This window comes from Protopterus annectens, chromosome 9.part0, assembly GCF_019279795.1.
Source record: "Protopterus annectens isolate FY-2018-M chromosome 9.part0, PAN1.0, whole genome shotgun sequence".
Taxonomy (NCBI): domain Eukaryota; kingdom Metazoa; phylum Chordata; order Ceratodontiformes; family Protopteridae; genus Protopterus; species Protopterus annectens.
Window position 1 is genome coordinate 950,394,448 of NC_056743.1, and position 144,179 is coordinate 950,538,626.

Consider the following 144,179-nt stretch of genomic DNA (forward strand, 5'->3'; position numbering starts at 1 on the left):
AGTATCCCCCTCTCCTGCCCACAATCCATGTTGTAATGTTGATGCCATTACAGCACTTTAAAATGTATTCCCTGGTGTCTAGTGCATACAAAATGAGGATCAGGTGTGGGTGCATCAATGCCGTTATGGCACTTTTAAAGTAAGCATTGGTGTCTAGAAGTTGCCACCTCCGGTGACTGAATATGTCTGTTTGGCCATGCTTGCTACTGAACATGGTAGGAATGTCCATGCTGATCTGCACAGATGAGTGCTTTCTTGAATTACTCAGCTGTGCAGATACCTTCCTGGAGGTGGTACTAGGAAGACAGCACATGGTTAATTAGCATATGCCTCTCTCCCAGAATGCCTCACTAGCATTCAGCATGGCAGCGGGGGGAGATGTGGAGGGGGGCAATCCTTCACGGTGCTGCATGTCTATGTGTTGGAAAACTATGCAGCACCCAATAAGACCACTTGTTAAATAGTAAAAAGGTACTGTGATGTGTATGGCTCTGTGTACACATCTCAGTAACTTAATGAATACAGTTCTTCCAAATGAATTCAATTCTTTTCCTGAGAAATATTGCACCTCTGCTTACATTTCTGTTTTGAAATGTACAGTGAAGCCCATTAAAGGAACATTTTTAATTCTGCAGAACAATGTAAACCTATGTGCATATAGGTGTTTCATCAGATTTAGCAGAATTTCTTAACCCCCCCCCCCCCAGATTCATACTACACACACCTACACACAGGCACAAAAAAATGCATACGTATGCCTTGTGCAGACATATAGACACAGGCAATAAGAATACAAGTGAAAATAGGTGGCACATGGCATTTATTTCCAATATTAGATCTTACATGATGTAATGCACACATTAGTAGCTGAAAACCTTTAAATGTTTCTATCACCAAAGAAACAAATACATCCTATATTCTGTAAAAATAAATAGCTGGTAAATTGTTAGGGAATGTTTCATATAAATAATTAACTCAGATGAAGCAAGTTTGTAGTAAATAGGGTTAGAAAAGGGTCAGGCTCCACAGAGGAGTGTATCATTAAGTTTTGTCTTGAAGAATGGCAGTAAAGGGTACCTGCGCATTTTAAGCAGTTCAGCACAATGGTTTGAATAATGATGCTAGGTTACATCATTATCATGATGAAGTTGTGATATATTTAATTAAAGTCTCTCTTTTTATAGCTATTTAAATGTTAGTCATATGGTATACTTTAAAAAGAACAGCACGAACATAGCAAGACCACTGTTTTATTTTTGTTTTTTTAATTAAGGAATCTTGCACTTATTAGAATTCTGACTAATGAACTGGTGCACTAAGTAATTAATTGTGCGTAACAAGGGCATGTTGGCAGATATTTATAATGATGGATGTGCTCAGTGAATGCAAGTCCTGTGACACTCCATTCATGGAGGTTTGTTACCTTCATAATGGTTTCAAAGGAGAAGGACTGTACATCAAAAATTCAGTCACATTGATAAAATTAATACCCTGGGGAAAATGAGATATTAAATCAGAGAAGCATAAAAAGATGTGTGAAATTGCACAGGAAAGATAACAATCTTTATTTTCACCTTTGTTATTTTATATACTTCACTGATCTATTTTTCTTACCCCTTCACCCAGACTATTGGATTTTCATCCGTGATCTTCATTGCCTGCAACATTTTTAGTTGCCTGGTACAAACCATATTGCAGAAAATTTCTGGTTATATGTCCAGACCCATGTGATATAGATTCTCTTCAATTACCTCCAGAAATATATCAGTGTGTCCTCTGTAACACTTCTGTTTCTGTGTTCTCATTTTATCTAATTTGGTAATACATTCTGCTGTAGTCACCGTTGAATAAGGGCTGCAAGCAATATACTCCATGCCTAATAATAATTTTTTTTTCAAAGTTTTAACTGATATAGTTCAGGAAAAGATATGATGACAGTATTGCATGTCCTGCCAAAATATCAGTGTTGTACCATGTGTGTACATAAAGAGGGTCATATGAGTTTTAGATGTTTTGATTTTCGATCTTATGGTCTCACTGTTTTGAAATTAGGTGTTATAAGTTTTTGACGTTTTGAAGTAAAAATACATATATATATATATATATATATATATATATATATATATATATATATATATATATATACACACACACACACACACATATATATATATATATATATATATATATATATATATATATATATATATATATATATATATATATATATATATATATATATATATATATATACCTGCTGTACCTATATTGCTACTGTTTCATGTATATTTTTGCCTGTTTTGGAGCTTTTCTCCCCAGGACTCCATTGAAAACGGGTTCTTTATGGCCCAATGGACTATCCTGGTAAACCAACTGCAATAAATAAATAAATAAACAATAAATAAATATATATATATATATATATATATATATATATATATATATATATATATATATATATATATATACACACACACACACATATATATATATATATATATATATATATATATATATATATATATATATGTATTTGTGAGTGTGTATGTATATATGTCTATATGGATCAAGACTATATAATCGAGTTTCTGAAAACTCAAAATTTAAAAGAAAATTTAAAATCAATTAAAAAAAACAAATGTACATTAGCCTTAATTAGGGAATAAAAAAGGGCATAAAAGAAAAAAAACTATGCCAAACCTTTCATGGGGATGGATTGGATTGCTATGTTTATGCATTCTATAGTACCTAGTCCTATAGAAAACTTGCCACCCTAAGGAATTATTCCATTTAAGGGTCAACTGGTGATCAGTCTCAAATGGCATCGCATGCATGTGAGGAATGTGTCCAGTAAAGCTGATGCAAATAACTAAAATATATGCAAAATATTACCAGAGATTGCAGGAAGGGAATCATAGGTTCATAGGTAGGTACTAGGCTATCAGCCCAAGGGCCTACATAAGCCTAGCCAACAAGGTTCCCTGGCCTACGCCACCCAAGAAAGTTATTTTCCTGTGCCACCGTCGAGCAGAGACACAGAAGTGATCCCGGGGTGTATTTCCTATTTCCCATCCACTCATCAAGATTTTTCTTGAAGAGTTCTAATGAAGAACTTTGCTTGACATAGATGGGTAGCCTGTTCCAGAGTATGGGAAGTCTCTGGGATAGGAATCTATCCCTCCAGCATGTCCTGTTCATTGTGGTGACAAGATTTAGGTCCCTAGAGCGTGTAGCTCAGAGAGATTGGGATTTCTTTAGGTGTAGCATGTCCAGCAGCTCTGGGTTTGACACAGCTTTATATGTTAGGCAGAGATCACCTCGGAGTAGGCGATATGTTACAGAGTAAAGCTGGAGTTTTCTGAGGCGGTCAGTGTAGGGCATTTGTTTGAGTCCAGTAATCCTCTTTGTGAGGTACTTCTGTGGCCTTTCCAGCTGCTGCAGATGTCTTTTGAGGTACATTCCAAAAGGGGCGTTGTACTCTATAATGGGTCTAATGAGTGTCGAGTAGAGGGGAATAATGACCTCTTTTTTCCTGGATGAGAACCATTTTATGATGAGGTGTGCCACGTAGAAGGACTTCCTGACTACTGTGGCGATGTGACTATCAAAGGAGAGACTACTGTCCACCTGGGTCCCAAGGTCTCTTATCACGCATTCGGTGTTAAGTAGATTGCTGCCTATGTGGCAGTTCATGGGTACAGAGTTTTTACCAAAGGGGATGACACTGCACTTTTTGGCATTGAGCTTGAGGCCATGGCTCTGACACCAGGCATCTGTCTCAGAGAGGCCCTTCTGTAGGATGTTCACATCATTTGGGGACTTGACTATGGCTCCTAGCTTGCAGTCATCTGCGAACTTCATTAGCCAGAGGCCTTCTGTGTTAGCCTGTACTTCAGAAAAGTAGATACCAAACAGGAGCAGTCCCAGGACGGAACCCTGTGGTACTCCACTTGTCACTGGTTTGAGGTCAGATTTGGAGTCTGCAACTTTTACAGTGTGGGTACTGTCAGTGAGCCAGTTGGCAACCCATCTTGTGATGTAGGGATTTATGCCTAGTTTATTGAATTTAACTATAATTCCAGAATGGGGGATGTTGTTGAAAGCCTTGGCAAGGTCAAGATAGGCTGTGTGAACCACCTTACCCTCATCTACGGCTTTGGTGACTGCCTCAAAGAAGTTGATGAGGTTCAGGAGGCATAATCTGCCTTTCACAAATCCGAACTGGGTGGGATCCAGAGTTTGGAGGTTACCAATGTCTTTGTTTATGAGTTCCATGATGATACGTTCCATGGCCTTGCAGACCAGGCTCATCAGGCTAATAGGTCTATAGTTCCCGGTATCAGTGGTGGCTCCCCCTTTGTGGAGTGGGATAACTGTTGCTGTGCGCCATTCAGTGGGCACAAAGCCTGATGCGAGGCTATTATTGAACATGGTGCTTAAGTGGGGAGCCAGTTCATTCTGAAGTTCATGTAAAATGCAGCCTGGGATGTTGGCCGATCCCATGGATGCTGTGTTTTTGGCTTTAGAGAGTGCAGCTTTCACCTGCGTAGTTGTGATTACAGGGACTTTGCATTCTTCCTGTATAGATATGGGCCCTTTAGGGGGTGAGGGGGGGGGGGGTAAATTTAGCACTGAGCCTATCTGCCAGGATGTTGGCAATATCAGTTGGTTCTGTAATTTTCATGCCTTTGTGCTTGTGCGGTGAACTGCCAAAGGAAATTTCAGCAAATGCTGAAGATATGAATATAACTCACTGAAACCTACCAAGAGGAACCTCCAATTATTTACTCAATGGAATTTTTATTTATTTATTTCCAGTAGCAAACTCCACACCTCTATTTGAAGACACCTCCACATTCTCCATATTTAGCCTCACCTACCCAAATTTTTACATATCAGTCGATAAATGACACATTATATTAGAACTGAAAACTATTTTCAGTATATTTGCTTTGTGGGACTGGCATTTGCTAAAAGAGTGCTCATACCACTGACATCTTCCACTGGGGAGGTACCTCTGGCTAGGATGTGAAGAGCTTCTACTGTTTTATTCTCTGCCAGCATGGAAAGCCAAATTGTTAGACTGGCATCAAGTCTAGATAGCACATCACATATGGGGTCCATGATAACCCTGTCAAATCCATGCCATTCTGTTAAGGTGGCAGGGTTTCTTGCAGTATAGTAGTAATTGTAAAGACTGAAAAGCTGTGTATTGTCAACATGCTTTATGTGGATAATACCTTTTTTTTAATTGTAATATTCTTTTTTTATCCTTGTTGCATTTCTGCATCTTTAACATACCTTTGTACCTCCCTACATTTTTACATTTCTGCATTTCAGGAATCGCAAGTTTTCATTTTTTTTTTGCTGCAGTTGTACCATACTATGCTTTTCTAGTGTTTATATTATATAGCCAAAAACTTAAAATCTTCAGCGCTCACATGAGTGGATATGCAGATACTCGAAATTGCGCAGCCCCCACCCCCGCTAAATATATATTCCAACTCTGAGATCGCACTACAGTGAGGAAAGGGCAAATATCCCAATCTCCACTGTACTGTGATCTGAATAAATGAATATCGAATATCTGCATTTTCGCTCATGTGAGCACTCAAGATTTTAAGTTTTCAGAGATCTAAACTAGACCCGTTTTCTATACTGTGTTTTGATAATGAACAGGTGTGTCTCTAAGTTGCAGATAATTGTGCATGCAGTCTGTGAATAAGTATGAGCATGCTCACACAAGATTGTGTGTGTGTGTGTGTGTGTGAGTGTGTGTGTGTGTGTGTGTGTGTGTGTGTGTGTGTGTGTGTGTGTGTGTGTGTGTGTGTGTGTGTGTGTGTGTATGTGTGTGTGTGTGTTTGTGTGTGTGTATCTGTCGATCTGGACATGTGTGTTTGTGTTCGTCTGTCCATCTGTGTCTGTTTGTATACATCCATATTTCTGGCAATTGACTGATATGCCTAATGTCTCATGAATGATGAAGTGGGCTCTGCCTCACCTTTAACATTTAAAATAATAGAGACGTTTGACAAATTAATGAAAGAACAAATTAATTAATAAATGTGTAAATGGACAAACAGATTGTTCAGTACACAACTTATGAATTCAAGTATTTTGGTAACCTCAATTTCTTTGTACTTTATTTCTCCCCAGAATTCTATGTAGTGTTTTATATTAATTACATAGTTTTAGGGCACTTGGTATGTGTACACAAGCTCCATTTTTACTTTAGCAGTTGCTGCTGCTTGCTTTCCAGACACGTGTACTCTTTTCTGACTTGATGTACTGCATATGTGCTATTTTTTTCACTTGGTATAAAAAGTCTTGAGCTTGTCCATTACTTTCATTTTATTAATTTATAATTTGTTGACTAAATGAACAAACTGGTCCAAAGACCCTTTTCAGTTACATCGCAAGCCATAAGGTAAAGGCAAGAACATTCATATGTGTATAGTTTTAAACAAAGAGTTTACAATAAAACATACTGTAAAAGCAAAATTACAGATTCAAGAAAAATACTGAAATAACACAGGGTCTTCTGTAATGACAGGTATTTCACAGATTAGGAGGATGTTGAATAATATCATATCCATGTTCAGCACTTCTTAAGTTGCATATTACTGTGTCCTCAGATAACCTGTACTTTTTCTACAAGAAATGCCATAAAGTCAGTTAGATGAGAAGTGAAAATTGGGAGATGCCTTACTAGCCAGTGTTGTATCCCAGAAGGAATAATCTTTTAAATGGGTGAGCTTCATTTACTTAGATACTATTTTACATGCAATTATTTAATTGAACTTTCAGTTAAGCACACAATTCCAAGTTTGTATGAATTATTTATTGACTATTTTGTGTGCTTCTAAACCGTCTTGATACAGTGCAATAAAGATACACCCCATATGATGGCTTCACTCAAATTCCCTGCCTACAAATATTAATACATCTGAGATCACTGTACCAATAGGTATCTATTGGGGGCTTTTACCTTGGGGCAGAGGGAAAAAGAAATGATGGAGTTATGATGGAAAAGAGAAAGGCGTACACCTCTCAACTGCCCAGATTTCCACAGAATGTCAAGATATTTACCTCAAAATTTCTGGCAAATCAGTGGGATGATCTGAATAAGGAAATTGCTAAATAATGTCATACATTTAAGTTTCTAACTTAATATCTTTAGAAAATGCATTTTAATACATAGCCTGTTATTCTAACAACTTTCTATGATTATAAGAGCAATATTTAAAATCTGTCTCATTTTTCTGACTTTGTACCCATATTATGGCATGCTTTGTCCAGATTTTTTGGGCTAAGAGTTTGAGAGGTATGGAGAAAGGTAACTGGGAACATGTTTTTGGGAAGGTAATGGGTTGGAAAATTTAAAAAATTCTCTTCATAGGACTCTTTCAGAAATGTCGGAGAGGTTGGCTAATATTAGGGACATTATTCTTTTGGGCTGTGACATAGCATCTTAATTGTCAATACATAGTAAGGCCTTACTAAGTATAATGCTATTGGCTGCCAAAAAAGCAATTACTAGAAAACAGAAATCAATCTAAACTGACTGTAATTGAATTACTAAGTACTGTAGAGGATATGAAAGAACTAGAGGTGGGATCTTTACAAACAGGAAGGAGAAAACTGCATAGAAATAAATGGAATGTTAAGGAACAATACATAGAAAACAGAAATCAATCTAAACTGACTGTAATTGAATTACTAAGTACCGTAGAGGATATAAAAGAACTAGAGGTGGGATCTTTACAAACAGGGAGGAGAAAAAAGCATAGAAATAAATGGAATGTTGAGGAACAATACATACAGAATAGTGTTTAGGAAGAGGAGTGAGGTTTAAGGGACTGCAGGAACTGAGCAATTTGTGTACTGTTGGATTGAACACTTGTTGAAAAAAAAAAGAAAACAAGTATGTAATGTATAATGCATGACTATAACAGATGTTAATATGGTCTTTTCTTTTCTTTTAATATATATGTGCAAATATCTTAAGGGATTATTTTAATAAAGGTGTTAAAAAACTACAATCGGAAACCATATTTATGAAACCCCTAGCTTCTATCTCCTGAGAATTTCAGCCTTCCTAAATATGGATACATTGAAAAATGTGTTCCAAAATACAAGCAGATATTGAAAAGTCTTCCCTTATTAGGCTGGAGAATGTTTCATCCAGCACAATTAATGGGATAAGTGACTTCAAAGTACCTCTTTAACAATTTTTACTAATAACTTGCTGTTTTAACCTTTGTTTTAATATATGTGTTGTGAAATCTGTTTTATTCCTTGTACATATATGATCCTTCTGGAATCTGATTGGTTGGCTGATTTCTGGGTAACGTGCAATTCCCCTTTTTGAAGTGAGTACTCTATAAAGAAATGTATTCAGTAAAAGTGAAAGATTGTAGCACAATTTTAAATGTATATACTTTCATTATTGACTGGCTGTGTTAGGCTTTATTTTAAAACATGCTCTGAAATGTTTTTTTTTTTTCTTTCTTTTTTTAATTGAAAAATTACCTTTCCTGGAGCTAAATAGAGTGAGAGAGCAAATTCATCTAGGAGTTGGAAAACACCAATGCTACAGAATTTAATTCACTTTTTAAACTGCTTTCATCAATGACCTTTGCCTTTAGTCTCCATGTTTAAAATATAGGTCCGGATTCCATAAAGTTTGTGGAAGTTATTTGCGGAAAGAGCAACATGACAAAGGAAAACTTCAGCTCACGTGCTGTAGATGTGATTTCAGAAGACATGCTGAAGGTAGTTTGAGTACTTAACTATTTAGTGTATGATAATTATGGCTTCCATGAATGCCCATCTGATTCCAAAACACATTGTATGCACACAAGACAACTTAAAGCAACAAACTGCCATGCTGACTATATTTCTGAAATACTCAGCGTATGCTTTACAGACCCTAAGGAATTAAAGCTAATAATATGGATTTCATCACATTCCAGAGCAAAAGAGCAAAAAAAAAAAAAAACAGAAAAATACAACCTGCTATTAATATACTGCAAGAGGCTGCAGTGATACAAGCCATAAATGAGGCTGTGGCTGTGCCTCTAGAATGCAGCCAGGTACAGTCAGAGCAAGGCTGCAACTAAACCAGTTATCAGACCAGCACATAACTGACAGATACCACCTAGACTGACAATTTCTGCAGGCTGTCTGCAACATGTGTGCCTTACAAATGTCTGTGCAGACCCTGTGAGGAAGCTCCGTCCTCCTTGAAACTGAAGTGTGTCTTAGCCTGGGTGTACTTGCATCTGGGACATTCCAGAGATACATGGGGATGCTGTGGATGTGTCACAGACAGCTGCCAGCCATCTGCTGGCTAAAGTCCTGGAAGGAATGTGCAGCATGGTGGATGATGGGGCAGAAAACTGTAATGTACCAGTTCTATAACATTCCAAACTTTCCACAGGTACTCCATGCAGTAGATTGTACACACCTACCCTTCAAGATACTAATAAATCCTGAAGCAGACTGATATATAAACATAAAGGTCTGGCCATCCATTAGCTGTCAGACTGCATACATGGCAGATGGCAGCATAACAGACATTATGGCAACACAACCTGGAAGTGTCCATGATGCCACCATATGGAGGGAAAGTGGACTGAGAGCCACATTCCACCAAAGTGAAATGCATGAGGAACTACTACTGGGTAGGTACAGCAGCACAGCTAGGATACTCCTCACAACAATATCCATTTTGAGAAAAAGTGTTTTCATTACCCACAACAGTTGACTGTGGTTATCCATTTGAGATATTTGAGCCATGGCTAATGACCCCATACAGAGAACCATCCAACCCTGTACAGGAGGCCTAAAATAGCACACATGTAGGATGTCTGGACACATCCGAGGGTTCACTGTAATACACACCTGAGAAGGCAGCACAAATGATAGCAGTGTGGACCATGCTGCAGTGCATGCTAACTAGAGCATATAGCAGTCTTTCAGCTGCAGATGTGGGTGAACTACATCAAGAACCTCATATGTCTGAACAGGACATGCCACAGGTATCATAGGAGGAGCAGGAGGAAATACGGGAGAGAAGATAAATGAATAGGCAATGTAGGATGTGACCACAAGTGCAGGCCCAGCCAACACAGCAGCATAAGCCCTTCAACTTTGAGTCATGACAAGCCACACATACATGCACAGATAGAGTAAACATTAATGTTCCGTTATTGCATGACCAGAGCAGACTGGATTGTATCTAATGGCAAGTACCCACTAGCAGCATCACTGTCAGCATCTTGGGTGGACTCTCCAAACATGTCAAGGTCCTCTTAGCAAGGGGCCATGAAACCATGCTGACGCACATCTGAAACCACATCATGATCGCTGAATGGACTGATGGATGATGCACATGACTTGATGTGCTACAAGATACAAAGACACAGATCAGGATAATGTGCTAACATCACATAAAAGATAGCATGAAAGACATATGATATACAAATCGCACTGTAGTGTTACAAATAATAAGGACTTTACATGAGATCTACTCACACAGGAGTCCCACAAAGATTCATCTTTGGCCTTCTGCTATTCAACATTTTTATTAATCAGCTACACTCATCTTCTTATGAAGACACCTTGTTTCAATATGCAGATGACTCTACCATCATCTGCTGCTCAAACACCTTAACTATCCTCCAAGAAATCACTCAACAAGCTGTCATCTCCATTGAAACCTGGCTTACAAGAGCACAACTCCTAGTCAACCCCAAAAAACAAACCCATCATCTTTACCCCCAAAACTCACACCCCTACCAAAGCATCATAAGAAATATTGTTGGGAAATGCACAGAAATTTAATTAGTCCACCTACCAAGCTATTAGGAGTCATAACAGATGATAATCTTAAAATTGACCACCACATTCAAACAACATCAAGGAAATCCATCAAAAACTAAGCATGCTATACAGAAATAAACATTTCTGAGCACATCCACAAAATTTACTCTAGTCAAAACTTACTTTCTGCCATCCCTACTCTATGGAACACCAATTCTAACCAATTTACAGTCCTCCATAAATATAAAAAACAAAACAAAACAAACAAACAAACAAAAAAACTTGAAAGCTGCTACAACAAAATTGCCAAGTTTGCTACTAATTCATCCTCCTTTATTTATCAGTGCAAAGGTCTGGATACACTTAGCTGGTTGGAGCTCCACTCCACCCCTCCTACATGTAACTTATAACAATGCTTAAAATCATACACAAACCATTAGCCTGCACAGCAACTACCCCTTTAATCAACATAAATATTCCAAAAACAACTCTTAGATAAGAAGACAAACAACTTATCACCATAAATAAACTGAATAAATTCTCTGGACACAGCCTATGCTCATACTCAGTGGGAAAAAAAGTGGAACTCTTTACCTCTAACCAGCAGAACTATTTCTAACCTACCCACCTTTAAATGCTCCCTAAAAGAATAGTTAAACAAAAATCTTGGACCAGATCCTGTACCAATTCTGGCAGAGCTTACTCAGTATACCCCACTTAGTCCCTTCAACCTAAATCACACTTCACAACCATCTCCAACCTCCCTAAAGATCACAGTTTGAGTAAAATGAATTTAAACAGATACCTTTGGAAGTAACCAACTTGAATAGATGTAATAATTACCAATACAGAAATGCTACCAATTGCCAATGTACCTCTCACTCAGAATCACAGAATCAAAGTGCATCTAATGTCCACCCACCTTTAAGTACCATTTTGCCATACCTAATTAATGAGTTTAATTAAAATTCAACGTTTCAGAATCCCATTTGTGCACCTCCATGTAAACTGGCTTCATACACTGTAACACCCAGGTGAACTGCGTAAACAGAGAATAGGTATCGATAAATTGTACCATGTGTGGAACTTTCCTGTTATCTGCCAATATCTGACAACATAACATCACTGCCACTTTCAGATATTGATTTTGAAACATTTAAAGATCACACCATTGCTAACTGTCATACCTCAGTGAGCATTTCTCTGGGTTTGCTTCAAGTTGTGGATCATGATGGCTGCTTTAAGCAGGCTGAACCGTTTCTGTGTGCCTAACTGGACCAATGAGGAGACAACCCAGATGTTGACTGCATACCCTGGATTGTAGCAGCAAATGAGAGCCAGAACCAGGAACTTCACCATGACAGAAGTATGAAACTGGATAGTGAGGGAGCACCAAAGCAGGACAGGAATCTACCACACTGCCGTGCAAGTTCACCTCCAGTATGACAACCTGCACTGGAATGATGCAGAGGAGTTTCAAAGGAGGGTGGCTGAGGTGTGCAGGCAGTCTAGCTCTCTACAGTAAGTGTCAATATTAGATGAATACCTGAGCATTCCTGTGATGTTACAGATATATCTCTGTTCCATATATAACAGATAGATAATTTTTATAACCATTTCGTAGCTGCTGTGGTAATCAGCTTTAGAGGATAATTTTATGGACATGGTAACTGCATTCCTTATAACTTTGTGTTCAATTTCCATGCTGTTAATTTATTTAATAATGTTTCTAATATTAATAATTATGGACTTTGTGCATGTACATAAGTTTTACACAATCTAACGACATTATTTCACATAGCCACGGTCCTTGTGCATCACTGATGCCTATAGCACCTAGGCTGTGGAGAACTGCACACTTTGTAGTTTTCCATTATAGAAGCATAGTATTGTATACTGCATTGTTATACATTAGAATAAAAACTTATACATAAATTCTTTAATTCATTCCTCCTATTAAAGTAAATAGACACATTTATTTAAGCCAAAAAGGAATGCCTGTCCAATTGCTTACACATATGTTTCCCATTATGTGTTGATATCTGTTATTTCTTTACAATAAAATATCAATTATGTGTTTTCAGTTTCTGTATTCATCCATTCTCCACAGGAATTCTAATAAACACTTGCAGTACCTGTTTGCTAAAATGAGCCCCCTTTAATGGGCCAGCTGTCTAAATGTTGATGTGCTATGGATTCCAGTCCACACAGAGGGAAAAGTATCTGTAATTGTTATCTTGATTTACTTTACCCATAGCGTATTCCAATAATTGATATTAATGTTTATGTTGCACATGGTTACACATAAATGAGTTAGTTGTCAAATTCCAAAAAAATAGGCCCATAATCCATAACACTCTGTTAAAATCAGGTTTCTAACAACATGATTTGTAAGAAGAACAAGTGCTGGTTGTTAGCTTGGCTTGTAAGGAAACAGGCTGGCATGCCTACAATTTGGCATGCTGTGGGTTCCAATCCATATGAGAGACTCATATCTGAAATTGTTACATTGATTTAATTCACCCATAGCATTTCTTCAGTGAAGCACTTGCACTTATTGCTATTATGGTATATTTTGAGCATGGTTGTGAATAAGTCATTCATTTACTGAATTCCTACAAGCATATGTATAATCCTTAATGGTCCGTTACTATCAGCTTTTAAACAGCAGGGTCAGTATAGCCTGCTGCATACTGTCATATGCCTGACCAATCCTTTTGTTAATATTGTTTACTTTGTAAAAAGTGCTATCAAGTTCTGTTTTTTCATTAAATAAAAAATGAACATGCACAGGAATCTGTCTAGTTCCAACTTATATAGAAAACCAACAAGAGTGAACTACTTAACTTCATAGAGACAGTATGCATCCAGTAGAAACTAAACACAATGTAATAACATCACAAGGCTACAGAGTAACATGCATTACCACAGATTTGGCCCCTTTTCTCAATAATATGAGTGGTCTTGAAATGATTTCTTAACCAGATATGAATCAAACATGTTACATATGATCCAGGATCCCATTAGAGATTCTAAAATTAACAATGACCCTAAGTGGAATAGGTCTTTCGTAGAATTATGCAACAAGGCCACCCTAATGCAGAAGAAGAGAAAAGTAAGGACAGTTGCAGTCTAACTTGTGGTTTCAATACAGTTAAAGCCATTATTAAGGAGCACTGGGCCATCCTCACTGACAATCAGCAGCTTGTAAGGGTTTTAGGAGATCGCCATACTTTTGTAAGGGTTTTAGGAGATCGCCCTACTTTTGTAAGGGTTTTAGGAGATCGCCCTACTTTTGTAAGGGCTTTAGGAGATCGCCCTACTTTTGTAAGGGTTTTAGGAGATCGCCCTACTTTTGTATATAAAAAGCAGAAGCAGATGTAACTCTGTGGGAAAAAAAATAAGGAACATCAAGATGACATGATCACTAAAATCTGTGGGTCACCTAACTGCACTTTCTGTGAATACTTGATGGAGTGAGACTCATTTGAGTGCCCTCATCTTAAAAAGACGGTGAAATCGTCAGCAGGTGGTAACTATAATACTGAAAAAGTTGTATATAGGACCATGTGTAATGACTGTCCTGCATTTTATGTGGGTAAGACTACAAATAAACTGAAAAGAAGGATGTCAGGTCATCTTTCTGACATCAGACATAAACGCTAGAGGAACACCTTATCCAAACACACTTATTAGAACACCCCAGACATTCTGGTTTTAAATGTAGCATTCTGGACTGTGTGGATATGGATGAGCTTGAAGGGGGCATCAATGATGTTTTGGAGAAAAAAGAATTATGCCGGCAGTTGAAATTAAATGCATTCAGGAAAAAAAGGACTTTACTATTGCTTTATTAAGAGTGTATTGCATTTATGTAAGCTGCCACACAATCTGTAAAGTTTTTTTAGGGAATTTTTTGAGGAAATATTTTTAGTACTAAAAATATACTAAATAATAATAAAATTATGTGTATAATGTGTATAAATGTATATATGTTTAGTTACTTTGATGTCAATTCTGCTTTGATTAGATTTATTGCATCACACCAAAGATTTAAATGATATATTCAAAACACACATTTTTTCATGCCGCTAAATTTCCCCATTTATCATACTGGTGGACATTCATGAACACTCATGCACACATCTGCACACTTTTAGACATTATTAGTTTACTTCATCGACTGTTTTTTGTGTCATTGTATAAACATGTTTTGAGGCTGTAAACATGAAAATTGTCATGACAATTTTTTTTTTGCAAAGCACAAACATTTTCTCTGAGCTGTTACCTAGTTTTTTATGCACACTAATGCACATGGATAGATATTTGCTAGATTATATTATTAGGCAGATGTATTTTTATATTTATAGTGTCCTACTTAGATTATGTTTATGGTTAGATAGCTTTGTTTTTTTCTTGATTTTAGTCCTTGTCACAGACCTGATGAAGGCTTTATTGCATTAGGCAGCAAAAGTGATTTTACTTAAAAGTCTTTTTATGTGTAGTTTATGCTTTTCTTAAGACCTGATTTTGAAACATGGGTTGCAAATAGGTAGTGGGCCGGATTCATGAAGGCTTGCACGGAGTCTAAGAGTAGAGTAAGACTCCATGCAGCCAACATGTCCACCGAGCCATCCAGGAACAGCTGGTAGGGGCGTGCAACAAAGCTCCTAAAATGACTCTTACACGGACAGGGCTAGGATATGCAATTTACATCAATTGCAGGTGAAAGCTATGCAAATTAGGTAAATTTGAGATCCAGTAAACCTGAACCTGTCCGAGTAATAGTAGTGATATTTGCAGAAATGTACTCCGTTGACAACTGAGTACGGTTTTGCAAATAGCAAAACGGAGCTGTGACAGCTCCAGAAAAAGGATGCATCCAGTTGAGAAAGCATGCCAATGGCCAAAAATACAGCCATTGGCAATGTTCACTGATGCAAAATAAAAATAAAATAATTTTTTATCCCGATCTGCGATGTTTAAGCATAGCGCAGTGCCGCGCAAATGCGCTGTGCTCTAAAAAACAAAAAAACAATAATTAAAACCCACGAATGTGGATTTTATTGTAATTTTTAATTTACAATGCAAGGGAATGGCAGGCTGAAGACAACACAGCTACCAAGTAGAGGTTGCTAAGGGGGGAAGCTCAGTCTAAGAGATGTAACCAAGCATTAGTAGGCAATCCTATGCAAATGAGGGTAAGTATGGTGAATCCCAAGTTTACATAGGAAATGAGCACAGACAGTGGAGTGTAGGAGTACGATAAGGGGAGTAACAGAGTAGAGGATAGGTGACATCACAAGGGGGGTATGTATGAAAGAAGTGAAGCTCATTGGAGCAGAGTGGCATGTGTTTGCTGTCAGTTACTCATCACTGGAAGAGGTGTGTCAACAGGTACCCTAGCTAAAGGCAAGAAATTGAAGGTGTATGCCATGGATAACACTAAAGTTTCTTCTAGAAGTGATTGCAACATGTTTGCACATGTGTGCGTGCCTGTACATCCGAGTAAGACTGTGTGCATGTGTATGCGACTGTGTGCGCGTGTTTAAGCCGGAGTAAGCACGTCTAAGGTTGTTTAAAGTTTTGCAAGCGCGTTTGCACCAGTGTGCACGCATTTTAGCAAGAATAAGCAAGTCTAGTCTGTGTAAGCATGTGTGCACGCATGCGAGCGTGTTTGCACTTGTGTGCATGGCGCTGCCCCCCTGAGGAAACAGAAAGGGAAAAGGAAGCACAACAAATAGTAGGAAGTTAACCAGGGAGTACTAGCAGAGCTAGCAGGTGAAAACAATCAGGATCAGGCAATTACACAGGCAGTACACTAGCCCAGCCCAGCCCAGCACTTAAAACTTTGCAAACAACATTCCACTATGTTTCTCTCAGAGACACTGCAACACTGCAGTAAGCTAACAGAAGTGAAAACTGAAAAAGCTTTACTGAGAGAAAGAAATGTTAGGGGCTGCCATTGCTGTTATAAGACGACATATGCAACATGCTGAGGGTGGTGACAATGTGAATGCTGCTGGACAACCCACAGTGAGGAGACGGAGAAGAGTGTACAGACCCAGGGTAACCTATCAGGGGCTACATGAGCTGGAGATAATGGAGCACTATAGAGTGGACAGAGACCTCCTGCAGCAAATTGTTGAGCTGTGCAGGCCATGCCTCACACACAGAACCAACACAGGGGAACCTATCCCAGTGGAAACCAAGGTATGTGTTGGCCTAAGAATATTAGCAACAGGTACCTTCCAGAGACCAACTGGTGATATGATGGGGATATCACAGGCATCAGCATCCGGGGTACTGCACCAGTTCCTGGATGCCATGTCAGCACATGTTGGTAATAATGTATATTTCCCCAATTCCCGTGAGGTATTGGCCAGCAATATGTGTCTCCTCCAGCAAATAGCAGAATACCATGAGGCAGTGGGTGCAATAGACTGCATGCACATATGCTTCAAAGCACCAGCCGATGAGCGGGGTAGGGTCTACTTTAACCGCAAGGGCTTCCCCTCCATCAACTGCCAGGTTGTGTGTGATGCCCAGGGCATAATACTGAATGTGTGTGCTGGCGGCCCTGGAAGCTACCATGATTCCCATATCTGGCATATGACACAGCTGTACCAGACATTTTCCAGTGGAGACATACCTCATGGTCACCTAGTGGGGGATGCTGGCTATGCACTGGAGCCGTGGCTGATGACACCCATCAGAAATGCACACACACCTGAACAGGAACGCCATAATGAGGCACACGCACAAACACAAAATGTAATCACGCATGTTTCGGGCTGCTCAAGTCACGGTTCCAGTGCCTGGACACATCTGATGGAGTCTTGCAGTACTCACCAACTATATGTACCCAAATTTTCATGGTATGTGCTATGCTACATAATATGATCCTGTGAAAACAGCTGCAGCAGGACCAGCATAGGCCCGGGCCAAACAGCCCCCCCACCATTGTCAAGGACATCACAGGCAGAGCGTGACTCAGAGGAGGAGCGACCTGAGCCTGCCCCAGTAGGCAGAAGGAGGCATGCCCAGTATGCTTTGGCCTTGGCAAAGAGGCAACGCATAGCACATACACAGGCTCAGTAGGAACCCTGGAAATGATACCTCTCTCTGACATGCACATATAGTTAAAGGGATGCCTAACTTGACACTACCTGTTTTCAAACATGTATAGGGAGTGTAGGATGTGCATCCGACATAGGCAGCCCTGCAGCACCACCTGAGGCATGATTGCCATGTGTTAAGCAATATAAAGCAGTGCTAAACAGCTCTTACCACCATTCAGTATATGTAAACAAAATTGCACACACTAGCACAACTGTGGTCAATGTTGAGCAATATTGGGCAATGTTCAGCAATGTTGGTTAACGATGAGCAATGTTGGACAAGCTTGGTCTAAGTAGGGCATAGCTGAACCAAAGCCAACATGCTCATATTTGCTCTACTGGCCCTTAAGCAGTCTGATCTGCTCAGTATGAAAATATAAAGCTGTGACAGGCCTCGAACCCAGGATACTGTGCACTATAGTCATAGTACTGAATTACTAAACCATGACAGTATTTCAGTGGTCAGCTTGTATGAAGAAATGTTGATACGTCAATGCAAAGTATCTCATGGAAACCCTGCAGGCACAGCATAATCCCTGTCGAGTTATGACACAAAGGTGAACCCTGTAGTAAGAATAGAACCTGATTTTCAACACACATATAGTATAAATGTTAATATTGGTCATGTTTACACACATCAACAAATGTAGTGGACCTCAGACAGCAACATACTGAAAGGTCACGCTGGGCATGCTCACACACTTGAATAAATGATACAAATGTCAGGTAACAAAACACTGAAAGGTCAAACTGGGCATGCTCACACACTTAAGCCATGTCTGAGTACAGCAGTGGGCCACACATATCCGGCAGTTGCATGTGTTAACCCAGGAACCTCTCACTATTCACCAATCCACCTTGTGCACACAGTTATATGACAACAGACACATATATAATATAGTGGAACCCTGTCATAATCAAGTATGTTCTGCAGATACTTAGGTTGTTCATAGAAAGTGGGAAAGCAAAGAAGATAAAAAACCTGCAATCAGTATCATCAATAAACAATGTGCATCCCGAACATTATCATAGGTTCATAGGTTGATACTAGGCTATCTGCCCTAGAGCATGTATAAGCCTAGCCAGAGTGTGTTTGGCTTTCGCAACCCTGTTAGATTAGTAGACTGTGCCTGTGAATAGTAGGTCACACAAGATAGCCCATTTACATTAAGTTTATTGTGCCTCTGTCTAGCAGGGACCCAGGAGATATCCCAGGGGTAAACATACGATCATCTATCCACTTGTCAAGATGTCTCCTGTAGGTGGTCAGTAGGGGGCTCTGCCTATGCGGGACTGTGATCTCATTCCAGAGTGAGTGGAGGCTCTGGGATAAGAATCTGTCCCTCCAGCATGTCCTATTAACATCTGTGCTGAGGTTTACATCCCTGGAGCGTGTAGCTCTAAGGGATTCGGATATCCTGAGGTGGAGCATGTCCATTAATTCTGGGTTGGACATGGCTTTAAACAACAGGCACAGATCACATCAGAGTAGGCGGTAAGTGACTGAGTCGAGCTGTAGTTACTTTAGCTGAACTGCACAGGGCATATGTGTGAGTCCCTAGACCTAGTTTGTGAGGTACTTTCGTGGCCATTACAGTTGCTGCAGGTGTCGAGTAAGGTACATCCCAAATGGGGCATTGTATCCATGCATGGGCCTGATGAGTATAAGGGCACAATTACCTCACTTGATCTAGATGTGAAACCTTATGGGATAAGGTGGGCTATATAGAAGGTCTGTCTAACCACTTTGACAATGTGATTGTCAATGGCGAGAGTACTAACTACTTGTGTCCCCAAATCCCTAATAACTCCTACCATACTTAATGGATTACCACCTATGTGGTAATGTGTGGGCACGTTGTTATTCCCAAAGGGGATGACTATGCATCTAATGGCATTTAGCTGTAGGCCATGGCTCTGGCACCAGTTATCCATCTCTGTGAGACCCTTTTTGAGGATGCTTGTGCCAGCTGGAGAGTTGGTTATGGCACCCAGTTTGCAGTCATCTGCGAACATGGTCAGCCATATTTCTCCTGTGTTAGCCTGTACGTCAGAGAAATATATACTGAACAAGAGAGGTCCCAGGACTGAGCCTTGTGGGATGCCACATGTAACTGGTGTATAGTCAGACATGGCACCTGCAATACTGACCATGTGGGTAATATCCCTGATCCAGTTAGCTATCCATCTTGTGACATATGTGTCCATGTCGAAGCTGGTGAGCTTATGTATAATACCTGAGTGGGGTATTGTGTTGAAGGGTTTTGCGAGGTCCAGGTAGGCTGTGTGGACAACCTTCCCTACGTCTATGGACCTGGTAACTGTTTAAAGAAGTTGACCAGGTTCAAGAAGCAAGATTTGCCCACAAAAAAGGTTGAATTGGGTAGGATCCAGTGTCTGTAGGTTCCCGATGTCTATGTGTATGAGTTCCATGATGATACGCTCCATAGCTTTGCAGACCAGGCTAGTTAGGCTTATAGGGCGATAGTGTCTGGGGTCCATTGTGGCACCACCTCTGTGGAGCAGGACCACTGTTGCTGTATGCCATTCCTTGGTTACATATCCTATAGTAACTCTGATATTGAACAGTAACTTAATGTGAGGGTTATGTTCGTCATGAAGCTCGTGTAAGACACAGGCCGGGACACCGCCTAGTCCCATTGATGCTGTGTTGTCTGCTTTGGAGAGGGCACCACTCACCTGTTCATCTGTGATGTCAGGGAGGCTACACTCTGTTGGGATGGACATTTGCTCTTTAGGGGGGATGGGGGGCATTTGCACTGAACCTGTTTGCCAGGATGTTGGCAATGTCTGTGGGTTCAGTGTATGTTTTGTCATTATGCAGTAACTCACAGCATATCTGGGAGTTTCCACCCAGGTTCCTGACGTAACTAAAGAAGGCCTTGTGATTGTCCTTAGTGTCTGGTGCAATTTTCCGTTAGAGGTGAGCCTTACATGAATTCATGACTGATCGTAGCTTTTTGCTAGTACTGATCAGAGATGCCTTCCCTTTTTGGGATTGTGCTCTATCATGTAATAGCCTCCTCCTTTCATTGTATAGCTTATTAATGGCCAGGGTCTACCAGACAGGTCCCCTGCCTTTGGAGGAGTGAGTCTTGTTGTCATTTGGGATAGCACAATCCATGCATTCCACTAGGTGTCCATAGAAAGCGTTTGTGAAGGATTCAGCGGTCTGAGCCGTATTTACCACTGTCCTGGGGTCTTTGAAGGATACCACCTTGGTTTGGAGAAGTGTGACATTTGCTTTTTAGAAGTTCTTCACCAAGATTACCTAGGATGTGGGTGGGGACGGGATATGGATGTCCAGTGAGATAAATGTATGGTCTGACCTTACCAATGAGGGGTATACCTCTGGTGTGGAACATAGAGTCCCCATGTTGGTGATGATCAGGTCCAATATGTTTTCCCCTCTTGTGGGTGTGGTGACCAGTTGTACCATAGCATTTGAGTTTATAAATTCTAGCAACTGTTGGGCGAGGGGGTTGGGGCTTGAGTAGTATTCCCAGTCAGTGTTTGGGTAGTTGAAGTCACCCAATATAATGGTGTTTGGAGAGACCTTCATATTCTCCAGTGTTCCCAGGAAAGCTGAGTAGGGCTCCTGAGTTTGGGAGGGTGGTCTGTAGCAGGCTACAAACTGAAAAGCAGTTTTTCCCACTGTTAGTTGTGCATGTATGGTCTCTGATGCTTTGTGCAGTGCTACTAACCTGGAGGTATGTGTATCTGTGATGTATATGGATACTCCCCCTATTTTTGTTGGCCGGTCCGAGTCTTGTGGCCAAAAAGCAAGGTATGAAGTATAACCTGGTAGTGCTGGTGTGCTTTTGGGAGCCTGAACCAGGTGTCTGTTACTGCACAGATATCGACATTCTCCATACTGAGGAGTGTCCTGAGTGCATGCATGTTGAGGGTTAGAAATCTGGTGTTGAGCAGCATTACTCTTAGTTTCTTTTACCTTGTAACATCTATGGAGGTGAGTTTGTCTTTTGAGCCTCACTTGAAAAAGGCACTATGGGGGTGGCAAGAGCCTTAGCCAGTATTCGAAAGTCTAGGGGTGACAGGTGCAAGCCGTCCATAGCAAAGCTACGTGGCATGTCGAGCATGTCATCCCAGGCTGACAGACACTGGATCCCCTTTGAATGACACCAATATGTTAGCCAACTGTTAAAATTGATCAGTTTGTCTGTATACTGTGACATCATTCTTGGTGAGGCTAAGATGCTACACAAGGTCAGGGTTATACTGGCCTGGGCTACATGATCAGAGAGCTCCTCTATGTCTCTTGTTATGTAGTCCAGGGAGGAACGTCTGAGGTTATTCACACCAGCATGGACAATGATGAGCCATATTTGTACTTGCTTTGGTGTGACCTGAGTGCATGTGTTATGTGGCGGATCCTGGCCTCGACAGACAGCTCAAAGTGACCTTCTCCTTGTTCAGCCTGGTGAGTGGGATGTCAGTGTGTCTGACAATAAGAGTCACCTATTACAAGTGTATTAGGTGTGTTGTTTAGCCCTAAGGGCAGTGACTGTGTGGCACACTGACTTTGTGAACTATGTGATATGTAGGTATTGTTGTGGGGTAGCAGTTGTTTGGGTGTCTGCTTTGGAGGTCTCTGCTGCTTAGGCAGGGTTTATTTAGAGCCTCTGAGTATGTTGTTGTGTGGTAATGTATTTTGTTTGCTGTCGCTATAGGTTTATGTGAGACTGGATTTGTGGTGTGTGTGGTTACCTTCATCACCTGATAGACTGTGCCAGTCATGGGTCGAGAGAGCTCAGCCTCCTGTTTGTCTATATAGTTGCATCTCTCACGTATATCTGAGTTTGTTGGGAGGAAGAGAGGGTTGTCTGTGTACATAAGGCAGTTGTAACATTGCGTCAAAATTCCAATATTCACCAGCTGGACTGGAGAGTACACACGAAACTGACCTATGGACATGCCAGGATATTATGATGACATACTCTGTTGACTGATCACAAAGGATCAGTAGGGTGTTAAGTGTGTAAAAGAGTATAACAAGGGTTTAGTGCTCAGGTTTGTTGGTGTTTTGGAAAGATTATCTGTGAAGGAGTCCAGACAGAACCATGACACCTCATTCAGCTATGTCATAAATAGCAATGTACACTCATATATACCCTGAGTCAGGGCCAACTGTACCAGACTGAAAATGCCGACATCCTGTCAGACAGGCCCATACATACATACCCACCTCCCACTGACAAAAGGTCCCATCATCATACCAGGAGATATCACATGTAGAATGGGTAAACAGCTCCTTCCAAAGCAGAAAACATGGCATCAATTGGATTACATTGTCTCCCTATATGTGTCATAAGTGAACTGCAGAACAAACAGACCCTGCACCTGAACAGTCTGTTGAGCCTCATTCTCTCTACAGGATCTGAAACTGTTGAATGGGTTACAGCAACATATGGCACACCCCACAAGTGTTGGTGCATAACAGACCATTGGAACTATAGTCCTATAAGCCTATGAAGTCTGATCTGCAAGGCCATGGAGTCCATCATGATTGAAGTCATAAAAAGAGCTATTGGAAGCTGACAAACACACAACCCTGCCAACTGTGGTATGTTCATGGGCAGATCATGGTTCCCAAACCTGCTAGACTGTTTGCAAGGCAGCCACCCAGGACATACGTCACTGAAAGGAGCTACACACGTCCCACATAGACTTTGAATAGCCCTTTATCAACATCCCAGACACATGTCATATCCACAAAATCAACAATCTGTGCATAAATATGTATTGCCATATGAAGGAATGGCAATTTGTCCACAGATAGATCACACAAGCTAAGAATTGTGGAGTTATGTTCAAGCTGTTAACACCTGCTGACCCACATGGTTCATTCCTGGGATTGCATAAAACAAAGTGCACACACATTACCATGTCCAGTCTGATGATGTCAGTATCCTATAAATATAGCAGGAGAAAAGTAACCACCCAGTAAAGCATATAGCATGTCGTGTAAATGCATATCTCTTTAGTATCATTACTTAGTTAGGGGGTTGAATCTAGCAATTGCTGTGTGTGTGTGTGTGTGTGTGTGTGTGTGTGTGAGATTTCTTTTGAGAGGAGTGGCCTTTTTGGAGACTGGGAAAACACATTAAAAGAGGTAAATTCCTCTTTGGCAAGTCTGATGATGTCAGTATCCCACAAATACAGCAGTGGAAATGAAAACTCCCAGTAAGGCATATAGCACTTTGTCTTAATGCGTATCTCTCTAGTATCATAACATATTTAGGTAGGGGTTTGAATCCTGCAAGTGCTGAGTGTGTGACACTGTTGATCAATGTGTTGTGGGTTTTGCTTTTACTACTGTATAACATGTCAATAAAACAACAGTATGTGCATTGCATACTTCAGGTATCTGTGTGGCAAAGACATATATGTACATGTGACCTCAACTACTTCATAGGTGCGAAGCCTGCTTTCTACACAAATACATCTGGTACCATTGACAGTTTGTGCTGCTGCTTCTCAGACTGTAGGGCACATATGTATGTATGTGACAAGGCCAGCCATTGTAGTGATCTGTGCCCTAGGTTATCTGTGTCACACACACACATGACAGTTTCTATAGAATAGTGTGAGTGAGGGTTCATGGCTACGGCATATTTCAGACATGCTCAAACACAACACAGTCTGTCAATAATGGGCATTCATTATAGGTGTACAACAACTCCGTGAATATGCATACAGACCCCTTATTGCTTATGTGATACACTGTGGGACATCAGCATACCTTTGGAAATGTGAATACCAAAGGACAGATGACATCACATGTGGCTGTATGTACACATCGGTACCCCTGCTACATGTTGTGGGCTACTACCAATGTGGTACTGTCAGGATACTATGTATAGTAAATGTGGATGACTATGCTATAGTTGGCTTATAGCTTCACAGAATGGGTTGGTCAACAGGTATCTGTCTGTATGATACCCTTGTGGAGGATAAGTGTCTAATCCAGAGAATCCATTGTAGGCCACTGTATGCATTACCAGATGTGGACAGACATATCCCTAGTGTATTGGTTTGTACCTAGGATGGCCACATGCCAAACAGGAGTGGTCACGGGAATGTGTGGCGGTCAATACCACTGGTTACTGGTATAGTATAGTACCGAAAGGATTCAGATACTACTGTGTATCCTACAGCTGTGTGTCAATTGTCAAGACATCATCTAATGATTGGTTAAAATCAGGCTGTTGAGGTTATGTACACTACCAGAATGCAAACCAATGACCGATATTTACAGTATCACCCACAGCATAGTGTCAAACCATGTCATACACACATGTGTACCCATGTTGTAACATATGTGTAGTAAAATGCATACTGGCCACCAATAGGAAATATGAAGTGTTAACACTGTGTAATACAGGACATGTCACCCTTCCCATGTATCCACCATGCACGTACATGCAGACAGTGCACCTCCACCATGTTCACAAATGTACACCTGCAAATCTGTACTGCACACATCACACACATACCGTCCACTCACCAACACATGCTGCCAGTGCCACACACATCAGCCAAGTGGCACATGGGCGGACAATCCATTTTTGGAATTAACACTAGTGTAAACAATACTACATTGATAATCATAGCTTTAATGCATCATGCCTGCTCAGATATACCTACAAGGATATCATTACACTTTACTGTTGACAACATACTAACATTGCTACACTACTATTAGGTCACCCTGTGCATCAGCACCATGTTAGTCTGTTCCTGCATCAATGTCACAGATGACAGAAGGTGGCACAGTTTCATCATATGCACAGGGTGTGTTATTGGTTTGCCTGAGCCCGACAATGACCCATCCAATCGACGTGTGTGTGTGTGTGTGTGTGTGTGTGTGTGTGTGTGTGTGTGTGTGTGTGTGTGTGTGTGTGTGTTTGTGAGGGACAACAGTATAGTATGGGTCAGTGTTGATGTAATGTGTGTATGTATGTGTTAGCCGTAGGTATTTGGTTTATGTGTGTGTGTCTGGATGCACACAGTTGCCCCTTGTGGCTGCCAAATACGGGAAGTTGTGGGACAACCACAGACTGTACCTGCCAGGCTGTACAGATCACTGTCTCCAGCCACGGATACAGTACCTGTGTCTGGCAGGGGTGACATGGACAGTATCGGATACTAAGCCAGACTGGGTACTATCGTCAGAGGCAGAGGGATGTCAACTGGACCCATGTCCCTGCTGGGACTGGCCAAAGCCATGTGCACGTGGTCGTCTAGGATGGTCTATCGACAGCCAAGCCCCAACATTTCTGGGGCTGGTACTGCCACTATGGGAGTGGCTGGGACTTGTGTGTCATCCGTGATGACTGCCAGCTGATGATGTTGCTGGCATACATCCATGTTGATGTCTCAGCTGTCCTGCACTGTCCTGGTGCATGGACATTACATTGTGGAGGACATCTAGTGTCTCCCCCCAATGTCTATCAATGACCTCGGTGTAATTACGGATGGCACCGGCAAGGTCACGGATACTGTCATTGATAGTGGTGTTATGAGCCCTCTGCACCCTTAGTCCCTGCCTGGTGTACCGTTCCATACATGCCTGTGCCTTCATTTCAGCCCGGAACATACCTGAGGTTGTGAGACCTGTGGGGGCACGTCTGCCAGGGGCATTATGATCAGCAGTGCTCCCACAAGAACCCTTGGTCATATGCCTATGTGGTACCATTCCAGGTATCTGGGTATGGCTGCTGTGTGGGGTTGCATGTGCCATAGATACCACACTATCCTGGTCAATGCCTACTGTATGCTGTTCCTCAGCTAAGGCCATTGGTGTTGAGGGATGTATTGGCAGTATGTATGTGTGCATAGATGGGGTGGAAAGCTGTGTACTGTCGATTGGCAGACCAACGACAGACCCTGTCAAACCTGCCTGTGCCACAACACATGTATCATCATGTCCACTATTTGTGGCAGGGACTTAGGTTCCCCTGCTGCACTCATCCAACAATACCTCATCACCTGTGAGAGGGAGACAGGAAACACACTTTACTGTCTGTACATGATGTCAGCACACATGCACACATGAAAAGATGCACACATGAACACATGCACACATGCACCCATGAACACATGCACACATGCACACATGAACACATGAACACATGCACACATGCACACATGCACACATGAACACATGCACACATACACACATGAACACATGCAAACATGCACACATGCACACATAGACACATGCACACATGCACACAAATACACTACTCAGTCAAGTTGACACACACACACACACACACACACACACACACACACACACACACACACACACACACACCAACAGCAATACGAAACATATTCATTAGTGGTTGATGGTGGAGTACAGTATCACAAGCCAAAGAGTCCTATCACACGTGTCAGCATGCAGGATGTGTGTTGCTCAACAGCATGCAGTGTGAGTGTAGAGAGTCCTTGTTGATAACAGTATACATTTTGTTGATGCATGTGTGTTGTTCAATGATTGGCCTCTCCCTGGAACATAATGTGTACATGGACGCAACATTGCTGTGCAAGTCTGAAATGCTTTCCATTGTCCTGTGCACCATCACTCATAGGTATACATACCATGGCCAGATGCACACAATTGTCAGGTGTATAGCAACAAATGCTATGTGTAGTACTGTAGTTACTGTAACTGGATGTAGTGTAGTACCATGAGCCATCATCAGGCAACATCATGTGGTCACTCAAGGCCACTAATGTATGTCACACTGGCAACTATCTTGCTGTACCTGACCTGCACCACTTTGGCTACATTAACTATTTCACAGCCAGTTGTTACATGGGTATGTAAGGTGTTCAATAGGGAGCATTGCCTAGCAGGAATGTGTTGTGTGTTGAAGCATGTCAAACTGCCCCATGATAGGCCTCTACCCCTCAGGTATAGTATGTGTGCTGTGTTGATGATATTTGGAATACAGGAGTATGACCTTACAGCTGGTGTCTACATACACCATGTGTATCATATTAACACATACTGCATATGACAAAGTGGTGTATGTTGTGTGCATGTGTATTGACTCTGCCTAAACAATGTCCACTACAGTGTGCCACAATTGATTGGGATGCTTTGTGTATTGCATGTGTTTGAGGCAGCTACTCATGTTACTGGGATGTGCATAGTCTCAAAGAGAACATGCAGAGCATGCATTATGTGTAGGTGCTTTACATGTGTATATGGCCTACAACTCTCCTATGTCATGCACATGTTATATGCTATATTAAATGTAGAACACTCACCAGCATGGGTCTGCTGTCTTGCTATCACACCAGAGGGACCTACAAGGATATGATACAGTTTGTCAGTGTCAACAACTATGGCATTGCTGCTGTGTATTTGCAATTTTACAGTAGTACAAAAAGTGACAGTCACAGGCATACAGATTATGTTCCAAATCATCAGTATTGCATGACACCAGGCTCCACAGCTTCTGAATACACAGTACACATCTGATAAATGCATTTTCTAACAATTGAGCTAACAGTAGTCTACAGATATGCCATGTTACCTGCAAGCTCTGAATCGACATGCTGGGTGACTCTGACCTCCATGATGACGCATGTCTGTTGTACTGGTTGGCCAGGAGCCACCATGCTGAGGAGTAGCTCTTCCATTCTGGTGAGGGGGGATGTGTTGCTGCACCACCACCTGTGGCAAGCTGTTGTCTGTTGACATCGGAGGCATGCTGCCGGATATGCCTGATTAAATCACTGCAGTGATGGCGTACCTGCTCATAAGTCTAGTTATGCATGCCTATATCATTCACCCGATGGACAACATCCTGCCACAGTGCAGTGCGCCCATGCTGGTCCTGGCTGGTTCTGGAGAACAGCAGGTTGTGATGATGTGTTAGGGCATCTAGGATGACATCCTCCTCCTCAGGGGAATATGCAGGTTTCCTGTTGAAAGACATGTCCCTGGAAACATTAAAACAGTAATTGTGAGCAAGTCATGTGGCACACTTAACATTCTAAAGTACAGACATCAATGAAATGTCACATATAGCAACCTATTGGCTGTCAGTAGATACACACTTTTAATACCACATATGACTGCTCAGCCCACAACTGCCTGACAGTGCCTGGCACATACTATATACCAAACCATGTTCTGCACAGCAACAAAGTGAAACCAGTATGTAAGACTATACAACAGTACATGGCACACCGTATGTGACACAATGCACCACCTAGCCACAGGAGGTGTATATGAAGCTAATGCATACAGACATTTGTCATCCATTGAAATGAATGTAAAGTACAGTTACAGTACTACCAGTACACCACACTACTTGTTGATAGCAAACCCCTCAGTAACATATGTGCACATTCAGCACTATAGTTGGCATACTGCTGTACTACACTATACATGTTGCTAGATATGCACTTATATCCTGTGACACACATATCATCGAGGCCATGTTAGAGGCAAACCCACACACACATCAGACATACCTACAAGACACAAAGGTATGGCAACCCAGATTGGTTTTACCTGTGTACCATACAGTACTGTGTGTCAGCACCTACAAATCCTCATGCCTGAGGTATGTAATGTGTGAGGACTACAGGTAACAAACAAAACAGTGTTTCCAAGCAATGTGGATATACACTTCACTGTGCTGTTTAGGCCTACAACTTCAGGTAGTACTACAGTTCATACAGAATTTGTATCCACTAGTGTTAACAATCAATAAGCATACATGTACTGCTTTAGCCTACAATGGCACACTCCAGTCAACAACATGGTACTATGTCACACCATATGCCATACTGCTTTTCCTGCCTAGCAATAGCATACGTATCTTTTACTGGGATTAGAGCTACAACACTACATACCATGATATACACAGTTTCCCACTAGGCTATCACACATATACACAACTTTGACACATTCGCCTACACATTCACCATCACACCCAGTCAACCTCACATAGCAAGTAATGCAACAAGTACATGCGTGTGCGTATCGGGTCCTAGGTAGCTAATAGGCTATTATCCATAGGGCCTATGGAAGCCTAGCCATATGGTACCCTGCCCTTCAACACCCATGTAATGTAGGCTCATGTGCCCCTGTCATGCAGAGCCACAGAGGTGATTCCCAGGTTGTGTTTCCTATCTCACATCCAATCATCATGATTATTCATGACAACTGCTAATGAGGACTTTCATTTGCTATTGATAGGTAGTTAGTTCCAGAGTATGGTATGTGTCTGAGATGAAAATGTGCCACTCCAGCATTTCTGCTTTTTGATGTTACAAGGTTTAGATCAGTACAGTGTGTAGCTTGTATGGAGTTTAATCTATTTATATGGAGCATGTCAAACACCTGTGGGTTTGGCATAGCTTTGTATGTTAGGCAGAGGTTGTCTCTGGGTAGACGGTATGCGACACAGTGTAGCTGTGGTTTTGTAAGACAGTCTGCATAGGGCATCTCTTTGAGTCTGGTAATACTCTTTGTGAGGTATGTGTCTGGCATCTACAGTTGCTGTGGATGTCTTCTGAGGTGCATACTAACAGGGCTTTTGTACTCTATGATGGGTGTTATGACTGATGAGTAGAGTGGAACACTGACCTCTTTTTCCATAGATGACACACCTCTTCTGATGACATGTGGACCGTACTCAGTGCACATGACTAGTGTGGCACTGTGATTATCAAAAGGGACACTACTGTCCACCTGTGACCCGTAGTCTCTTATCACACTTTTGGTGTTGAGTAGACTACCACCTATGTGGTAGTTCATGGGTACAGGGTTTTTAACAAAAGGGATGGCAATACGTTTACAACATTGAGCTTGAGCATACATATGAACATCCATTGGTGTACATATAGATATACATATAGGCACATATACAGTCCACCTTTCATGGTGGGAATATCAATTATGCAAAGGTTGAGAGGGATAGAGTTATGTAATGATATTGCACAGTCTTGTGCAGAATGCATGGAAGGTATTCTCAGCCCATGTATCTTTAGCAGGACCCCCTATCTGGCAGACTAAAAACCTAACAAATCATACCAACGGAGTTTAAACACCACATGTCATATGCCAGCACTGTATGCTGTCTTGTTTGCCATACACTACAACCTACATATAAATATGCACATAACAACCTGCACCAGCATATAATTGTCCACCCTTCACAAACAGTCGCAGTATGTCCCCTGCTCTATGCACATGTTCAGATGCTAATATATTAGACACATAAATATCTCTCCATATGTGTGTGCCATACACACACAGAGTCCACACTGTTGTAAGTCCGTACACCTCAATGATGACCTGGTGGGCATTGCTACAACATGGACAGTTGTCACATGTGTGCATACAGTAATAGTACAGGGAGTATATATAGCTGCAAACACTACATTACTATACTAGCCTGGTACAGCAGTTGCCAATGCTAAGGTACACATTATGTGATATCATGCATGTCTTACTCTGTCACATCCAAGTTTATATAGGTGTTTGCACTACTCGCTCAAACTGCCATTATACGCAGTACCGTACAGAACATAGATAACATGTTCAGATGTTTGACATATAATGCTGAGCTACATATGTCACAGTTATGTCCCACTGCACACAGCTACACACTAATTTGTCCATGGCAGTAGTTATGCATGGCATCAGTGCATACATACCTACTACTGCCACATATGCATGTTTCAGAGTATGTACAGTACTATTCATACACATCTACTACTTGCCGGTAACTACAAATCTGTTACATACCTGTTTGTCACTTTCAGGTCCATCTGTGTATGCTTTGACAATTTATTTATTTATTAAGTAAAGTTTTTTACTTAAGTTTTATTTTTGGTTATTAATTAAGTTTTTTTTTTCTTAATTAACATATTTAGGTTATAATTAAGTATATATATTTTTTACTTAATTAAATATTTCTTTATTAAGTACTAAATTTTGTCACTACTCTCCAGGAGTTCTAGAGTTGCTGACACATGCAATGCATTGATTGCATGTGGGGATAGCAAGTACAGTCTGCTTTTATAGGTATTTGCGCATTTGCATGTGATGCCCTCTGCACCAATTGGTGCCCAGCATTTGGTAAATGCATATAGCCTGCTGTGTGGTAATTGCAGTACTCACTGTCATAGTAACCCAATGCTATAAATTGCTAAGGTATGTAGGCATAGCCCTTTCAGATTTCCAGAGTGGGGCCCATGCTTATTTGCTGTGGACACTGTTGTGTAAGTCGGAAGGTTGGTATACTTCTTATATATGAAGCTAGAGGTGTAGACAGTGATGTATATGTTGTACTCAGACCTGACTGTTGTTTAACTCACCCCTATAAATGGTTACACAACATTTATGTGACTATGTAGTTTCTTTTCTACTCATATAATTAACTGCCATACAAATGTAGTTATTGCGAAGTATTATTTTGGCACATGAACTGTTTGTGAACTATTATACTGTGAATATTAATGTACTCACTTCTGCAGGGTTTGTGTTTTTTATTGTTGACATTAGCACAGGGTTCTCAGGGCAACTGGACAATTCCAGTACTGTGTATGCCTACCTACACCTTTGGTAGACCCTAAACACTCAAGTATATTTTAATTGTGGGGGGGAATGCTTACATACAGAGAGCATTATGTATTATTGTGTGAATATTATCTTACTGGACTTAAAGCATTGGTGTGTACCTATTAGTTTATCAAGGCAGGTGGTCTGTCTGCATAGTTCCCAACTGTGAACCTATCCAGATGGTAGCCAGAAGTTACACTGTTATTCTTTGTCTGTGCAACTCACAGGTGTTTTCAGGACTGGTACAATGGCATTGTTACAGTCAGTTGCTACCAGTACATGGCTACATCCTTTGGTATTTCTGTTTTGTACTCCTACATAAGGGTATGCTTGTGGAGGTCCTACCAAAGCTATTTGCAGAGTGTGTAACAGCAGAATAGCTGATACTCCTGTGTGTTTGTGCCTCTGCCAGGCCTATGAAACACTCAGATACATCTTTGCATGGAGTCAGGGATAGGCAGTTAAAAGTGAGGTACCTTACACATAATAGAGACAGTATGTGTAGACTTGAGTGAAGCAGTGCATATGGATTAGTACTCCTTTTATGAAGTACAAGCGGTGTTTACTGTTATTGTTGTCTGTATTCATTGTGTAATACTCCACCTTTTTGACTGACGTCAGTACTTTTCAGAGGGAGACAGCTAAAATATGTTTCACAATCAGGAACATCCCTGAAAAGTAGTCACAGTTAGAAGTATGGCCTCTGCCCTAATCAGATATGCCACTGTTTGTCCTGCTATGATACTGTGTGGGGGTTGTAAAGTGCCTCTGTAACATTATTTGCTGCTTGAATGGCTGCTTCTCATATCACACTCATGTAACACAATTCCACAATTGCTGGTAAAGATCCACAGAACAAGCTTTGTGTTATGGCGTTCCTATTTTTCCTTTACATTCACTCATTGTAATGCATGATATATTTATTTCAGCAGCAAGTTATTGTATATCTGCTGTGGCTTAGTGGTACTTCATGCAGTCTAGTGTGTACAAGGTCTGGAGTTCGAGACTGACAGAGGTGTTTTATTTTGCTGATGAGCAGAACAAGGGCCCTGACATAGTGACTAAGGCACTTTTAAGCAGTTGTAAGCAGGTTTGAGTGGGTTTGCATGATGCTTAGCGATGCTTAGCTAAGTGCACACATGCGCACACTCGCTTAAACCTGCTTACTACTGTTTAAAAGTGCTTACTCCTGCTAACCCCGTGCTAATTTCTTTGAAAGAAAAGAAAATGGGGAGATAAGAAAATGGTGAAAAAGGGGGCACAAAGAGGGAAAGACAGTAGGAAAACAAGCTCGGGATGTGCAGGATTGGTGTAGGGAAGGTCCATAGCTGGCCATTTCTTTACCAGCAACAGCTGTGCATATGCAATAAATTTGGAGTGAAATTTGAAACCTTCCACCCCTGGGAGAGGGGTGAGGACAACAAAGTATGTTGTACTGCCAGTTATAATTATCAGTTTACATGTCCAGCAGACATGTGTTGAAATGGGCAGCTATGTATGGGGCGTAATTTTATTGTGGGTACAGATTCCCCTTTTTTTTTTTTTAGGTGAGAGTGGAAAGTGAGGTAGAGGAAGTAGGTATATTTGGGGAGGTAGGTTGGGGAGGTAAACAGACAAGACAAACAAGATGCATACAGGGGCGGTGTATGACATATAGGGTGGGTGAACACAATTGACGGGGATGGATGTTTGGAAATCACAAGCCCATGAGCCCACAGATTGTAACAGTGGAACTGAGATCCCCACCCATGGGCAATCACCACTGCACCTTCACATCCCCGAGGGTGGCTGTGCTGGGGGCTGTGTAGGATGGGCAGGATCACCCGTGAGACAAGCCACTCTCACCTCGAGCTGGCATATGGGATCAGTGACTGAACGCTTGATCTCCCTACGCACCACAGCCTGACCCTTTGAAGTGTGACAGGTGGCCCTTCTCCACCCACGCTTTCATGGGGGAGATGAGCCCCATCCCCTACAGTGCTTCTACTTGAAGGTGGCACAGGACCAATGGAGGAGGGGAGCCCGGGCTGGGCACTGGAACTGCTGGTGCCAGGTGCACTCGCCAGCTGAGGAGGGACAGGTGGGTCCGCTGGGACCGGCCTTCCCATACGTTCTGTGATTAGGTGTGTTAATTACAACATAAACAACAGCATTCCAAGTTAGTTGTAACAGCATGCAGTAATATTCCCATTAACCCAACACACCAAGGTTCCAACAGTTGAACGGCAAGCATAACACATGCATATATTGAATGACAGTGGACATTCCAACAGCATGAAGGGATGATTGGTGGCAACAGACCACCATGATTGTGGTATTTGAACAGGGCACATGGATCAAAGTGAATGCAGATATTTATAGAACAATAGGACATATGTCCCAACAAATGTTTTGAGATTACACATACCCATTAAGGTGTGGAATTGCATTGTTTATGCACATACGGTAGGGTGTAGAAAGAAACCTCAATTAACATCTTATAAGTACTTTTAGTCTACACTACATTCCTATTGACTGCAGGTGTATATCCCCTACATGTATTATTACACTTGCCAACATACCTTAGGTTGTGTAATGGGTTTGGCTAGTTCATAATATACCTGGCCTATATCTAACATACTAACTGTCCAAGATGCAGATGTTACTGCTACATATTTATTGATTTTATTTATATTTCTTTATCTACATATCTGGATGTGTTGACATGACATTTTCAGTTAAATTTGTTCAGAACCCTACATTTTGTGTAGCACACTCACATTTCTGGGGAACAAATTAACAAGCTACTCATGTGCCAGATTTACTTATGCATGCCAGCCAGTGACTGACTGTTGAGGACTGTATATATGTTTCACAGCTACTGGCACTTCCATCAACCACTTTAGATGGGACTGCCCAACTGTGAGTTGCCAGCACTTATCAGAACAGTACTATTTGTATAATGCAAGGGTACAACAACATTTCAAAGTAAGTGACACAGACACACTCCAGGTTTTATACCTTTATTAATTACATTACACACTTTTCCGCAGGCTCTCTCCTGTATTTGATATTACAGTGCATATGGAAGACATATTCAAGACATATTATACCTTTATTAATGGGTTAGAACACTCTTTTTCAGGCTCGCTCACTTATTTTATATGACAGTACATGCAGAGATATTATTCCAGACATATTTTACCTTTCTTAATGGGTTACTACATTCTTTTTCTGGCTCTCTGACTTATTTTATATAACAGTACATGCAGAGGAATTATTCAGGGCATTTTATGTCTGTGTTATTGGGCTACAACACTTTCTTTCAGGCTCTCTCACCTATTTTATATAACAATACATGCAGAATAATTACTAACCTGCCTGGTGGTGCAGCCTTAGCAGCCTATCTGCATAGGCTTGCTGATTCGCAACATGGACACCTGCAGCTGTGAAGTAAATGAAGGGATATTGAGACATACCTATCCATTATATAAAATAAATTAGCATGTCTTACATACTGCATTCCATGGCTACCTACTCAGTAATGGGGCATCTTGCATCACACGGGCCTCCTGTATCCACTGGTTTAGTAGGTCCTGCTTCCATCTCTTCAGGTCTGCATGGTGGTGACGGACCTACTCACCAGTCCGAGGAATGCCTGTGACACTGGTGAGGTCATGAGCTAACCGGTTCCAAGCTTCTGCTTTGTACTCTGTCCCTTGGAACTGGCCACGCAGGAGTCTTGACTCATGACAGTGGACAAGGAGCCAAACCATGTATTTTGACTCCTCAATGCCCCAGCATTGTGCTCTAAAGCATGTTCCCTCTCCAGCACCAGCCATTCTAACTGCAGATGGGAGCTACAATCAGTTATGGCAAGTATTCCCGCCTATGGGGCTTAAATATGCCGCATTTCCCACACTTTTTTGTGGTTGGCCGTTTATGAAAATTCTCGGCTGACTGCAGAACTGCTTAGCGATGGTTAATCTACCATTTATAAGTATATGTATGTTAACAGTGGCTGTTTATCCTAAGCTCTTGTGGCTTCGTGGTTCAGTACTTTGATTATGGCGCACGGTGTCCTGGGTTCGAACCTTGTCATTTTATTTTACTACTGCCCAGACAGGCTAGGGGGTGTGGCTGTGTTTAGACAACTTTGCTCTACGTTGCTCCACATTGCCCAACGGTGTGCTGGTTGGCACGGTCCATGTTAGACTTGGTGTAGTTTCAGCATGCCCTCATGAATATTCATGGTATGCTGACGTCATACCGTTCAACTGCAGCCTCTGAGTAAGACTTATTTAGTCTTACACAGAGAATTTGTGAATCCAGGTGAGTGTTTTCCTTAACTAGGATTTAGTTTGATCTAATCAGTAGTAGCGTGTGGGGGTGGTACTTGTTCTAAAATGCACTTTTACAGCCCTGTTTATACTGTTTGTCTTGAATAGACTGGTTTAAAATTAAACAATACATACATTTTCCACACCTACTTTTGAGTATATAAAAGCTGATATGTTTAATATTGTTAAAATATTTCTGATTTTTTAGTTACTGAGGATCACTTGTCTGTGATGAATAAAGGCTTGTTGCTTTGGAACACTAGCTGGGTTTCTTGGAAATTTTGTGACTGAGCTCACCAACAACGTTTTAAAACCTCTAGTTTCTATTTTTTTATGTTTTTTCATTAAATATTACATTCAGTTCAAAAACAACATCATCCTCATATTTTCAGGGAATGGGATGGGCAGACTAATAGCTGAAATGCAGACCAGGTAAGATGTATGTATTTGTTTAGTGACAGATACTTTGCCAAGAAATATCATGGTCATAACACATACCTTACTTTGTCCCTTATGCACAGCAACTTGTATGGTTCTGTTCACAGAAGCTCTATGATACATAACACTGTCCCACTGTCTGAGTAATGAATGTTTCCATTACTGTTAATGTTTCTAAACACAGCACTGACATGAATGATGTTTTTTCAAGCTCTTTGCCTACCTGACCAGCAAATGTTCATACTTTGAAATCCTAAGCCAGGATCCATATTTGTAGGTCATTCTCTATCCAATGATGCCAAATAAATAAGTCTTTTCATTGCATTCAAAACATGCATTTTAATTCAAGATGGCTTGGATAAGCAGGATAGAGTTTGGATGCACATTGCAGTTGTAGGTTTGAATCTCATGTTCTCCAATATGTGTTCAAAGATATTAAAACCTGAATGTAACACTGAAAAATGTATATGTGATTAGCTAATGTTCTTGAGGAATACATTGTCTGGAAACCGTTTTAAGCAATATATATCACTGTTATTGGAAGAAAACATCATTTCTACTTTCTTGCTTCTGTTTTCAAGCAAGGAGGGTCAGATTACGAACTGAGCTAATATACATGCTTAAAGAGCAGTGGAGGAAGAGATATATGTTGATTACTTTTTCTGTTTTATAAAATGAAATGCATCTGCTCCTGTCTGCAGGCCTGCATTTTTCACAATATCATTTATATTGATTAGAATGCAGGAATACCCATCATGTGTCACTAAGGTAAGTGAAATTATTAAACTATAGTATGCTTACAACTGTGATTGAAACTAAAAATGATGAAGCATTATGTAGCATTGAAACATTGTTTCAGCATACACTATTTGAACTGTACTCCTCAACATAAATAACAGTTGGGTTGGTGTATCTGTCACTCATATTTTGAGGTGGATATTTTGCATGCAAGTCTTAGTGTCTTAATTGCTACTTATAATGCATGGGTTGGCATCTTTTGTATGTGTGATTGAGTTTTCCAGTAACTGATTTGTTGTACATAGCCTGCCTGTTCACAGAGTGAATAGATTTCTATTGTGTCAATGTTTGCCCTATTGTTTGCAGAGAGAGAGAGTGTGTGTGTGTGTGTGTGTGTGTGTGTGTGTGTGTGTGTGTGTGTGTGTGTGTGTGTGTGTGTGTGTTTGTGTGTGTAACATGCCCTTCAGTTTGACACTGATATAGCATCTGCTTACAATACTTTGGATGTTTTGTTAAAATTCAGATAGATATTTGTTTGCAGCAGTTAATAATCAGCACATCCTGCAGATCAACAATAGTACTGCATCTGCCTACAGCACCTTGGGCATATTTGTTAAAACACAGTTATGGTCTAGTGTACTGACACATTTGCAGATAGACATTTGTTTGCAGTAGCTCACAATCAGCACACCCAACAGTTTAATACCTTGGGTGTTTTTGTCAAAGCATATTTATAACCTAGGTTTACTGACACTTGTGCAGATACACATTTTTTTGCATCAGTTCATAGTCATCACCACCTACAGTCTAACATTGGTATTGCATCTCCCTGGAACACCTTGGGTTTTTGTTAAAACACAATTTAGGTTTACTGACACTTGTGCAGATAGACGTGTTTGCAGCAATTCACAATCATCAAGCATCATCACAATGTTTGGATTTTGGAAGCTACTGACTGGTAATAATTTTCAGTAAATAATGCACAGAGTTGTACACATACAATACTGTTAGTACCACATATATTAGATTTTCATGTGTCACAAACTGTGGTGATTGAACATATAAAATATTTGTTGCTGTTGTATTCATTATATTGATGTGTGTTCAGCTGATTCTCATGCTGGCTGTCTCAGATGTTTGCTATATGACTTGCCTATTATTCACAATATTGTCATATCACTTTCTCCTTATTTGAACAATGATGGCTATTCATATAAATCATAACATGCAGACAATACAATCTCTCGATTTGAATATTTGTATATTCTTACAATACTAATGACCTGAGTGGGTGCCTCTAAGCCTATACAATTGTTCACAAAAAAACACTGATGTTCTGTTTGCAAACAAGTAATTGAGGGCTAGACATTTATGAGGTAAGTCTGTCCATAACGGACATATGTCAGTCCCTGTATAAACTGTCATCATTTTCATGTTAGGTTCTGCTATGACATTCATGTGTTGTGTGCGATAGACATTCGCTTTTCTTTTCTGTTGTGTTTTGCAATTAATCCTGACAGATCATGAAACTCATGGATGATCTCCTATCAGATGACAATGACTAGAACATGCCAAGCCACTGACAGAGTCATCCAAGGATGATGGTGATGTTGACAATGATGATGAGGAAGGTGGACCCGCCCCTGCCAAAGCCATCATGCCTGCACCCTGGTGGAGATAGCTCCATGATTGGAATTGAGACTATTACTGGGAAGAGATCCAGGAGGTCATGACAAACGTGTTCTGAACACACATGAGGGACATGATAGAGTCCTTCTTTCAGGATATGGCATGGGCTATGTGAGATTCTTTCACTGATATAGCTCATCAGTTTATTCGGGAGTCTCCTGTCCATCAGCCTGGTCCCTCTTATCTGTAGATTTTGTCTGTGTCCTCAACTTTTATTATGTTGCCAACTTGCTGATTCCCATTTAATTGATCGGACTCTATATGCACTCTTGTGCATGCATACAGTGTAACTGTCATGCTTATCTGTTATCATCATGTGGCATTTTATTCTGTTTCAACATTTGCATGACATACATTAACACATTACACTTTCCTCCCACATTCAACTATTCATGCATTGTGGCAGTTAAACTGCAGCTAGTGCTGTAAGAGATAGCCTGTAAACATGTGTGTTACTGGGATAAATAACAGACAACATATGTTGTTCATACTCCATCACTAACCGTGTGATATTCCTTGGAACTATGTATTGCCATATCAGATATGTGCAACAGAAGGACATGCTATTTTCCATGTGTTTTGGATGACAGCTGTCATGATGTTCCACCAGCATGATGTGATGTTGTCTGCCACAGACTGGCAATACTAATGCTATATGGGATCATCAGCAGATATATTTTGTCCATGTTTAGTGCTCCTTTTCTAACTGCATCAAACAGCAATGTAGCATTAATCTATACACAGTGTTACAGATAATACATTCTTTATCAGTAGATTATGCTGTGTTTGGTGTATGTAAAATTTCCACACCCATTACTTATTCCCATAAGTTACATCTTCTGCAAATAGTTGTAGACATTAACTGAATGTGCATGTGTGTGCACATAGTAAGATACATACTGACACACAATAGTACTTTTGGCATGTGAGCATTCACTGACTTACCGCTGGTGTGGTGTAATGATGTTCACAAGAGGGTCCTTTGCTCAGTAATGAGCAGGGTGGGTGACATACACCTGTATTTCTTTATTCAACATTTGCATTAAAGTATATGTGCATGTGCTTGAAATTCTTAGCTTGCTTACCTATGCAGGTTGATGTTACATGATTGCACATTACTGTGCATGTGTGTTTTTTACATGGCCAATTCTGTGGACATCATCAATCAGTCTGCCTATTTGACATATAGTTTCCATTTGGTTAGACATATTTCTGTCTGACTTCTACAGCACCCCGTGTGCTATCCCATGCATTTGCAGTGTGTCAGCTTACCTTGTCTTGCTTTACCCTGTTGTGAGCCTATATTGTACACTTCTCTTCCACCTCCATACTTCCCTATCATATTTTGCAGATATGTTTCCCTTTCCCCAAGAAGAGCTAAACCCAAACATAAAACTACTGTTTAATCTCAGCCTTACTACAGGATATGTGCCCAAAGAGTGGCGTACAGCAACAGTGGTCCCTTTTCATAAAGGTGGTGCCTCAACGGATCCTGGAAACTATCGCCCCATAAGCCTGACTAGCTTGGTCTGCAAAGCTATAGAAAGGATCATCATGGACCTCATAAATAAAGATATTGGGGACCTACAGACACTGGATACTACCCAGTTCGGCTTTGTTAAGGGCAGATCCTGCCTCTTAAACCTGGTTGATTTCTTTGAAACAGTCACCAAGGCGATTGACGAGGGGAAGGTTGTCCACACAGCCTACCTGGACCTAGCAAAAGCCTTTGATACAATACCCCACTCGGGCATTATAGATAAGCTCACCAGCTTAAATATAAACCCCTATGTCACTAGATGGATTGCAAACTGGCTCAAGGACAGAACCCACATGGTTAGAATTGCTGGAGCCATGTCAGACTCCAAACCAGTTACAAGTGGTGCCCCACAAGGCTCAGTCCTGTTACCTCTCTTGTTCGGTATATATTTCTCAGAGGTACAGGCCAACACGGAAGGACTGTGGCTGACCAAGTTCACAGATTACTGCAAACTGGGCACCATAATCAACTCTCCAGCCGACACAAGCATCCTCCAAAAGGGCCTCATAGAAACAGACAACTGGTGCCAGAGCCATGGCCTCAAGCTAAATGCCAAAAAGTGTATAGTCATCCCCTTTGGCAAAAACAAAGTGCCCACAAATTACCACATAGGTGGTAATCCATTAAGTACAGAAGAAGTAATTAGGGACTTGGGGACCCAAGTTGATAGCAATCTCTCATTTGACAACCACGTGGCCAAAGTGGTTAGAAAAACATTTTATATAGCCCACCTAATCATGAAGGGATTCACATCTAGATCAGGGGAGGTCATCGTTCCTCTTTACTCATCCCTAATCGGGCCCATAATTGAGTACAATGCCCCTTTTGGGATGTACCTTACCAGACACCTGCAGCAACTGGAAAGACCCCAAAAGTACCTCACTAAGAGGATCAAATGGCTCAAACAGATGCCATATGCTGCCCGGTTAAAGAAACTCCAGCTCTACTCAGTGGCATACCGCCTGTTCAGAGGCAATCTGTGCCTGACGTATAAAGCCATGTCCAACCCGGAATTAATGGACATGCTGCACCTCAGAAAATCCAAATCCCATCGAGCTACGCGCTCGAGAGACTTGAACCTCAGCACTGAAATAAATAGGACATGCTGGAGGGACAGATTCATAACCCAGAGGCTCCCTTCACTCTGGATTAAAATCCCAGTCCAGGTTAGGCAGAGTCCCTCATTGACTCTCTTCAAGAGGAATCTTGATGAGTGGATGGGAGATCGCAGGTTTACCCCGGGTATCATTTCTGTGTCACTGTTAGACAGAGGCACAGTATACTAACCTCGAAAAAGGGCATAGCAAAATAAATTTAAAATGGGTGGCGAAAGCCAAACACATTCTGGCTGGGCTTATAAATGCCCTAGGGCAGATAGCCTAGTATGAACCTATGAACCTATGAACCTATGATGAGTTATTGCCCATTGCCATGTATTAGTTTGACACAGTGAGCATGTGCCAAATGTATGGCGATTTTACAATGCATGATATCAGTACACAAGTTGCTGTCTTACTGCTTGCAATACATCCTTGTTCTCTTCACACTTGTGTATTAACCAGCATACATTTTTCACATTCATGTGCATAACCTGTTATATGTATTACACTGTAGCGTTATATTTTTTAAAATATTATTATATGGCATTGGTGTGTGTATGTGTGTTGGCCTTACTTTCATGTACACTCCATTTCAGCTGCTGGCAGTCATGCATACACATCTATACCTATGTGTTGCCTTTGACATGGTGTACGTGTGTATGTGTGTAACATATACATTTGTTTGGGTTGTGTACTACCACTTGTATATGTAGCAGCCCTTTTTTGCTTTTTTTTGCAGTACTTTTGGTTGGTTTTCAGCATTTGTGGAGTATGGCATCTGGCACTGAGGTGGGCAGCTCACAAGAATTATTTTCCCAAGATTTAGGGAAATCTATTAGTGACTTGACTTTACTCATGCAAGATTTGTCTCAGTGTTTAGAACACATTGAGAGACAGTACAAGCCCATGCATCAACAGGAAGTGATAACAGTGAACAGGGAAGTGGTTCAGATGTCTGGTTCTAACAGTGCAGCAAACCAAAACAACGAAGTGAAAGGCATTGGTGGTTTGCTTTGAGGAAATGCTAATCAACATGAAAACAACTTAAGAGAGTGTTTTAACCAGGGAGCAACTTTAAACAATATTCTTAATTATCCAGAAAATCTAGAAGCATCAGGAAATTAACGGATGGTGCACTCTGGGCATACTTCGGAAGCTCATCAGCTTAATGTATGGCTAACTTCAAACTTATGTTTCTCAGCAGAGAGGAGAGTAAGTGAAACTACTTACAATGATAATTTAGAAAAAAATGATTGTTTAATTCTTAAAATAAAAAACGTGCAACTTGATAATCTTTATTTTAAAGAATGTTAAAAGTTAAAAATAGTACCAAAAGGACTCCACCTCTGGCGTTTTCCTACATGCCTGGTTAGTAACTCTTGTCTACATGTTTGATCATGTTTGATTGGCATGGCTTTGAGCATATGAACTTGTAATAAAGCATAATGATAAAATTATTCAAAGTCTTAGCCAGGAAGCCACAGAACTTGATCTATTGTTGACTATATCCCCTTGCATTCCGCCAACAGATTTGAATACGTTCGTGTGTTTAAGAGTGTTGAACAACAGGTGAATAATATTAAAAACAGAAAATTAAAGACTACTGAAAGAGACAGGATAGAATATGGATGGAATATTACCCACTCTGAACCACCTAGGTCTCAAGGTTAGAGAGACCAACAACAGCAAGGGGATGAGATGGGTCCAGCTGAATATTTTTTAGTAGTAGAGGAATTTCCACCACTGAGACAGTTTGAGCACCTGAGGGACTGCAACTCAAGAGAGAAAAATTCCTATGCCCCCCAGTACCCAAGCAGGGGCTGAGCAGGCATGTGAACAATCAGAGGGGCAGCAGGAGAGGTGCCTACAGGGGGCACAATTGATGGATATGCCCCCACACTCTGGGGTTTGTGATTTAATGGTTTCACCTGCTGTAACTGTTTCTTTGAACACAGAAGGGGACATTAAAGTTTTCATTTATTCAAATGTGTCAATTAATATACATGACAGTGATTTGATTACTTGAAGTTTCACGTTTGTTCCAGAAAAGTGTATGAATTGGGGGGGGGGGGTTGTTAGATCTGAAACTGTTTGTGAGGAAACTCAATTTTAACTATTTATTTGAAGATTTAGAGTCAACTATTGATCCTTTAACAGTTTCTAGTACTTTTTATCCCTCATCCACCATTCTTTACAACTTTTTGAGAGAGCCTGTAATTTGGACATTTGTAGTGAAAACTTAACAGGGAAATTAATAATTTCAAAGACAAATTTGAATAATGAAACTAGACAAAGAAGGTGGTATTGTCATAATGAATGTGGCTGATTACAATAAGAGTATGAAAAAACTCCTTGCTGGTAGAGCTTATGTAAAAACCTCCCTGAATCAGTTAAATAAGGTGCATAGAAATGTTAGAGGGGTTTTACAAGACCTATTTATTGATGGAAGTATTTCCATTTATGAATATAATTTCTTGAATTCAGCACATCCTAGGACCCCTGTTATATTTGAGTTGACAAAAATTCATAAAGATCTCATGCAACCCTCTATGTGTCCCATTGCGGATGCAAAGGGTTCTATTACACACCCCCTGGAGAAATATCTTGACATAAAACTTAAAAATTTTGTGCAACATGAACAACTTCTGTGTAAGGATTTGTGGGATTTTTTGAAAATATTGAATGCTTTAGAATATGATGAGGAAGGTTTTTTCATTACAATAGATGTAAAGGACTTATACACCGTCATACCATATGTAGCGGGTATGGAGTGGTTCTGTGAATTTCTGGTGGAGAAGGGGCTCCCTCAGAACCAGGCTAACACATGTGAGATATTGTTGGAAATGGTTCTTAATAATAATTTTATTTTGTTTGAAAAATAATTGTTCCTACTGGTAGAAGTTGTTGCCATGGGGGACTTTATGCCAATATTGTAATATTGCAGTGGGAGAAGAAAGTTTTACAATGTTACCCATTCTTTAAATATTGCAAGCTATATACCCATTTTCTGTATGACATTTTTATTTTTTGGAATGGCCCAAGGAGTGAGATTGATGTTTTTCTGGAATATATTAACCAGACAACCACTTTTCTCAATTTTACCTATAACATTAACATTAAGGAAATAGTATGTTTGGATGTATGTCTCACAAATGTTGTGGTTAACAAAGTCTTTTTGGTACAGATTTATAGAAAGGAAACCTATTCCAATAGATTCTTACACTATGAAAGTGCACACCCCTTCAAGCAGAAAAAAGCAGTAGTAAAGGGACAGTTTGTAAGGGCTGCTCGTATGGTGAGCCTGTTTGACAGCTTCTTGGATGAATGCGATTGCTTGAAGGGTATGTTTCTTAAAAGGGACTACCCTCTGAGTTTGATCAATGAGGTAATGATTGAAGTGGTAAATAAAAGTGAGAAAGTTTTTTTACCCCTCTGCTTAGTATTCAACAGGTTTGTCACGAACAAGTAATACAGACACCTGGTGAGTACATTCAAGATAGGGAAACCATTGATGGTGGCCTAACAGTTACCTGTCATTTTGAGTGTTCCTTTATTACTGCATTTAATAACAACAACAGAGACATCTCTGACACTCTTTTTAAAAATTGGGTTATTCTTAGAAGTGATAAAGATGTAAGGGAATGTGTTGGTAGTAAACCCAATATTGTTTTTAAAAAAGGTAATAATTTAAAAATGATTCTAGAATCAAATGGAGGTGTCCAACAGCAAGGTATGATGAAGAAATGTAAGACTTGCACCTATCATTGTTTTGTGTTGGAGGGTAGTAAATTTATCGTGAACCAAATTAGAGTCCAATTGAACAGGAGGGTCTATTGCTTCACTGAAAGGGTGGTGTACTGTGCAGTCTGATCCCTCTGTGAATGTTTTTACATCGGAAAGACTGAAGGAAAATTTAAAAACAGAATATATAAACACTTGAGAGACATAAGACTTAACAAACCCACAGACACCCTTGCTAAACACTGTACAGAAAAAACAGGACATTTTTTAAATTCTTTATTTTGGATGTCCTTGACCATGATGAAAAGCGTGGCGCCCTGGGCATTTTTGTTAGAAAAGAAAAAATTAACATGGCAAATTCATTTAAATGCGAGCCAGTGGCCAGGTTTGAATGACTGCCTCTCCATTTCTTTCCTTCTAAAGTTAAAGGAAATGGGAAGATAGTTCACTGCATTTGTTAAGCACTTATGGATGGTTTTCAATTCATGTGTTTCATATGTTTCATATGTTTTTATATAGTGTGACAAAGAATGTTTCATTAAACTTTTAGTCTATTTATAAATAATATTTTCATGTATTTATATTTATACATCTCTGGATCTGTTTATGAAATGCAGTTTCCTTTAAGTGAAATAATGATCCTTTTGGGATGTCATTTCCCACTTTTGATTTGATTGGTTAGGATGGAGGGCGTATTCTGACTTCTGCTTTTAAAATATCTGCTTTTAGTGTTTGATACTTTGTCTCATGAAGTCTCCAGTAGTTGATGACCAAAGTGCTTATTTTATTGTGTTTTTCTGTGAATAAAAAGTGACTACAACTTCTCCTTGTGTCTTGGATTTGTTTGCAACTGGTTCTGTGGTCCGCGTGTGCCTGCCAGATTTTTGTGTTTTCCTGGAGTTTGTGGTTCTGGTGTACTTTCTTAAATTAAAACAAAAACTGATCTAAGGCAAGATGATTGCAGATATGTGATAGTCTGCCAGTGTTCTGTAGCAGTGTTAATGGTAAAAAGGAGGATTTTTTGAGTTCTGGTAGTGCTGCTTTGTTCTAAGTGCATTGTGCAAGATAATGACTAAAACTAAATTGTAAAGCTATTCCAAATCATAAAAAGGCTCATGGTTTAGGTATGCAGGCTGGCAAAGAATGCAGTTGTCATGTGTAAAGACATGACAGAACTAAAAATTGCAAATAGAAACCGAGGAACCAACACTGTATTCTAGAAAGATAAAGCTCTGACTACACCCCAGGTAACCCTGGCTAGATTAGTAGCCTGAAAAACAGAAGGGGGGGAGAGAAAAGAATGATAATGTACAGCCAGCTGAAGTTCCATATGGGGAAGGAGTAGAATCACATACCTGAGTACACATTCCATGCAGGAATCCAGGTTGACTCTGTACATCATATGGATGTACTTGTTACAAGGGAAGTAGGGCTGTTGAGAGTTCACATCACTCATAGAAGTGCATGGCACCACATTACAATGATCTACTGTGTACATCTTCTTGTCTTTAATTGACCATGTACAGGTGAAAACATAAGACAAAGCAAAACACCCTCATTACTGCCTGGATGATAACCATCCTGCAGATGGGCTAACAACATTGCCTCAAATATATTTCTTCATGATGCTTTAAATATTTCTGGTGTCTTTGAGAACTGTAAGATGGTGCCCTTTCTTGTAATCCTAAAATCAACAAAAAATTGCAAGAGTCCTCTGGAAGACTTGTTATTGCAGGTCACTCCAGTTATATTAGAAAAGTTAGTAAGGCAATGAATTCTTCTTTGCTGCAATGTGTATTAACCTTACCTTCCTACATAAAAGATTTCCCATATTTGTTGCTAAAAGATAGAAGATATGACATAGTCCTCAAACATGTACTGGTTATCAATTAATTCTACCAGACTTTACACAAACATTTGGCATAAATATAGGTTCGACATTTTGCCTTATTTTTAGTTGATGATTTGCCAGCTGAATATATAATCAAATTAGCTGAATTTTCTTTATGTCATTTTTTAAATATAATAAATGTTTTTTTCAGCAAGTTTTTGGCACTGGCATGGGAGCTCCATTTATCTCTACTTTTACTAAATTCTTCAAAGTGTTATCATGTTGTGACATTTTATTAAGGTGGGGATGCATGTGGGGATGCACTAATGGCAGACACATATTAATGAGCTTGTCTAGTCCTTTTCCAAAAGCCAACAGTGTAAACCTGTTAATATAATCCTGGATGTAGTTCACCTAAAAAGTAACTGTCTAGTCTATTTTTGAATAACCCACTGAGTTATTAGAGTAAGGCTTCGCTGTTAAAAACTTTTACACAATGAAAGTAGGAAACTGTGCAGCTTACCTCAAGAAACTACAGATTCCACATCCGACATCTTAGTTCATGACCTGCAAATCTACAAAGATAAAAACTAAAAAGAAAGCGTTATGATGGAGTTGGCAAGTAATTTGCAGGAAGATACAAAATCAATAAAACTAACATTGGAATTGTCAACTAATATGCTTCAAACCTCAGCCGTGGACATTGCCCACATTAAGTTAACCACCTCAAACCACAAAACACTGCTGAGTTATATATAGTTGCTGCTATCGGAGCAACAAAAGAAGTATCAACAAACAAGAACAAAATCCAACAAACAGAGGCGAGTGTTACTCAGTTCAAAAATAATCACCAACTCCTGGATTCAAAAACAGATGATCTTGAGAATCATGCTAGGATGTGCAACCTACATATATTAGGCTCACCTGAAAGTGTGGAAGACAATAATCCAAGAGCATTTTAGCTCACCAAATTAATGGGAGGAAGATTTAAGCCTATAAATGAGAGGGCACACAGAATCACACCTTGTGCGCACAATGCTAAATATCCAAGGCAGTTCATACTAAATATAAAACAGGCAGCAGCGATTTAGGGAGGCTTTTTCTAACCATTGACAGCCATTCTTGGCAGAAGGACATAAATGTGGCAGCAATATTGACTGATTTCAATATGCCTTTGATTTGGCTGAATGGGACTTCAAATGGCTACTTCTTCAGTTTCTACAATTTCCACAATCCTTCATAAATAAATGCAACCTTTTATACTCTAAACCAATGAGTAGAATAGATGTCAATGGTATTATATCTGACCCACAAAAAAATTCAGAGATATGAGGCAGATATGCCCCTTCTCTCTCCTATTGTTTATCACATTGACCAAGGTGTATATCCAGTTTATATCAAAATGTCTAGACTTTAAGAATTAATCTGAACTCTGCTAAAAGCTTAATGCTGGCATGGTTTACCAGTGACTGTGTATTATGGACTAACAACCCTATAAAAAACTTTGACAAAATCATACCTTGTTTCAAACATTTAGAGACTTTCCTAGATCGTAAGATTAACCCCCTCCCCCACCAATAAAAAAGGTATAGTATTCCTACTCTCAAGAAAAACACAAGACAATGCACATCTCCAAGTTAAAAAACAATTGTAAAGTTGTATCAGCATGGTCATATTTAGATTTCAAAATTGCAATAAATTCAGCCAAAGTAACAGATTTAAATAGTAAAAGTCTGATGGAAACTTTGACAAGATTATTTGTTGGGAAAAAACTCATAATCCCTTTATTATGAAGATCCAGATGATAAAGTTGTTTATTCTACCTAAAGCCCTCTTTCTAATGAGATAAATCCCACATTGATAGTTATATAAGTATAATAATAATAAAAAAAACTTGAATAGCTAATTTCATCTGGGACAAGACACATCCAAAATTAGTAGGCAAAAGCTATGTGTCCCTTAACAATGGGGAAGACTAATATTACATAATCTTCAAAAATATAATGAATCAATAGCAAAAAGCCAATAAACCATTACAAAATGCTAACATGATCTAGGATCATGGGGGTTGGGAGGAATGGGTAGTAAACAAAGTCTTTTGGGGGGGTCATCTAAATAAAAAGATTATTATGGAAAATATTGTGGAATTCTGGGTTTACCGATAAAAACAACAAACTCTCAGAATTATTGAATTGGATCAGAGCAGACATATTCTTCTTTATTGACATCTGGGATTAAAAAAAGTGAAACTAATGGACTCCAATGTGTTACAAGGAAAATTTCCCAACGAGAAGTTAACATGGTGGCAATATTTCCCATACATTATGTGGATGTTAAAAATCTCATACAATATAAGTATGTAGAGATAATGAAAAACGGAAGATAAGTGTTTATAATTATGTATTAACATTTGATCACCAGGTAAATCTCACTGGGTAGGCACCATTTCAGTGGGGGTCTGGGGAGAAAGTATTACAAAATATTTTAAGAACAATAATTTTACAATTTTCAAAAATAATACAAAAAAACTACAGTTTAAATAATTATAAAAAATTAGTTGTATTATGAAATCATTGGTTAAGAATAAGTTATATGATGATGATTTAATATTTAGAGAAATTTTAGCTAAGTTACAGAGAAATTAAATGTTACATTAGTATAATTCAAACAGGAATTGCAATATGAAGTGAGAGAAAATAGGTTTACCGTATATTTAGAGCGAAAACCAAGAGACAGAAATTAGTAGAAGTAAATAGTTGAGTGAAGAAAGGAGAATAAGGAGATGTAAAGTATATAAGAGTACTATTTCACATTTAGGGGATATAGTTTATCATGGTGTTGAGCACAAATAGAACAAGCTTTTGGCTAAGAAGTCTTTTAGAATAGTTTTGAAGAATGGGATGGAGGTTATTGACCTGATTGATACAGGTAAGAAGTTTCAGACCTTAGCAACATGGTAAGAGTATAAACGGTGCCTAGCAGATTTGATAGGATTGTGGACAGACAGGAGTTTTTGGCCATTGGATCATAATATCTGACTGGGAACATAGTTGTAAAGAATATTATTTAGTGCTGGGCATGCAGATGGATGCTGGATAATTTTGTAAGGTGGTAAGAAGCTATGCATATATTAGTTGATAGAGTGGTTCTAACCAATTTAGGCTTTTTAGTACTATACAATGGCAGGTTCTAAAAGAGGAATTTACAAGATTATTATAGCATTGTTCAAGTTTTGTTTTTTGTCATTACAAGGGGTGTGCAGATAAAGTTGTTTTACCCTGAGGAGAGAGAGATGTGCCCCTCACACCACACAATTACTTATGAATAAATGGGTTAAAGTATGTTGGGACTTACCTGGGACATAGACATAGAGTTTTACCAGTAGTCAACCAGACGTACACTAATTTATGATGTTTAAATTACTGCATCAGTCATAGAACCCTCCAGAGAGGTTATAAAACTCGGGTATATACTAGACAGATACCTGCTGGCATTGTAACTCCCCAAACACAGACTACAACCATATGCTTTGATTATGCCCTAGGATTACTGTCCTATAGGATGTTGTAATTGATGCTAGTACTTGGACAACTAGGTTTGCATTAGCAGACCAAACATGTCTCAGCTTTTGACTATTTGGTATCATGTCAATTTCAAGCCATATCCCAAACTCACAATAGGTTTGATCTACGATATTATAAGCAACTTTTCTAAGTTTTGCACTCATGCATTGTAAAGCAATTCCAAATCATTGGAAGCTCCTATTTCAGAAATTCTCCCATAGGTGCATTACCTGATTTCCACCAAAGACCGATACCAATGAATAGATTGATTGGTGGTGAATATTTTTATATGCTTTGACAGAAAACAGTGGGTTGACAACCTAATTGTGTGTTTTTTTATAATAAACAAATATCTGTCATAATTCAGCAATAAGTATAAGCACAGTTTTTGTTTTTTCTTTTCTTTTTTTTTGTATTGGCTGCACATAATGCTAACAACTTCACAACTTCACCCTATGTAGTTGCACATCTAGCACCATCACCTTAAGAAGCCAGCTATGGAGTCAGTCTCCAGTATTTTGGAAAATTCAAACTGTTTATTTCATAACGGAATAGTTCAAATATTCAGTTGTAATGATGTCAATGTGTATAGTTTATTCAGATTGTTATTCTGTGCTTAGTTCACTTGACATGGACTAGATAGGCATTAGACATGTCACAGTTTTTATCAGTCTCATTAACGCCTTTCATAGTTTGGATTAAGAGGTTGGTTTATCTATTGTTAATAACAAAATCATGTCATTGCTCTGATGTTTTCATATGTTGATTATGTCAATAAAGTTTCTTTAAAATGGAAAGTTATTTTTTTATTGCAGAGAGATGCCCAAGGACAATGCCACATTTGCAGTATTTTTCATTGTAAATATATCTAGCTCTTTCTTTTAATTTTTTTAATGGGAACCATTCTATTAAATTATTGGACCTTACTATACAGGAGGGAATCTGGTCTACTTATTATTAAAGTATGGAAGAAACCAAGTGGTGGACATACTTTTCTTTAAGTTATAATTGCCATCTGCCACAGATGTGGTCCTCTTTGACATATGGAGAGCTATTTCATGCTGGACGTACTTATAGTTTAATATGGATTTTTAAAGAAGTCAGACACATTATTACTTTATTTTATATGAGTGGTTATTCTTTACAAAATTGAAAAAATAAATACATACTTATGTGTATTGAAAATCTATTCTTGAAAAGTAGTTTAACATGTTTAATGTCACTAATAGTAATAGGTTCATAGGTTCATAGGTGTGTACTAGGTAAATGGCCCTGCAGCCTAGCCCATAGGATTACCCTGGCATCGTGCTACCCAACATTAGTTCCCAGTGCTTCTTTCGAGTAGAGCCACTGGAGTGATCCCCAGGGTGAATTTTCTATTTCCCATCCACTCATCAAGATTTCTCTTGAAGAGGGCTAGTGAGGTTCTCTGTTTGACATGTATGGGAAGTCTATTCCATAGCATGGGCAGTCTCTGGGTTATGAACCTGCCCATCGAGCATGTTCTGTTGATTGTGGTAATGAGGTTGAGGTCTCTGGAGGGTGTGGTGTGGAGGGATTGGGATTTCTTTAGATGTAGCATTTCTAACAGAGCTGGGTCAGACATGGCTTTGTAAGTCAAGCAGAGATCACCTCTAAGTAGTCGATATGAGACAGAGAATAGTTGGAGTTTTTTTTGTCTGTCCATATAGGACACCTGTTTAAGGCATAGGATCATCTTTGTTAGGTACTTTTAAGGCCTCTCCAGTAGTTGCAGGTGTCCAGTGAGGTACATGCCAAATGGGACATTGTTCTCGATTATTGGCCTAATGAGGGAAGAGTAGAGGGATACAATGACCTATTTCTTCCTGGATGCAAAACCCTTAGTAATGAGATGTGCCACACTGTTTGTCGTTTTTGCATTTAGTTACTTGTAACACATTGCACTCAAGTTACCTGGCACTTGCTCACTAAAGCAATTATATAAGTCAGCACTAAAAATTAAAAGCACTACACCCTCACTCCCCACTGGCCCTTGTTTTCAATTAAGGATTTCCCAATATTATTCTAGCATGTCCAAAGGTCAGTTGTCAATCTCCTCTCCGGTCCAGCTGGTGAATCTGGGAATCTTGAGGCAATGTTATAACTGCCTCATGTACACAGACAACCCTCTCCTCCTCCCACATAACACAAATACTTGCGAGAGATGCAGCTATTTAGCCAAACTGGAGGCTGAGCTCTCTCAACTCAGGACTGGCAAGACCAGACAGGAGGAGAAGGCAACTACACACACCACAAAACCAGCCTCACATAATGCTACCACTCCACTGAATCAAACACATAAACACACAAAGACATACTCGGAGGCTCTGAGTAAAAATTTACCTAAACGTCAGAGGCCTCCAAAGCAGACACCCAAACAACTGCTACCTCAAGACACCCCACAAGCAACACATAAACCACAAAAGCAGTGTGCAAAGCAGTCACAGCCCTTAAGGCCAAATACAACACCAAACATACTTGTCATAGGTGACTCCATAGTCAGACACACTGACGTCCCACTCACCAGGCTGAACAAGGAGAGGGTCACAGTAAGCTGCCTATCGGGCACTAGAATCCGCCACATAACACAAGCACTCGGGTCACTCCATGGCAAGTACAAATATGACACAGTCATTGTCCATGCTGGTGTGAACGACCTGAGATGTACCTCCCTGGACTACATGAAAAAAGACATAGAGGAGCTCTCTGATTATGTAGCCCAGGCAGGTATGACCCTAACCCTGAGCAGTATCCTTCCTTCACCAAGAATGATGCCACAATATAGAGACAAGATGATCAGCTTTAACAATTGGCTTAATGTCTGGTGTCATTCAAAGGGGATCCAGTGTCTGTCTGCCTGGGATGACATGCTTGACAAGCCACGCTGCTTCGCAAGGGACGGCTTGCACCTGTCACCCCTGGGATTCCGGATATTGGCTAAGGCTCCTGCCACCCCCATAGTGCCTTTTTTAGGCAAGGCTCAAATTCTAAACCTACCACCCTAGAAAACAAAAATGGGAAGAAACTGAGGGTAATGCTGCTCAATGCCAGAAGTCTAAATATCAAAATGCACGCACTCGAGGCCCTTCTCAGTATGGAGAACATCAATGTCTGTGCTGTAACTGAAACCTGGTTCAAGGATCCTGAGAGCACCCCGGCACTATTAGGTTTTACCTCATATCATGCGTTCCGGCCCCAAAACCCGGACCACACCACAAAAGGAGGGTGTATCCATATTCATAAAGGATACTCACACCTCCAGGTTGGTGGCAATGCACGGCTTCGGAAACCATCCAGGTGCAACTAACCATAGGCAAAACTGCTCTACAAATTGTAGCATGCTACAGGCCACCCTCTCAAACTCAGGAACCCCACACAGCCTTCCTGAAGACACTGGAGGGTATAAATGTATCTCCAAACACCATCATATTGGGTGACTTCAACTACCGAATATAGACTGGGAACATTACTCAAGCCCTAACTTTCTAGCCCAACGGTTCCTGGAGTTCATAAATTCAAATGCCATGGAACAGCTAGTCACTGTTCCCACGAGAGGAGAAAATATACTAGATCTCATTGTCACAAACATGGGGACAAAATGCTCCACACGGAAGTATATCCCTCTTTGGTGAGATCTGCTCATAAACTAATCTCACTGGAAATCCACATCCCGCCCCACCCCAAGCAAAAGACCATAGTGAAGAACTTCTCTAAAGCAAACTTCACACTACTCAAGACTGGTGTGGTATCCTTCAAGGCCCCTGAGCCAGAGGAAACCACAACCCAAGCTGCGGAAGCCCTTACAAATGCCTTCTATGAACACCTCCAGGACTGCATGGATCAGGCAATCCCAAATAAAACCAAGACTCTTTCCACAAAGGGCAAACGTCCAGTCTGGTGGACCCCAGCCATTAACAAACTTTACAATAAGAGGAGAAAGCTATTACATGATAGAACAAAATCCATAAAAGGGAAGTCACCCCTGATCATTATTAGTAAAAAATACGAGCACTCATAAAATCAACTAAGGCCAATTTTGAGAGAAAAATTGCCATGGATTCAAAGGACAATCATAAGGCCTTTTTCAGCTATGTTAGGAACCTGGGTGGAAACTCCCAGATATGCTCAGAATTAGTCCAAAATGATACAAAAATCACTGAACCCACAGACATTGCCAACATACTGGCAGACAGGTTCAGTGCAAACTTCACCCCTCTCCCCTAAAGGAGAGATAACTATCCCAGCCGAGTGTAGCCTCCCGGACATCTCAAATGCGCAGGTGAAAACTGCTCTCTCTAAAGCTAAAAACACAGCATCAATGGGACCGGATGGTGTCCCCGGCTGTGTGCTACACGAGCTAAATGAGGAATTAAACTCGCACATAAGGCAGCTGTTTAATCTTAGCCTTACCACAGGATACGTGCCCAAGGAGTGGCGTACGGCAACTGTGGTCCCACTCCACAAAGGCGGTGCCTCTACGGACCCTGGTAATTACCGCCCCATAAGCTTAACAAGTCTAGTCTGCAAAGCTATGGAGAGGATCATAATGGAGCTCATAAACAAAGATATAGGGGACTTGCAGACATTGGACCCGACCCAGTTTGGCTTTGTCAAGGGAAGATCATGCCTTTTGAACTTGGTTGACTTCTTCGAAACAGTCACCAAGGCCATTGATGAGGGAAAGGCAGTCCATACAGCCTACCTTGACCTTGCAAAGGCTTTCGACACAATACCCCACTCGGGTATTGTAGAAAAACTTACCAGCTTAAATGTAAACCCATATGTCACAAGATGGGTTGCAAACTGGCTTAAGGACAGAACCCACAGGGTTAGAGTTGCTGGCGCTGTGTCAGACTCCAAGCCAGTCACAAGTGGTGTCCCACAGGGCTCGGTCCTTGGCCCCCTATTGTTTGGCATCTACTTCTCAGAAGTACAGACCAACATGGGAGGACTTTGGCTGACAAAGTTTGCAGACGACTGCAAACTGGGCGCCATAGTGGAAAGTGCATCGGACACGGATATCCTTCAGAAGGGACTCACGGAAACAGATAGCTGGTGCCAGAGCCATGGCCTGAAGTTAAACGCCAAAAATGTATAGTCATACCCTTCGGGAAAAACAAGGTAACCCCAAGCTACCATATAGGTGGCAATCCACTAAGCACAGAAGAGGTTATCAGGGACCTGGGGACCCAGGTTGACAGTGGCCTTTCTTTGACACTCACATTGCTAAAGTGGTTAGAAAGACCTTCTACATTGCCCACCTGATCATGAAGGGATTCACATCCAGATCTAGTGAGGTCATTGTTCCCCTGTACTCTTCACTTATCAGACCAATGATCAAGTACAATGCCCATTCGGGATGTATCTCACCCGACATCTGCAGCAATTGGAGAGACCCCAAAAGTTCCTCACCAAAAGGATAAAGGGACTCCAAAATCTGTCATATGCTGCCAGATTGAAGAAACTCCAGCTCTATTCAGTCGCATACCGTCTGCTCAGAGGTGACATGTGCCTGACATACAAGGCCATGTCCAATCCGGAATTAATGGACATGCTCCACCTCAAAAAATCCAAATCCACCAAAACCACTAGAGCAAGCGACTTAAACCTTAGCATGGATATAAATAGGACGTGCTGGAGGGATAGATTTATCACTCAGAGACTCCCTATGCTGTGGAATAAAATCCCGGTCCATGTGAGGCAGAGCACCTCGCTGACTCTGTTCAAGAGAAATCTAGACCTGTGGATGGGAGATCGTAGGTTTACCCCAGGAATCATCTCTGTGTCACTGCTGGACAGAGGCACAACAAACTAATGGGCACAGTATTTTTTCATATAAGGGGTGGCGTAAGCCACAATAATTTGGGCTAGGCTTATAAATGCCTTAGGGCAGATAGCCTAGTATAAACCTATGAACCTATGAACCTATAAGAAGGACTTTCTGACCACAGTGGCAATGTGGTGGTCAAAAGAGAGGTTGCTGTCAGCCTATGTTTCCACATCTCTTATAATGCCTTCTGTGTTCAGCGGACTACCATAAATGTGGTAATTCACGGGCACTGAGTTTTTCTCAAAGGGGATGATGATACATTTTTGGAATTGAGCTTAAGGCCATGGTTCTGACACCAGTCGATCTCGTGGTTGTCTTTACTATCTGCTGCAATTCTGTTTTCATAGCTAGCTTTAGAGGACTGGATTTTTTTTTTGTTGAGGCTGATAAGGGAGTTTTTTCATTCTCGGGACTTCTCCTTATTCCGCATCAGTTTCTTTCTTCTGTTGTAGAGTTTGTTTATGGCAGGAGACCATCAGATTGGCTTCCTTTTTTTGGAGGAGAGCATCTTGGTTCTATTGGGTATGGTGAGATCCATGCATTTGTGTACATGTTCATACAGTGCACTGGTATATGATTTGGCAGTCATGCAACTATTCTCCATTTGCATGGGTGCCATGATGTTAGCCATTTCTGTTTTTAGGAGCCCAAAGTTAGCATTGGAGAAGTTTTTCATGGTGGTTACCTTTGCGGAGAGGGGGGATGTGGATTTCCAAGGTGATTAGTTTGTGTTTGGATCTAACCAGGAAGAAGTTGACTATTGGTGTAGAGCAAAGGTTGCCCCTGTTAGCAATGACCAGGTCAAGGATGTTGCTACCTCTAGTCTGGGTAAGAATGAGCTGATCCAGGGCACTGGAATTAATGAATTCCAGGAAACATTGGGCAAGTGCATTGGTACATGAATAGCTTTCCAAGTTAATGGGAGGGGTAGTTGAAGTTGCCCAGTTTGAGAGTGCTAGATTGTACCCTAATATTCTCCAGGGTGCTTAGGAGCGTGGAGTGTGAGTCTTGGGACATGGTTGGGGACATATAGCAGGCTACGACCTGAATCGCTGTCTTATCCAATGTTAGCTGCACCTGATGTATCTCTGATGCGCAGTGATGGGAGTAACATATTATAAAATGTAATATATTACTGTAACATATTACAATTTCTAGTAACTAGTAATATAACTAGTTACTTTTTCAAAATAGTAATGAGTAATAGTAATATATTACTTTTTTGGTAACTAATAACTTAAATGTGAGTTACTTTTGAGTTACTTTTGCTTAAACCAGTGGTTCTCAATATGGGCGATATAGCCTCCTAAAGAATGATGTAAAACTTGTGGGGTCCCTATATAGTATGGATAGTAATCAGATGTTAAGAAGTAATAGACACTTTGAAGGGGCAATTTGGATAAAAAATTTCAACATAATGTTGGCACAACTCACAGCACGTAGAATTCATAATAGATCATTAGAATTAGCCTGGAACAAAATTTACTTCATTTTTTAGCACTGCAAGAAGGTGAAATCTAATGATGACCAGACTCCAGTCCTGCCCTGGTACTGTGGGACTCTCACTCACTAAAACGTACCCTAACACTGGGATAATTCTAGCCTAGTAGAGATCATATCCTTACCTTGCAGTATAATAAATGGCATTGGTTCTTTATACTACTATCAGTCTGAATCAAACTCATCACTTGTCAGTTGAGCACCCAATGCCCCAACCCACTGCACCAAGCAGGACTCTTCCAAGTGGATCTATGATCAACCAGCCTTTGTCTTGACAATTTTTTGTTCTGTTCTATTTAAAATTATTTTCAGGTTTCAGTTTTTAGTTGCTGAAAATGGACAAAATGTGATAGGTTTTTATAGCGCTTGTGCTGCTGGCTGGTTTGGTTTAATTGTTATCTATGACTCTCTAGCTATAAAGACTAGTCATCTTCTTCTCCTTTCAACTGTGCCCATTAGGGACCACCATGGTGGATCATCAGTCTGCAGAACAAGTGGCAATGGAGTTTTACATTGTTGAGTTACCAGCCCAGTGCTCAGCCTTCTTCAGAAGGCACATGCATGCACACACTCACAACTAAGGCCTATTTAGAATGTCTAATACATCTACAGCATGTCTTGGGAATGTGGAAGGAAACTGGAACACCTCGAGGAAACCCACTCGAACTCAGGGAGTGTAGATAATAGTGTGTGTTGTACTTTTAAAGTCACTGTAGTTCATGGGTACATGCACAGAAAGTACTGAGCACGTGCAGGTAGAGTGCCATTTTGTGTAAGCAGCTGGAGTGAAAGCATGTATGTGTGTAGCAGTCAGTCAGTTAAGTTTTATGTTTAAGTTTTATGTTCCAGTCATCCATCCTGATGTTTTTGTCTGAAATAAATATCTTAAATGATCACCCAGACCTTATCATTTATTTGAATACACAAGATGAGTGATGTTGTCAGAATGGGATCCGAAGACAAAACTTCTTAAAGCCATGAGGTGCACAGTCAGAAATGGAGGAATATATAAGAGTGGCTCAAACAACTGACAAACAGGTCAGAAAATATTTCCAGGTTCTTAAACTCATTTAAATTTGTTATCCCTCAGCGAATATAAAGCAAAGTATTCCAAACCAAATACTGAATAAATACAATGTTCAAAATTGCGACATATTGAAAAAAGTGCTTGAAATAATTATGAAAACATTTGAAACAATATCCAAATCATATAAATTTTCAAAAAAGAGAAAACAACTGTATTTTTTTGCAATGTACTACTTTTTCGCATTAACTAAAGCTATTCAAACTATCTAAGTGTGCAAAGTGTTGGCAGTGCGTGCAGTATCACAGAACAGTCTTTTCAAAGAGTAAGAGTCTGTTGTGCAGCTGAATATAATTGCAAGTACCTGGTGTGTGTTGGACACATATTTGGCCTGGCAGAGGGATTTCACAGACCTGATCTGCTTGTGTTTGATAATAATATTGCTGAAAATTGGAGAGTGTTTGAGCAAGAATATGATATTTGCATACAGGCTGACTTTTCTGATAAAGCTGCAAATACAAAAGCATTTATTCTGCTCAATTTAGCTGGTTCAGAAGCCATTGAGAGAGAACATTCATTTGTGTATGCACCTGCTGTTTATACAGAGAAGGGTGAAGACTGCCATATTGTGGTACAGGCTGAAACGCGGGAAGACTCTGAGTGATTAAAATGTAAATTTTGAGAAATGTGCAACCCTCAGACAAATATTACTGTGGAAAGGAACTATTTTACACAAGAAATCAAAAGCCTGGTGAAACATTTACAGCATATATAACTGACTTGAGAAACAAGGTAAAAACGTGCAGCTCTGGTGATCTGAGAGATAAGTTGATAAAAGGCAAGCTTGTGTGTGGTGTTAATAATGATGCAGTGAGAAAGATTTTTCTTTGAGACAATGATTTAACTTTAAGCAAAGCCACAGAGACTTGACAGATGTATGATCTTATAGAAAAGTACACGAATATGCTTACGAATGAGAAGAACATGCTTGCAGCTTCTTCCAGCACGAACGTTGATAGTATGCAGCACACTACGTTTGTCATTTGGACCCATCAGAATCGCAGTTTCTTTGGTGTCACCATCCACTGGATTGACTGTGACACACTTCAAAGAAAGTCAGCTTCTTTGACATGCTGCAGATTACAGGGGAGGCATAACTCTTAAGAGCATTCCCATCAAGTAGAAGATATATCAAAAAGTGTGTGCAACAATTACTGTCAATGGCAGTAATTTTGTAAAGGCTTTCACTGTCTGCTCGGAATGTGAGAGATCTGAGACTACAAGCATTCTGGCCAAAGATGAGGATGATGATGGTGAAACAATTAACAACAGCGTGACAACCATGCTGAGTCAGTCAGGGTAAAGTGAGAGCACCTATTCACTGCTTCCCCATTTGAGATACTAAGCACACACATGAAATTTAGTTGCCATACAAGATGCTGAATCTGCTTGTAATGATGTGCAGTATATTGCAGCACCCAAGCTGCTGAGGTGGTTTGAAATAAGTGTGATCTGGCATTGATTATTCCCAATGCGACACAATGGAACTCCACTTTCTACGCGATGGAGAGAATTCACGTCATTGCAACTCAGGGTGAAAACTTGAATGAAATATGTGAGCAGATTAAAATTGCCTTCTTCAGGCCTGCAGAAGATACCTTTTTTGCTGACTTTGTGCAAGCAACGCAGCCCCTGGCAATGGCTCTGGACATCCTGAAGTTAGAGCTGAAAAGCTTCATGGGAATCCTGATCCACACCATTACATGCCTGAAAAACAAGTTGTCCGAAGTCAGGCAGTCTATGAATCTTGTTGTGCCACTAGCTGATGCTCTTCTTAAAGGCATTGAGGTTCAGTTCGATCACCTTCTGGAGCGCAAAGAATTCATTCTGGCTAGCATATTGCATCCGCAGTTCCATTTGCGATGGATGGACAGTGAAAAGCAAAAATTCAGAGGCAAGGCTCTGCTCCTTGATGCCATGCAAAAACTGGATGAACCTGCACATCGGTCATCTGAAGCTTCTGCATTAACTGCCGAAGACAGCTTCTTTAGCTTCAAAGAGTCTGCACCAGCCAATGTCAGCATATCTTCTCAGATGGACATGTATCTGGCTGACCCTTCCAGAGAAATATCTTCTCTCAACAGTTACGCTAAAGTCAAGAAGATATTTCTGAACAGTAACACAGCTCTCCCATCTACTGCACCCATTGAATGTCTATTCAGTCTTGGGGGACAAGTGCTGACTGCAAGAAGAAATAGAATCACAGACGAACACTTTGAAAAGTTGCTCCTTCTTCAAGCCAGCAGAAATGTATAGTCATTGTGAATAGTTAAATAAAGTGATATTTTGGTTGACTTTGTTGTGTTAACAGTCTTGTTAGACCTATATGACATTTTCCTTAAGCATTTTTGTGTCCTCAGTATTAGTTTTAGCTGATTAGCATAATGTACATTGTTGAAAATTTGATGGGTTGTAACTTATTATGGGTCTTGTGTTGCTGGCTGTGCATATTTTCGTTTAAGTATTAAATTGTGACTCTCTGACTATAAACACTAGTCTGTGGGACTTTGTAAACTGTAAAATGCTATTCATCATTATTGTAACACTGCATATACAAGTTTAATACACTCGTATTCATGTACAGTAAGCATGTATTCCTCACACACAAGTACTATGTCAGTAAATCTGAATATGAGAATTGATAAACTATACTTACTGTATGTAAAAGTAACTCAAGAGTAACTAGTTACTTTATTTAATGATTAATAATAGTAATATATTACTTTTTTTAGACAAGTAACAAGAAATAGTAATATATTACTTTCACTTAAAAGTAACTAGTAATAGTAACTTATTACTTTTATAAGTAACTAGCACAACACTGCTGATGCTTTATGTTAGGCTACCAGTCTGGAGGTGTTTGCATCCTTTATGAATATGGAAACACCACTGCCTTTGGAACTTCGGTCCAAATTCTGGGGCCGAAAGCTGTGGAATGAGTTATAGTGTGGTAGTGCTGGAGTGCTTTCTGTTGCTTTGAACCAGGTCTCTGTTACAACACAAATGTCAATGTTATGCATTTTAAGGAGTGTTTCGAGTGAGTGCATTTTGTGATTTAGACTTCTAGCATTGACCAGCATAACCCTCAGATTGCATTTGTTTGTAGGTGTTATGGTGGTAATTTGGTCTTTGGAACACAGCCTAAAAAAGGCACTATAGGGTTGGCAAGAGCATTGACCAGTATCCAGAAGCCCAGGGGTGACAGATACAGGCCATCTCTGGCAAAGCATCAAGGTCTGTCAGTCATGTCATCCCAGGCAGACAGATACTAGATCCCCTTGCAATGACACCAGACACTTAGCCAATTGTTGAAATCAATAATTTTCTGCTTGTACAATGGTATCATTCTGGGTAATGGTAGGATGCTGCTCAGGGCTAGGGTCATACCCGCCTGGACTACATAATCTGAGAGCTCCTCCATGTCTCTTTTTGTGTAATCCAGGGAGGTACGTCTCAAGTCATTCACTCCCACATGTACAATGACAGAGTCATATTTGTATCTGTTGTTGAGGGACCTGAGTGCATGCATTACGTGGTGGATCCTAGCACCTGACAGGCAGCTGACTGTTACTTTCTCCTTATTCAACCTAGTGAGTGGGATATCAGTGTGCCTCACTATCGAGTCACCTATGACTAGTGTGTTGAGTATGCTGTTTTGCCTTAGGGGCTTTGGTTGAGTGGCACACTGTTTAGCAGAGTTATTTGTCTTGTGATTCGTGTTGTGTTGTGCTGGTCGAGTATGTTTCTGCCTTGGAGGCCTCTGCTGTCTGGGTAGATTTTTATTGAGAGCCTCCATGAAGGTGGGTATGTGGTTTGTGTTTTTATGTGAAGGCAGTGCTGGTGTGTGTTCTGGAGGGCTATGTGTTTCATGTGGTGTGGTGCAAGTGTTGACCTTCTCATCTTTACCAGCTATTCTGGTCTTGGCTGGAGAGTGCGTGTCTTCCAACTGGATATATAAGTGCATCTCTCGCAAGTCTGAGTATTGGGAGGTAAGAGGAGAGGGTTGTCAATGTACAAGAGGCAGTTGCTACATTGCCTCAGGATGCCCAAGTTCACCAGGTTAATAGGAGAAATCACAGGGAACTGACCTTTAGAGATGACTGGAGTAGTGGGTATTAGTAATAAGTACTGGAGCTGTTTCCTTGTAGAACGTTTAGTGCTGGTAGCACTTTTGTGTGCTACAATAATTGCTACAAGAAGTCTGGTAAAGTGCTAGACTAATAAGCTAGTAAAAGTGCAGGAGAAGAGATCACTAGGAGATCTAAGGGAAAAATTGAAGAGCAGACATTTTGGCACCGCTCAGAAGCTTACAAACAGTCCTGGATAGAGCAAATCTGTATCTGGACTAGACTAGTTACAGGAAAGGTGGGAAACAAGTGCAAAGGTGGGCTTCTAAATGCTTCTAAAACATTCATCCGTACCATTATATGACATCATTTAATACTTTATATCCTTAAAAAGAGCTTGGAGAATGTTACTTAAAGATAAGGGCTCTTGCAGTATTCTTCAGGTGCATCTTTGTTTCATACAACAGAGAAAAATATTTAGAGTATCTTGCCATAATAAATATAAATGATGTGCATATTGGCCTGGCAGGACAACGATGCACCATGCTGCAGCTCTAATAATATTATTAATAAACTGATTGCAATTGTTGATATTAAGATAGACACTACAGGATGATGCCCTTATATGGCTACATTTCTGATTTATGTTTTAAGATGCTACTGAAGTCTGATCTATATTGGGCAAACCACTCTTGTCTTTAAAACAAGGTTGCAGTGATATGTAAATGACTTCAAAAAAACAAACCTCTGAAAATTTTGAAGCACATTTTGCAGTCTTGTGATATCAACATGTACATGCTAAAAATAGTTTTGGCACTAATGTTGAAGGTTGTTTTTATTATATAAAGAAATTTTACATTTTAAAGCATACTACCTTTTAGACAATGGGCAAACTATACATCAATACTCTGATTGGAGAATGAGCATTCTCCAGCAGGGTATTAATGTACAAGTAATGCCCCGTGAAAAAGGAGTCTGCCTCTTCACGGCAGCTTATCAAGCCGCTGTGTAGCTCAGACTGACGAAACGGAACAGACACCATTATTTTACACTCACTAAGCAGAGTTTTGCAGTTTAGTTAGTGTAAAATAAAAACAAAATAAAAAAATAAAATACAGCGTGTGCGTGAGAATGTATGTATGTATGTAAGCAAGAGATGGAGAGAGAGAGAGAGAGAGAGAGAGAGAGAGATTGAGCGAAACAGAAGAGTCTGTTTGTTTCTGTCTGCATGAATGCATGCACGAAAGCAGAAAGACTGCATGTGTGTGTGTGTGTGTGTGTGTGTGTGTGTGTGTGTGTGTGTGTGTGTGTGTGTGTGTGTGTATGTGTGTGTATGAGAGCGAGAGAGACACACAGAGAGAGAAAGAGAGTGAGAGAGAGAGAGATGGAGAGAGAAATCGAGAGTGATGTGAGTGAATGCATGTATGTAAGCAGAGGAGACTGCCTGTGAGAGAGACTGAGAGAGAGAGTGAGACAGATCTTGTGTGAATGAATGTGTGTATGAAAGCAGAGGAGACTGTCTGAATATGTATGTGTGTGAAAGCAGAAGAGACTGTGTATGTGTGTATGGAAGAGACAATGGGCTGTATGTACAAGTGTTGCGTCTCACTTGCTTATTATTTTTTAAGCACTATTATTATTTTTATATATATTTGATGTAAGATGATTCCTCGAACACCATTAACATATACTACACCAAGTTTGAAACAGTAGGTTCATAGGATCATAGGTGTTTACTAGGCTAACGACCACAAGGGCCTTTTTAAGCCTAGCCATGCATCCCAAATCTCTGAAGAATTCTGATACCCATGATAAGTGTAAGCATGGGCCTGGGAGACGAACCATTTACAGGTTACCTGTATGCATCAGAGACATAGGTGCCAAACCAGGGATACATTTCCAGTTTCCCATCCAACTGTCCAAGTTTCACTTGAATTGGATTACAGGAGGAACTCTCCTTCACATGGCTGGGGAGCCTGTTCCATAGACGGGGTAGTCTCTGTGATACATGCCTAACTCTCCAGCAGGTCCTATTTATATCACAGACAAGGTTTAAGTCTTTAGGGATTCATCCTGAAAACTCTTTGCAGTAGACTTTCTTCCTTTCCTTATATCTTGAGAACTAATCAGCTGCTAGGAAAGAAGAAGTGAAAAAGGTACACCCAGAATCTTCTGCTGTCTAGCCTCAGCCAGGTGTTTTTCCTAAGGTTGTTATAAACACAGAGGCTCATCCAGTTGTGTTATTGGATTTCACTGCTGATACCTTGTTGGAAGCTGGTGAGTATCCAACTGGCAGCATGTCTGAAAAGGCTTTGCAAGTTTCCATCTCAGACATTCAGGAAAAAAACACGGTTTATTTTTTTTTCTGAGGGGCCTAGGAGAGTTCCTACATTTTTAGTTGGGGAAGAAGTTCCTACTACAGTTCTCGACTGTTGGCCTGGGTCTCTGTTCTCAGTTTTTGGAGGAGTGTTCCCTTAAAAAAGAAACAAAAACTTAAACATGTTTCTTCTGCTCCTAGGTATCCACAAAGTGTCTGGCAGGCCTTTACTCAGGGGCTATTTTCTGCTTTAATGTCCATAGTGCCTCCCCAAGGGGTTTTGGTTCCATTCCTTCTTGGTCCTCTACTCCCCTTAAAAGGCATAGAGAATGGGAGTCTTTTGAGGATGAGTTGGACTCTGATGATGAATCCCTGACTTATTCTACTCAAATTCTTTCTCCTGAATCTGTTATCTGTGGACAGTCATTTACAACTTATATTACTTTTAATCGTGTACTTAAATGGTGTGTGTGTGTGTGTGTGTGTGTGTGTGTGTGTGTGTGTGTGTGTGTGTGTGTGTGTGTGTGTGTGCGTGTGTGTGGGTGTGTGTGTGTGTGTGTGTATGCATGTGCACGTCTGTGAGTGTGCTTGTGTGTGCGCGCACGCGCTCACGCGCGCACGTGTGTGTGTGTGTGTGTGTGTGTGTGTGTGTGTGTGTGTGTGTGTGTGTGTGTGTGTGTGTGTTTTAATATATGCCATTTGGTTATGAATATAAAACTGTCTCTGAAATTTTTAAGTAGTGACAGAAGTTTAATTTGTAGACCAGTCTACAATATATTAAACTTATTTTGTTTTCTATTACTAAAGAAAAACAATTAAAGGAAGATGTTTGCTGCATGTACATGGACATTGGTAAACACAAATATAGAAATATTTTAATATAAATATTAAGGACAAATATTTTAGAATGAAAAATAGTAAGACTGAAAAATAATGGGAGATAAGACAGACAAAATGCAGTGTCAGTGGTGCAACACCTATCACCTTTGGTCCAGAAGGCTGTGGGTTCTTTTTCCACACCAGGAAGATTGACTGCTGACACTGCAGTGAAACATAAGGGAGGTGCTGCCTGAGTGTGTCATCCTTTGGATAAGACTTTAAACCAAGGTCCCATCTGTCTGACTTGGCGGTAGCTCTGGTGGATGTAAGGAATCCTGTGGTACCTATAGAAAAGAGTCGAGAAAAGTTCCCTGAAGCTTTGGATGAATTTTCCCTAGCAGTATAAATACCACCATAGATCTCTGCTGAAAAGGGACTACTAGCAGAGTGGGACTAACCTGGTCAACAAAGGATAAGTAAAAAAATGATTTATTTTAAGAGGAATTAGAAATATGACATTTCAGATAAGCATGTAATTCTTTTACTGTTATCTGTATCAGTGGCTTGGATTCACAAGATGAATTAGTTACCCAGACAACAGCTATTAATGGTAGTAAAGCTGGTTCTTTTTAACAACTTGTTGTTAGAACAACATTGAGTGAGGTGTGCAATGATATTTTGGAAGTTTATCATATCACACAGCTTATTACATCTTACTATTGCCTTCAAAAAATCAGTACAAGGTTTTATACAGCAAATATTTTGGTTTTCTGGTAATTTTTTTCAAAATGTCCAAGCTGAACAGTTCTTTGTAATGACTGGGATCATGTTGCTGACCCAGTAAACAAGATGGCAACTTAGCTGTAGAACGCTGCTGATCAGTAGATTTTAATTTCTGTTTTCACGGTCGCAGGGCATAGGAAAGTTACCGCCTGGAAAGTATTTCTAAATAGATCAATACACTCATTTAGGCTTCGGAATAGAGGTACCGACACAATTTTTTGAGAACCTTTACTAGAAATGTTTATACTACAGGAGATTTTTCAAGTGAAAATCATTCATTATGGAGTCAGTAAGAATGAACAAAATCTGAAAGACCAGAGCTTAAAAGTGGTAAACTGTTACTTAAAGTAAATTATTTTTTAGTAAATAAACAGCATATGGGCGTAGGCTTATGGTGGATTGACGATAATGAAAACAAATCACATTATGATAACATGTACATTGTTTGACTGGAGAAAGGCATGGAAGATGATGAGTTAATTTTGTTTCTTGAAAAGTTGTTTTGTGGAGCTAGTTGACCTATGTGTTATTATGGGAAAGGGTCGGAGAGTGGAAGAAAATCTGGCAAAACTGCTTTGTAAGTATTGATCACACTAGGCAAAACTGTGACCACTGAGAAAATGCTGATCTTAGACTGATGAAACTTAAGGTTCAAAAGTTAAAATCTATGGAAAACTTTACCTCTATGGCCTATAGGAGACGGCAAACATTTGTAGAGGTTATCTAGTAATGGTGCCAGGTTAGATCCCATCTTAAAGGAACATATCTTGCTACTGTGAATGTTGTTTGGCAGAACAATGGTTGGTCTTTCCAGTATGTGTCTGATGCATCTCAGGGTCTTCCAGCAGGGACTGTGAGCCTGCATGGCTACAGGATTGGTAAACCTGTTCACCATACCTCTCAACCTCTTAGCAAAGAAATCTGGACAAAGTCAAAAATAATGGGGTGGGGGAAGGCAAAGGCCACAAACTAGGGATAGATTTTAAATATTGATCCTATAAAGTATTAGAATAAAAGGTTTTATGTTTGCATGCATTTTGTAAAGGATATGGAGTCTGAAACTCAACTATTTGTTATTATTTAGTGACTTCCATCCTCAATAAATTGTCAGAAAACCACACATTTTGTGAGGAGCACAGCAAAAATATCAGGCAAAAATCTGGGCAGTCGAGAGGAATGCTGTTGAGCAACAGATGGATGTGCATCCAACTCTGCCTGCTAGTTCATAGATCATAGATTGCTACTAGGTTAGCTGCCCTTGTGGGCCATTTTAAGCCTAGCCAATTATCCTATGTGAGAAACATTTGCTGCACCTTGTGTCTGTAAGGTAAACACTTAAACCATTATGCTGACCTCCACCCTTTGGGAGACAGCACCAGAGCTGTGCTAGTTTTTCTTCCTAAGTCAGTGATGGATGAGAAGAAGGCCATTTCAGGGATGAGTACCATTGCTAAAGACTGCTCATCACTGAAGACATTAAGCGATAGGAAAAAGGTATGTCTGAAACAGATAACTTGGATGGTGATGCCCTGCTTCTTAACTATGAAATAAGTATTGAGAACCATAAAACTTATGTGAAAGAATCCAGACCAATGGTGGAAAGAGATCTTGTTGGGAATTGGTACGTGACTTTGTCAAGCCTGTAAGATAAACAATATTCTGATCTTATAGGACAGACAAGATATGAATGTCAGGGCTTGTGTAATTGGCAATGGACTTAACCTTCTGTTCTGCACTTTCTCTATCAGTATTTTGTAGAGATACTGTTCTCTTGCCTATCTTGTCCTTGAGTATGGATATAGGGCAAGAGTAAAACAGATGATAGATGGTGTGTTACAGTAGTCCCCTGTTGTCCATAGGAAGGCTTGCATTTTGACAACATGTCAAATAATGGTCCATGCAGGGGAATATCCGTTTTTAGGGACTAATCAGGTAATTGTATTTTCCATTTTTGTTGTCCATTTGTTCAGATAGATTTTTTGGTACAGCAAAAGGTAAAAGGAAACTATCCCTTGGATTTTCCAAACAGTCAGCACTGATTCATAAGGGAAGGAGTGTTGTGAGACTATGTATATATATATATATATATATATATATATATATATATATATATATATATATATATATATATATATATATATATATCTATCTATATATATATATATATATATATATATATATATATATATATATATATATATATATATATATATATATATATATATATATATATATATATATATATATGTAGTTAAGGCTTCAAGCATAATGTCTCTATTGGCAGACAGCAGTCTGTTAAATTAGTATGTTTAACAGTGCACCAACTTCATGGTGCAAGTCCAGTGCTACTGGCTGCCTTGGCCTTTATGATGTATGCAAACTCTAGGCCTCCTAAAGGTGTATTAGAAGTCTTGACTGTGTAACTATTAAGAATGGATATCTGAAGACTATTTTAAATGTTTTATATTGCTTTCTGTGTCTAAAATGTTCAGCATGGTTTCCTTTTTCCAACTCATGTTCATTATTATAAAAAGTTGTTGTTCCAGCAGCTGTTTCATGGTGTTTGGTTTATTCTCTTGTATAAACTGTGGAGACTGGCTATTTACTTTATGGTGAATTGAGTATTACAATTTTTAAAATCCTATAAGGTACCTTTATATGTGTTATTTGATCTTTATTGTATGTGTTACAATGCAAATTGTATTTCCTTATTTAATGGGGGATGATTTTTTCTTCAGAATACAGACCTAATGAGCAATGTATATACCTTAGGCTTGCAGTATGGTCTACCAGTAGGCAGCATACCACAAGCTAGTGTGTTGTTTTCATATATGAACCAATGCCTTAATGCTTAAATAGTCCATCTATTTCAGGTTCCTTTGTACCTCATGTATGAAGTGACTGAAACTATCTGATGGGCACCTGGAACACATATATCTGAGCAGATTTGCTTTGGAGGTGATATTGGTGCTGTGCTTTAATGCATAAGTGAGGGGTTGAGGTAGGTCCACTGACACTGGGGGTGGTCAGTGGTAGATCTTCTCATTTTCATGATTACAGTAATTTATATGTGTTGCAGCTTAAATCCTGGAAGTGGTTGCAGGAGGGGGTAACTATATTCTACTGTGCAGCAATGAATGGTTGCTATTAGCAGTGGTGCATACAGGATGTGTGCCATTTCAAACTGCATTCTCTGTATGAGAAGGGGGGAAATATGGCACACTATAAGGTGGTTTGGTTGTGTAGACTGGGTTTATAGGGAGGCTATCTGTATCTTGTGGCTTAATGACCACCCTTATTGCGCTGCATATTGTGAAGCTTTGCTCCAAATGCAGGCTGCTTTAATTTAAATGTTTTGCAAAAAATGAAAAAAAAGGGGGGGGATAACAGAAAGTGGTAGCGGTGGTCTCTGATGGTAAGTATAGTGTACTGCTATTGAGGTTAGTCTGAAATGGTATTTTTTCTGTACATAGACCCTTACTGATGAAAAACCAATAATGCTTCTTTTTGTAGAGGCTAGTTTTGGAACCTGGTTTCCTCTCAAACAGGTGTATTTGCTTTTAGCTACAATGTGCTTCTTCAGTGTGTTTTATCTGTAAATCCCACATCTCAGAGATGGAAGAATAAGTGCTGCTTGGTGAGTGTAAGTAGGTGTGTGCATGTTGTCTCAGGTTGTCTCAGTATATGTGATTAGTTGTCTTTACGAGTGCATCCTGAGGTATTAGTAGGTTTATAGTAACTCTGTATGGTTGCTGAGCCCTCATGTGGTTAATGAGATTTGTTGCTGAGTGAAAATGGGTGATGAGAATGGGTTTAAGAACTGGCAATGGGTAGTTGAGTTAAGATTGTTTAATTATGAAGTCCTTTGGTTATATGCTGCATGGGAAGTATAGTCTGCTGCTTTCCCTGTGAGGGAAAGGTTGGTTTGCTTTTTATTTGTTGTATTTTGTATTACTTTATTGCCTTTTTCTATTCTGAATAATGTGATTTGTTTTCTTTACCTTGTGTTTTACCTGTATTCTGCTTTTAACTGCATACTAAAACTTGAAATGAGACCACAGCTCTGTCTCTTGTAAGTCAGGCAGAAATGTTTTCCCCACCCTCCCACCTGGTTACTGTTGTGTTCTTAAACGCCACTGTCTTTCTAGTTGCCTGCCGCTTATGTTAATTTGACCATATATCTAATTTCCTCTCTGCTTTTACTGGCTTGTGTTAGTAAGTGTAAAAATTATCATTTTGTGAAATCACTCACCTTCAACTATTTAAATTTATTGGCCATCCTACTGTATTCCATAGTATCAGAATAAAAAAGTGACCACCCCCTTTCAATCTATCTTGCTGTTTTAAAAATAGTGTGTCTCCACTAAAACTTAACTTTTTAGACAGGTAAAACTTAAGTTACCTACTTTCACATCTAATTCCTCTAGTGCACACTGCAGTGTTTAGGATAAACCATTTTTTTTCATCTTACCTTTAAGCATCCCTATGACTAGCACTTGCTCTAAAACCTGCTGGAAGCCTTAAACTGATACAAGCACTCATCTCTCCTTGTTAACAATGAGAAATTAATCATAGACACTAAACAGCCTATAATTGCAAAGTACCTTGATAAGGTAAGGGAAAACATCTCTTGTACTTTACAAAATAAAGCACCAAACCAGGCATGTCCAACGGTCAGCTTCTGGTGATTTCTCCTGTGCACCTGGTGAATCTATGCATACTGGGGCAATGCAGCAGTTGCCTCATGTACACAGACAACCCTCTCCTCCTACCACCCAACACTACAACCTGTGAGAGATGAACTTATATAGCCAAACTGGAAGTAAAGCTCTCTCCACCCAAGATTGTGCTAGACAGTCAAGAGGAGAAGGTTAATACCTGTACTACACCTCAAGCAACACATAGCCCTTCTAAACCCACACCACCAACACCCTCACATAGCAACACTAAACCCTTAAATGTGGAGACCCTTAACAGTAACCTGCCCAAGCAACAAGGACCTCCGAAGATGAAAAGCCAACAAACACCAATCACAATCAAAGTGTCACATAGCTCATAACACCAGTGTGCCACCCAACAACAGCCCCTAAGACAAGACAACATGCCAAACTTTAGTCATAGATGACTCTACAGTCAGGCACACTGATGTCCCACTCACCAGGATGAACAAGGAGAAAATTAGAGTCAGCTGCCTGTCAGGTGCCAGGATCCTCCACATAATGCATGCAGTCAAGTCACTCCACAACAAGTACAAATATGACTCTGTCATTGTCCATGTTGGAGTGAATGACTTGAGACGTACCTCCCTGGACTACATGAAAAGAGACATGGAAGAGCTCTCAGATCATGTAGCCCAGGCAGTTATGACCCTAGCCTTGAGTGGCATTTTGTCTTTGCCCAAAATGATACCACAATATAAGGACAAAATGATTGACTTCAACAACTGGCTAAGCTTCTGGTGTCATTCAAAGGGGATCCAGTATCTGTCTGCCTGGAACGACATGAACGACAGACCAAGAAGATTTTCCAGAGATGGTCTGCACCTGTTGCCCCTGGGATTCAGGTTACTGGCTAAGGCTCTTTCCACCCCTATAGTGCCTTTTTTAGGCAAAGCTCAAAGGACAAAGCCACCACCGTAACAGGTGCAAGCATGCAAAATCTGAAGGTAATGCTTCTCAATGCTAGATGTCTAAACCTCAAAATGCACTCTCTAGAGGCACTCCTAAAAATGGAGAACATTGATATCTGTGCAGTAACTGAGACCTGGTTCAAGGCTCCAGAAAGCACCCCTGCAATACCCCTGCAATACCAGGCTACAACTCTTACCACACTTTTCGGCCATCAAACCAGGACCAAACACTAAAGGTGGAGTGTCCATATTCACCAAGGATATTCAAACCACCAGGATAACTGTCCAACAAAATGTGTCAGAAATTCTCCAGGTGCAACTATCACTAGGTAAGACTGCAATCCAAATTGTAGCTCGTAGCAGATCCCCCACCATGCCCCAAATTTCTCACTACACCTTTCTAAACATACTGGAAAATATTAAGATACAACCAAACACCCTAATACTGGGTGATTTCTACTACCCTTCCCTTAACCGGAAAAACTACTCATGTACCAACATCTTTGCCCAACGTTTCTTGGAATTCATAAATTCCATTTCCCTGGATCAACTAATCCATAGTCCCACCACGATTTCCAATATCCTAGACCTTATCACTACCAACATGGGAAATCGATGCTCCACACCTATGGTCACCACCTTGTTGGTCAGGTCTGACCATAAGCTAATCACCCTTGACATCCACATCCCTCCCCCTCCCCCCACTCCCAGTAAGGAAACCTCCATAAAAAGCTTCTCCAAAGCCAACTTCATGCTACTCAAGTCAGAAGTGACAAACTTCTGACACCCATGCAGACTGGAACTGAAAGTTTGACTGCTGAATCCTACCCTAAGGCACTGTACAAGCACATCTATTTGTGCATGAATTGTGCCATCCCAAATAAAACCAAGATGATCTCCTCCAACAAAAGGAAGCCAGTCTGGTGGTCCCCTGCCATAAACAAACTTTACAACAAAAGGAAGAAACTGTTGCAGAAATGAGGAAAATCCCAGGATGCAAAAAACTCCCTTACCAGCCTCAGTAAGAAATCCTCCAAAGCTAGTTACGAAAATAAAATTGCCAAAGATTCCAAAGACAACCATAAGGCATTCTATAGCTATGTCAAGAATATAAATGGCAATGCTCAGATCTACTCTGAGCTACAACAGAATGGCATTAAATATACTGATCCTAATGATATTGCCAATATCCTGGCAGATCAATTCAGTTCCAACTTCACCCACCTCTCACCCCCTAAAGGGCCCATCTCAATACTGAAAGATTGCCAAATTCCGGTAATAACAGGAACACAGGTAAAAACTGCACTCTCCAAAGCTAAAAATACAGCATCCATGGGACCAGATGACATCCTGGGCTGTGTACAACATGAACTACAAAATTAACTGGCACCTCACCTAAGTGTCATATTTAATCATAGCCTCACCTCAGGCTTCATGCCCACTGAGTGATGCACAGCTACAGTTATCCCACTCCACAAGGGGGGGGGGATCCACCTTGGATCCTGGTAACTACTGCCCCATCAGTCTGACAAGCCTGATCTGCAAGGCCATGGAATGTATTATCATGGAACTTATAAACAAAGACATTGGCAACCTTCAAACACTGGACCTCACCCTGTTTCAGTTTGTGAAGGGCTGATCTTGTCTCCTGAACCTGACTGACTTCTATGAATCAGTCTCCAGAGCTGTGGACGAGGGTAAGGCAGTCCACACAGCCTATCTGGACCTTGCCAAGGCCTTCGACATCATCCCCCACTCTGGAATCACAGATAAACATACTAAGCTGGGCATTAACACCTAAGTCACTCGATGAGTTGCCAACTGGCTTACTGACAGAACCCACACTGTAAAAGTAGCCAACTCCAAATCCAGCTCCAGACAAGTCACAAGTGGAGATCTCAGGGATCAGTCCGGGACTGCTGTTGTTTGGCATCTACTTCTCTGAAGTACAGGCCAACACTAAGGGACTCTGGCTAACAAAGTTTACAGATGACTGCAAACTGGGAGCCATTATTGAATCCCCAAATTATGTGGATATTCTACATAAGGGCCTTACAGAAACAGATGCTTGGTGCCAGAGCCATGGGCTCAAGCTCAATGCCAAGAAATGTATAGTTATCCCCTTTGGGAAAGAAACATGTACCTATGAATTACCACATAGGTGGCTGTACACTAAACACTGAATGTGTGATAAGACACTTAGAGACACAGGTGGACAGTGGTCTCACCTTCAATAGCCACATCGCCACAACAGTCAGGAATTCCTTCTATGTGGCACACCTCATTACTAGGGGCTTTTCATCCAGAAAAAAGGAGGTCATTGTCCCACTGTACTCATCCCTCATTAGACCCATTAAAGAATACAACTCCCCATTTGGTATGTACCTCTCAAGACATCTGCAACAACTGGAAAGGCTGCAGAAATACTTCACTAAGAGAATCACAGGCCTAAAGCAGATGCCCTATGCTGACCATCTAAAAAAAACTCCAGCTATACTCTGTTGCATATCGTCTACTCAGAGGCAATCTCTGCTTAACATACAAGGCCATGTAAAACCCAGAGCTGTTGGACAAACTACACTTAAAGAAATCCCAATCCCTCAGAGCCACACGCTCCAGGGATCTAAGCCTTGTCATCACAATAAACAAAACATGCTGGAGGGGGGGGGGTCTATATTACCAGACCGAAAACCCATTTCGGCGAACACCACAAGACCGATACATATAGCTCAAACCGCAAATATGCCAAACCCCCTAAACCATGAAATTTCAAATCTCGAATCGTCATAGTAGGCCAACACCACTGCGCGCTACATACTACATACCCAAACATAATAAATAAAACACATACATACACTAACCAAACCCTGCTTTTAACCCTACACTAAACCTTACATACATTACTATCTATTCACTTACCTTAAACCGCACAGTAACCCTAAGGTCCCTAACTATCGCACACTTACCCTACAGACATATACCCAAACAAAACAAATAATCCACACACATACACTTAACAAAACCCTACTTCTAACCCTACACTAAACCTTACATACATTACCTATCTATGCACTTACCTTAACCCGCACCCTAACCCTAAGGTCCATAACTATCGAACACTTACCTTACGGAACTATACTGCAGACGGGCCAACCATGACACTTCAACATTTCGTGTTTCGTGGTTTTGAATGTTCACCATTACTTTAGTTCAGACTATACATGTCGGTCTTGTGGTGTTCACTGAAACGAATTTTCGAGCTGGTAATATAGACCCCTGGAGGGATAGGATCCATATCCAGAGATTTCCCAGACTCTGGAATAGACTGCCCATAAATGTCAAGCAGAGCGCCTCTTTGGCCCTCTTCAAAAGGAACTTTGACAATTGGATGGGAGATATGAAATTCACCCCGGGGATCACATCAGTCACCCTGCTAGACAGGATTCCAGGGAAGCAAATATTGTGGGAAGAAATAGCCAGGGAATTGTTATGGATAGGTTTTTATAGGCCCTAGGGCCGATAGCCTAGTACCAGCCTATGAACCTATGAACCTTCTGTCATGAGATTGATGCTGCATTTTCATTTGGTAGATGGAAGATTTGTAAAGGTGAGAAATGATATTAGTAGACAGTTCTGTATGATGTTGGGACTGGGAGTGTTGAGTGGAAAGACAGGGTCTTCTGATGGGGAAGCTGTGATTTTGACTGTCATAACTACATGGATGACAGAAGTAAGGAGGATCAACCTGCCTTGGTGTGAATATTGGGGTCTTTTTTGGTCCCCAAGAACCAGTTAGATGTAGCCCAGGAGGAGAAGTGCATTTTGAAATTTTAAGAATTATAACTGCAATCCTTAGAACAGAAAACTGTAAGTGTGAATATGGCTAATAAATAATAGGGGGAATTCAATAAAACCTACATGGAGTGATTTTCCATGTAGGCATAGTGGCATGGCCCCAACACAGAAACTGGCTGGTAAGTGATCCAATAAAGAGAGCAGAGAGGCGTGCATGAGTGTGCAGACAAGGAAGTGTCTGTGGAATGAAAATTACCTCATAAGCTGGTGAAATCCATGCAAATGAGGGTGATTTGAAATCCAGGAAGCAGAAAGGCACCTGTGTGGGTGACTCTACATGGAAAAAAACATGTACCAAAATGTACATTTGAAACTGGGGCTGTAAAAGCCCAAAAAGAAAGTCAGATATTGCACTGTAGGCATGCAAATGGCCAAACCTATGGCCAGTGAGTCCAAAAAGCAATGCAGATCAACAAAAAAAAATATTTTTTTTAAATACATATATTACATTTGTGTGGCATGAAGCAATGTGCAAACATGCCATTATGCAAAAATATAAATAAATAAAATTTTGAAAAAACAAAAAGAAAAATAGTTGCTAAAATAATGCATTATAGTGCCCTGCATGCAGAGTGTACAATGGTAGGTTGCAGTGGTTGTTAAAGAGGCAGACCCTGGAGTAGTGAATTATCCAGGGTATATTCAAGTAGGTATATGCAAATGAGCTGGGATTACTGGATAGCCAAAAGGGCCACTGTGTTCACAGATACAACCCATGCTAGGACTAGAACTGTGTAGGTAGTAGTAGAACAGGTAGGTGACATCAAAAGGGGGTGTGTCACGCTTTGTGTAACTGGATTGGAGTTCAGCGGCGCCTGTTTGTGCTCAGCTAAGCACAGCTAAGCAGAGGTGTGTGTACAATGCTTCTGAGCTCTGTTTAGCCCTGCATGTGTTTTAGCTGGTTTAAGAAAAGCTGAGTATGCCTGTGCATGGTAAAGGGTCAAACTGCTAAGCACAGTTTATACTAGCGCCATGAGTTTGTGCGCCGCATCCCACTGCTTAGCAGTGAAAGAATTAAAAAAAATAAAAAAAGGAAATAGCCAGGGGAAGCCAATCAAGTAGAAATGACTGATAAGCCCTGTTCAACAGACACTGACCCATTCAACCCCCCAATCATATACTTGTCAGGTGGAATGCATCATAGTGAGCCAATCACACAGGCTGCATCTGCAGCAGAGCACTATACAGTATGCATACACCATACAATCTGATTTTTCCAAATAATCTGCACCATTGGAGTACACACTTGGGAATTTTAACTGCAGAATAACAGGGGCTGCTGATGCTCTGCTGCATCTGTATGTGCTAGAAGCTGAGGTCAATGCCAATGTTGATGCAGACAATAGGCCAAGACTGAGAAGGAGAAGAGTGCACAGCCCCAGGGTAACCTTCTAGGGGCTACATGAGTTGAAGATTGTATAGCACTACAGGGTGTACAGGAACATACTACAAGAACTTACTGAGCTCTGCCACCCTCAACTCAGATCCAGAGCCAACAGAGGGGAACTCATCCCACTGGAAACAAAGGTATGTGTAGCCCTTAGAATATTAGCTACAAGTACTTTTCAAAGACCAACTGGACACATAATGGGGGTCTCATAGGCATATGCATCCTGGGTACTCCACCAGTTCCTGGATGCTATACAAGCACATGCCAGTGAGTACATTTATTTACCCCACACCCCAGAGGAGAGGGCCAGCAGTATGCATCTCTTCCACCATGTAGCACACTACCCTGATGTACTGGGTGCCATAGGCTGCACTCATGTGCATGTCAAAGCACCATCCAATGAAGAGGGTAGAGTCTACATCAACCGCAAGGGGTATCAACTCTCAGGTTGTGTGCAATGCCCAAGGCATTATCATAAATGTGCATGCTGGCAGCCCTGGCAGTTATCACAACTCCCACATCTGGCATGCATCACAGCTGTACCAGAAGTTTGCAGGGGACACATCCCGTAAGGCCATCTACTGGGGAATGCTGGCTATGCACTGGAACCATGGATGATGACACCCATCCAAAATCCACACACACCTACAGAAGAATGCCATAATAAGGTACATGCACAAACTAGGAACATCATAGAGTGTGTGTTTGGGCTGCTGAAGTCACGGTTCTGCTGCCTTGACATATCTGGTGGAGCCCTGCAGTACTCTCCAGCCACATGTGCACACATGTTCACAGTGTGTGCCATGCTACACAATATGATCCTGCAAAAACAGCTGTGGCAGGAACATCAAAGGGAAGGGACACACAGCCCCCAAAAGTGCCAAAGTCCCCACAGCCACAGGGGGACTTAGAGGAGGAACCCCCTGAGCCTGTCCCTGTAGGCAGATGTTGGCATGCCCAGCATGCCTTGGCCTTGGGAAAGAGGCAACACATGGCACATGCACTGACACCCTAGGGACCTAGGGACTGACAACTCACTCTGACTCACGTACATAATAAAAAGGATGTCAGCCACAACACACAACCTGTACCTTAACATCTATTGGCTGTGTACTGCATGCATCCAACAGACTCAGCCCTGAAGCATCATTGTATCATCTGTTGCATGCACAAGGTAAGTCACTCTTCATTACAACAAATGTATGGGCTACTACACTATGGTAGCATAGGTATGGACCTGACATATGCATGCAAGGGAATAGAGTGGGCTACTAGGACAGCTGCAGACAATTGACAGCTATGTGGGACAACAGGTACTCTCTGCCCAATATTGGCTGCCCCATAATATGCAGTAAGCCCCAAGCCAGCAAAACCCACTGCACAAAGTGAGGGAATTACAAACAGTGGGGTCATTGGACAGATGCATGGCTGTCAATGCTACAGTCTCCTACCACTAACACACCCATGTTCCCATGCAACTGCAGTAACATTATGTTTGCAAGGTAATAGCAGCAGACCACACAATCCCAGGGCTGCCCCAACCAACCTGGTGACATGTTCCATTTCCACAATATGCAGGGATCAATGTGCTATGTGTATCTGTGCTTGATAATGCCAGGAATTAAACTGCACTGTCAGGTGGCTGTTGTGGCTTAGTGGGCTACATCCATTACCATAGTTGATGGGGTTCATGGTTCAAGACTGGCCGTGCTACTATTTTGCATGTGAGCAACACCTATGGTAAGAGTTCTACAGACTGTCCATATGTCACTATTTTTTATTGCAAGAAAGCTGGACAAAGCCAGAGATTAAAGGAGGGACATGGGGCACAGATATCACTTAGTAACCTACATGGTAGCTAGTAGAACAGCAGGTTGTAACAAGTCAGAGTAGCAGCAGGATGTCAAGGTCGTCATGTAACGGGGTCAGTACTTACAACAAGTCAGTGGACACCACCATACTGTTCAAATGTACAGAGTTTTGCAGAATGTCCACAGTTTTGCCTCATATTTCTGGTTAGTTTTTCTTAACATTGAAGTTTTCTGGCAAACTATGGCAAATGAATAAAGGTTGACGTTAGAAAATAATGACAGACATTTGAGATGCAGACTTCATACCCTTCAGAACATCCATGCAAACACAAAACCTGTTATTCTACCAACTGTATAAGTTTGCAAGAACAATATTAAAAAATTGTCCCTATTATTGGGCCTGTATCCCACTATTATATATGTCTTTCTCCGGATGTCTTGCTCTAACAGGTTGAGAGGTATGGGCACCATGTAGCATTATAATACCAATAGAAAATAAACTGCCTAAGGCCAGAACAGACATATAGGGTGCAATGTTGGACATCCTGCAAAACAGGTACAGTTAGAGGTGTGAAGTCTGTAACCCTGTGTGTGGTGTTACATCATGTACCCCAATCACAGCATACCTACAACTACAAAGAGCTGTGACTGTGGACAAAGCCAGAAACAGGAGTGGGACAAAGCCCCACAGATAAGAAGAAGGCTAAACTACTGGCCAGACAAATGTAAAAGGTGCAGAGTAGAACAGGTCATGCAGTAGCATGGTTTCCCTGCTGTATATGGTGTCAGTAACTTAAATGTCTGTCAGCAGTTCCTCACATCAATCTATAATGATCTGCCACTGATGTACGAGGAAATCACATTGCTATGTAAAACATACCAGGCACAAGATGAAAAACCCTTTTCAGTCTAATACAATCTGTACACACTCTAGGTGTGAGTCAGATATTATGACCAGCACACAGCTGGGGAATCCATTGGGCATGCTATCAGGGAGGTGCTGGACTGTGTAATCAGGTGCTTCAGCCTACTGGCTGTAGCACACTAAATCCTGGACTGGAGTACTGGTAGGTCTGCACTGGAGTCCCCTTGTAAGAACTGATAGTCACACTGGGCAAAATCCTGCACTTAGCTAATTTCAATATATCTCTGTGCATACAGACAACTATGTATAACTAACTATCTCTTCCTATCCCCATCAGACATGATTACCCTTATCTATCAGTATGTGGCACATATATAAAATATATGTATCTGCTTTTGTGTCATGAAGTTCATTCTTAGTGAAATGTATCGTCGTTTTTAGTGCATTTTTTTACCAGACACATATATATATATATATATAGGTATATAAAATTAATATATATATATATATATATATATATATATATATATATATATATATATATATATATAGAGATGGGGAGATAGATAGAGAGGCAGAGAGGCAGAGAGGCAGAGAGACAGAGAGACTGAGAGACAGAGAGAGAGAGAGAAACAGAGAGAGAGACAATGAAATGTAGTGCTGCAGCCACTTGCACACCAAGTATTACCAGTGGCATGTTTAAGTAGAACTGTGAGCTGTAGTGTGTATTGCTAGGTAGGTAGGGGTTCTTATCTCACATAAGCTATAGTGTGTGTATATATTCCACATACAGCATCATGCACATGCTCTACATGTGTTTGCTCTATGTGTGTGCAATGATTGATCATTTTATGGCCCTGTGACTAGTGTCCTCCAAAACAGTGAGCCCCTGTCAACAGCAGCTAATGTTATCCACCCAATAGCAGTGGCAGACACTGTCCATACACATAAGCTCTGTGGTGCATGCAATATGTACATATCAGTATGCTCTATACAACTAGATAGGTAGGGACTATAATCCCAACAATGGTAACTCTGTGAGTGTGTGTATGTGTAAATATATCCCCTTGCAGCAGTGTGTCTGTTTTGCCTATGTGTGTGCAATGCTTATATATTTGCAGCCCCACGCCTACCTATTAATCCCCATTTTGGCTTAATTTACAGGGCCTGCTGATGTTATCCACCTTAGAAGTACATTGAGACACTTTCTAAACACATAAGCTAAGTGGCATATGTGATAAGTATGTAACACTATAGTATATACAACTAAATGGGTAAGTGTTATAATCCCAACATTGGCAACTCTTTGAGTGCGTGTGTATAAGTATATCCCCTTGCAACAGTGTGTCTGTCTTGCCTATGTGTATGCAATGCTAGTACATTTTAAGGGCTGTGCCTACCTGTTAACCCCCAAATTGGCTTACTTTGCAGGGCCTGCTGATGTCATCCACCTTGGAAGCCCATTGAGACACTCCTCAGGTGCAATAGCTCCATGGCGCATGTGATAAGTACGTAGTGCTAAAGTCTGTACAACTAGATCAGTAGGGGTTATACTCTCAAAACCAGCAACTCTGTGAGTGTATGTGTGTGTGTGTGTGTGTGTGTGTGTGTGTGTGTGTGTCTGTGTGTGTGTGTGATGGTTATACAATTTTACGGGTCTGTTATCCCCCCCATTTTCCACCTTTTCAGGCCCTACTGCTGTGATCCACCTTAGAAGCATAGTTAGACACTATACAAGCACACTATTTCTGTGGCACATGTGATAAGTGTGTAGTACTGTAGTGTATACAACTAGATTGGTAGGGGTTCTACTCTCAAAACTGGCATCTCTGTGAGTGTGTGTGTCAGCATATCTCCTTGTAGCAGTGTGGATGTTTTTCCTGTTTGTACATAATGGTTACAACATATTAAGGGCCTGTACAAACTTGTTACTCACCCACTGGCAACCTTTACAGTGCCTGGAGATGTCATCCACCTGAACAGTAGTGGCAGTCACTCCAAAAAACTATAAGCTCCGTGGCACATGCCTATGAACCTATGAACCTATAATATGTATGTAATGCTATTAGACAGTTAGGGGTTCTACTCTCAACAAGGGAAGTTTTTTTTTGTGTGTGTGTGTGTGTGTGTGTGTGTGTGTGTGTGTGTGTGTGTGTGTGTGTGTGTGTGTGTGTGTGTGTATATTCCTTTGCAACAGTGTGACTGTGTTATGGTTACCACCTGTCCCACTGTGCAAGTCACAGTTCATGTTTGGACAGGTGTGACTTCTAAAAACTAAAACAATACAGATGTCCTGAGAGTGTAGGACAACAAACGTTTCTTACATTATTCGAATAGTTGCATAAAGCAGTAATTTTAGAGCATCAACACCTAAATGTTATGAGAAACAGCATAATCTAGGCAAATGCTACAAAACTAAGCTGTTATATTGTCAAAAAAGTGAGGTTGTGTCTGTTGCACTCACTGTGGGTATGGATTCTCCTGCCAACTCTCACAATACTACAAAACATGTCCTACATTGGGCATCTAAGGTGCAACCCTAGTCTGTCTTGCTATGTGTGTGCAATATGTATACATTTTGAGGCCCTGTGAGTATCTGCTGCCCCCAAATAACTCACATGTATGTAGGCATGAATGCTATCTGCCACCACCTACATTTGTAGGTACTGACCCAGTTTGAGGACTAATATAAGTTGGGTGCTGTCTGTCAGTGACTCACCAAATGATGTTAACATACTGCAAGAGGGTCTTACATCAACTACGGACTGGTGCCAAGGTCCTGGCCTCAAGCTAAATGCAAAAACCTGTGTCATCACAACATTCTGCAAAGACACGGCCCCACTGTTTACCACATTAACAGCAACCCCCTAAACACATAGCCTGTGGTGAGAGAACTTGGTACTCAGGTTGATAACAATTTAACAGTCACCATCATGTAGCAGCAGTAGTCAGTAAACCCTTGTACGTGGTTCATCTCATAGGTAAAGGGATTACACCCAGGAAAAACAGGTGGTCATTACCTATCTATAGTTCTCAATCCATGCAACACTATTTTACTATAATGCCCCATATGGTATGTACCTATCCAGACATTTGGACCAAGTGAAAAGGACATGGTAATACCTCACAAAGGTAATCCATGGCCTCCAACACCTGTCCCATGCAGACAGGCACAAATCACTATTGCTCCACTCGGTATTAGACAGGCTGCTCAGAGGTGGGCTGTGTCACACCTACAAGATGATGTTGGACTCTGCCCCACAACAACTGCCCCATATTCATTAGTCTAACCCCTAACACATTACCTGCATGACAGGGCTGAATCTGATATGCAACATCAGCACAACCTGCTGATGAGACAAGTTTGTCTTCCAGAAGCTGCCCTATCTCAGGAATATATTTCCTATACACATCAAACAGAGTACCACGCTGACCCTCTTCAAGCGTAACCATGATGAGTGGATGAGAAACCACATTCCTGTCCTGGGGTCCCACCTGTGTCTCTCACTGACAGGGGCAACAGGTGCTGACTGATGTTTGTTTCTGGGGATAAAATAATGGCTAGCCTTATAAGTGCCTTAGAGTCATTGGTAACCTCCGATGATCCTATGAACCTATGATCCTACTGAACTCCCAGGTGATATGTATCATGAATAGCATATTGTGTCATGGGGTATGCATGCAAGATTATGCTGTCTGCCCCCATTGTCCCTGACACACTGTTATACACATACACACCTAGGTAAACAGGCACATATATAGCTGTACCTTGGCTAAGTCATATTTCTGCATTGCACCATGCCATCCTGAGCCACTGTATTGGCACCAGGTCTCCACGGTGTAGATACACAGACCCCTGGAACAGAAACAGAAAAAGATGTGGCAGACATCAGTCAGTCACCAATACATACACCTTAATGTGTACTCATGACACATGCCAGCAGACAGCACCTTACAAGGCATAACACTACTGCAGTACAAACTGTCATTAAATGTACTGTAGTCACCCTGTGCATCAGACACATATTTGCATGTCCCAGACCTGCACAGACATGGTGGTCAGAAACACCAGATATACAAGTGCTGTAGATATACCAACGCTGCTGCCTGAAAGATTCAGAGAAAGCTTCACCCCCTGTCCCCCCTGTCAGTACATCAGGACATCCCCAGTACCTGCCCCCTTCCCTCATATCTAGGGAACAGGTCATCACTGGCATCTTAAAGTCATTGAATACAGCCTCCATGGAACACGATGACATCACAAGATGCATCCTACATGACCTCAAGCATGGACCTGCAGCACCATTAGGCACTGTATTCAACCAAAGCCTGAATACTGCCTTTGTCCCAGCCAAGGGAAAGACACCCATTGTTATCCCTGTACACTAAAGTGGAGCATCCACCGATCTGGCACATTATAGACCCATCAGCCTAACTAGCCTGATCTAAAGGCCTTCTTATCATTATCAAGGATAATCTTATCATGAATCTCATTAACAAGGACATTAGCAACCTCCACACACTTGATCACATACAATTCGGCTTTGTCAAGGGGGGATCATGTCTGTTACATTTGGTTGACTTCTTTGAGACAGTCACCAAATCCATGGATGAGGGAGAGACAGTGTACACTGCACACCTTGCCTGGCCAAAAGACTTACACAGTATTCCCCACTTGGCCATAATAGATATACACTCTCAACTAGGCATCAATACATATGTTACTAGATGGGTAGCACACTGGCACACTGATAGCACCTACCTACTCAATATAGGGGAAGCTACCTTAAGCGTTAGACCCATAACTAGTGGCAAAACCCAGTGTTCTGTCTTGGGGCATCTGTTATGTGTGATTTGCTTTTCTGAGGTGCAGGGTACAACCAGAGATCTATGGCCAACCACGTCTGCAGAAGACTGGATGCTGGGTGCTGTCACCAAATCCCTTAGTGATGTGGACATCCACCAACAGCATCTCATGCAGACACATGAGTGGTGCCAGACACATGGCCTTAGGCTGCATACCACAAAATGCAGCATCATCACCTTTGGAGAGAGTAGCATCCCCATCAATTATCACAGTACTAACAACATCCTAAGCCGAGAATCAGTCATGAGGGATTTGGCTGCACAGGTTGATTGCACCATGCCATTTGACCACCATGTTGCGTCCTTTGTAAGGATAGCCTTCTAAATGGCCCACCTCATAAGTAAGGGTATCTCATGCAGGGACATGGGGATCATAACATCCATGTATTCCTTCCTAATAAGGCCCATTATTGAGTATAATGCCCCTTTCATCATGTACCTTTCAAAGCACATGCAGCAGCTGGAGAAACCACAGAAGGTTCTCACCATGGAATACCAGGGCCTCAAACATCTAGCATACACAGATAGGCTACAAGGCCATCCCTCTACCCAGTTTCATACAGACTTCGCTGAGGTGACCTCTGTGTTGCATACACGGCAATCATGGACTCCACCTTGATGGAACTGCAGCACACCTGCAACTCAATTTCCAGTCGAGTAACCCACACATGTGCCCTCAATCTGATCTGTGACATCAACATAGCTTGTTGGTGGGTCAGATGTGTGTCCCACACACTCACCCACCTATGGAATGGCTACCCTGTCGACATCAGGCAGGGTACCTCTTTACCCTTTTTAAGCAACACCTAGATAACTGGATGGTAGACATGTCACACACCCTTAGGATGCCACCTATGCCCCTGTTGGACTTGACCATCAGGTGCTGACTTGCATACACATGGCTTAAACACTTGGCAAGGTTTATGACGGCCTCAGACTCAATAGACTACTAACCTGTTATGATCCTAGGTATACTGGTTATGACCCTGTGTGCTGTCATGGACTGTGTTGCCATGTGTCCACACCCATCACTGCATTCTATTGTGGTGTGTCTCCTATGGGCAATGTCCCACTACCATGTCTTACAGCCACCATCTGACAAATAGGTGATTGTTACTACAAGTGTATGGGGACAGTCCAGCAACATGTGTGTGACCCAATGACAGATATCACTGTAAACATGCTGTGGGATATCCTCCCTCTTGGTGTCTGACATCCACATTACACAGATGTTTGCAGAATGTGTACATGTGCCTGATATATGTGGACCCTCTGTCAGACAAATGTGGATGTGTGGCAAACAGTTGGATAATACGTAATGTTTATTCCCAGACTATGGGTAATCTGGCTGTCACACACCAGACCCCTCAAAAAGCATTTACGGTACATTAATACCTGGCACTGTATTCATTCCCTTATGCTATACGCTCAATATGTATACTCTCTCACTTAGGCTGGGCCTGTGTCCCTCCACTACTACTGTCTATAACCTCCTGCCCTGCTGTAGGGACAGGTCTGGTAGGCATAGCTCTCAAGTAATGTGAGATATGTGTGGAGTACACAGTGTCCTAGCCAGAGTACATCAGGAACAGTCAGGGACACCTGCACAATGTTTGAAGTATGTCTGTGTGACATTCACAGACTGATATGAGCTAACTGACAGTATATCATGTGATATGTCAGCTGTATCCACCAGTACTTACTGTCAGTTTTTTTCTAAAACACAATCCAGTAGCATTTGTACATGAGCCAGCCATTGCTGGAGGGACTCAGGGGGCCAGAGCTGTGATCTATGCCACAGCAGACAGAGACAAAAGGGAAACCTGTAGGTGCCAGACAGCTGAGAAACAGCAACGTCATTCCAAGATATGTACTACAAACCTACTGTTGTAATCCCTATTTCCCATAACTGCATCCTCCCATCTGTGTCCCATTACATGGGGACTTTCATTACCTATCTGGTATAGTGCTGTTCTACTTTATGTGCAGAAATCCTGTATTATAATGCTTATGTTCTTGCACTCTGTCTTCGTAAAGTAAGTCACAGACATGTTCACCATTGGCAATAGCTTGCCTTTTGTAGGTAATGCTCATAAACAGGTGATTGCTTCTGTACCAATCTGTGGCTCACCCATGCTAGTTGCATTCAGAACAGCTGGGTTGCATTTTCATTAGCCAATGGCATGGCACCACAGTGCTATATTTAAGGCCTTCATGCAGGCCTTTGCCCTGTTCCTGGCCTGTGAGATGTACATTATCGAGGTGTGGGGGCTATAGCATCACAGAGGGTAGGCTAAAATACTGTTCACTGTGCAGATTTATGTGGTATGTCCACAGTTTGGCATTCTATGTTTGGCCATTGTGAACAGAATTTCTGATTATGTGGGAAATTACTGTGTAATAATGTGGGTTGAGATCAGTAAAGGGACAGACAGATGTGAGTGTCATATGTTATTTGCATAACAATATACATGCTGCTGCTGCAGTAGCTGCTGATCTATCAGCTGTGTAGGTTTGTAGGGGAAGACAGTGACACATGTCCCTGTCACTTGACCATTCCCCCCACTCCTTTCTGTATGGGTGTTGTGTGGATCCCCTGTTCTAGGTGTTTGGGAGACATGGTAGGTCTGTAGCAGGTAGCTGAACATACTGCCACATATGTGAAAAGGCTGCAACTGCTGCATTTTGGCCAGGAGTCATACTGGGGATTGTGAAGTCAGTGTGTGACAGCAAGCTATGTATGTCAGGGAGGGAACATTGTCAGCTCTGTTAAGACAAAATAGCCATGGTAATGGTACCCATAACAGTCCCAAGTGCCTCAGGTACACATGTCATGTAATAGTGCCATTCACAGAGTGGTAGGCAACATTTAGGATGCCTATACATATTTGTGAAGTGTGTCCCAACCTACAGGCCTTTGCCATGCTAATATGGGTAGCAGTGACTACAGTAGCAACAATGGGTTCTGCTTAAAATTGCAGGGATCAGTCACTTATTTCTTGTTTTGACAAGTATGTACCTGACGTGCAACAGACTGGAATAGATGTCAGGACTGTGGTTGGCAAAATGTAAAGCATGCTAGGAATATAACAGATTGAGCTACTGAGCCAGTATTATAGCAGGTGTTATTTGCAAGGCATATGTGCATGCATACAGTGTGTTGCACAGGATTGGCATGACTATGTGTTTGTATGGGTATGACATGTGACACACTGCACTGTTTGTCATGACTTTCTAAACTCAGTCTGTACTGACTTGCCAGTATTTCAGCACACAGAATACGTTTTGTGACAACCGTGTCAAAAGTAGGTGCACATCTGTGGACATTCTGCAACATTCAGCTCTACATGATATCATAGGCCTCAAATACATCCATCAGCATTTATTTAGCTGTGTACTGGTTTGGTGTCTGCATCACACTCCCAAGTACACTGTCATTTTACCTATTATATGTACAAGCAGTGTGTATATTGTAGTTAACAGGGTCCTGGGTTCGAAACTTGGCAGGGGTGTATTTTTTGCTGATGTACATCACTGATAACAAAAAAGGAAATGAACAAGTAGAAAAAATGCTCACTTTATTAGCAACAACAAAGCTTTCAGGAATTTCCCTTCTTCATTGTTCAGTTAATTAATTAAGATCATTATATTATATATAATTAAAACAATAAATCACATGACACAGCCATCCAATATGGAAACAAACATCATTAATGAAACAAGCTTAAAATTTTCGTAAAAACATATCATCATATAAAAATATATTTCTATGTTTCTATATATACTTATATTCATACAGAAAATAAAATAGAAACTGGGATGAATCTTACATTACACTTCCCAAAGAAAAAGAGGAATATTGCACATATAATCTAAAAAACTATATTGCATACTACGCCTCTATTTTTAGCCTAGACAATAGTACGGATATTTCCATCTTATTTTACCCAGATATATATATATATATATATATATATATATATATATATATATATATATATATATATTTGTCTATTTCTAAAGTAAATTCACATATAAAAACAGCAAAAAAGTATCATTTTAGCAGTAAATGAATCCAACTACTTATACTGCTTCTGTTTAAAATCTAACATAGGTTTAATTGTTACCTTATTGCTTAACCCAGGTATTCTATCTGCTTCAAGTCTTACTATCCACTTATATTCAGACATTTCCAATGTATTATTCTGATCACCCAGTCTCAAATTTCTATGTATAACTTCTAATACATTAAATTTAAAATTATGTAAACACCCCTTATTGATTATATGTTGTGCTAAGGCATTAGATGGAACATTTCTTCTCATATCTGATTTATGCTCAGTGATGCAGTCTTTCAGGCATCTTGAGCATTTTCCAACATAGAATCCTTGACACTGTGTACATGTAGCTAAATAGACAACCATCATAGTTTTGCATGTTGCTAAGCATTTCATTTCATATCTTAGCTTACTTACTGGATGTTCAAAAAATTTTTTATCACAGATATCTGAACAACAGCTACAGTTATGACAAGGGACTGTTCCCACATTATGTGTTACTTGATTAACTAAATTCACCTCAAAATCTTTAAAACATAGTTTCCTTTTCAAATTATTCATGTTTCTATATGCAAAATGAGGAATGTTACCTAATAATGTACACAGTTCTGGCTGAGCCATTATAATCCCCCAGTTCTTTTTAATTATTGTCTCTACAAATTTTGTCATACAATTATAAGTAGTAACATATCTTAATACAGGAGATGGATTTTCATCATCTTTTTTATAAGATGAATAATTACTAAAATATGGAGATGTCTGTGAGGTTCTATTCTTCAAAATGTCATCCTTCATTTCCATAACTTTTATCATATCGTAACCCCTACTTCGAAATTCTTCACATAGGATTTCCTTCTGTTCCTCACATTTTCCATAATTTGTATTCAGCCTACTAATTCTCAATAGTTGGCGTTTAACAGTACCTCTAAATACATGTCCAGCATGCATGCTTCTCGCATGCGTATATTTATTCATGTGTAAATTCTTTCTATGTGTACATGTTTCTAATATATTACTAGAACCTTTACAGATCTCAACATCTAAAAAGGACATTTTATCACAGGAACAATTCATGGTAAATTTAAGAAAATCCGATGTGTTATTTAAATAATGAACAAAACACTTTAATTGCTGCTCCTCACCTTCCATAATAGAAAACAATCATCAACAAACCGCTGATAAAAGAGAATATTCTTTCTAAATGGATTGTTGCCACATATCACATGATGTTTTTCCCACTGACTTAAAACAATATTGGCGTAGGTGTTAGCCATGTGCGTACCCATGACTACGCCAGATATTTGTAAATATGGTTGCTTATTAAACAGAAAAACATTTTTCTCCAAAATAACTTCTATTATACTACATAAAGTTTCCACATCTTTCACCTTCATTTTTACATTATAACATAGAAATTCACGAATTGCATTCACATCAGAAATCCTACGTGAAGAATTTCGAAGTAGGGGTTACGATATGATAAAAGTTATCGAAATGAAGGATGACATTTTGAAGAATAGAACCTCACAGGCATCTCCATATTTTAGTAATCATTCATCTTATAAAGAAGATGATGAAACTCCATCTCCTGTATTAAGATATGTTACTACTTATAATTGTATGACAAAATTTGTAGAGACAATAATTAAAAAGAACTGGCAGATTATAATGGTTCAGCCAGAACTGTGTATATTTTTGGGTAACATTCTTCATTTTGCATATAGAAACATGAATAATTTAAAAAGGAAACTATGTTTTAAAGATTTTGAGGTAAATTTAGTTAATCAAGTAACACATAATGTGGGAACAGTCCCTTACATAACTGTAGCTGTTGTTCAGATATCTGTGATAAAAAAATTTTTGAACATCCAGTAAGTAAGCTAAGATATGAAATTAAATGCTTAGCAACATGCAGAATTATGATGGTTGTCTATTTAGCTACATGTACACAATATCAAGGATTCTATGCTGGAAAATGCTCAAGATGCCTGAAAGACCGCATCATTGAGCATAAATCAGATATGAGAAGGAATGTTCCATCTAATGCCTTAGCACAACATATAATCAATAAGGGGTGTTTACATAATTTTAAATTTAATGTATTAGAAGTTATACATAGAAATTTGAAACTGGGTGATCAGAATAATAAATTGGAGATGTCTGAAGATAAGTGGATAGTAAGACTTGAAGCAGATATAATACCTGGGTTAAGCAATAAGGTAACAATTAAACCTATGTTAGATTTTACACAGAAGCAGTATAATTAGTTGGATTCATTTACTGCTAAAATGATAGTTTTTTGCTGTTTTTATATGTGAATTTACTTTAGAAATATATATATATATATATATATATATATATATATATATATATATATATATATATAGGTAAAATTCTTTGGGAAATGTAATGTAAGATTCATCCCTGTTTCTATTATATTTTCTGTATGAATATAAGTATATATAGAAACACATAAATATATTTTTATATGATGATATGTTTTTAAGAGAATTTTAAGCTTGTTTCATTAATAATGTTTGTTTCCATATTGGATGGCTGTGTCATGTGGTTTATTGTTTTAATTATATATAATATAATGGTCTTAATTAATTAACTGAACACTGAAGAAGGGAGATTCCCGAAAGCTTTGTTGTTGCTAATAAAGTGAGCATTTTTTCTACTTGTTCATTTGCTTTTTTATCTTGCTCGTAAGGATTGGTAGAAGCTAAACAACAGCTGAACTGTTCTGATTCCGTACATCACTGATACTCAGGATATGTGTATGGAATCACCTGCTATTCTACAGAGCTGAGTGGCTTAGTGAGCTACTGTATACTATTCTAGTTGTTAGGGTCCTGGGTTTGAGACTTGGCAGGGATGATGTTTTTGCTGATGTGCATCACTGAGACACATGATATGTTTATGGAAACACCTGATATTCTTCAGAATTGAGTGGTCTAGTGGGCTAATGCACTATTCCTTAATTGGCAAGGCCCAGGATTTGAGACTTGGCAGGGATAACCATTTTGCTGATGTACATAACTATGTCAGAAAGACAGAAGGTGATTAAAGCACTTTTAAGCAGGTTTACATGGGTTTGCGTGATGCACTGCAACAAGGCGTGGCACTTTGCTCTGCTTAAACCTATGCTATTTCCAAAAAAAGAAAAGAAAATAAGGGTGATAGGAAAGTGGTGAAATGGGGGCAAGCAGGGGGGCAAACAATGTGAAAGGCAAGTAGAGATGTGTAGGCCAGGTGTAGGAGAGGATCATAGCTCTCCATTTCTTGTACAGCAACAGCTGTGCAGGTTGTGAACAATTTAATATTTGGAGCCTCACATCCCAGAGATAAGGGTGCTGGTGACATAACTGTGTTGATTAACTGGTATAATGATTGTGGGCAGTGTAAGTGGGAGTAAAATGGAGAGCTATGCATGGGACAATATTTTTTTGTGGGACAGATGTTAATTTTTTTGAAGGAGATAGTGGAATGTTGGGGAGTGATATAGGTACATGTGGGGAGGTACGTTGGGTAGGAGAGTTAGCATTTGCAAACAGACAAGACAGACAAGACAGCAGACAGGGGTGGTGTATGACACATGAGGGGGGAAACACCTTGAATGGGGAGGGTGTTGTGGAGAACCAAGTGTCCCCAGACAGCAGCAGTGGGACTGAGCTCCCAACCCATGTCCATCACCACTGCTCCTTCACAGCCCCAAAGTTGGCTGTGCTGGGGGCTAGGTACCAGGGCCAGCCTGGCCCTCCAGGTTTGCCAGTCTGCCCTCAGTCCAGCACAGGTGATTGTTTAAACTTTGCTGGATGATCTTGCACACCATCCCTGGGAGCTATCTATGGGTGTCCATTCCCTCTCCGCATCCAGCTGGTTCCACCCATAGGCAGTGCAGGACCAGAAGAAGGAGCAGCTCCAGGTTGGGTCCCAGACAAGCTGGGACCTGGTGTCATGGCTGGCTAAGGAAGGGTAGGCAGATCGCTGGGAACTGGCCTACCCAGTTGAGCTATGGTGTTCAGGTTTTTCAAAGTGTATAGTGTAGTCATGAAGAGAAAATGTGGTTAGTTGTAACAGCATGCCAGAACAAATCACATAACACAGTAACATGACAATCCATAGCATATAGAGCACATCACCAATTGGGATAAGTCAGTATTGTAACAGCATGACAGTTGCAGTTATGGCATAAGGCCAACAACATAGGTAGTTCAACAAGGTATGTTAGTATGCAACCATTGCAATACATAACAATTATAAAACACAAGACTAAACATAACATTTTAAGAATGACATTTGTTAAAAGTAAACCATACCCATTGTATAAGAATAATAAATTATGATGTAGATAAGGGGTGGGGTGGATAAAGAAATACATTCAATTACTACCAGTATAGGCTCTATTTTTTGCAACAGAACTCTTATATACTCTACAGGTCTGCCCTTACTTTTTGTATACAAGTGACCTATAGCTTCTGTAGCACCTACATACTTCTCAAACTATCCGCGTGGGACAGTATGGGCCAAGCTGTAACACCTACAGACACACAACTACAGGGGACTAGTACATGTCAGGGGAATATATGTGACTACCACGGTATTCTGTGTACTGATGTAGTGTGACTGTGCTATTGAGATAAATCAAGTGGCTGTTAAATCTGTGTCCCAGAGATTTGAGAGCAGTGATCACAGCCCATGGAAGCGTGACACCTGAGAGACATGTATCATGCACAGTAAAGAGTTTATGCTTATCATGCTATCTTTGTCAGGCATAGGGTTAGATTATCAGCAGACATTCACAGACACACCAGGCATACAGCCATACCAAGATTAAACAGTTTTATTTGTTTTAATAACTTGTATTAGTATTGTACTTGACTTTTTATTTACTGCAGTCTTATCAGCCTGCTGAGCAATGTTGTTAACACTCTGGTACATTTGGACACTCAAATTAGTAACCCATTTGAACAGCTACCACAGACATTTATTTACCTGTAATTCCTGAGGGGAAAACATCTGTTAACAATACATAACTGTTTCTATTAATATTTATTAGTACTTGCCCCTGGATTTGAACCCTGGTCTGTGTGACACAAAATGTATATCATACCCTAGCATTTATCACACTGAGCTACTGCTAATTATTGATTGACTAATATATACCTAGAACTCACCTGGTAACAAACTGTGACCTGGTGAAAGAGGTAGAGTGTCATACAAAATGGGAGAGATGCTTGAACACACATGCATGAGATTCATGCATGATAGAGGTAGTAGGTGAAGTGTGCATTAATACTTGGAGTGCAGGTACATCTTTCTATATAGGTAAGACAAATCAAATGTTAAAAAAAAGTATTAGTAGTCACATGTCAGAAATTAGAAGACAGATTTTAACAAATTCAGTATACAAACATATACAAGAAAAAGGTGTTATACATTATTTTAAATGTTGTATTTTACAGCAAGTCTATAACTGTGGTAGGGGTGGTAATATTCTAAATAAAACAGAACTATGTTAGAATAAATGTATTTTATTTTTAGGGCTCATACAGCTCCTGGTTTAAAAGAAGTGTTCTCTTTAAAACCAGAGCTTACATATTTGCATAATTGTGTTAAATGAACTAGTTGACCTTTAAGACATTAATTGCTTAGATAATGGATTACTATAAAACATAATTGGCTCAAAGCTGTATCTTGAAACCTCAGGAAGCAGATTTAGGTCTGTGAAAATACTAAGAAAACCAAGAAAAAGTTCTAAACCAATAAATACAAAAATCCCAAAGCAGAGGAGAAAAGTGAACCAGTCCAACAGTAACTCACTGACAGTTTTATTCAAAATAGAAAGATGAAACACATGTAAAATCAAGGGCTTTCGCCTGGATAAATACCAGGCTTTTTCAAGATGAACTTGCACTTAAAAAGTCACAAATTTATATACTGCAAGTAATGAAATCACATGATCAAATGTGTTAACAGCTTAATTGGTAGGCAAATAAATTGTTAAACCAATGCAAGCAGAACAACTAAGCCATGCTTATAAGTGAATTGTAAGCAATGTCATAATAAAAACACTTCTATAAAGCAACAAGATGTTAAAAAACATTAACAAACATTAAAAAACATTAGTACATCATCAATCAATCCTAAAAAACTTTTGTTAGAATGAATAAATGAATAAATAAAACCTGTAAAACCACAATGTGTGTGTTCAGTACACTTTACGCAAAAAATGCCTGCAAAAAGTGGTAAAATTTATTGATTAATAAATAAATAAAACTATCTGTTGTGTAAAATAGACTCAGCCGTAAAAACTGTAGTTTTGTAATTTATAATTTATAATTTGGCCCTTCTTAATTTTAGGACACTTGTAATGCTGACACTATCATTCAGGTCTGGGGGTTTAGTGGCATTCAATTTGAGTTGCCACAACAGCTCCTTATACTCAAGCCGAGCCTCCCAGTCCCCTCCTCTACTATCCTGCAGTACTTGTTCTAAAACCATAAATCTCAATTGCATGTTAGGGCATGTGCCAAGATGTTTATAAAAAGCATTAGTGTCCTTCTTTTTAGAAATTTCATATAAATGCTCATAAATCCTTCTTCTAAGGGTTCTCTTGGCTTTACCCACATAAAAACTACAGCATTGTGTGCAAAAACCCAAATACACAACACCCTTCACCCCACAGTTGTAATACTGTTCAGCCCTAAATTTAAACCTTCTTGATGGGATGAATAATACACTGTCATTTACCACATAGGTACACTGCTTGCATGCTCCACAACTATAAGTCCTACGTTTGGGGCAAGTTCGCTTGCCACCAACTCTAGGTCTTCCTTCAAATAACCCTTTAAGATTCCTGTCCTTCCTTCTAACAAAAGAGGGACGCTCATTGATTATTTGCTTAAGCTCTTCATGCTGTTTTAAAATAGGCCAAAATCTTAAAATTGACTGTTCTTCCTGGGAAGAATCCTCCGAAAAAGTGTAAACAAAGCTATTGTTAGAATCAAACTTCTCCAAAGATTTTGAACCAGTATCCTGTGTTGTCCCTTTCCCCAACAAAGGGGAGTATGCATCATCCCTGCCAGCAATAACCTCCTTGGCAAACTCATTGATCAAATGTGCTGGATACCCTCTTTCTCCAAAGAGCTGCTTTAATAAATTCACCTCTTCTAAAAAATATTCCCCTGTGCTACACATTCTTGAGGCACGTATAAACTGTCCCTTGACTATGCCTTTTTTCTGATAAAAAGGATGACCACTGTCAAAGTGTAGATAGGAATTCGAAAAAGACGTTTTTCTGTAAACTTTGGACTGGAAAGTACCGTTGTGAGTATCCTTGGAAAGAGTAATGTCCAAATAGTTCAGGGAATCATGACTTATATTATAGGTGAATTTCAAGAAAAAGGTGGTGGAATTAATGTAATCCATAAAATCAAGAAATTGGTCCAAGGTACCATTCCAGAGCAAACATATTTCATCAAGGTATTGTTTATAATGACTAATATGCCTGACCCAATGTGTGGAGAAAATAAATTCATTCTCCCAGTGGTACAAAACAATGTTGGAATAGCTGGAGGCACAAGCAGTCCCCATTGCTACACCCTTTTTCTGCTTAAAAAATTCGCCATTGAAATAGATGAAATTATTTTCTAGTATAATTTCCATAAAGTCCACCAATAATCCAATTGTGTTGCCATCTAGGTTGGACATAGCTGCTAATGTGTCATTAAACCATTCCAAACCTAAATCGTGGGGAATGCTGGGAAATAACTCCACTATGTCAATTGTGACCATTAACAGGTCAGGCTTGTATAATTCTTTCTGGATACCTTTCAAAAACTCCCACGAGTCCTTGCACACATGATCCAGGGAAAATGCAAATTCATTAATGGTGCAATCAATAAATTTGCCCAGTGGTTCAGTTATACCACCGGCTCCTGCAACAATGGGTCTAAAATTCAGTGGAGCTAAACCTTTGTGGGTCTTGGGAATCCCAAATATCACCGGGATTCTTGGGTTCTTAACATAAAGGTAGTTGAACAACTTCTCATTAATGGCTCCCTGTAACAAATGGTCCGTGAGCAGAAAACTAATTTTGGAGTGTGCTAAATTTAACTCATTTCTGGAAATTAATTCATATCGTTCGGTATCCTGTAACATATTGTAAATAAATGTATCATATACCATGTTGTACATTAAAACAGTGCCACCACCCTTGTCTGGCTTCATCACCCTGATGTCTTCTTCTCTGAACCTATCTATTAATTGTCTTAAATCCTGATTCAAGTTGGAGTATGAAGTATGTACTCTGTTAGTGCAATGATTTCTTAAATCAGCTTCAACCAATTCTTCAAAAACTTTTAAAAATGGATTCAAAGGCGGATTAAATGTACTGGGTCTAGACAGCCCCTCTGTAATCTGAGTTTGACCTTTGAAATACAAAGCAAGATTCAAACGTCTGGTAAACATTTTTAAGTCCACTAAGACATAAGTTAAATCAACGTTGCACTTGGGTACAAACTGAAAACCTCTGGTGAAGAGTTCAAAAAAATCATTAGTCACTTTAACATCAGTAAAGTTGTAGATAGAAAAATTACCCTTTTTCAATACCACGCATTCACCATGAACAGTTTCAGATAAATGGTTAGAAGGGGTACAAATAATTGCACAGTTCATACCCCTTACCTCCATGTTCTGTTCCAGCCCTGTGGTTGGTAAGTAGTCCGTCTCCCCCCTGACCTGCCCAGGGGATAATAAAAATCCGAAGGACCATTTTGGTTGTTCTTTTGGGCAAGTCATTCACTCCTCCTAGGCAAATCTGGGGCTGGAACAGGGTCATTGTCACCAAAGTTTACCTCATTATTTGCATCAATGTTTTGCCTTATGTCTTGTCTACTCCTACCCAACAATGGGTAGGCAATACCTTCCTTGTATTCCACAAGGTCACGCTCAAGTTTCCTAATTTTATGGTTCACTATTTTTATACAAAATTGGTCCACCTCATTAAAGACATTATCATATTCTCTTTTAACAGACAAGAAGTTCTTACTCTTTACAACAGAGTCATTAAGCAATGTCACTTCTTGAAGCAGAGCACCAACCTTTTCTTCATAGTCCTTAACCATGCATTCTATAATTTCTAGCCCTACTTTATCAAAGATTTTTACTAAATTATGGTAAAGACGAGAACCAGCCACAGTATTGTTGGGGAATTTGTAGCAGCGTAACCCTTTAGGGACATGCTGCACTCGCAGACACTCCTTTAAATAATCAATCTCCAATTGCGTACTTTTATATGCATATAACTTATCGTTTAAAATTTTAAAATCATGCTCAGCACAACTGTCAGAATTACTGCTGTTACCAAAAGTACCTTGTTTGAAAAGGAATTGCTTTTCAGTCCATGTGGTGAAGTTAAAATCCTTTTTCGCGTTGCCATTTCTGGTGTTGCTTACGCCTTGCATTCTAGCTTGTTGCTCCTGTGGATCGGTGCTACCCAATGAAATCCCGCCAGGAACTTCCGCTAAGGGAGGAACTTTGAAGCCAAGCTCCGATGTTACTGTTGTGTTTAACACAGGTCTGTTCTCTTGATTGCCAGGTAACAAAGTCTAAAGCCCAGTAGTCTTAATGCTCAGTACATTAGTTAATTGCGTTAAAAGGGACAGCACCTGTTTAAATTCTTCTAAGGGTTCTCTCGGTTTTACCCACATAAAAACTACAGCATTGTGTGCAAAAACCCAAATACACAACACCCTTCACCCCACAGTTGTAGTAATGTTCAGCCCTAAATTTAAACCTTCTTGATGGGATGAATAATACACTGTCGTTTACCACATAGGTACACTGCTTGCATGCTCCACAACTATAAGTCCCAAGTTTGGGGCAAGGTTTTTGTACACAATGCTGTAGTTTTTATGTGGGTAAAACCAAGAGGGATTTACGAGCATTTATATGAAATTTCTAAAAAGAAGGACACTAATGCTTTTTATAAACATCTTGGCACATGCCCTAACATGCAGTTGAGATTTATGGTTTTAGAACAAGTACTGCAGGATAGTAGAGGAGGGGACTGGGAGGCTCGGCTTGAGTATAAGGAGCTGTTGTGGCAACTCAAATTGAATGCCACTAAACCCCCAGGCCTGAATGATAGTGTCAGCATTACAAGTGTCCTAAAATTAAGAAGGGCCAAATTATAAATTATAAATTACAAAACTACAGTTTTTACGGCTGAGTCTATTTTACACAACAGATAGTTTTATTTATTTATTGATCAATAAATTTTACCACTTTTTGCAGGCATTTTTTGCATAAAGTGTACTGAACACACACATTGTGGTTTTACAGGTTTTATTTATTCATTTATTCATTCTAACAAAAGTTTTTTTACGATTGATTGATGATGTACTAATGTTTTTTAATGTTTGTTAATGTTTTTTAATGTTTTTTAACATCTTGTTGCTTTATAGAAGTGTTTTTATTATGACATTGCTTACAATTCACTTATAAGCATGGCTTAGTTGTTCTGCTTGCATTGGTTTAACAATTTATTTGCCTACCAATTAAGCTATTAACACATTTGATCATGTGATTTCATTACTTGCAGTATATAAATTTGTGACTTTTTAAGTGCAAGTTCATCTTGAAAAAGCCTGGTATTTATCCAGGCGAAAGCGCTTAATTTTACATGTGTTTCATCTTTTTATTTTGAATAAAACTGTCAGTGAGTTACTGTTGGACTGGTTTGCTTTTTACTGTTATTTGATGTACTAGCTACTACTGAAGAAGTTCTTTTTATTAATTTGTGGTTTTGGTGCAATCTTTTCTTTGTGTTTTTTGGCTGACTGTTTAGCAGCAACAATTTATTGGTAAGACATCTCATATTTCTTTACTGGAATGCAGGTGTACACATTTAACCCTGTGTGGGTGGGAATATGTGTGCTGTATACAGACCATTTCTGAGTGCTGGGTTACCTACTCACCCATATACAGTTGCAGATGGTATATTTTAGTTTACAGCTATTACAGTTTCCTACTTGCCTGCAGCAGTTTAACTAACTTCAGGAATCCATATAGCTGAAATGCAATGGTTAACACAAGACAATCCTGAGATAAACACACTATTATACCTTAGCCATTACTATTCTAGGTTCAGATCTTAGTGCAGAACAAATATCATAGGTTCATAGGTAGGTACTAGGCTATCTGCCCGAGGGCATTATAAGCCTAGCCAGAGTGTGTCGGCTTTCACCGCTCAACTGATTAATTAACTGAGCCTGTGTCAAGCAGAGCTAATGAAGTGATCCCAGGAGTGTATTTTCTGTTACCCATCCACTCGTCAAGGCTTCTCTTGAAGAGTGTTAGTGAGGGGCTCTGCCTAATGTAGTTAGGAATTTTGTTCCAAAGCACAAGGAGTCCCTGTGACAGGAATCTATCCCTCCAGCATGTTCTATTTATTGTTGTGGCGAGGTTAAGCTCACTAGAGCGCGTGGCTCGCAGTGACTTGCATTTCTTTAGGTGGAGCATGTCCATCAATTCTGAGTTGGACATGGCTTTGTATGTCAGGCAGAGATCACCACTGAGTAAGCGATATGCCACTGAATACAGCCGGAGTTTTTTCAGTCGGGCTGCATAGGACATATAAAGAACAAGCTGGTCAAAACACAAGAAACAAAAGATACCAACTGAAACACTAAGTCCAACAGTCCACTTCTGAGGAAGTCACTACACTTCGAGTGACAAAAAGCATTACAAGTTTTAATTAAACTGTTTTACGTTTAAAAATACCTTGTTCTACTGTGGACTGTTGGACTTAGTGTTTCAGTTGGTATCTTCTGCATAGGACATATGTTTGAGGTCAGTAATCCTCTTGGTGAGGTGCTTTTGTGGTCTTTCCAGCTGTTGGAAGCATCTTGTGAGGTACATCCCAAATGGGGCATTGTACTCTATGATGGGACTGATGAGTGATGAGTAGAGGGGCACTATAACCTCTTTATTTCTAGATGCGAACCCCTTAGTAATTAGATGGGCCACATAGAAGGATTTCATAACTACTTTGGCAATATGATTGTCAAAGGAGAGATTACTATCTACCTGTGTCCCCAGATCTCTTATTACCTCTTCTGTATTAAGGGGGCTGCCGCCTATGTGGTAATTCGTGGGTGTTTTTTTTTCCCAAATGGGATGACTATGCATTTTTTGGCATTTAGCTTGAGGCCATGACTTTGACACTACGTGTCTGTCTCAGTAAGGCCTTTTTGAAGGATATCCGTGTCAGCCGGGGAGTCAATTATGGCTCCCAGTTTGCAGTCATCGGTGAACTTGGTTAGCCACAGTCCTCCTGTGCTTGCCTGCACTTCTGAGAAATATATGCCGAATAGTAGGGGTCCCAGAACCGAGCTTTGCGGGACACCACTTGTGACTGGTTTATAGTCGGACTTGGAGTCCGCTATTCTTACCATGCGAGTTCTGTCTGTAAGCCAGTTGGCAACCCATCTTGTGATGTAGAGGTTTATATTCAGGCTGGTGAGTTGTTCTATAATACCTGAGTGAGGAATGTGGTTGAACGCCTTGGTGAGATCAAGGTAGGCTGTGTGAACCACCTTTCCCTCGTCTACGTCCTTGGTGACTGTCTCGGAGAAGTCAACCAGGTTAAGTAGGCATGATCTGCCCTTAACAAAGCCAAACTGGGTCGGGTCAAGTGTTTGGATGTTCCCAATGTCTTTGTTAATGAGTTCCATGATGATGAGCTCCATAGCCTTGCAGACCAGGCTAGTCAGGCTTATGGGGCGATAGTTACCAGGGTCAGTGGTGGCCCCTCCTTTGTGGAGCAGAATAACCATTGCTGTGCGCCATTCTATGGGCACATAGCCTGTGGAGAGGCTGAGGTTGAATAGCGTGTTTAGGTGGGGGGTTAGTTCGTTCTGTAGTTCGTGCAAGATGCAGCCTGGGACACCATCTGGCCCCATTGATGCTGTGTTTTTGGCTTTTGAAAGGGCTGTTTTCACCAGTTCTTCTGTGGTGTCTGGGACACTACACTTTTCCGGTATTGTTGTGGGTCCTTTTAAAGGTGATAGGGAGATGAAGTTTGCACTGAATCTATCTGCCAGGGTGTTGGCAATATCAGTAGGTTCAGTATATTTTGTGCTATTTTGCACTAGCTCAGAGCATATCTACGAGTTGCCACTTAGATTCTTGACATAGCTAAAGAAGGCTTTGTGGTTATCTTTCGAATCCTTGGCTATTTTTCTTTTGAAGTTATACTTGGATGATTTTATGAGGGACCTTAGTTCCTTACTGATACTGATCAGGGATGTCTTTCCTTCTTGGCATTTGCTTTTTTTTAACTAATTTCCTCCTTCTGTTTATAACCTGTTTATGGCAGGGGTCCATCAGACTGGTTTCCTTTTCTTAGAGGAGTGAGTCTTGCTTTTGCTAAGGATGGCATGATCTAAGCATCCTTGTAGGTGCTCATAGAGTGCAATTGTAAAGGATTCTGCATCTTGGGCAGCGTTATCCTTTTAGCGAGGGGGCTGTGAAACTTACCACCTCTGCCTTAAGTAAGGTGAAGTTTGCTTTAAAAAAGTTTTTCACTGTGGTTTCCTTGGTTGGGGGTGGTGGTGGGGTGTGGACATCCAGGGTGATTAGTTTATGGTCTGATCTAACCAGTGATGGGTTGACCTCCGGTACGGAATACCTGTCGCTCATGTTGGTAATGACCAGGTCCAATATGTTGTTGCCTCTGGTAGGGGAATTTACCAGCTGATCCAGGTAGTTTGAGTTGATAAATTCCAGGAAGCTCTGAGCCTGGGAGTTTGTACTCAAGTAGATTTCCCAGTTAATGGTAGGGTAATTGAACTCACCCAATATCATGGTGTTTGGTAGGACCTTCATGTTTTCCAGTGTCTCCAGAAAGGCGGAGTGGTGGTCCTGGGTCATGGAGGGTGATCTTTAGCAGGCCACAATTTGCATTGCAGATTTGCCCGATGTTAGTTGCACATGGATGATCTCAGAGGTATCATGCTGTGCTACTAACCTGGAGGTGTGGGTATCCTTAAGGAATATGGATACACCCCCTCATTTTGTGTGTTCGGCGTGTTCTGTGGCCCAAAATGTGTGGTATGAGATGTAGCCCAGTAGTGCTGGAGTGCTCTCTGGAGCCTTAAACCAGGTTTCAGTTACTGCACAGATGTCAACGCTCTCCATACTTAGGAGTGCTTCGAGTGCATGCATTTTGAGATTTAAACTCCTGGCATTGAGCAGCATAACCGTCATTTTTTTACTTGTGCTGTTTACGGAGGTGGGTTTGAATTTTGAGCCTTGCCTAAAAAAGGCACTATGGGGGCAGCAAGAGTCTTGGCCAGGATTCGAGAGCCAAGGGGTGACAGGAACAAACCGTCTCTTGTGAAGCAACACGGCTTGTCCAGCATGTCATCCCTGGCTGACAGACACTGGATCCCCTTTGAATGACACCAGAAGCTTAGCCAATTGTTGAAATTGATAATTTTTTCTTGATACTGAGGTATCATTCTTGGTGAGGGCAGGATGCTACTCAGGGTCAGGGTCATACCTGCCTGGGCTACATGATCAGAGAGCTCTTACATGTCTCTTTTCATGTAGTCCAGGGAGGTACGTCTCAGGTCATTCACACCAACATGAACAATGACAGAGTCAGATTTGTACTTGTGTGTTCTGGCTCCCGACAGGCAGCTAACAGTAACCTTCTCCTTGTCCAGCCTAGTGAGTGGAGCGTCAGTGTGTCTGACTATTGAGTCACCTATTACAAGTGTGTTAGGTATGTTATTTCGCCTTAAGGGCTGTGATTGTACGGTACATTGATTTTGTGTTTTATGTGTTGTTTGGTTTGTGATGGGAGGTGCAGTTTTTGTGGGTGTCTGCTTTGGACCTCTCTGATGCTTTTGCAGGTTTTTATTTAGGGCCTCCGAGTATGATTTTGTGTATTTATGTGTATTTTTTTCCAGTGCTGGTTTAGTAGGTCTGTGTGAGGCTAGAGGTGTGGTGCAAGTGTTAACCTTCTCCTCATGACTGTCTGTTCCAGTCTTGGGTGGAGAGACCTTAGCCTCCAGTTTGGCTGTATAATTGCATCTCTTGCATATGTTAGTGTTTTGTGGTAGGAGGAGAGGGCTGTCTGTGTACATAAGGCAGTTGTAACATTGCCTCAGGATACCCAGATTCACCAGCTGGACTGGAGAGTACACCTGAAGTTGCCCTTTGGTCATGCCTGAACAGTATGGTGAGCTGCTTAGTCGCCTGGTTGGTGAGGGGTGGATAAAGAGCCTTGCCCTGCTGGGCAGTCAAGTATCGGGGTATATTAGTGCTTGCTATTAGGTCTGAGCAAGTGCTGGACTGTAGGATGCTTTTTGAGTGCTTAGGTTGAGAGTTAGACTAGTTTCAAGTGAAAAACTGAAGAGGAGACTTAGTGGAGCTGGGAAAAATGTAACCCTAGCTAACCGGTGCTGCCTGGCGCACAAAACCGTGCAAACACGGTTTTCAAACTACTAACTTCTGGGCTGGAACCACTCCTCCAGAGACAGATGGCTGCTCAAAGTTCCCCTCTCTCACAGATGAACAGAGAAACTTCCCTCTATCCAAATAAAGTATGGGCAACTCAGAAACTTGTAACACAGCCCTGAATTCAGCACTAGCCTGAAAACTGGACTATACTAGCTTAGAAAGGCGGGAAACAAAAAATGTTTTTTTTTTGTTTGTTTTGTTTTGTTTTTTTGAAAAGATAAGGCAAAAACAGTAAAAAGTCCACTTAAAACAGCTTTAAATGACTACAAGAGATCAGAAAAGGCTATTGCACTTTAGTGTGTAGCCTACAACAGTTAAACAATTTATTTAAACAAAAAACAACTTTTTGAAAGTGCAGGCAGTCAAATAAGTACAATATGTGAAAAACAAGTTTTTAAATCACAATAAGTGCTGGAAAGTCAGCGTTTAGGTGGAAAACAGTTAAGTACAGAAAGAAAATACAGAAAACTGATATTCAATCACTCCAAAGTCTCTCTTTTAAGCTAGAAGGCTTGTATCAGTTTAAGGCTTTCTAGTGCTTTCTAGTAGGTTAGTTACAGGAAAGATGGGAAACAAGTGCAAATGTTGTCTTTTAAACTAGAAAATTGAAAGAGATGGACAACTTCCTGAATGATCAATAAACTACAATTCCTGAGCAAAGAACCACTCCTCTTGTGGTTGACAGGCTACCTAGTACTTACCACTCCCACTGATAAGCTAGAAGGCTGCACTCCAACACAAAGGCTTGGGGGGCTCAGAAGCTTACAAACAGTCCTGGATACAACAAATCTGTACCTGAACTAGACTAGTTACGGGAAAGGTGGGGATCAAGTGAAAACATGGGCTTTAAAACCAGAAAGTTTAGAGAGATGGAAAAAAACTGCTCAAACGGCCAATAAACTACAATTTCTGGGTCAGAACCACTCCTCTTGTGGTAGATAGGCTACCTAGTGCTTACCACTCCCACTGATAAGCTAGAAGGCTTCCCTCCAACACAGAAAGGCTTGCGGGGCTCAGAAGCTTACCAACAGTCCTGGATACAGCAACTCTGTATCTGGACTAGGCTAGTAACAGGAAAGGTGGGAAACAAACACAAGTGTAGCTTTTAAACCAGAAAGTTGAAAGAGATGGGAAAAAAACTTCCCAAATGGCCAGTAGCTACAATTTCTGGGGCAGGGACCACTCCTCTTGTGGTAGATAGGCTACCTAATGCTTACCACTCCCAATGATAAGCTAGAAGGCTTCTCTCCAACACATAAAGGCTTGGGGGGTTCAGAAGCTTACAAAGAGTCCTGGATACAGCAAATCTGTACCTGGACTAGACTAGTTACAGGAAAGGTGGTGAACAAACGCAAACACAGGCTTTAAAGCAAGCAAGTTGAAAGAAATGGAAAACTGCCTAAATGGCCAATAAACTACAATTTATGGGTCAAAACCCACTCTTCCCATGGTAGATAGGCTACCTGATGCATACCACATCCACTGATAAGCTAGAAGCCTTTCCTCCAACACAAAAAGGCTTGGGGGGGGGGCTCAGAAGCTTACAAAGAGTCCTGGATACAGCAAATCTGTTCCTGGAATAGACTAGTAACAGAAAAGGCAGTAAACAAGCACAAACACAGGCTTTTGAATCAAAAGGTTGAAAGAGATGGAAGAGCTTCCCAAACAGCCAATAAACTATAACTTCTGGGCCAGAAACCTCTCCTCCTGCGGTAGATAGGCTACCTAGTGCCCACCACGCCCACCGATAAGCTAGAAGGCTTCCCTCCAATACAGAAAGGCCTGAGGGGCTCAGGAGCTCACAAACAGTCCTGGACACAGCAAGACTGTATACGGACTAGATAAGTTATAGGACAGGCAGGAAACAAACTAGGAATTTTTTATTTATTTATTTTTTTATTATAGAAACGCAGCTAAAACAACAGCAGTAAATACAATTCAAATGCAGTGCAGGCTAGCACACGTGTATCAATATTACGGCACATACAGTTTAATTAAATGCAATTAAATTAACAAATGACTAAAAACAAGTGCAGAAGGCATTAAATTAGAAGGCTAATAACAAGGAGTAATAAGTGCAGAGTAAGAACAACTGAACAGATAGCACGCAGAACAGCAACTAAGACAGTTACAGTTTGAGCAGCTGATATATATATATATATATATATATATATATATGTATATATATATATATATATATATATATATATATATATATATATAAATATATATATATATATATATATATATATATATATATATATATATATATACATATATATATATATATATATATATATATATATATATATATATATATTTTTTTCCTCTCTTTTTTTGAGGGAGGGAACACAGCAGGATTAAGAGGCTACAGGGGTTGTCCTTCTCAAATGCTCTCTTTGTACATAGTAGGAGTGCCTGAAATCAGAATATGATCTCACTGCACTCAGTTGAGTGTGCAAATGAGATAGGCCCAGACGGAGTATCCAAATACAAACTTACAAGAGGGGCGGGCAGTTTCAAAGCCACCAAGATTAACACCAAGACAAGAACAGGGAGGGTGGGTGAGAGAAACACAGTGGAGACAACAAGAGACAGAAACAATACAGCATCACTATAAATAATAGGCAGGTGTATAAATACAGCACAGTGCAAATTAAGTTGCAAAAAGTGTACTTATCAGTTTGGAATAGATTCCAACTCTGCAGTTCACAGCAAATCTATCAGCTTTCCAGCAGTTCACAGAAATGCAGTCTGTATTGGAATTACAATGAAATATACCTTAGGCAATGACTAACGGCTAGGATGTGGGCTGGCTCAACAACCCCCTCCCTGAAACTAGCTTGAGCTACCCTGAGAAAAAAACACAGTGGAGACAACAAGAGACAGAAACAATACAGCACCACTATAAATATTAAGCAAGTGTATAAATACAGCACAGTGCAAATTAAGTTGCAAAAAGTGTACTTATCAGTTTGGAATAGATTCCAACTCTGCAGTTCACAGCAAATCTATCAGCTTTCCAGAAGTTCACAGAAATGCAGTCTGTATTGGAATTACAATGAAATACACCCCAGGCAATAATGACACACACAGCTTTATTAGGGGTAACATGAAACATTGATTGGTATACATCTAACAATCTTTATCGATGAACACTTTAGATAATGTAGGCAATAATGCCATATCTTGTAGTACAGCTCCACATCTGCACTTTAGCACAACAGTTCTTTATCAGCTAATCTTCAGTCACTTCATAGTATTATTCCCGCATTTACCTCACAGCACTTGTAATACTCGATTTCTTGAGCAACAGCCCAAAATACACACATTTTGCACAACACAGCTTTATTAGGGGTGACATGAAACATTGATTGGTATACATCTAACAATCTTTATCGATGAACACTTTAGATAATGCAGGTTTTGCAAGACAGCTGTTATTCCACAATTAATGCAGTACTAACATCATTTCCTTAACATTGTGACTGTGGTTGAACTTTATTTCCTTAAAATTATAAATGTAGTTGAATTTATTTCCTTAACATTATGAATGCAGTTGTACTTTATTACCTTAACATTATCAATACAGTATAAAATTTTATTTATTTAACATTATTAATGCAGTTGCAACTTTCTTTCCTTAACATTAGCAGGTTTCATGCTTTCATTTATATTAAACTGTACCTGGCATTACTTACGTATATCAGTCTAGGTCTATGACCACATTCATTGCAGTACACTCAAAACAGAGTATACCAACTGGCAGTTACTACTGTACTCTTTTTTTATTTATATTACTACAGATTGCAAGATATAACTGTACTCACCACACTCAAGGTTCAACTTGACCAGGTGCCCTGCATGGACCTCCAGGTTGTGAGCTGTCTCCTCTGCAGCTGTGGAGAGAAAAAAACACCATAATGTGTACCTGTCTATCACATATTCATACACGAATTTGGTAAACAATGCTTACAATACTTACAACCGTGTGGGGCATTGTCAGCTCAAGCATCTTGGATCCATGTGCTCCAAGAGATCCCCCTTCCTATGCTTTAGGTCATCGTAATGGTGACACAACTACTCACCTGTGCAGGGGATACCAGTTGCACTTGTGAGGTCGCATGCCAGCTTGTCTCAGTCCTCCGATTTGTATTCTGACCCCTGGTAATGGCCCTGCAGCAGCCGGATGTCATGGTCTTTCACAAGGAGTCAAACCATGACCCTGGACTCCAAAATGCCCCACAGTTGTGCCCAGAAGTGTGCACCCTCTCCAACTACTGCCATAGTCTCTGCCAAAATCAAACTCTAACAGATACTGGCTGTATTTTCAGATGTTGCACTTAAATAAGGCTGTTTTCTTGCCCTTTGCTGCCATTGGGCCATTTTTAAAAATGCGGCTCTCTGCTTAGCACCAAGCAAACCTGCTGAGGTCAGCCAAGCAGTGCTTAAACTGGCAATGCTTAGCAATGCTTAGCAGTGCGCAAACCAGCTTAGCTGAGCTGAGGACTATTTAAACAAGATTTGCTTAGCAGTGCCCAAACCACCTAAGCAGAGATGCGCATTGCTAAGAAGTGCTAAAACGGATCCTGTTTAAGCACTGCTTTGCTTGGCTTAGCAAAGCTTAGCTAAGGGCAAACCACATTTAAAAAAATAATTATTTATTCATTACTACTACTTTATTATTATGTATATGTATTGCACTTCTATATTTCCTGATCTTATGTATTTAATTCCTTTATCTTGGAGTGTGTATTTTAGGTATTGTACACGTGTGTAACTGGATCTTTTCCCCTTGGGTCTCCACTAATAATGGGCTTCTGGCCCAGCTGGACTAAACAGGTTAACATATGTCAATATATACATCAATAAGATAAAAAAATAATTTATAAAACTTTATCAGATGTAAAAGCTAAATGGTCTGTCTGTGTATTCGAACCATGCACCTACTGCACAGAGGGCTGTGACTCTAACCATTCAGCTACATGGATATGATGACTACTCTATCCATTTCTATATAGCTTTCAGCTACATTTTAGCACTGCTGAGCACTGTGCCTCACTGTGCAAACATGCTCAGCTATGCTTAAACATGATCTTTGAAGTTAAAATTAAAAGTATCCCCTTTCTATTTTTAGATATCTGGCATATGTCCATTACTAAGTGCCACACCACACAAACACACACACACACACACACACACACACACACACACACACACACACACACACACACACACACACACACACACACACACACACACACACACACACACACAAAGGAAATAAAATATTTAACTTTTATATTTCAGTGCCATCCAGCACTTTGACAGTGCAGGGGGTGTGTTACTCATCTCCAGACACTGTACCACACCCCTACACTGATCCAGTAACTGTATTACATGGCTCTCCCTCAGTAGCCTGCCTTCAATAATATGAAAGGTGTGCTACCACGGGGGAGACGCAGACACTGCCATGGTACCCTCCATGGAGATTATTAAATCCCCACAAAAGTCTAATGTTGGGGTACATCAATGTATTTCCTCCAATGTGATGTACAGCAGTTTCAGAGCTTGTATGTACAAGTAACAGAGGTTTGGAGTGACAGTCTCTCATATTATGGCAGAGTCATACCTAGCCTATTTGACACCTGGAGTAGAATTTTGTTTAACACCCCCCATGGAGATTTTTTCTAACACCTTATCCTCTTGTTTTTAGAAATAATCATGAAATGAAGCAAAATAATGACCAACAAGGAGCAAGCAAGGATCAGTGATAAAATTCCCAAAGACTCAGCCATCCTGCCTTAAGGCTTGTTCCAAACAAAATGACTAATGCCAGAATCATGGACCAAAGTAAAATGTCAAAAATGTATTATCATCTCATTTGGAAAAGAGAATGCAACACTAGCAATACCCCCTAAAACTGACACAGTAGTTTGGGATTTGGTAACTTATGTGGACAGATGACACCAAATTATATTAGGAACTGACCAAGATTATGCAAACTTAGGAACATTTTGAAAAATCAGGAAGAGTTTCAACTTGGATTTACAAATACAGTACTGAGAGAGAGAGAGTAAGTATGCATATTTCATATTAATGCTCACTAGTCACGTAATGGTTGACTATACACTAAGCAAAACATGTGAGTTCAACTTGCAGACCAAGCATATTAAGTAAATACAAGAACATTCTGCAAAACTAGAGATAGTTTCAAATGTGTTTCATACAATATTCCAATTTATGTCACACAAATTCACACTAGCTGAGATTGCCTAACTTTAAACTGAGTACCAGTTATTTCTTCAACCACACAGTTAGCCACTCCCTCACAAAAATAAAAAAACATAAATATTCCAGTTTATTTTGCACAAATGCGCACTAACCAGCCTTTAATATTAGATTTTAAGCAGAGCAAATAGAGGATAAGTTCCCATAGCACAGCTACTCCCCGAACATTGTATTTATTTTATTGATTTGTCATTTGTTAACCGGGTTAGTCCAACTGAGCCAAAGGTCTATTTTCAGTGGAGACCTGAGGAGAAAAGATCCAAAGTTATAATATAAGACAAGATAGATTGTACAAACATTTCAAAAGTATAGATATACATTACAAGAAAATTAAAATCTTTATACAGGCAGGAAAAAAAACAAAATAAAATTACAAGCTAGACAAGTGTACTCCAGTAATAACAAGCAACATTACTAATAAGTATACACAATTGTTGCTTATGGGCTAGTAATAGCTAGGTATTTTTAAATCAGATGTATGTAGGTGAGAGACAAGAGTGAATTGGCTGTGCAATGCTATCAGAGTGCAAGAGGAGAGTAATGAGTCTTAGGTTAAAAAGAATGTTGACGAGAGACAGCTTTGGTAGCAATATGATAGATAGCAGAGGAGGTGTTGGGGGGAGCAGAGGAGATTATGTAGGTTTGTGGCAATAGCAGTTGTTGGTATTTAGGGGGAACTGTCTTAAGTTCGGATTAAAATTTATTTGTACTAGTAATAGTTCAGATGTTAGGGGTAAGCTTGTTCCAAGCCTGTGATATACTGTATTTATAAAGACGTTTACCAATGTTTTTATTAGGTTTGTAGGTATCTAGTAGGTGCTGGTCTAAGCTGCAAAGAGTACTGGAGGGGGTATAGAGGGATACAAGGGAGGGGAGAGAGAGGAACAAGCCAATGGTTTGCAGAGTATAGAGTAAGTGAGTTGCAACTGAGAGAGAAGCAGAAGTTGGGGGAAATCTAGCCAGTAGAATTGTTTTAGAGTAAGACAGTGATGTGATTTGTAGGGTTGGTTACTGGCAAGCCTTTCAACACTGTAATAGGTATGCTGGAGTTTAGTTAAAAGGGTAGATTGCAGATGTGTAAAGATATGAGTGGCATAAAGTAGACAAGGAAGTAAGAAAGTGTGAGCTAGAGTTTATTTGGAGCCAGGAGCTAGGTATCTTTTATGTCTGTAAAGTAAGCTGAGTTTCTGATTTGTCTTTTTGATAGATTATTGTATTTGAATATCAAATTTCAATTGGTCATCGATAATAATGCCGAGGAGCTTTGTATGTGGGTCTGCTTGAATGGTGGTGTTATCAAGAAAAGATAAGCTAAAGGTTGTTTTGTGGTGAGAGAGGGATTTTGGAAGAAACAGTATAAATTTTGCTTTCTGGTGGTTAAGTATTAGTTAAGTAGCAGTTGGTTGTCAGTTATTCAATTTTCTATGTACCTGAAGCAGTTTTGAGAGACAGAGAGGAAGTTAGAAATGGTGTCAGAACAGGTGATGATAGTGAAATCTTCTGCATATCATATCAGGGTGGATGTTGGACAGGAAGTATGCAATTGGTTGCTAAAAATATTAAAAAGTAGGAGGCCAAGAATAGATTATTGTGGGACCACTGTATGAATGGGTAAGTAAGGGGAACAAGAGGACTGCCATATGACTGACTGTTGTCTATTAGTGAGATAGCTAGAGAACCCTATAATAGTAGAAGAGGACAGGTTGAGATCAAATAGTTTATGAAGAAGTTTGGAATGAGAGATGGTGTTACAAGCTTTTGAAAGGTCAAGAAAGAGACAAGAAATGAGTAGATTCTTGTCTTAGGCTTCTGCAACAGTCTCAATAAAGAACAGAAGGGAAGTGTGTGCAGTATTGAGGGGTATGAAACCACGTTGACTAGGGGTTAGAAGGTTTTCATCAATTAGGTGGCTTAGTAGTTAAATATTTCTAGGTGTTTAGATAATGGAGAGAGGATTGCAATGCGTCTGTAGTTGGATGGTTCACTATTATTTCCTCTTTATGTAAGCAGATGGTGTAAAAAGATTTCCATACATCTGGGACAGTGGATTCTTGCATGGATTTGTTAATCAGGATGGAAACAGGGTAGGCTATTGAATGAGCAGCTAATTTGAGAAAGAAGGGAGAGATGTTGTCAGAGGAGGGAAAGCATGGTTTTAATTTAAGCAAGAGTGATTTTATGTAACTGTTGGACAGACAAAGAAATGAGGACATAAGAGCAGAAGCCAAAGTATCTCCAATTGTAGAAAATATCCAATAGAACAAATTACAGTGGTTTGGACACATGTAGAAAAGCAGAAGCCAATCTGTTGAGGAAGGTTTTAGACAGAAAGAAAGAAGGTAAGAGGAAGCAAGAATTTCCAACAAAGAGGTGGATAGATGAGTGTTGAAGAAGGCAGGAGTGTGGCACTGAATTGAGAGAGTTGGTGACAGTTAATATGATACTACAACCCCATGTAAAAAAATGGGAAAAAGGGGGCTGATGATGATGATTTTATGTAAGAAGTTGAGATAAGGTTAAGCTTAAATGAGGTGATGGTGGAACTGGGGGTGGTATGTGCTGGATGATGGTCTTGACCATTTTGGGGTTAGTTTGTGGATAGATTCTATGAAATAAGAGTTAAGAAGAGTGGCGGTGTCAAGGGGAGTTTTTTTGGGGTAGGGAGTGAGGGTGGTAGGGTTGGCTGGGTAAAGGATTTTATTAATAGAGTGCCAGAATTTTGGGGGGTTAGAGTTGTGGGTGTTTTGGGCATTAGAATGGAACTTTTTCTTATCCATGTTAATGTGTTTTTTTATAAGGTTACGAAATTCCTTGTATTTTTTGGTATAGGGAAGTGGATTTTGTGTTAATCCATTTTTTCCAGGTGCTAGCTCTTTTTTTATACGAGAAAAAAATCCTTTTCAGAGCCAAGGGTTGTGGGTAGTTTTAATCCTGACTTTTCTAAGAGGTGCCAGGGAGTCAAGGATGGCAAGAAAAGTACTATTGAAATATAAGACTGCATCATTTAAGGGGGTGTATTTCAGAATAGACCAGTTTATGGAGTTGAGCATGCTGTTTAAGGTGTGATTATTAAAAGAGGAGAGGTTGTGATATTCTCTATAGAGATGGAATTTAGGTATCTGAATAGAGTGTCTGTGTACTCAGATGGGGAGGTGATCACTTAGGGAGTCTGGTAATGTAGTAGGGTTGTGAAAAAGGTTAGAGGTAGATATTAATATCCAATCCAGGGTGGAGCTTTTTTTTGTTGTTGTTGAAGCAAATAGGTGTAGTAAGTAGTTGGTGAAAGCCATGAAGGTTAATGTTGAGGGAAGGACTGGTTGTGGATATTTTTTGCCAGTCAATGTTGATGTCTCCTAATAGGACAGTTTCATAAGGAATATGGAGGGACATCCAAGAGATGACAGATTTGAGGATGTGAAAATTGTTTCCTGGTGGAATGTAGATAGCATCGATGGCAAATTTATTTTGGGAGTTTAGGTGTCAGTTTATCATAAGTAGTTCTGCTGGGTAGATATTTTGATAGATTTTTGGTAGGGGATAAATTAATGTGTTCAGAGTACATGATAGTGACTCTATCACCTTTTTCTGGTGGGTTTGTCCTGAAGGTAGATGTTACAGTGGGGGGGGGGTGTTTGAGTTGGAGATAAGGGGCATTAACCATGTTTTGGATAGGATTAATATGTGAGAGGAATAGTGGGTTATCCAGGAATGTAGTTCTGAGGTTTTGTTAGGTAGGCTTTGTATATTAATAGCATATATAGCTAGGCATTTGGTACGGGGACAAGGAAAACTGTTTTGGGTGGTGGCAGGTGGGTTGGTGGATGACATTGTTGGGGAGTCAGGACATGGATTGGGGTGGATATCCCTATCAAGTAGAATTGTGTTTAAGAGGGCGGTAGTTTTGAGAGGCAGTGGTAGTGGCATAAAAAATTGAATATTGGTTTAGGGGTATGGGTGCGTGTGTAAAGACTTTGAGCTTGCAAAGTTGGGTAATGGTGATATTGAAGAGAGATGGAGAGATAATGATGGAGCAGGAGGGTTCCTTTGGTTGTATAGAAAGTGTAACAGCTGACAGAGGTTGGAATGTGATAGACCTGAGTTTGATAGGAAGTTAGGAATATGAGGTAGAGAAGTATAGTTGGTAAGGTGTACAATAAAGCCATGATATTAGATACAGCTTTGAGATGTAGCATTAGATTGTCTTGACATTGAGTAAGGGATTAATTAGATAAGCCTTCTATTTGTTGGTTGGAAATAGAGAGGAGTGTTTGCAGATAGTTAATTAGGCAATCTAGTTAGCCGTGTCAGGTGATTGCAGTGAAGAAGGGAAGTTGGAGGGATTTCTTGAGGCTGGGATGTTGGGGATTGGATAATTAGTGATAGAGGGTAGGATGGTGGATTTGAGCAGAGAGTACAAATGAAATGAAAGCAGGCTGTGTGGGAATGGGGGTAAGGTAGGGGAGTGGAGTGAGCCCAAGTGTAGCAAGGGCAAACTGAGCAGGCAGACATCCTGTACGAGTATTGGAATAATCCTAAAGAAAAACACTCAGTAAGTATTTCACAGAGGGGGGTGCTTTGTCTAAAGTTCTTATCAGCACAATAAAGTGGATTAATATGTAAACAGAGAAAGGCTTGCTTTTTTTATGTTTTGTTGTTTTGCACTTTGTTGGGGGATAAACGACCTAGCACAGGAAAGTACAGCCTTACACTTTGGTCATTTTCCTTCTATTTTACACTTTATGAGGCTCAATAGCAGTACGCTGGTAGACTTTAGTTCAAAAGTTTAGTGAGTAGAAGAGGTAGAAAGGAGATGCATGAGAAGAGTTGGGGGTTGCTACTGTCACTCCTGGGCATATGCTCTGTAACTTAAATTAACTAGATATTCAAATGTGCACAGAATAGCACCTACATTGCCTTAAACAAAATGCAGGGTTCCCTGAGTGGAGTTTAGGGCTGCAGATTATCTCTTCAGTTGTTTATGTTTCTCTATAGTTTGTTTGGCATGTTTTAAATTTGGGGTAGACAAGGTCCGTTTTCACAGACTAAGTAGAGGGAATCATGTATAGACCAAGTGCGCTGAAAAATCCTTAAAATTTATTTCACACAAATGCACACTAGCTAGCCTTTAAAATAATACAAAAAAGACACAGTTACTGCCAATTGTCCCCAAAAAGCATAGATATTCAGATTTATTCACACAAATGCACCTTAAGGATGGAATTTAAACCAAGCAAGTGAAAAGGACAAGTTGCATTCAGCCGCAACACAGGTAGCTAACCCTTCTTCCAAAAAAAAGGATAAAAATAGTCCAATTTATTAACACAAATATTAATTTGTCAGCCTTAATGGCAGAATTTAAGCTGACCAAGTGAAATGGCAAGTTGCTGTAATCCACAGCCCAGTTAGCTACTCCCACCACACCAAAACCAAGACAAAAAAACAACATAAATATCCAGTTTCAAAATATTTCAACAAATGCAAACATGCACACATATACACACACTAGCCTAGCCACCACCCCAACCCCTCTGCAAAAATAAGAAATAAATTCTGGTTAAATTTATATTAAAAATAAATAAATAGATATTTGCCTTCATTGTGGTAGTCCACAATGTCCTTGCTGATTCACTTGCTATAATTAATCCAGTTTGCCAGGTTCACTTAAATAAAACAAAATAAAAACTTTTGCACTGCAAAACTCTCTACTGCATTGCACATCTGTGCAACTAGAATGTTGCTGTTAATTTAAAAAATAACCATGGTTCTTTTCAGTCCTGTGTGTATTTCTTTCTAAGTTTCCTCCAGTCCTGTACCACATTTTGATGTGGATGCATGGACACATGCAAGAGGAAGAAACAAAGTGTTTACTTTAGAGTCAGATCTTGGTCAAGTGGGGCCATAGGCAGGGTAATAGACAGGGACTCCCCCCCACACACACAGCATCCCCCTCCTGTGACCATTCTAGAGTCCGGCTACATGGCTATTTTTCCCTAGTTACCATAAATACTGTTCAAACCTCTAAGTATGCTACTATATTCTTCTTTACTTCTACAATTTGTTTGTGTCTTTCGGCTTTTCCCGGTTAGGGGTAGCCACAGCGGAACTCCGGTCTGCTAATGATTGACAGTTGACTTTTACATACCGGCTTGCCAGGCCTGATGCACAACCTTCAACAAAGGTACGCCCATTCACGTATGTCTCCATGCAGAAGATGCTCTAGCTGCGAACTGAACTGGACAGCATCTTACTGTGAGGCGACCAAGCTATCGCAGCACCACCACTGCAGGTCTTTACTTCTGCAATGATTAATGATATTTGGATTTAATTTAAAACTTTTATTTCAAATTTTATAGCGCAAAAACTGATAGACATTTACTAATCAAAACAATACAATCTCACAATAAAAATAGACTTAACATTAACAGTAACATTTTGTATCCAGTTGTGGTTTATGAAACTTGAGGAGGTGGAAGTGTTGTGACAAGTTATTTAACATTAACAGTAAACTTTTCTGCCCTTGAAACTCACATTCACTGAAACGGCATTGAAACCCACATTCAATGGAAATGTATCTGGCCAGTGGCAGATTAAGTTTACCTATGAGCTGTTTTCAAATCATAAGCCCCTTGCACATACTTTTTGGATGATACATACATGAATGTGTTCTGTGATGCACCATTCTGATTGTATTAAATTATATTCCTTGTGTAATACAACACTAGTTGTTAGATTCTGTTTTACATTTTTAGCTTTGAACATTTTTCCAGTAAGCATCAAAACAAAATGTATGACCCAATAATTACAAAACTGCTCGTTTCAGAACATTTCAACCATAAAAGGCCACTCAAACTTCTGTTATTACAATCCACCTATATCACTCAATGTGAAAGACCTCTGTAGAAGTAAAGGTCATCCTAATACTTCCACACTAAAGAGATCTGAAACTAATGAAGAGATTACCGCTAGCAAGTAACTTTATATTTCAGTGTTTCATCTACAAATTCAGTGCTTGTTACCCTTGAAAAATAAATAAAAAAAATCACTAAGCTGGTAATATTGCCATAGAGAATGGATGGCAAACCAACAACAGGTTCAGAGTTACTAAGCATCTCATCCAAAGGAGGACACTCTTAGGACTGCAGCACCTTCATCCACCTCCTGTTTAAAGTGCAACACTGCACCAGCAATCCATCTACGTGTTGTGGAAGTGGAACTCACAGCCTTCTGCATCAAAAGCAAGTATGCTATCTGTTATGCTATGACCATTTGCTAAACAAAGCAGTTGCACATTGAAAACAGACTTAGCATGAGCAGCAGTAAACTTCCTTTCCCTTGAACCTCACAGTTCCTTGAAAATGCATGGAAGCTTACAATTCCTTGAAAACGCACTGAAACTCAATTTTTTGAAAATGGACCAAAACTCTTTCTTTTTTTTAACTAGTTTGGTAGTTGCTGTAGAGGATTCAGGCTCTTTTTTCCTGTAACCAATGTACAGGGTTTGAGCCTGAGGAAATTAACTAATTTGCCATCCCCTAAAGAGGACATTTTGGAGAAAGGCATAAGCTACAGGTCCATTGGTCAACACATACACAGATGCAGTGGGCAATCTGAAAGAAGTGTGGCCTTAAAAGAACCAAATGGTTGCTTTTAAAAGGCAAGGCTGCACCTTCTTACTGTTTGCACTCAGGGCGGACCACACCCTCTGCCCCACATTAGAGTAGTGTATGGAGTGAAGCTTCCTTGCAAAAAATACTTGAAAAGTGTAATGCAAAATTTTAGAATTGCTTTTTTTTCTTTCTTTCTTTGTGGTTTTCTATTTGAATCTGAGTTTATTTTTTGAAGTGTCAGGATTCACACTTCTGCAAGAAGCCTGCAAGGGTGGAGTCAAGAAAGAAGTGGGACAACTGAGTAATTTGGTAAAAGAAATCTGGTTTATCACATGGAATATGGGGAGGTAGCTGAACTATACATATTAAAGAATAAGTGATGATGACTTTAAAAAGAGCTGGAGGAAGTAAGTACATTGCAAGAAGGGTTTGTAGATGTTACAACCAGACTGAAATGGGGATGAAACAGAAAGAGTGATGTTGTAGTTCTTGGGAGAAAAACTGTATTTTGGAAAGAGGTTATAGTGGAAACAAGTGCTAGAGGTCTGTGAGCAGTAATAATTAAGATTTTGTGTTTATGAAAATGTTATGTACATTTAATGTGCGAGGTTCCTTTAATGAGATATTCACTCAATTTGTATACTAGACTGGGGCTTTTAGTGCAGATTGGGCACAGGAGCGCTTTTTTGGGAAGACATTATGATACAGGGGTAAATCTGGAATTAGGCTATTTGGTATGAGAAAAATTTCTTCATGGCATGTTAAGAAATAACTTGCTGACAGTTGTGGACTTGAGGACGTGTAGGAGCTAAGGAATGGTAAACACAGAACATTCACATTTTCTAGTTATGTGCTTAGGCAAGCAGGTAGGTTTCTAGCAGACACATGATCAGGTAGACTGACAATAAAGACGGAGGAGAATTTTATCTCAGACCAGACATACACCTACACATTTATTTGGAGAGTGGACACTTTTCTTGACTATGTAAAGACAGAGTCCTTGGAAACTGGGAGCATCAGAAAAAGCTGAGGCAAAAATGTATGATGCAGGAAGAAATTCAGGGAATCTGGACTGAAGAAAGAAGACGTGAAGTGAGATAGAATCGGTGGTATGTGGTGTGATACACTGAGATGCTGCCAGCCCAGCTAGATAGAATTTTGTAAATAATCCTATGTCATTTGTAAATATTAATAGGATTTGTAGGCTTGTTTTACAAATGTAAGAGAACTATACGTTATGATTAAACTATATGTTCTGTACTGAGCTTCAAGATTGTAACCACAGTGCACCCTGCTGGAAAACAGCAGAAATGTGCATAAACTATATGCCAATGCAAATGTATGTTTTCATTGTAGAAATTGGGACATAATGGAGTTAACTTGCAAACTCTGAGAAAATAAGTTAAGAATTTTATGATGGTGTGCTATCTCAGCTAGGAGACAGTATGTCTGCAGCTGGGGCTTCTTTCTATTTTCTGGAAACAGAGATAAGTACAGGCTTCCAAGGTAATTATATTACAACATCCAGCTTCAGGCAAGCTTCAAAGAGAATTGTCAACTTCTGAGAGATAAGTATTCTTAACAGAAACATGCTACATTTTAAGTTCCTCCCCAGCATGGGAAACTTAAGCAGAGGTGACAAGAATTATGTCATCAGAAATGATTCAACAGTAATGTTTATTATCAATTTAAGAACTATCTCAGAGAGAAAGTGCATTTTATATTTGTTTCTGAACCTGAACACATCATCTCACCAGCACTTTGCCTTTCTCAGTAAGTAGGTTATTTAGAACCTATCTTCTCTCAGAGATAGATAGGAATATAGCAAGATTAGTTAGATGTTTTCTGTTTTTATATTAGACTATAATACTATATTATTTTAAAGCATTTTCTGTGAATTGGGAACTCTGTTGTCACTATGAGTTGAGTATTGTCTTGTGCATCTATTATTTATTATTAAATATATTTCAACCTTTTAACTGTGGCTGGTTTTGTTTAAGAGATATTTAAGCTCTTAGAGTACCTGCATGTATTTGGTGATACTGTACAAGTCACTCCTAAATAGGCTTAGCCTTGATCACACTTACTATTTGGATAACAGTAACATTACACGAAAAACTGGACACCCTTTGCTAAGGGCTTTTATAGTAGCTGATAATGGTGGTTGGTGGCACTTGGTACAACTTTATAGTTGGGGTAGAAGGGGGCATAGGTAGTAACCTTGTGCCAGCCTTCCCCAGGAGTGTCTGTGTGTTTGCATATAAATCAAATCTCAAAGTGTGTGTGTATCAGCTACTTGGGCAGGGACACAAAACACTGGTTGGACAGAGAGGGTGCTGGAGGTTTTGGCTTGACCACTTGGCTGAGATCTGAGCCCTATTACTGTGCCAGTGGGGAATCTTATTGGGGATCTGGAGAGAAATGGAGAAACCAGCCCCAGACTGACTGTGATCTATGTGTGCTTTTAAGGGAAAGTCTACTTTACTATGTGTGTACCTGTCATCCTCCCAGTGTGTATGTCATTCACTGGTGTTAGTGGTGAGTACTGAAGCTCCTCGATTACTGGGTCAGTGAAAAGGCATCACATGTGGGTAGAAGAAATCATAAACAAAATCAAAAATAACACCGATAACACTGGTATAAGAATGCATACTCTTTAATATTAAGCGCGTTCATCACAATTATGTGGACTTCATCAAAATAAAAAGTACATACACACAGTATTTTTATATCCCAGTCAATTAAGGATTTCCCCCCAAAAGTGAATCAGTTATTTAAAGATATATGCACATATTGTACCCTAAAATATCAAAGTATTTAATAAAAGTAGCTCAAATAAATAAGTATCAAAATTAAAATCCATCACAATTTCACATATCACAGTTTTAACACACTATTTAAGGAAATGCTATCATTTAACCCAGGGAATAAAGTTGCCTCCAATAATAGTTGCCACCATAGTTCCCTATATTCTAGAATTGTTTGCCAATCACCACCTTTTTTCTGTTGCGGAGATCTTATCCAGTATAAAAAAAAACTTAAAAGTATTCTAAATGAAAGATTATTGGAGAAAAATGTATTATAATTAATGCAAAATAAAGAATGCTTAAAATGGCATTGTTAATATATTCCCTCCTTATACAATAGAGATGCTCATATATTCTGCATTTTAGAGGTCACTCCATCTTGCCCACATAAAACAAACTTGACATGTTTGACAGCAGGTGATGTAAACCACCCCTGCCATATTACAACTATATAGAAAAGAAATCATATTGAAAAAGATGAGGATGAAGAGATGTAAAACTGAGATGGAGAGATTGCAGGTGGTAATGAGGGAATGTCAAGCTGAAGAGTAGGATGGTGAAAGTCATGATGAGATACAAAGCAGAATTTTAGTATTAAATGATGGACTGTATATGTTAGAAATGCAGCAGGCAGAAGAAGATTTAGGTAGGATAATTCTAGAAGTTGAAATTCTCAGCAACATTCTGACTTTTAAATTGAAAAGAAGTGATTTAAGGTATTATAAAATGGCCAAATTACTCATGAAGATCCTGTTGTGTATGATTGTTTGGATTGTCCCTCTCTTCCAAATTTGCACCGGTCCAAAAATTGAACTGATCCCTGGACATGACAAGATCCCCTTCAACAGAGGGAAAAAGAACCAAGGCCCTGAAGGGTGGGGGAAGGGGTCACTCCAAGAAGTATTAGTTGAACCTGAAGAGCAAGTTGAAGTTATGAATTCTACAGCCATTTCTTTACAAGGATTTAGAATATTCAACTACTCCAATGAAAGTATTACTGACACTTACTTTAGATTAGTCAAGAGGGGCTTTACATGTGTTCCTGCAACTGGATTCAATGCCATAGATTGTCTATTGGTATCCAAACTGTTCATTACAAAATTGAACTTGTCTGCTATTTATAAAAAAAGAGAAAGTAATTACAACAATAACTTAAAAAAAAAAAATACACCGAATCCTGCTAATATTCCAGTTTTAGGTATGTTTGAACAATTATGTAGACATGGCATTTATGCACGTGAGCAATCTTCCCACTTATTAAAACACAATTTGGTGAAAGATGAAAGGGACTCACTTTATCAACTAAGTAATGATGTGCCCATTAGAGTTATGAAGCCTGACAAGAAAGGTGGTGTGGTTTTTATGAATACTATCGATTATTCCAACAGATGCTTACATTATTGTTGAATGTTTCTAAATATGTGCCAGCATCCTTTGGTGAGATCAATGAGGTGTACTAAAAATGATTTATATCTGGATGAGCTTCTTTTAGGTGGTCACATATCACAAAGTGTGTTTGTCTTTTTACAAATCAAGAGACAAACTGTCCCTGTTATTTTTGGCATAGCAAATGTTCATAAAATGCATTAGATCCTCTTTTGAGGCAAAATGTGTCCACTGGGCAGTGAAAGACAAATGCATTAGCTATGTACCTGGACCAAATGTTGAAATCCTTTATGTATGAGCAACCTTACATTTTAATGAACTCTTAGGATTTTGACATGGTTGACCACAAAATGCTTATAAATACCTTGAAGTCCTTCTCCTTAAACAACCATGCATTCCAGTGATTTCAATCCTACCTGCAGGGCAGGCAACACACAGTCCCATGGCCGGACAAGCTATCATCTCGCCTACCCATCACATTAGGAGTCCCCCAGGGCTCAATACTAGGACCCCTTCTTTTCTCAATCTTTATCAACAACCTTCATTCAGTCATCCCAGATGCTACCTGCATTCAATATGTGGATGACTCCACCTTGATTTGTTCCGACACCTCACCAGCTACCTTATTTACATTAACCCAAAATACCTTCAATACAGTGGAAAAATGGCTCTCCAATCAACATCTAATCCTAAACCCCAACAAAACTAAGTTGCTCCTCTTCTGCCCCACATGCGGACCCCCTTGCCATCCTTCAACATAACTGCTAACAATTGCACTGTCATCTCCCAGGAAGCCCAAACTAAACTACTGGGTGTCATAGTTGATAACAACCTGAAGTTTGATGTGTATATCAATCAAACTATCAAAACCATTAATAAAAAAACTTGGCTCTCTTTACAGAATCAAACCTTTCCTTACCCCACTTGCTAGAACTGCAATTGCCTATTCCCATCTGCTATCATCTCTTCTCTACACCTTTCCTCTATTCTCCAACTTAAACAAAACAGATCTTAATAAACTATCATCCTGCTATAACCACATTGCCAGATTTGCTACTGGTACAGCCTACCAAACACACCACTGTCACAACCTAAATCACTTAGGATTTATTTATTTATTTATTTATTTATTATTATTTTATTTTACATTTGTTGACCGGGCTAGTCTAGTTGGATATATGTCCATTTTCAGTAGAGGCCCGGGAAGAAAAGCTCCAAGCATGAACAGGGACAAAGTTAACAATATAAAAAGACATGATAAAGCAAATACAGAGGCAACATTGTTCAAAGAAAACTTAAAAATTATAAACTATAAAAACTTTAGTTAGAAATTATACTAAACAATATACTACACACACGAGAAGGTATGAGCAAGACTCAGTTAAGAGAAAAAGAAATTATATTTTATCCTAATATTATGAAGAAAAGGGCAATAGATAGATTTGGAGGCATAGGTTAGAGGAGCAGAAAAGGAAGGGGAAAAAGATATCAGTCTGGATTAGCACATGGACAAAGCCAATGAGTTTTGAGATGTTCTTTAAGATGTTTTTTAAATAGAGAAGTTGAAGCAAGGGTTGATAATTCAGAAGGAAGCAGATTCCAGTTTTTACCTGCAGTGTTTGAGAAAAGTGAATCACTGGCTTTGTTGTTGGATTTAATAGAGGAAACTAGAATCTTATTAGCAGACCATAGTGTAGCTAGATTTTTATATGGTGTAATTAGATTAGTGAGAATAGGAGTGTTGTTAGGGTGGTATAGGATCTTTTGAGTAATAAGTAGTTGTTGACAGAGTATGTGGTTTTGCAATTCTATCCATTCAAGTTGTTTGAGGTTGAGACAGTGGTGAGTTTTAAAGGGGGAGCATGTAATGAATCTGGCTATGCTATTATAACAGGTGGAGAGTTTAGAGAGGTTGTTTTTGGATAGGTTAGTATATATAACAGAGGCATAGAAAAGGGTAGAAATTAGGTGAGTCTGGGCAATAGTTTTCCTTGCAGAAGTGGTAAGGAATGGTTTAATTCTATAGAGGGTACCAAGTTTTTTATTAACAGACTTTATGGTGCAGTTGATGTGGTCATCAAAGCTGAGACGATTATCAATTATTACACCTAGTAGGTGGGTTGTAGTGTCTGGGGTTATGTTGGTACCATTGTTAGAGGTTACAGAGAAGAATGGAATAGGTGATTTATGGGTTGGAGTAGAAAGCAGTAGTTTTGTTTTTTTTTGGGATTCAGGAGTAGGCAGTGTTGCAAAAACCAGTTTTCAACATTATTAAAAACAGTTTGGGTGAGAGAGTGGAGAGAGGCTATATTTTTGGCTGAACAGATTAAGGTGGCGTTATCAGCATATTGAATGCAGGTGGCTTGAGGTATGTTCATGTGTAGATTGTTAATAAATAAGGAAAAGAGTAGGGGACTTAAGATAGAGCCCTGGGGTACTCCAATATTTACTGGAAGTAGTGAAGACAGATTGTTATGCCAAAGTACTGCTTGCTGTCTTTTTTCCAGATAAGACCTAAACCATTGTATAGCTTGAGGATCGAGAGAATGGACCTTTAGTTTGTCTAGAAGTAAGTTATGGTTAACCATATCAAAGGCTTTTGACAGGTCAATAAATAGTGCAGAGGAAAAAGAGTTATTGTTACGATTTTTGTTTATAGAGTCAGTAAAGGATAAGAGGGCAGTTGATGTGCTATGGAATGGACTAAAGCCATGTTGGCAGTTAGCCAGTAGGTTATTTTGTAGTAAGTGGTTAAGTAGTTGTTTGTGAATATATTTTTCCATTATCTTAGCTAATGGGGAGAGTAAAGCAATAGGACGAAAGTTAGAAAGCTCAATAGAAGGTCCACCTTTATGTAGAGGGATGATGTGGGAAACTTTCCATAAAGTAGGGATTTTGGCTTCTGAGATGGTTCTGTTAATAAGGATAGAGATGGGAAAGTCAATGGCTTTTGCGGCAATTTGTAGATATTCAGATGGGAGACGGTCAGCAGAAGGGGTGCAAGGTTTTAATTTTTGAAGTAGCTTACAGATGAGAGATGTAGATACAGGTTGTATATGAAAGGTGGGAGATGAAGTATTGGGGATATTTATTGGGGAAGCAGTGAAGGGTGGTAAGGAATTGGCTAGTGTTTGAATGGCTTCTGTAAGGTAGTTATTAAAAGCATCAGGGATCTGGTTCGAGTTGTTATGGTTGAAACCGACTGGGTCTGGAGCAGTAAGGTGACCTGGGTGAAGAAGTTTGTTTATCCCTGACCAAAATTTTTGTGAAGTTTGTTGACTGGTTTGTTGGAGGTGAAGGTAGAAGTCTTTTTTTCTCTAAGAATATCTTTCTTGGTGGCATTTCTTAGCTGTTTAAAGAGGAGGTGATCTGTTGGACATTTGTTGGCTCTCCATTTAGTCCAGATTGTATTTCTGAGGAGTATCTTTTGCCTCGTTTGTTTTGGGAGCCATGGAGCAGATTTGTTTTTTATTCTAGTAGAACGATATGGTGCATGGCAGTCAAGGATTTGAAGAAAGTTAGTATTAAAGTAGGTGACAGCCTCATCCAGTTCAAGATGGGTTAGTGGTGACCAGTCACATGCTTGTAATTCATTTAGGAAGCTGTCTGGATTGAAGAATTTTTTTGAGCGAGAGGTTTTGAGATTATGAGTAGTTGGAATATGGACTTTTTGTCTAATAATGTAGGTAAGCATATGGTCACTGATATCGTCAGGAAGAGTTCCTGGAGTATAAGTTTCAGGGTGGCTGTTAATAAGGATCCAGTCCAGAGTAGTTTCCTTACTGCTAGGTTTGTGGATTCTAGTAGGAGTTGTTATTAATTGTGAGAATCCAAAGAGGTTTATGTGGTTGGTAGGGTTAGGAGAACTACAGGTGGACCAGTCGATGTTAAAGTTACCCAGTACAATTGTCTCTTGAGGTAGTTGGGTAGAGAGGTAACTAAGTAGGTTTTCAAGAGTATTTGGTATTATTACCTGGGGGAGATATGTGCAAATTAGATAGATAGATTTGGAGTTATTGATTTGGAGTTTGGTAGTTAGAATTTCAGATTTGGTGTCTGATAGTAGAAGCACATTAAAGGGGGAAATTTGGAGGTTAGATTTATAGAGAATGGCTATACCTCCACCTTTTTTGATTTTACGGTCACATCTAAGGATATTGTAGCCAGGAGGGGTAATTTCCTGGTCTAGAGTGGATGGTATCAGCCAAGTTTCTGTAAGACATAGAATGTCAAATGAGTGGACATCAAGGAGAGCATGCAGGTGGGAAATTTTATTGTTAATACTTCTAATGTTAAGGTGAGCTATCAAGAGGGAGTTAGATGGTTTAGTTAAAGTAGAAACCATAAGCACTGTTAAATTATCAAGGTTATTGGTATAGTCATAATTGGGACCAGGGTTAGGATGAATATCACCGTCTAGGAGGGGGTGTTGCTAGGGGTGTTGTATAGCTTTAAGGAGTTTATATAGGTTAATAAAAGTCTTTTTGGTATTGAAGCAAATAATGTGGGTTGCTCTGTGATATCTTGGTACTACATAGTTGGAGGTACAGGTTATGTTAGTGTGGTTAAGGGAGTAACTGAAAGAAGATGCTAAAGTTTGTTGGATGTAATGGTTTTGTTCAGGCAGAGTAAGATTTTCAAAGGAGGTGAGTGAGTAAGGTATGGTAAGACAGGCTATTAAGGTAGTTAAGAGTAGTATGTTTGTGAAAAAAGTCTAGTGGATGACTTGAACTGCCAAGCCTACTGCAGTTCATCCAGCTAATAGTGGCAGATAGAGTCTTTTACCAACCAGAAAATACACCTGCACTAAAAAAATATTATCAGCCCCTACACCAGCACCCGGACACTACGATCATCCACTAGACTCCTAGTTCAAACATACAAATCCAACTACTCAGCTGTGGACTCTCTGTTTGCCAACTTTGTTGGAAAAATATGGAATAGACTCCCAGCTGACTTGACCCTAGAACTCTCATTAACTCAATTCAAAAACAAACTCAAGAAATTCTTCAAACTCATGGGTTACGTCCTTGCACTAACCCCGACTACTAACCTCTCTATTTCTTAGGTGCCTTACTTTCAACTACTAACTTTTTTCTATCACTTCATTTCAGGAAGGGTCAATTGCATAACTGCTGCTCAGTGTGTCTTAAACCTGAATGTAACGTTATGTATGTTTAACCTTGAAAATAATGTTATGCTTTGAAAAGTGTTTTATAATAAGTTAGTACTATATGTGCTAAAGGCTGGTATTGCTTATGACTGTAATCTGCTTGAAACTAGCATTTACTAAATGTTCAATGTGAATTATTATCTTGAAGCTTTTCTCCCCGGGCCTCTGCTGAAAATGGACATGTATTCAGTCGGGCTATCCTGGTCAATAAATGTAAAATAAAATAAATAAATACATCTGCAGTGGTAGCTGTGATGACCGTGCCCTGGCCCAGCAATCAAGGAGCCTCAATCCTCATCACTAACACCATGGAGTTCATCTCCTAGGAGAGGAAAGGATAACTAATACACACAGTAAAGTAGAATTTCCCTTAAGTGCACACAGAGATCACAGTCAATCTGGGGCTGGTTGCTCCCTTGCTCACCAGGTCCCCAATAAGACTGCCCACTGGCACAGCTATAGGGTCCAGGTCCCAGCCTAACTGGGCAAGCTAAAACCTCCAGTACCCTCTCCATCCAACCAGTGCTTCATGTCCCTGCCCAAGTAGCTGACACAACACACACACACACACACTTTGAGATAAGTATTTATACACTTTACAGACACTCCTGGGAAAGGCTGACACAGATTCTCGAGCTGTGCCCCTTTACCCAGACTATACGGTAGTAATTACGGCCACCACCCAGTTAATAATATCAGCTACTAAAAGGCCCTTAAAAGGGTGTCCAATTATTACTGTGGAATATTAATATCCAATGTAATGTGACTATACAGTCTAAGACTTATCAGAATGGCCTATTACAATAAACTCTATATAAATATGCAGTGTACTCTAGAGCTTATCTCTACACAAAGCAGCCACAGGTAGAAGGTTTTAAAAATATTTAATAATAAATAATTAAAACACAAGACAAATCTACTACACCACAGAGATATCCAAGAGTTCACAGATCACACAGAAACTTAAAATAATACAGTAGGACAGGTCTGGTTTCAAAGAAAAATACCTAATTAATCTTTCCTAGCTGTAACTATTCCTACAAGATATCACAGTGCTAAAAACGTACATGTGAGCATAAGAAGAGTGCTAATAAGTTAGATGTCCAGATCAAAATGCCCAGGTCTCTTGTGAGAAATAGTATTTAAACATTACTAACAAACATGTCTCTAAGGCCCTCCCAAAATTACATCATTTTTGACACTTGGGTTTTTCCAATATTCATATTGCATCATCTTAACACCTGGTCTGAGTTATCAGGCCACAAACTGCATTATTTAGCAATCTAACACCTGCACAGAAACTTACAACAATAGAAGACATCTCACATGTATATACTAACAGAAACTAAAACAATAAACGCACCTTCCACATCTAAATTCTAGTCATAAACTTTAGCCTTAAAACAATGGGCATGAAGTCTTCATCCAGCCGCCCTCGGGCCAAATTCTAACATGAAAGGGTACAACATGCTTCATTGGGCCAGTAGAGTGCAATGTTGTCACATATTTTGCAGTTCCACATTTCACAGTGTTTTCCTACATTTAAAAACACAAGCCTGTATTTTACATTTATTTACACAGTTGATAGAATTATATATCAAATTCTATTTGACTAGGCTGGCAGCCTTTTCCCATCTCTCCCCAGTCATCACAGTAGCATCTAGAGAAAAAGAAGGTAACCCCTATTATTCAGAACCTAGTAATAATAATAATGCTCAACAAAAGCTTAATATTAATAAAAATATGAGAATTCCCATGACTTATTCCATCAATATAAAACTTCTACAAGAGATTTTTGATAGGAGTTGGAATATTTATATGCGGATGAACAAGTAAAGGCGCTAGTGGGAGAAAACCCTAGATTTACATATAAAAATAAGAAATGCTTAAAGAGGCTACTATGTGGTCGTAGACATGAGAAAACATCATCTATAGCTAGTTATGGTACTATCTCTTGCAGTGCGCTGGTGACTTGAAATTAAAGGGGGGCTACAGGAGACAGCTGAATGGGTGCAGCCAATGGGAAGGGGTGTGAGTCCAATCAAGACAAAATGAAGTGTAGAAGAAAAGATATTTCAATGCATTTGCTACATGACAACTTACTTAATATCTAGATGGAAACACAAAGGTTGTGAGGCATGAAAAAATAAATTACTTTTTAAATACATTACTGGAATGCCAGTCAAAATCAAGTATAAAAAAACAAGCATCCCACATCTCAAGCCACTTCTCCTTGCACTGCAATTCTAATTATAATTTATATTCATCTTTATAAAATTACCAAGTAACATGCTGAAAGTATCAATCTCTGTGATACCCCACTTGTAAAAATGTTTCTTATCCAAAAAGACCTGCTGATTGACAACAACTATCTACTTGTTGCATGGGGAAGACATGATCAAAGTAAAAATGAACAGCAAACAAGAAACAAATTCTCGATAAATTGCTTAAAAGATTACTGCACAAGTTATGGACCACACATGATAGACTAGCATTATGTTTAGTTTATGGGTATAGCCTACAAAGATGACTGCAAGTCTCCAACAAATGTAATGAGCTTCTGAAAATACTGTATTCCTGTCCTTTATTACAAATACTGTCATATGCATTTCAATACCTAAGGCTTATAAGTTATCTAGTTATGTAAATATTATCTGCATGACAACAACAGAAAGGCTTTCAGTGTTGGTAATTCTTTAACAGTATGCTTATTAAAGCTTACTTGCATCTTACAATCTCCGACAAGCTTACCTGATGGTCATTAAAGCATTGATACTTATAAACAGAGCAACAGGCCACTGCAACAGCATGCATTTTCTGAATAATAAGAAGCATAAATCAACAGTATAAAAATATGACAGAAAACCAGAACATTCTGCAAAATAAAGGACAGATGAAAAGCCACAGTCATACTTGTGGTCAGCCTTGAATGGGGGAATACTCTGCACAGTTAACTGCATAACTGCTTCTTGCCTTGCTTGGACACATCCGGAGCCACTACAATGGGGAGTGCAGTGCAACAAGTATGTCACAATTTGAAATGTCTCTGACTGACAGTGATGGCTCTGACACTCATATCTCTCAACCTCAGAATAAGAAATCTGGATAAAGTCATACATAGAAGTGGGACACAGGCCCAAAAATAAGGACAATTTTGAAATATTGCTCCTATAAACTTAGAAAGATAATAGAATAGTAGTAGGTTTTGCATTATTATGAATTTACTGAAGGGTATGAAATCTGAAACTCAAATGTCTGCCATTATTTTCTAACTTCAATCTTTAATGATTTGACAATAATTTGCCAGAAAACCACAATTTTATGAAAAACAGACCAAAATTTTGATGCAGAAATTACCACACAATACAGCTGGGATTCTGTCAAAGAAGGGACACCTTTTTAATATTAGTACTGTTAACTTGAGCAGCTGACAAAAGAAGAGCATATACCTGCATTTCTGAAATAAAAGAAAACTATAACTGATCATTACAGTTATTTATAATTGTAAATCCTCCACGTTTTCTTCCAAAATTGCCATTTTGCGGAGAGATTATTAGGGGGAGAGCAACATTTTGAGCCAAAATTGGGGACAGTTGAGGTTTGGATATTTCTAATTCTATAAAGCAATTTATTTGCACATACCACTCAACTTCTTAATGCAGGAAATCTGGACAAGGCCAAATATATTGGGGAACATACAAACAGTACTAAAATTGCTCTTGTATAAACTTAAGACAGTTGATAGAATATCAGGTCTTGCTTTAGTATGCATTTTTCTGAAGGTTATGGCATCTGAAACTCAATGTCTGTCATTATTTAGTGACTTCATTCCTAAATGATTTGCCAAAAAACCACAAATTGTATGAGGAACAAACCAAAAATAAGAAGCAAAAATCTATTCTTTCTGCAAACATCTGGACAGTTGAGAGGTATAGTTCAGCTGGGGCTGTCTAAGTTTGCTGCCCTTCCTCCCTCACAAACCCATGGTCGAATGGAGCCTTCCCCTTGCAGCCATTCCAATGTCCCATTCCTTGGTTATTTCACCCCACTTACCATAAACACTGTAATGTGCATACTGCTTTACTTCTGCAATGATTTGAATTTCATTTGAAAGTTTTATTTTGCATTTTACAGCACAGCCCCTAATAGATATCTGCTAAACAAAGCAATGAAGTCTCATAATGAAAATAGACTTAGCATTAAAACTTCTCTGATCTTGAAACTCACATTCATTGAAACAGCATTGAAACCTACATTCAAAGAAAATACATTTTGCCAGTGGCAGATAAAAATTAACTTTGCGCTGTTTTCAAATCATAGGCCTCTTGAACACAAAACACACACATGCGCTTTGATACACCTTCCTGACCTTGTACAATACAGTACAGTTGTTAGACAGCATTTTAAATTTATTGTTTTGAACATTTTTCCAGTAAACAATGAAACAAAATGCATGCACCAATAATGACAAAACTGCCCAATTCAGAACATTTTATCATAAAAGTCTACTCAAACTTCTACAGTCCACCAGTATCAGTAAATATGCACAATCTCTGAAGAAGTAAAAGCCATCTAAATAATTCCACATTAACGAAATCCGTAACTAATGAAGAGGTTGCTGCTAGCAAACAACTTTATATGTCATTGTTCCATCTACAAATAAAGTGCCTGTTGCCCTTGAGGAATAAATTGCCTATGTTGCATTAAAATGCTGCTCAATGCCAGAAGTCTCAACCTCAAGATGCATGCACTCGAGGCCCTTCTCAGTATGGAGAACATCGATGTCTGTGCTGTGACAGAAACCTGGTTCAAGGCTCCTGAGAGCACCCCAGCACTATCAGGTTTTACCTCATATCATGCGTTCCGGCCCCAAAACCCGGACAATACCAAGAAAGGAGGAGGGGTATCCATATTCATCAAGGACACCCACATCTCAAGATTGGTGGCATCGCACGATGCATCGGAAACCATCCAGGTGCAATTAACCATAGGCAAGACTGCTCTGCAATTTGTAGCATGTTACAGGCCACCCTCGCAAACTCAGGAACCTCATATGGCCTTCCTGAAAACACTGGAGGGGATAAATGTATCTCCGAACACCAACATACTAGGTGACTTCAACTACCCTAATATAGACTGGGAACACTACTCAAGCCCAAACACTCTAGCCCAAAAGTTCCTGGAATTCATAAACTCAAATGCCATGGAACAACTAGTCACCATCCCCACAAGAGGAGAAAACATACTTGATCTCATCATCATGAACATGGGAGCACAATGTTCAACGCCGGAAGTATACCCCTCACTGGTGAGATCTGACCACAAACTAATCTCGCTGGAGGTCCTCATCCCGCCCCCACCCGAAATGAAAAAGACCACAGTAAAGAACTTCGAAAGCCGACTTCACACTTCTAAAGACTAGTGTGGTCTCCTTTAAGGCCCCTGAGCCGGCGGTTAACATTACTCAAACCGCTGAATCACTTACAAATGCCTTCTACCAGCACCTGCAGGGCTGCATGGATCAGGCAATCCCAAGCAAAACAAAGACTCTTTGTACCAAAGGCAAGCGTCCAGTCTGGTGGACCCCAGCCATAAACAAACTCTACAACAAAAGGAGAAAGCTACTACAAGATAGAGCAAAATCCTTAAAAGGTAAGACACCGCTGATCACTATAAGTAAAAGCTAAGAGCTCTCATAAAATCATCCAAAGCTAATTTTGAGAAAAAATAGCTAAGGACTCTAAAGACAACCATAAGGCATTCTTTAGCTATGTCAGAAACCTAGGAGGAAACTCCCAGATATGCTCAGAATTAGTTCAAAATGATGTGAAGATTACTGATCCTACAGACATTGCCAACATACTGGCTGACAGGTTCAGTGCAAACTTCTCCCCCCCCACCCCCCTAAAGGAGAGATATCTATACCAAATGATTGTAGCCCCCCAAACACCTCTAACGCCCATGTGAGAACTGCTCTCTCCAAGGCAAAGAACACAGCATTCATGGGACCTGATGGTGTCCCCAGCTGTGTGCTCCATGAACTCAATGAAGAATTAAACCCACAGTTAGGACAGCTGTTTAATCTTAGTCTCACCTCTGGATACATACCCAGGGAGTGGCGCACAGCGACTGTGGTCCCACTCCACAAAGGCGGTGCCTCCACCGACCCTGGAAATTACCATCCCATTAGCTTGACAAGCCTTATCTGCAAAGCCATGGAGAGGATCATAATGGATCTCATAAATAAAGACATAGGGAACTTGCAGACTTTGGATCCAACCCAGTTTGGCTTTGTCAAAGGCAGATCATGCCTTTTAAACTTGGTTGACTTTTTTGAAACAGTCACCAAGGCCATTGACGAGGGAAAGGCAGTCCATACAGCCTACCTAGACCTGGCGAAGGCTTTTGATACAATACCTCACTCGGGTATCATTGAAAAACTCATCAACTTAAATGTAAACCCATACATTACAAGATGGGTTGCAAACTGGCTGAGTGACAGAACCCACAGGGTCAGAGTTGCTGGCGCCATGTCAGACTCAAAGCCTGTCACAAGTGGTGTCCCACAGGGCTCAGTCCTGGGCCCACTCTTGTTAGGCATCTACTTTTCTGAAGTACAAGCAAACACAGGAGGGTTATGGCTGACAAAGTTTGCAGATGACTGCAAACTGGGTGCCGTACTTGAAAACACATCCAGCACAGATATCCTTCAGAAGGGTCTCACAGAAATGGATAACTGATGCCAGGGCCATGGCCTAAAGTTAAATGCCAAGAAATGCATAGTCATACCCTTCGGGAAAAATAAGGTTACCCCTAGCTACCATATAGGTGGCAATCCCCTGAACACAGAAGAAGTTATTAGGGACCTGGGAACCCAGGTTGACAGTAGCCTTTCATTCGACACTCATATTGCTAAAGTAGTTAGGAAGACCTTCTACATTGCCCACCTTATCATGAAGGGATTCACATCTAGATCAAGGGAAGTCATAGTCTGCCTATACTCATCACTCATCAGACCAATGATCGAGTACAATGCCCCATTCGGAATGTATCTGACCCGACACTTGCAGCAGCTGGAGAGGCCACAAAAGTTCCTCACCAAAAGGATAAAGGGTCTCAAAAATCTGTCTTATGCTGCCCGACTGAAAGAACCCCAGTTATATTCAGTTGCTTAGCGCTTGCTCAGAGGTGACCTATGCCTGACATACAAGGCCATGTCAAACCCAGATTTGATGAACATGCTTCATCTCAAAAAATCTAGATCCCTCAGAGCCACAAGGGCGGGAGACTTAAACCTCGACACTGTTATTAATAGGACGTGCTGGAGGGATAGATTCATCACCCAAAGACTCCCTATGCTGTGGAACAAAATCCCGGTTTATGTGAGGCAGAGCACCTCGCTGGCCTTGTTCAAGAGGAATCTTGACCAATGGATGGGAGATCGCAGATACACCCCAGGGGTTACCTCAGTGTCACTGCTCGACAGAGGCACAACAAAATAATGGGCATAGTTTCTCCAAACTAAAGGGGTGGCGTAAGCCACAAAACTATGGGCTAGGCTTATAAATGCCCTCGGGCAGATAGCCTAGTATGAACCTATGAACCTATGAACCTATGAACCTATAAAAAATGATAAGCTGGTAATATCGCAATGGGGAATGGATGGCAAACTGATAACAGGTTCATAGTTACTAGGTATCTTTGCCAAAAAGGGCTGCAGCATCCACCCCCTTTACAAGGTAGTACAGTGTCAGCAATGCATCTATTTACTGTGGGATTAGAACCCACACCCTTCTGAATCAAAAGCAAATACACTACCTGTTGTGCTATTAACAATGGAAACAGACTCAGCATAAGCAGCACTGAACTTTTGTTCCCCTACAGCTCTCAGCTTCTTGTAAAATCTACTCCACACTCAGCTGTATCTCTGAACTTTGCAACACAAGAAATCTGGAAAAAGACAAAACTTATTGGGGGGGGGGGGCAAACGCCCAAAAACCAGAGGCACATTTTAAACATTGCTTGTATAATGTTGGAAACTTGCTAGAATAAAATGTTGTGTTACCATCATACATTTCACTGCCAAGTCTTGAAGCCAAGGGACCCTGTGGAAAACAGTCAGAGCAACATACCACTATGCCAAATCAGCTGCTTTGTGAAAGAGAGGAAGACTGAAACTTAAATGGCTACCATTTAGTGAATTCAGTTCTCACCATAGCTCTCAACCTCATAGCAAAAACACATGGACAAAACCAGTAATGGGGGAATACAGCCCCCAAACATATTCAGTGAATTAATTTCTCACCATAGCTCTCAACCTTAGCACAAAAAACCTGGACAAAGCTAATAATGGGGGAATACAGTCCCAAAAATAGGGACAAATATCCATGTAATAAACTTAGAAAATTGCTGGAATAAAAGGTTTTGTGTTACTATGCACTTTCTGAAGAATATGAAGTCTGAAATTCAAATGCCTATTATTTTTATTTAACATTTGTTAACCAGGAAAGTCTTGGAAGTCTTGGAACAAAAGCCAATTTCCAGCAGAGCAGGGACAAGCACTCAAGACACATGTCTTTGCAAGATGGGAGACCATGCAGACTCCACAGCCAAGAATCAAACCAAAGAACAAGTAGCCGTTAGGCAGCAATGCTACCAGTGCACCACTGCACTACTAACTTTGCAAGCTAAAACAAACATACAGAAACCACAGATTTTATGAGGAACAGAACAAATACGAGGCAAAAATCTGCAAATTTATTACAAATGGTGGTGGGTAGGGAATTCAGGCCCTTGCCACCAGCACCCAAGGTACATGGTTCAAGTCTGAGTATTCTCTACCCACCACCATGTGTACTCTAGCCACCGGTATATAGCAACTGGGGCATTTCTCACACACACACCTCCTTACCTGACTACTCTGCAGCAGAATCAACAGCTGGTCTCCTTCCCTGAATAATCTGCTAAATCTTCCTGGCTCTGTGAGAGTAGGTTGCAGGCAATGCAGTCCGGTGTCCTTCTGTTCTGTGTGGCTGTCGCTGCACAGACTTCTGGGGCTGCAGGGCAGAAATGCCTTTCTGACCTGCCTAATGCAGCAGTCTGTAGTTCTGTGAGTACCAGAAACTCCAGGTAAATCTTTCTACATAGGTATGACAACAAGGAGACTACAAGATCGAATAAAACAGCATTTCTATGATATACATAGGAGAGCTGATACTAATGCGTTAGCAAAACACATAATAGGAAAAGATATATCACATAACTTTAAGTTTATTGTTATTGAATTGGTACATTCAGGTAACAGAATGGATTCTGCTAGAAATAAGGTTGAGACAAAAGAATTAGAATGGATCATTTGGATGCGTGCTACAATGGGAAAGGGACTGAATAACAAGATGTCTGTCATACCTGTACTAACTAATATACCTTTAAGTAGGTGAATATGTTTTTATATATGGAATTTCTAGATGCTTTTACAATGCTATACTGCCCTTTAAGCAATGGTAATTGAATAATTGAATTATTATGTAATCAATTGAAATGCGAATACCATTGGATTGGATGTATTTAAAAGCCAGTGTATGATTTTATTCATTGTTGGATGAAGCAGCTTTGGCTGCGAAAGCACTCACCTCTTATTTGTTAGGGAATAAAGATTTTTATGCTTTTATCTGCCATGGTTTTGTGTCTACCAGTTTTTTACTTTGAATGTCAATTATGAAACTGTAATGTATGTCATCATATACTGACAGACATCCCACATGATCACAGTGATTCACCACAAGAAGGAATAAAATGATACAGTTTAACAGACCAGAAATATGGGCAATAAACGTGGACAGTCTGGAACAATCTGGCTGGTGACAGGTATGCTCAGAACAGCTTAGTGCAAGAAAGCATAACCAAGCCTGACAAAGGGGGGTGGAGCCATGAAAATGTGGACATATCTGACATACTGGTGTAGATGAGCTGACACGTGATGCAGTAATACCCTCCTGTCTGTTCCAACATCTATTGAGTGGAATAGCACAAATCCAAAACCCAGTGACTTCCCAGGAGTTAGTCATGTAAATATTCACATCCCCCCACTGATGTGTCAGACATACACAATACTTATGGGAGCCAGGCAACACTACACATCTTGCAAATATCTGGACATAACATCACATTAGGGAAAATACAGTGAGCTGCTAACCATGTCACCAAGCAATATCCAAACTACAGGCAGACTGACACAACAAAAAAGCAATCTTGCTATGGGGGAATACACATGTAATTGCAAATATACCAGGCACTCCAGAGATGTAGCAGCACTGAGAAACAGAAACCAGTGTGAAAGTGCATACGGTATAAGGAGTGTGTAAACCAAACTGTTAGCATGTTTGACACTCACACACTACCCTTACATATAATGGCCCAGTACACAATGTAGTATGATGCCTGACTGTGTTATGGGGCATGTCACAGTCTTACTCTACAAAAATGTAACACTTGATAGAGCACCAGAAACTGGATCCACATGCAAAGGTAGATAGAAAAGGAAACGTAACACTTACATCTACCCCCCCAAGAAATAACATATTCACAATACACTGCTAAACAATCCTTACAGTCTGTCAACAATAGCTATAAATTCAAAGACTTCCCAACTGTACACACTCCCAAAGAATGTCCATGCCTTGTCATCATATATAAGGCCTCTTACACATAAAATGTCTGGCAGTCTGATACCTAACTGGGATGATATTACGAACTATGTCACGAAGTAATGATATACCATATCTCTATGCCTCTGACTGCATGATATATGGACAAAGTCTGGCATAATCATGGATAGAGGCCTAAACACAGGTCCAGTTTGGAGATCTTGCTGTTATAAACTGAGAAAGTAGCTGGTGTAACAGGGTTTATTGTAACATATCTGTTCTGAGCAATATGAAGTCAGAAACAAACATGGATGCTACCATTTACTGACTGCTATCCTACAGAGCATGCTACTGACCTTCCACATTCAATAAATGCATAAATAACACACTGATAATAACAGTACAAACTCTGCTCGGTCTGAGCTATGTCAACCACATAATACTCTCAAGACTGCAAATCATGCAGAGCATCCATATCCACACAAACCCTGTCAAACCAGCAGTACTTCAGTTGTATAACCACAATACTCATAGTCTGTAGTCTGTCCCTGTGTCCAGAACAATTGTCCCTGTTGAATTGGGCTGTCTTCACATCCTTTGTCGTACATTGTTAGTAGAACAACCCTCTGTGATGCCATGTGTAACACACATGCATGAAAACTTCCTCACAGGCAAAGAAAAGGCTGATGCCTACATGAGGTACACCATTACAGGACTGTGTTTCCAAGCTATTGGCTACAGGAATAATACCACAGCTGTTCCACATGGAATTAGCATGTGTGGAACTCCAATTCATGCAGAGGCCTCAGCTGATCCTGACCAGTACCTACAAAAGGCAACCTGCTGCCTCTGCAAAACAGATGTACAACCTACATCTGAGAGAGAGAGAGAGAGAGAGAGAGAGAGAGAGACAAGAGAAAAAAAAAAAGAAAAAACAAAAACCATCATATATCAACAGGAAAAAAAAAACAGGTATGTCGAACAGGTATGCATGTAATGGACTGCAGTAGGGAGTATGTAATAATGGGAAATAGGAAGATTAATATACATGTCCCAGCAAGACTTGCTGTATGGACATATTGCTGAACAGAACCTATGGCCATAGCATCTCTGTCTGTCTGCAGTGACATAGAATACAGCTCAGGTCCCCGATGTCACACATATATCCAGATATGCATTGTGAATACAACCATGTTATGCATGTTTGTCTCAGAAATGTCATGGATCTCTACAGGGTAGTTGCACAGTGGAATAATGTCACAGCTGTGTGTGTAGGACTGCATGTGATATACCAAGCTCATACAATTCAACTGTCCATTGTTATGCACTCTGACCATATTTGTGCCTCATATTTGTAGTCATTTACTCAAAGACTTGTGTCATGTCTTGCAAATAATTGGCAACCTGCAAACATTGACATTACAACATCTACCTCCCTTTTATTTGGCCATTGCTGTTTGGGTCCCCACAGCAAATCATCTCCACCCATGGCATCCAGTCCTCTGCATCTTGCTCTCACACACCATACACCTGCATGTCTGCCATCACCACATGCATGCACCTTTTGTAGGCTGTATGCTGTCCCTGTAACCTGGCAGCCTCATTCATTGCAAGATATACTCAGCATACTCCCCCAGCACTTGTCCAAACCAAGCATGCCACTGTCTGGCATTGTCCCCAAGCCATCCAACCTGGGCTGACCCACTAACACACATGTTCCTAATCCTATCCCCCCTGTCACACACAGTGCAAATGTGAACATCCCACCCTCTGCTGTGTCCAGTCCTGAATCCTGCCTGTCTGTACAATCCCACTTTCTGCAACCAATATAATGTAGCTAGTCAAACTACCCTCCTGTAGACTTTACATATCACTCTTAATGGTACTTGTTTGTCACAAATAACTCCTGACTCCCCTCCCCACCACACAACCTGCCTGTACTCTCTCATACACCTCTTCACCACACTTCCCATGACATTGCACTGGTGTTCCCAAGTAGTTAGACTTATCCACCTTCCAAACTGTATAGCCTGCGTTGTCACCATTCCTCTATCCCCCACCCCATTCACACACATGTATTCTTATTTAGTCCTACTGACCATCATTCCTCCCTGCTCTACAACATAACGCCACCTCCCCAGGGTCTCCCTCACCTGTTCCCTAAACTCACTACAGACCACAATGTCATCTGCAAACTGCACAGTCAACAGGGGCCCCTGTCTGATCATGTCTGTCAACATGTCCCTCACCACTGCAAATGTGAAAGGATGTACTCCCACCTCCACCTTAAATCCACCTGTCATGTCAAAACCAGAAATCACTGCTGTCACACAAGTCTCCTACATATCCTGTAGGTGTCTGACAGACTCCTCTGGCACCCCTGACCTCCATATACAATACCAAAAGTAATCTCCAGGCAGCATGTCATATGCTCTCTGTAGGTGCAGATAGACACAATGCAGCTGCATCAAAGCCTCAGTGCAGAGCTCCATCAACAATTGTTGATCAACATTTGCATCTGTACTGCTCTTGCTGGCATGAAACTATACTGCAAATCATCAATCTTCACCATGTTCTCAACCTAGTTGCCACCACCCTTTACCATTACTTCATCCTGTGATGATCAGTGTTATCCCTCACTTGTTACTACAGCTCTGCAGACCACCCTTGTTCAGATAAGTAGTACCCATAAATATTTTCCAACATCTCACACATTCTCTCACTTTCAAAGATTACAGTATACAAGCCAGTTAAAAATACCACTGCCACAGGTATGTCACTTGGAACAACAGCCTTTCCACTGTTAACCCCCCTCATAGCTATCCCTACATACTCCTTGATAATCTGTTGCACCTCCTGATTAACCATACCCACCTCAGCCAACCTTCCCTCCCTCCCAAATTTTCCTCATGGAACAGGCAATCAAAGTGATGTTTCCATATGTTCTAAACACACTCCTAGCTTGTATGTTTCCCCCATATTCCTTTATCATACTTTTGTGCTGCACATCCTTCCTAGCTATGTGCCTCTGTCTAGCCAATAGCTACAGGCCCTATACACCATCCGTGCTGTCCAACATTACATACAACCCAGACTCCACATCTGTATGTCAGACTCCACATCCATAGCCATGTCCAACACTCTCTTTGCCATGCACCCCATCTGTTAATACTCCTGTCTACTCTCTACATCTGCCTGTCAATCCCACTTCTCCTTTGCCAACACCTTTCTCTGCATACTCGCCTGTACTTCTTCATTCCACCACCACATGTGTAGGAGCAGTCACCATCTGGGCAGTATGTCAACCTGTGTCTGATTGAACATAGTAGATCACAGGTGCATTAATGTAATGCTGAATATAAGTACAAATTGGACACATCCACTGAGGGCAATCAGAAGGCCATCCCCCATATGTCTGTGGTCTCACAGGCAACTATCCAACCCACCCTGTAAAGAAGTTCAGTCACAGCACATACACACACACCATAACTAAAGACAACCAGCTTCAAACATGTTTAGGACAAACATTACCCCCCTGGCTCAACATCAGTATAGAAGGATATGCACACCACATGCACCCCTACCCTCACCATTAATCAGGTGCAAACTGCCTACTTACACATAATGCTATGCATGTCCAAACAATTCTTCTAGGTATTAGAATATTATTTGATGTAATGTTGTAGCTACTGATACTCATTACTAGTGAGCTGTCTCTGTAAAGAACTATGGACAATGTCTGATGTCCTGTGATGTGGTTTTCCCTGTTTATGTCTTTCAGGTGTGATGCAGAGGCTTCCAGCCTATGATGTCCAGGAGACAGCAGCCATAACTGAGGCCATCCTGGAACACTACCACATCCTCTTCAGTTGGGGTCGTCAACATCAGCGAGAGAGGACAGCCCTCTGGGAAGACCTCACGCAGAGAGTGAACATCTTGGGGAATCATGGCTGCATGTACAAACAGGTCAGGCACAGAGCAACTGACCTGATTCGGCATGCACGGCAACAGGTTGCTGCGGTGGCGAGGGACCATTCCACTACTGGTGGGGAGCCAGCCAGAGAGGCCTCACTTACAGCAATGTAGGAGCTTCTTGCCAACCTTGGGGTAGCCCACAGAGAACAGCTTCTACAAGATGTAGCTGTCATGGAGGTGTGTGCCACCCAGGAAACAGGCGAGGAGTGTCCAGGTAATGCAAAGGTCCACATCATGTACTGAGGTTACATTTCAACTGTGTAGTAACAGTCTTTAGATGCAGATGTCATTGCAAAATAGAGTACTGGGTGTGATTT